General features: G+C 46.1%; 1 protein-coding gene and 1 long non-coding RNA gene across 4 annotated transcripts; one reads left to right on the top strand and one right to left on the bottom strand.

Moving 5' to 3' along the window:
* Positions 1-63,162: 63,162 nt before the first annotated feature.
* Positions 63,163-113,058, top strand: simc1 (SUMO interacting motifs containing 1). Of its 3 annotated transcripts, XM_085995288.1 has the most exons (11): positions 63,166-63,525; positions 76,528-77,535; positions 80,106-80,123; positions 86,681-86,949; positions 92,526-92,595; positions 98,192-98,352; positions 99,978-100,097; positions 103,633-103,761; positions 103,873-104,029; positions 105,348-105,435; positions 110,467-113,058. In XM_085995288.1, the coding sequence occupies exons 1-11, from the start codon at positions 63,370-63,372 to the stop codon at positions 110,688-110,690; spliced, it is 2,400 nt and encodes a 799-aa protein (XP_085851414.1). In that variant the 5' UTR covers positions 63,166-63,369; the 3' UTR covers positions 110,691-113,058. The 3 variants fall into 3 exon arrangements, with proteins under 3 accessions (XP_085851416.1, XP_085851414.1, XP_085851415.1); XM_085995289.1 differs by lacking the exon at positions 80,106-80,123 and having other exon boundaries at positions 63,167-63,525; XM_085995290.1 differs by lacking the exons at positions 92,526-92,595; positions 98,192-98,352 and having other exon boundaries at positions 63,163-63,525.
* Positions 113,059-113,149: 91 nt separating this feature from the next.
* LOC147113894 (uncharacterized) lies at positions 113,150-141,407 on the bottom strand. Its single transcript, XR_015079302.1, has 4 exons — positions 141,276-141,407; positions 134,830-134,946; positions 117,001-117,143; positions 113,150-113,603 (listed from the first exon to the last, which is right to left on the bottom strand). It is a non-coding gene; the product is annotated as an uncharacterized LOC147113894 (long non-coding RNA).
* Positions 141,408-144,179: the final 2,772 nt, after the last annotated feature.

Genomic DNA, 144,179 nt, shown 5'->3' with positions numbered 1-144,179 from the left:
GTTGAGCTTCATTGAAACAGTGCAAGAGGCCGAGGACGGTGAGGTCTGAGTGGGAGTGGAGCGGAGAATTAAAGTGACAGGCGACCGGAAGCTCGGGGTCCCCCTTACGGACTGAACGGAGGTGTTCCGCAAAGCGGAATCCCAATCTACATTTGGTCTCCCCAATGTAGAGGATACCGCATCGTGAGCAGCAATTACAGTATACTAGATTGCAAGAAGTACAAGTAAATGTTGATGGGGTTAGATGAAGAAAGGTGGGAGGAAGCTCATATGGAGCATAAACGGCGGCATGGAATTGTTGGGCCAAATGGCCTGTCTGTGCTGAAACATAGAAAGATAGAAAAATAGGAGCAGGAGCAGGCTTTTCGGCCCTTCGAGCCTGCTCCGCCATTCAATATGATCAAGGCTGATCCTCTATCTCAATACCATATTCCTGCTCTCTTCCTGTACCCCTTGATGCCTTTTGTGTCTAGAAATCTATCTATCTCCTTCTTAAATATATTCAGCAACTTGGCCTCCACAGCCTTCTGTGGTAGAGAATTCCACAGGTTCACCACCCTTTGAGTGAAGAAATTTCTCCTCATCGCAGTCCTAAATGTCCTACCCCATATCCTGAGACTGTGACCCCTCGTTCTAGACCCCCCAGCCAGGGGAAACATTCTCCCTGCATCCAGTCTGTCTAGCCCTGTCAGAATTTTATACATTTCAATGAGATCCCCTCTCATTCTTCTAAACACTGGAGAATACAGGCCTAGTCGACCCAATCTCTCCTCATACAACAGTCCTGCCATCCCAGGAATCAGTCTGGTGAACCTTCGCTGCACTCCCTCTATGGCAAGTATATCCTTTCTTAGGTAAGGAGACCAAAACTGCACACAGTACTCCAGGTGTGGTCTCACCAAGGCCCTGTATAACTGTAGTAAGACATCCTTGCTCCTGTACTCAAATCCTCTTGCAATGAAGGCCAACATACCATTTGCCTTCCTAACTGCTTGCTGCACCTGCATGTTTGCTTTCAGTGACTGGTGTACAAGGACACCCAGGTCCCTCTGTACATCAACATTTCCCAATTTATCACCATTTAAATAATACTCTGCCTTTTTGTTTTCCCTACCGAAGTGGATAACTTCACATTTATCCACGTTATACTGCATCTGCCATGTATTTGCCCACTCACTCAACTTGTCTAAATCGCCTTGAAGCCTCTTTGCATCCTCCTCACAACTCACAATCCCACCTAGTTTTGTGTCGTCAGCAAACTTGGAAATATTACATTTTGTTCCCTCATTCAAATCATTGATATATATTGTGAATAGCTGGGGCCCAAGCACCGATTCCTGAGGTATCCCACTGGTCACTGCCTGCCACCCTGAAAAAGACCCATTTATTCCTACTCTCTGATTCCTGTCTGCTAACCAATTTTCAATCCATGGCAGTATATTACCCCCAATCCCATGTGCTTTAATTTTGCACACTAACCTCTTATGTGGGATTTTATCAAAGGTCTTCTGAAAATCCAAATACACCACATCCACTGGTTCTCCCTTATCTATTCTACCAGTTACATCCTCAAAAAACTCCAGTAGGTTTGTCAAACACGATTTCCCTTTCATAAATCCATCTTGACTTTGTCTAATCCCGTTGATATTTTCTTAGTGTCCTGTTATCACACCCTTTATAATAGACTCTAGCATTTTCCCTACTACTGATGTTAGGCTAACCAGTCTGTAGTTCCCTGTTTTCTCTCCCCCTCCTTTTTTAAATATTGAGGTTACATTTGCCACCCTCCAATCTGCAAGAACTGTTCCATAATCTATAGAATTTTGGAAGATGACAACCAATGGCTACCTCTTTTAGTACTCTGGGGTGCAGATTATCAGGCCCTGGGGATTTATCGGCTTTCAGTCCCATTAATTTCTCCAGCACTAATTTTTTAGTAATACTAATTTCCTTTCATTTCCTTTAATTACTATCACTAATTACTGAAAATACTATATAATATCCAGAGGGAACATTTTCCCATAGGGATTAAAGAGATGGCTGGATTGTTTTGGTTCTTCTTTTCAACATTCACCCAGGGTTTTTCATGGAACCTTTATCATACATCTGTAACTGCCATGTAAACTAGATTGTATTTTGATTAGAGTTCTACATCAACACCTTGCAGCTGTTTGTTTACTTGACATTATTATACATCTGTTTCCTCTTTGGAAGCAGCAATCATACTACTAAGAATGGTTGGTGAATTGTAACTAACGCTAAGATCATCATCAAAAGAACAAAGGAGGCATTAGGAGATTTTTTTATGCAACAACAACAATGTACATTTATACAACACGTTTAACGTAGTAAAACGTCCCAAGGCGCTTAATGCAAGAAGAATTTTAGGACATGGACTGTCGCACCAGAAAGTGTGGTGGAAGCAGAATCCATAAAAGCTTTTAAAAGGGAAGTGGATAAATATTTTAAGATGGATAAAAAAGGATAAAGAGGGGAATTGGGCTAAGTGAATAGCTCTTTCAGAGAGTCAACTGAGGTGTAATGAGTAAAATTCCCCCTTGTGCTGTAAAATTCAATGGCCGCGATTTCACCAGCTGTAGCGAGTCTGGTGCGGCCGGAGTAGGCAGCGGCCTCAAACCCCGCTCCCGCCTTCATCCCGCTTCCTCCAAGTGATTTTGCCCTGAAAGGGCCTGCCATGTGAGGTTCCCAACCAATTAGAGGAAGTGGGTCTGGTGACATCATTTGATGAGGCATCATCAGCCAGTTTCCTTAAAGGGATAATTTTCAAATTTATTTTGACATTTGTGCTGTCAGTGTTCTATGGCATTGAGGTGCTGCAAACACTGACAAGCATTGCACAGAGGTGCCCGGCTTTACCCAGGCTCTCCCTTGACTCCCTCCATATGCTTATGGAGGGAGTCACAGCACGCAGGGAGGTTCTCTTCCCTACCAATGGGCGGAAGACACCTCCCCAAGACACCAATGCAGCCTGGTTGCACATTGCACAGGAAGACACAAGCAAGGATGTTGTCAGGAGGACCAGGCTGCAGTGGCGCAAACCTTTCAATGATCTCAGTAGATCACAAAACGTTACTGCAAAGCCACACTCAACCACATCCTGCTGTGCCACTCATCACATCCCCATCACTCTGCCTTCCCTACCCTACTCCTGCACATCCTTGCTCACACCAACTTATTGCACCTCCACCCATCCCTCTCTATCTACATTATTACTTCCCCATCTCACGAGCCACTCCTCACACTCACCCTCATCCTAGTCCAACCATACCAACTAACAACACACAAGGGTAGGCACTTGGGTGTTTTAGCCAATGTTTGTGTAAACTTTCTGTTAATGTGTTGTCAAGCATTGAAATCCTTTTTTTCACCACTTTGCCTTCTTGGACAGATTTGTGTGCACCTTTGAAAGTGTCTTAGTGAGTTGCAGTGAATGGTGAGACATAACATCCCCCCGCCGTCCCCCCCCAAATGGTGATGAGTGTGAAAGGAATGGCTGGACATTGTAGGGATGCTTTATGGTGCTGGTGTGGGGTGGTGCCAACCTGGCGCATCATATGGCAGCCAGGGTGTACAGTGTTAAGTGAAGCAAATCTGGACATGGTGAGGCTATCGCTGGCGTCCCGGGCAGCAATGTGCATGGGTGATGATGCCCTGTGTCCAGTGCAGCATCAATTGATTGCAGAGAAGGTTGGTGTGGATGTTGGTGCTGCTGGTGTGCCCGGTGATGCTGGTGTTGGGGTTGATCGTGGTGGGATTCTGAGGACCAAGGTGAGATTTTTTCAAGGGCACCGATGCTGATGGAATAGATGGCAGGTGAGGTTGAGATGACAGAAGCGATCTGTCAAAGGTGAGAGGGTTTGTTCCAATGAGGTGACACTAGATAGAGCGTTTGCTCCAAACACTTGCTAGCTGCATAAAGCTCAATCTGTCTTCCAAATGTAGTAAGCAACAGCTTCTAACCTTGGAAAATAAAGACCTATGAAATGGAAGCTTTCATAGACCATTTGCAGCTGTCAGATTAGTAAATCATTCCATGCTGACACAACACCCAACCTACTTACCTGACGTGATCCCTGTGCTCCGGGAAACTCATGGAAAAGCTGACAAAATGGTAAGTACATGGTAAAATGGTGCTTAACTACCTTTTAACAAGCTTTTAAGTATCTAAATTGGATGATCCGCCGCTTGGTGTCAGGTCTGTTCAGGATGACAGACCCATGACTTGGGAAACTGACAAGAAGGCGGGTTTACAGCGGGATACCGACCGGCTCTCAATCTTTTTGATTTTGACAGCGGACCCGCCTCCAAATCCACACTCTGAGTGTCAGCAAAATTCCACCCTATGATTCTATGAATATGTTCAAAATACACAATAATTCTGGGGCAGTGAATACATATAATTCACTCGATGTTTTGACAGGAAGAAAATGTGAGTTTGGTTTATGTGATGTTGCTATCTGTCACTATCATATCTCACCCAAACAGATGTAGAATCAGTTTGGGTGGAGCTAAGAAATAACAAGGGAAAGAAGTCACTGGTAGAAGAAGTCTATAGGCCCCTCAACAGTAGCTACACTGTGGGACAGAGTATAAATCAAGAAATAATGGGGGCTTGTAAGAAAGGTACTGCAATAATCTTCATATAGATTGGACAAATCAAATTGGCAAAGATAGCCTTGAGGACGAGTTCATAGAGTGTATTCAGGACAGTTTCTTAGAACAATACGTTGTGGAACCAACCAAGGAATGGGCTATTTTAGATCTGGTAATGTGTAATAAGACAGGATTCATTAATGATCTCATAGTAAAGGATCCTCTAGGGAAGAGTGATCATAACATGATGGAATTTCACATTCAGTTTGAGGGTGAGAAACTTGGGTCTGAAACTAGTGTCTTAAACTTAAATAAAGGCAATTACAAGGGTCTGAAGACAGTGTTGGCTAAAATGGACTGGGAAAATAGATTAAAAGGTAAGACAGTAGATAAGCAGTGGCAGACTTTTAAGGAGATAGTTCATAACTCTCAACAAAGATATATTCCAGTGAGAAAGAAAGACTCTACGAGAAGGATGAACCATCCATGGCTTACTAAGGAAGTTAAGGAGGGTATCAAATTGAAAGAAAAGGCATACAATGTTGTGAAGATTAGTGGTAGGCCAGAAGATGGGAATTTTTTAGAAACTTGTGAAGGATGACAAAAAAATAATAAGGAGGGAGAAAATAGATTATGAGAGTAAACAGCAAGAAATATAAAAACAGACTGTAAGAGATTCTACAAGTATATAAAAAGGAAGAGAGTAGCTAAAGTAAATGTTGGTCCCTTAGAGGATGAGACTGGGGAATTAATAATGGGAAACAAGGAAATGGCAGAGATGTTGAACAAATATTTTATATCTGTCTTCATGGTAGAAGACACTAAAAGCATCCCAATAATATTGGAAAATCAAGGGGCAAAAGGGAGGGAGGAACTTAAAACAATCACTATCACTAGAGAGAAAGTACTAGGCAAACTACTAGGACTAAGAGCTGACAAGTCCCCTAGACCTGATGACCTGCATCCTAGGGTCTTAAAAGAAGTAGCTGCAGAGATAGTGGATGCATTGGTTGTAATCTTCCAAAATTACCTAGACTCTGGAAAAGTCCCAGCCGATTGGAAAACCACAAATGTAATGCCCATATTCAAGAAAGGAAGCAGACAAAAAGCAGGAAATTATAGGCCTGTTAGCCTAACATCTGTCATTGGGAAAATGCTGGAACCCATTATTAAGGAAGTAATAGCAGGACATTTAGAAAATCATAATACAATCAAGCAGAGTCAACATGGTTTTATGAAAGGGAAATTGTGTTTGACAAATTTATTATAGAGTTCTTTGAGGATGTAACAAGTAGGGTGGATAAAGAGAAACCAATATATGTAGTGTATTTGAATTTCCAGAAGGCATTCGATAAGGTGCCACATAAAAGGTTACTGCACAAGATAAGAGTTCATGGTGTTGGGGGTAATATATTAGCATGGATAGAGGATTGATAACTAACAGAAAACAGAGAGTCAGGATAAATGGGTCATTTTCAGGTTGGCAAACTGTAACTAGTGGGGTGCCACGGGGATCAACTATTTACAATCTATATTAATGACTTGGATGAAATGACCGAGTGTACTGTAGCCAAATTTGCTGATGAAACAAAGATGGGTGGGAAAGCAAGTTGTGGGGAGGACACACAGAGTCTGCAAAGGGATATAGATAGGTTAAGTGAGTGGGCAAAAATTTGGCAGATTGAGTATAATGTGGGAAAATGTGAGGTTATCCACTTTGGTAGGAAGAATAGAAAAGCAAAATATTATTTAAATGGAGAGAGACTACAGAATGCTGCGGTACAGAGGGATCTGGGTGTTCTTGTACATGAAACACAAAAAGTTAGCTTGCAGGTACAGCACGTAATTAGGAAGGCAAATGGAATGTTGGCCTTTATTGCAAGGAGGATGGAGTATAAAAGTAGGGAATACTTGCTACAACTGTACAGGGCATTGGTGAGACCACACCTAGAGTACTGTGTATAGTTTTGGTCTCTTTATTTAAGGAGAGATATATTTGCATTGGAGGCAGTTCAGAGAAAGTTCACTAGTTTGATTCCTGGGATGAAGGGGTTGTCTGATGAGGAAAGGTTGAGCAGGGTGGGCCTATACTCATTGGCGTTTAGAAGAATGAGAGGGGATCTTATTGAAACATATAAGATTCTGAGGGGGCTTGACAGGGTAGATGCTGAGAGGATGTTTCCTCTTGTGGGGGAATCTAGAACTGGGGGCATAGTTTCAGAATAAGGGGTCGCCCATTTAAGATGGAAATTGGAGGAATTTCTTACATCAGAAGGTGCTGAATCTTTGGAATTCTCTACCCCAGAGAGCTGTGGAGGCTGCATCATTGAATATATTCAAGGCTGAGATGGACAGAGTTTTGAACTACAGGCAAGTCAAGGGTTATGGGGAACAGGCAGAAAAGTGGAGTTGAGGCCAAGGTCAGATCAGCCATGAGCTTGTTGAATGACGGAGCAGGCTCAAGGGGCTGAATGGCCCACTCCTGCTCCTATTTCTTATGTTCTTGTGTTCTTATCCTAAAAGAGTTATAAATATGTACTGAACAATATGGCTCGTTTATGAGAGTAACTTTATAACATGCTGGCTGTTCCCTCCAGACATGATAGCATAGATTCTTTAGTCAGTGCAGAAAGAGCATCTGCCTGACCTTTAGTGCACTGGATTAAAGGTGAGCTTTTCAAGGGTAATGACAGGAGATGGCTGCAGCTATCAATGCCATGAGCACCATACTGTGTGCCTGAAAGCAATACAGGAAGAAATTGAATTACTTTACTGGGTCAGCCAAGCTACAAAACCCCACCATTTTCTCCTAGCAATTGCAGTGTTAAAGTACTTTCAATGCTTACCATGAATGTCCATTATGCAGCAGTGTACCACCATTCTTCACTCATATGCATTCTGGCCACATGACTCTTCCCATCTAATGCAGTGCATGATGTATGTTCATGTCATCACACCCTGCTATAATACTGACACTTGATCACTGCATGTCATCTTAACAATTGAAAATTCTCACTTCTTGTACTCTTGTACAGCAAGAGAATCCCATGCTATTAGTCTAACCCATTTGTGTAGGAAACCCTACAAATCCTGCAAAGGATGGTGGAGATGGGGAAGTAGGAGGATTGCCGACCACCCATGGGCCATGATAACCTTCTCCTGCTCTTCCTTCTCATCTATTCTCACTCTCTGGTAACAAACCATATACTGAAGCACTGTACCATGTCACATCTACTGGAAACTGTATATGATTCCAGTTCTTGCACTCCCAGCAGGGAGCAATAACCATAGAAGTAGATCACCGATATTGTGGGCTTAAGACCATGATTTTTCTGTCTAGGGAGTGCATTTGGGAAATTGTGAGCACTGCTCCCTGCTGGGAGTGTACGATAGTCCCTTATGTTTGAAGCCTTCTATAAGGACGCATGTTCCTTCCATCTCTAAGTGTGCTAGAGGAAGCAAAGGCAAGCCCCATTGCCATCGGCCATCCCAGCATTTCACAGTAAACGTCATCACTTACTCTATCCCTCCCAAGCATCAATTCAGATATATTCACCTCAGGGATTCAAAGAAAAGGATCCTATTAGCTGATGAGCCTGGGGATTCTGGCCTCACAGGACCTATTTTTAAAAGACGGATACTTCCTGAGAACCACTCATTGGTTCAGTTATTGGGAAACATGCAAAGCAGTATACTAAAGATAGCAGCTCTTGTGAAGGAGTCCACTCGCAGCATGTGCACTGCCTCATATGAAAATTTTGCAGCACTGCAGTCCACCATGGCGTGAGTGACAACTCCATGGACATGTGCAGAGGAGCCATAGAACCATATAAGTTTCTAGCACAGAAGGAGGTCATTCACCCCTTTGTGTCTGTGTCGACATTTTGCTAGAGGAATCCAAAACCAACCCAACTGCCATGCTCTCTCCCCATAGCACTATATCTTTGTGTAACTGAAGGCTGTATTTCTGACTTTCCTAACTTTGGAGTTGGCATTCCCATATTTTAAAGTCTCATCCAAGCCTACAATTGTTGAACCTTGAACTTTTTAAGAGTTTAAGGAGCTGGGAGTTAAAGCAAATCTGAAATGTTTCATTTTTCAAAAATTCTCCATCAAGGAGGTTCGCAATGTATTGTGCTTTGATGATACATAATTTAAGATTTAAATTATATATCCTTAAATTACAATAAAATGCTAAATTATATATCATCAAAATACAATAAAACATTAATCTCTCTGATTGAGAGGTGTGGGATGAAACAAAATAAACAAGCACCAATCCAAAACTTTCTTAATTTGGATTTGTGGAAACCAGAGCAATGGAGTAAGTATTGGAGTCAGCCAGCGGGCTTAGCAGGTCAATTAAGGGAAAGCCAGTTGCAGAGAACATCAACGTATGACGTTTCGTCTGTCAAAAAATTTTGACAGATGAATTGTCATCGTTTGACAGCTCTGTGAAGCTGTCAAACAGTGACATTCTCTGTAGTTTGATGAGGTCTTGAATTCAAGACCACATCAAACCTCTTTCTTTTGCAGAAATGAGATGGTTGTTGCATCTGTGAATGCAACGGCCACCTGTCATCTCTATCACAGAGGTGCGAGACTCTCCGCATACCCACCGACTGAAGCCTGCAGGAAGAAACAAAGGTAAGTACACTTTTTCTAACACTTTCCACTTACCTCAGATACTCATCTCTCCACACTTGCACCCATCACTTACCTTCACAGCGCACTTTTGCATCCCTCCAACCACCACAGACCCACTACTCGCCTCGGTTACCCTGGCAGGTTTTGGAGCTTTCGGGAAGCCCGCACTTGTGTGGGCAAAATGGTGATAAGCCTATTTTCTGCCTGTTAACTACCTGTTAACAGGCAGTTAAGTGGCTGTAATCCCTTCCCGCCTCCAAGGAGATGGAACCCGGCGCGGGACGGCTACCCGCCTCCTGGCAAGATGGCAGGGAGGCGTGTTGGGGGCTGGTTGGGCACCTGCACCCAAATTCTGTCATTTCCCGGCAGTCCCGCCTCCATACCCGCCTCCCCAGGGCTGGCAAGTTCGCACCCATCGAGTCATAATGGCACAGAAGGCCATTCGGCCCATCGAGTCTGTGCCGGCTCTCTAGAGCAATCCAGTCAGTCCTATTCCCCCACTCTATCCCCGTAGCCCTGCAAGTTTATTTCCCTCAAGTGCCTATCCAGTCTCCCCTTGAAAACATGGGTGTCTCCGCTTCCACCACGTCCATCGGCAGCGAATTCCAGGTCATCACCACTCGCTGCGTAAAAAAGTTTTTCCTCACATCCCCCCTGTATCTCTTGCCCAAAACCTTAAATCTGTGTCCCCTAGTCCTTGTACCATCAACTAGTGGGAACAGCCTTTCCCCGTCTAGCCTTTCCAAACCCGTCATAATCTTATACACCTCTATCAATCACCCCTCAACCTCCTTTGCTCTAATGAAAACAAATCCAGCTTCTCCAACCTGTCCTTGTAGTTAAGATCCCCCATCCCCGGTACCATTCTGGTAAATCTCCTCTGCACCCTCTCAAGGGCCTGCACATCCTTCCTAAAGTGTGGCGACCAGAACTGGACGCAACACTCCAGTTGTGGCCTAACCAGCGCTTTATAAAGGTTCAGCATAACTTCTCTACTTTTGTACTCGATACCTCTATTTATGAAGCCCAAGATCCCATATGCTTTGTTAACCACTCTCTCAATATGTCCTGCCACTTTCAGGGACCTATGCACATTATCTCCCAGGTCCCTCTGTCCCTGCATACTCTTTAAAACTGTGCCATTAAGTGTATATTGCCTCTCCGTGTTCCTTCTGCCAAAATGCATCACCTCACACTTCTCTGTATTAAATTCCATCTGCCACTTGTCTGCCCATTCTGTTAGCCTTTCTATGTCATGTTGCAGTCGATTGGTATCATCATCACTGTTTGCCACACCCCCAACTTTGGTGTCATCGGCAAATTTAGAAATTCTACTCTGTATTCCAATATCCAGGTCATTTATATATATCAAAAAAGCAGTGGCCCCAGCACTGAGCCTTGGAGAACACCACTGTCTACCATCCTTCAGTCTGAAAAACAACCATTTACCACAACTCACTGCTTTCTCTCCTTAAGCCAATTCCTTATCCATGCTGCCACTGACCCATCTATTCCATGAGCCTCAATTTTGTTAACCAGCCTTCGATGTGGTACTTTGTCAAACACCTTCTGAAAATCCATGTGGACAACATCCATTGCATTCCCTTCATCAATCCTCTCTGTTACTTCATCAAAAAATTCAATTAGATTAGTCAAACACAATCTGCCTTTTACAAATCTGTGTTGGCTCTCCATAATTAGCTTAAACCTCTCCAAGTGCCCATTAATTTTTTCCTTGATTATTGTTTCTAAAATTTTCCCACCACTGATGTTAAACTGACCGGCCTGTAGTTACTAGGATTGTCCTTGTGAAGGAATAAGCCATATTTCAGAAAAATACACCATCATATGAACAGAATTCTGATTTTATTAATACATTATATACTGGGTTTAAAAATCTGGGGTCTCAATGACACAAGCTGTGCAAACAGGCTTCTGAGATGGGATGGTTTGATAACACAAAAGTTGTAAACACCACAAGCTTTTGAAATGGGAATTGGTTAAAAATACTAAAACAATGGCCCTATTGAAATAGCAGTTTGGCGCTTCCAGAAGGTCTGGAGTTTGGGAAAAACACAATGAAATTACCCAAGTAAAGCGTTAAAAACTAATACTTCGAACAGGAACACAGAATATTAAAAAACCATGTGCCTTTGTAAAAGTAACATCAAATGAAACAGGAAACACAATATAATATAACCAACTAAGATGGCTAGGAAAACAAACACCCTCGTTGAAGTGCCTTTAATTTACATGTTGTAAATATGATACCAACAGAACACTTTGAAGATATGACTTCAATAGATGCACCAAACAATCACATGGTTTTTGTATTGAACTTGGAACACCACGGAGACAGGAGTCTGTGGTTGTAACCAGTTAAAGTGGTTTTAGAATTGAATGGAAGTCCTTCAATAAGAATGGCACCAAAGAGATAAATCTGTAATAACAATTTTATATAAGTTTTTGGAACACCTAAAGGTAGAGACATAATTATACATGCAGCAGCTAAATTGACAGTAAGAATAGAAAAAAAGTCAACAGGAAGATGACTAGAGATAATTAGCTTACATCAGCAGAAAACTTCAAAGGATAAACCACTAAAAAAAGGTATAAAAATAGAGCTTTTCAGATAGACAGTCAGAAGTTGCTGGAAAGGGGCAAAGCGATTATCTCAACTTCAGAGGCATGCTCTGTAAGTTTTTAACTCTGAGTCTTGGGGATTAAGGTACTTTTAATTTGATTTTGGTGGATATTCTGGATTAGAATTAAGAATAAGATATGTAAAAATGTACGAAGTTAAGATTTGAGAATAAGGATCTCTGAGGATAAGAAATGTAAGCTATTTGTTTTTGATCTGTTAAAGTTGCAATTGACTCACAAGCTGTTAACTGTATGTCGGCTCTTAAATAAATCTATATATTTTTAGAATTGTCTCAAGTAGTATTTCTGTATCAATCTTGCAAACTCAATTTCTGTACACTCTTCTGTGAGGAATTGCAGAATTCTGGGGGGTATTCCGGACCCTCATAATATCCGGAAGGTTACAGTCTAGTTAAACTTATTAAAAGTGCTATCCGGAGGATGGTAACATCTTCACATTGTTCCTTTCCTTTAGGGAGAGATAATCTGAACCTTTAGACCCAATTAAGCGTCTTATAGAATTCGGCTATCTCTAACTTTAGTTGAAGGTGAACGTCTAGGGAATACGCCTGATCTGGAGTAGCCCGAAAAGGTCTAGGACTAGTAATTATCCCTTCAGTCCTTACACCTTTTCTTGAACAATGGCGTCACATTTGCCACTTTCCAATCCTCAGGCACCTCCCCCGTACACTCATCCGGAATTTGAACCCGGGACTTCTCGCATCACATCTTTGAAAATCCAAAGCGAGAATCATACCCCTAGACCAACGATGCGCTGGCATGTTGCGGAGTCTCCAAATCAAGCTACTGAGAAATCCCCATAAGTAGTTTTCTGGTTGCTTCTTATGAAGTACACACTCATCATAGGAACACACCTACTTACTAAGGAAATTAGGTGTAGGTTGCTGAGAACAAAGCTTTAGGGACCCCCCCCCAGTGTGCACAGGGGTAAAGCTGCAGTTTAACCGGCTAAATACCATACAACATATCAGCACAGAGCACTGACCTCTCCGAGCACATCTTGTCCATGAGACCCACTTCCTGCTCCCTCGACCCTATTCCTACCAAACTGCTGACCACCCAACTTCCTTTTCTGGCTCCCGTGTTAGCTGACATTGTTAACGGTTCTCTCTCCTCAGGTACTGTCCCCCTCTCCCTCAAATCTGCCGTCACCACCCCTCTCCTCAAAAAACCAACCTTTGACCCTTCCATCCTTGCAACCTCCCTTTCCTCTCCGAAGTCCCTGAATGTGTTGTTGCCTCCCAAATCCGTGCCCATCTTTCCCGCAACTCCATGTTTGAATTCCTCCAATCAGGTTTCCGCCCTTGCCACAGTACCGAAATGGTTCTCATCAAAGTCACGAATGACATGTTTTGTGACTGTGACAAATGTAAACTATCCCTCTTCGTCCTTCTTGACTTGTTTGCAGCCTTTGACACGGTTGACCATTCCATCCTTCTCCACCGTCGTCCAGCTGGGTGGGACTGCGCTCACCTAGTTCCATTCTTATCTAAAAGTAGCCAGAGAATCACCTGCAACGGCTTCTCTTCCCACTCCTGCATCATTACCTCTGGCGTCCCCAAGGATCTATCCTTGGACCCCTCCTATTTCTCATCTACATGTTGCCCCTTGGTGACATCGTCCAAAAACACAGCATCAATTTCCAAATGTACGCTGATGACACCCAGCTCTACCTCACTACCACTTCTCTCGACCTCTCCACAGTCTCTAAATTGTCAGACCTCCACCTAGAAAGACAAGGGCAGCAGGTGCATGGGAACACCACCACCTCCAAGTTCCCCTCCAAGTCACACACAATCCTGACTTAGAAGTATATCGCCAATCCTTCATCGTCGCTGGGTCAAAATCCTGGAACTCCCTACCTAACAGCACTGTGGGAGTAGCTTCACCATTTGGACTACAGCGGTTCAAGAAGGTGACTCACCACCACCTTCTCAAGGGAAATTAGGGATGGATAATAAATGCTGCCCTTGCCAGCGACGCCCACATCCCATAAATGAATTTTTTTTAAAGACTGCATGTCCGACATCCAGTTTTGGATGAGCAGAAACTTTCACCAATTAAATATTGGGAAGACCAAAGCCATTGTTTTCAGTCCCCGCCACAAACTCCGTTCCATAGCCACTGACTCCATCCCTCTCCCTAACATCTTTCTGAGGCTGAACAACACTGTTTGCAACCTTGGTGTCAAATTTGAGCCTGAAATGAGCTTCCGACCACATATCCGCAGCATAACTAAGACCGCCTATTTCCACCTCCGTAACATCACCTGTCTCCGCCCTTGCCTCAGCTCATCCGCTGCTGAAACCCTCATCCATGCCTTTGTTACCTCTAGACTTGACTATTCCAACGCACTCCTGGCTGACCTCCCACATTCTACCCTACGTAAATTGAGGTGATCAAAAACTCTGCTGCCCGTGTCCTAACTCGCATCAAGTCCTGTTCACCCATCACCCCTGTGCTTGCTGACCTACATTGGATCCCGATTAAGCAATGCCTTGATTTCAAAATTCTCATCCTTGTTTTCAAATCCCTCCATGGCCTCACCCCTCCCTAGCTCTGTAATCTCCTTCAGCCCCACAAACCCCCAAGATATCTGCGCTCCTCAAATTCTGCCCTCTTGAGCATCCCTGATTATAATCATTCAACCATTGGTGGCCGTGCCTTCTGTTGCCTGATCCCTAAGCTCTGGAATTCCCTGCTTAAACCTGTCCACCTCGCTACCTCTCTTTTTTCCTTTAAGATGCTCCTTAAACCTACTTCTTTGACCAAACTTTTGGTCACCTGCCCTAATTTATCCTTATGTGGCTCAATATCAAATTTTTTCTCTTATAATACTCCTGTGAAGCACCTTGGGACGTTTTGCTACGTTAAAGGCGCTATATAAATACAAGTTGTTGTTGTTGTAGTAAGCTTCCGATTGCTTGTTCAGCTCGGAACATTGTGATACAATTTAGGTGTTCTCCAGATACTTTTTCTTACTCTCAGTGCCAAGAACCAGTTCCAAAGGTAAACCACAGCTATCCTATGAACCAAAACATGAACTTCTTAACAAAGTGTTCTGGGAGGTAGTATGCCTGAGGTACACAATAACTTTTTTATATTGTTGATAAACTCACAGAATGTAAAATGAGATGTCTCGCACTCTGAGGCTCCGTTCGATTGATGAACAAATAATTTCTTGGGAGGAGGCTGTCATGGGGCATTATGTGCTGAGCACACCGGGCATACACTCTGGAGGGTGGCTCCAGTTTGCACGCGATCTTCCTACAGGCCTTCATTAGAATGCTGTGGGTGGACATTAGGCAAATGTGGAGGAGCATAATTGGTGGCAGGCCCACAGGGACAAGAAGTTTGGGCAGTGTTGGGGCCTTAAAGGCAGCATAACTATTAAAGGGTCAAGTACAGTAAAAGCCCCATGCCTGAATAAGATTGCTATAATTCATTTTTACAGTCTCTTGAAGCTTTTTTTTAATACATTCAGCTGCTTCTGAATAATTGAAAGTGCTGTAATCCTTTATTCCAGCCAGAAGCAAACATTTGAAGGTCTCTGCTGTTCCAGATTACCTGAATGGGCCTAACACTGTGAATGCTGTAGTGCCATGCTGGGATGGCAATAGAATCCTAAACATAAGCTTGGCACCCCTGCAACCTGCTGTGGAGTGAACTAGTAAGAGGGTAGCACTGTGGTGCTGAGCAGTAGGTGGAAGAACAGAGAAAACAAGCATGGGTATGAAGAATAATGGTGCCGGGATAGGAGGAACGCGCTTGTTTGACTATGAGGCTCCTTTTTTACTCCAGGTGGAATGGAGCAGTTGTATGGTCGGGTGGGGGGGTTTCGCTCTGTGGTAAGCAAACAGTTGTTAGTGGCTTTGGGGAGCCAGAAGTGAATTACTTCAGCATCTGTCAAGAGGGTTTATGGTTGTTCCCTTTGTCTGCCTCCAAATAAGCCATATTGTAAAAAGTGAGGGTGGTGGCACCATAAGCATTGCCTCTAACATTAAGTGTATAAGACTAGCAGCATTCTGCAACCATTTTTTATTCAAAAACTTAAGAAAATAATGATTCTTTTTTGGCAATTCCAGCCTGCCCTTAAGACAGATAGCACCTAAATGGCAGCTCTGGAAGCAGTAGCACTTGATTTTTTTTTATCTGGGCAGCCTGCCCCTGATTTGCATCCAGCGCTATCACAGAATATCTTTATGTAAAGGCACCTGACATTCATGTGCATGTGATTGACATTGCTGCACCTTCTTTGAGTGCAGTCAGGTGCAGCCACCTGAAAAGCCATCCAGGAGAATCAGGAACAGTGCTGTTCAGGTACAGAATAGAGAGGTGGGAGGATTAGAGCCCAATTTTCATGCGCAAAGGGGATTGATTAAGAGGGGAAAAATAGAGTATGAGAGTAAACTTGCAAGGAACATAACAGCGGATTGTAAAAGTTTTTACAAGTATGTAAAAAGAAAAAGATTAGTGAAGACAAATGTAGGTCCCTTACAGTCAGAAATGGGAGAATTTATAATGGGGAACAAGGAAATGGCAGAGCAATTTAACAAATACTTTGGTTCTGTCTTCATGGAAGAGGACACAAATAACTTCCCAGAAATGCTAGGGAACCAAGGGTCTAGTGAGAAGGAGGGAATTAAAGGAAATTAGTATTAGTAAAAAAATAGTGCTGGCGCAATTAATGGGACTGAAAGCCGATAAATTCTCAGGGCCTAATAATCTGCATCCCAGAGTACTAAAAGAGGTAGCATGGAAATAGTGGATGCATTGGTTGTCATCTTCCAAAATTCTATAGATTATGCAACAGTTCCTGCAGATTTGAGGTTAGCAATTGTAACCCCACTATTTAAAAAGGAGGGAGAGAGAAAACAGGGAACTACAGACTGGTTAGCCTAACATCAGTAGTAGGGAAAATGCTAGAGTCTATTACAAGAAACTCTTTGGTATCCGGCACCGACGGGACCGGCGTGTTGCCGGTTGATTAAAAATTCCGGATGACGGAGAGGGTTATCTACTGAGGCTATTTTTAACAAACAAAAATTTAAAAAATCAAGAAATGTGCAGTATACAGTACAGGAAACTTTGTGTTATCCGGAGGCTAAATGTCCGGCAAGCTCGAGCCACCGGCAAAAATCAGGAGCCGTTTTGTTAGGTTTTTTTTCTTCTCGTGGCTTTTTTTTCAACAGTCAGGCTCTGCAAAGTCTCTCTGAAGCTGTTGCTAAGCGACAGAGATGCTTCCAAGGTACAGCTGACTGTTTAGAAGCTGTTGCTAAGCAACAGTGTTTGTTGCCAGATACAGAGCCGTATGCTTCAACATTAACGCTGGTTTGTCCGGCAGTTTTGAGGGAACGGCAACAGCTCGGTCCCGTCGGTGCCGGATAGCACAAAGTTTCCTGTAATTTGGTACTCACCTACAGAATGCTGTGTTAAATAGATGGTGGAAGATGCTTGATTAAGTACAGTACTGCCAGTTGAGGGTAATCCATAACTCTTTAATCGGAAGAGATGACCGGCAGAGCGGGAGAGTCAGACTCCTGTTATTGAACTGTTTGGACTTCCGACAGCACCAAGAAGCCGAGTAATGGCAGTTTGGAGAACTATCCCCCCCTGACTAACTCGGCCACCGCGGGAGACTCGGACTCAGCAACATTGCCGGTTATTGAGGTGTTGTTTTCGGAGTGAGAATTTTGCCGGTTAATAGAGAATTCCGGATATTTAGGTGCCGTTTAAACGAGAGTTTCCTGTATAAAGGATGTGATAACATGACAATTAGAAAATATCAATGGGATTAGACAAAGTCAACATGGATTTATGAAAGGGAAATCGTGTTTGACAAGCCTACTGGAGTTTTTTGAGGATGTAACTGGTAGAATAGATAAGGGAGAACCAGTGGATGTGGTGTATTTGGATTTTCAGAAGGCCTTTGATAAAGTCCCACATAAGAGGTTAGTGTGCAAAATTAAAGCACATGGGATTGGGGTAATATATTGGCATGGATTGAAAATTGGCTAACAGACAGGAAACAGAGCAGGAATAAATGGGTCTTTTTCAGGGTGGCAGGCGGTGACTAGTGGGGTACCGCAGGGATCAGTGCTTGGGCCCCAGCTATTCACAATATATATCAATGATTTGGATGAGGGAACCAAATTTAATATTTCCAAGTTTGCTGACAACACAAAACTAGGTGGAATTGTGAGTTGTGAGGAGGATGCAAAGAGGCTTCAAGGCGATTTAGACAAGTTGAGTGAGTGGGCAAATACATAGCAGATGCAGTATAACGTGAATAAATGTGAAGTTATCCACTTCGGTAGGAAAAACAGAAAGGCAGCGTATTATTTAAATGGTGATAAATTGGGAAATGTTGATGTACAGAGGGACCTGAGTGTCCTTGTACACCAGTCACTGAAAGCAAACATGCAGGTGCAGCAAGCAGTTAGGAAGGCAAATGGTATGTTGGCCTTCATTGCAAGAGGATTTGAGTACAGGAGCAAGGATGTCTTACTACAGTTATACAGGGCCTTGGTGAGACCACACCTGGAATACTGTGTGCAGTTTTGGTCTCCTTACCTAAGAAAGGATATACTTGCCACAGAGGGAGTGCAGCGAAGGTTCACCAGACTGATTCCTGGGATGGCAGGACTGTTGTATGAGGAGAGATTGGGTCGACGAGGCCTGTATTCACTAGAGTTTAGAAGAATGAGAGGGAATCTCATTGAAACATATAAAACTCTGACAGGGCTAGACAGACTGGATGCAGGGAGGATGTTTACCCTGGCTGGGGGGTCACAGTCTCAGGATACGGGGTAGGACATTAAGGACTGAGATGAGGAGAAATTTCTTCACTCAGAGGGTGGTGAACCTGTGGAATTCTCTACCACAGAAGGCTGTGGAGGCCAAGTCACTGAATATATTTAAGTAGGAGATAGATTTCTAGACACAAAAGGCATCAAGGGGTATGGGGAGAGAGGGGGAATATGGTATTGTTATAGAGGATCAGCCATGATCATATTGAATAGCGGAGCAGGCTCAAAGGGCCAAATGGCCTACTCCTGTTCCTATTTTTCTATCTTTCTATGTTTCTAAATCACCTGCTTTTCAGGTGCTATTTGAGCACTAGATCCAGGAAAATCCAGCCTCATATTTCAGGCTGAAAGCTTTGAATCAGGTAATGAAGAAGTAAAACCAGAGAAGGGCAAGAATACAAGGAGTAGATTTCATTAAACTACAGTAAAAGAATACTTGATTTTTCACCACTATTTAAAATTAACCTCCGAAATAATAAACAACTTGAAGCTTGAATCGTTCTCATAACTTGGAGTACATGTCTATGAGAAAAGCTTATATGAGAAAAGCTTAATCATGTTTTCCACCTGCCCAGCTGAATTAACTGCCTAACAAGTGGAGATTCACTCAAGAGATTCTTCACAGGGCAACAGTTGTAATCATTCCATTGTTTTGAAACCCAAACTGAGACAAAAGGAATATCACAAAGGTGCCATTCACAATTGAATGCAGCTACCATTCATACAGGGTTCAAAAGCATTAGTTATGTTTCCCAGAAACGTGTTTCTAACCATCCATCTCCTTTTCAGGACAAGGCCAGTCTGTGAGAACCTTGCTTGCAGGACTCCTTCATCAGACAAACAATCACAATTAATCTCCTTTTTGCAGCCAAGTAAACAATACTAAGTGATACTTTTTTTTTTAAGTGATACTTTCACCTGTGTGGAATTGGCAATGAACACGCATTAATCCACTTCCACTCTTCTTGCAGGTGAAGCTGGCACACAACAAGAGGGAAACAACCAGCACAGGAGGAGGTCCCACCACACTACAAACATTCACTCCTATGGAAGGTGCACAGCAGTCAGCATCGAGATGACAAGGCTGGAGGTATAGCACATCATGGTTCATTGGCATCTTTACTTCCTCTACTCCTTCTACTTAACACTTTCAGTTATGCTCTCATTAACCTCCTGAACAGGACAACCTGGGTTGCATTGCGCTGCTACTGATTTGCTAGCACGTGCCCTCGCAATTACATTCTAACCCTTGCCTCTCTTCCCCTTTTCTGGTTTGGTTAGAAACTTCAGACTCTATTGCCAGACAGACTAATGATGAAAACCCTGATGAAAGCATACCATCACTTGCTCGTACCCTTCCAAGCACCAGCACAATAATTGGCTGCTGCATGACTTAGACAGTGAGTTTCAGGGGACTGCACTGGGGGGGGATTAACTGTGCACAAATGAGCAGGAGCAGGTGGTTGTGGCAAAGAATACCAAGGGAAGAGCTAAGCGGAGGGCCAACTCTCTGCTGAAGACATCAGGGACATGCATTTAAAAGAAAGATGATTTTTGTATGCCAGTAATTACCGAATACATTGGACTGCTTGCAAAAAATACTGGCGAGACCACTAGCCTCTTGTGTGGGATTCTCATGCATGCCATAGAGCGAGTGGTCATTGATGCACTATCAATTGCTACAAAAGACTGGAGATTGAGAAAGTAATAAACAGGCTTTTATTACCAAAGAACAGAGCATGCCTCTTGTGGTTGCCTGGTATCCAAAAGGGGCCGGAGGCTTCTGAGCAGCGACCTTTATACCCAGCCATGAGGGTGGAGCCAGGGGCGGAGTCAGCTGAGGCATGCACAGACAAGTACAACAATATGCAAGAGTGAACAACAGTACTAACAGCGAACAACAGTACTAACAACAGTGGTGAACAACAATACTAACAACAGTGGTTTACCACATTCACCCCTTGTTTAGAATTGAGTCCGGCAGGGTGAAGTGCACTAAAAATTCGTGTACTGAAGTCTATCAGGAGGCCTTATTTCACCCTTCTCCAGCAGCCTCTGCCGGGAGTAGTCGGACCTTAGACCCGCAACGAAAGCGTCTCGTATCAGTCCCTCCACATGTGCCGCGGCCGATACTTCCTTGCAGTCGCAGCCACGTCCGAGTACCCGCAGTGCCCGTAGGAAGGCTTCCACCGATTCCCCGGGCTGCTGTCTGCGAGATCTTAAAAGGTGCCTGGCATAGACCGTGTTAACCGGGCGTGCATACTGCCCTTTCAGTAGGTCGATAGCCGCCGCGTAGGTCGTCGCATCTTGGATTAAAGTATAGACTTGGTGGCTCACCTTCGAGGCCAGGATTTTCAGTTTATTTTCATCAAGAGTCACGGTCGAGGCTTCCAGATACGCCTCAAAGCAACGCAGCCATTGTGCGAATTTAGTCGACGAACCCGCTTCTTGGGGGTCTAGGTCCAGGCATGTTGGTCTGAGGGCTCGCAGCAGCGCCTGCTGCTCAGCGTTTTGCGCCATCGGTTGATCAGCATCCGCAGCCAACATTTAACTTTGGTAATAAAATTGATGCACTATCAATTGCTACAAAAGACTGGAGATTGAGAAAGTAATAAACAGGCTTTTATTACCAAAGAACAGAGCATGCCTCTTGTGGTTGCCTGGTATCCAAAAGGGGCCGGAGGCTTCTGAGCAGCGACCTTTATACCCAGCCATGAGGGTGGAGCCAGGGGCGGAGTCAGCTGAGGCATGCACAGACAAGTACAACAATATGCAAGAGTGAACAACAGTACTAACAGTGAACAACAGTACTAACAACAGTGGTGAACAACAATACTAACAACAGTGGTTTACCACAGTCATCTTGATGGTCATTGCAGCTGAGCCTCTCCTGCAGGAGTCTGTGGCACCAGTAACAGCATCCCCCAGAGAATACTGGAGCCATGGAGAAGCTGGGCCCAACTATCTCCTCTGCCTTAGTCAGGCTTGGAGAGCAATGGATACAAGTTTCACTTGGACCACTGATTTCCTAGAGTCAGATTAATGGGACTGCTGAGTCACAGCCTGTAGCAAGGGCATTTGAGCAATGGGAATGGAACATGATTCCATTTCTCACGATGACACTTCTGTAACCTTGACACTTCCTGAATCGAGGACCATTACATTAAGTTGTCAAAAAAACAAACTGGGCCTGCCTGTCTCGGCAGGTGTCAAGTTGTTACAGTCTACAGCTTGGCTCCCTCAGGCCCAAACTCCTAGAGGCCGCCGACCATGAGCATCTGATGAGCCCTTGAATAAGCCACAAAAGCCTCCTTCCTCCCATGTTGCAGCCATTAGGGAGCACCACATAGAAGCATGAGAGTAGTCAAAAGAGCACTAGACAGGTAAAGCGGCTCATTCTGGATTGTGAAATAGTATGTAGGCCTTCCTGCAAGCCAGCAGAACCACAACGCTGCTTGAAATCTTACTGTACTGAAAGTGTTCCAGTGGCCGATGACATGAATACTAATTTTATTATTTAGGAAATGCCATTGATTGTAGGGTGGAAGGGCTGGCACATATGTTGGATGTGACTGTTAATGCAGAGGAGCACAGATTGTTTAGCTGAAGTGATCTTCAATGAGCTGCTGCTAAACAACTCTGGCTGCAGGCAATTATTGGACTCTTCCTGCTTCCTTGTCATCCTCCTTGACATCATGGTCCTCTCCCACATCATGCTGAAGACCCTCCTCCAGTGGTGGCTCACATGTTATCTCTGTTGCAAAGCAAAATCACACAGTACACATCAAACCACAATCATGTGGGATACTCTTTCGGGGTTGTATTGCAGGAAGCCACCATGCAGGCATCTGAATTGTTGTTTGAGAACTCCAATAGTCTGCTCATTAAGGACTCTATTACTCATGGATCTGATTGTAGTGGAGTTCCACTGCCAAGCTTGGTTTAGTATTTGAAATGGGATCCTCAGGACTTGTAGCACCCATGGTTGACAGGCATGAAGTGGCAGTAGTCATGCGGTAAGGTCGGAAGATGGTGTTGGCGTTGTAATGATGTCACTTGACCCACATTTGAATATATTCATAAGGCTCCTGCCTGATTCAGAGAGGAGCCCAAGCCACCAAGAGTTATATCCCCCAGAAAGTCAGGTGAATTGTAAATTCAGCGATAACTGGGTAGGAGGAACTGGACTTTATTTTCCACCTACTAGTGTCCAGTTTTTGAGTGCAAACAGGGTGGTAAGAAGACCAAAACCTCACCCAGAGGCTTTTAAGAGAGGAAACAAGACAGATCTCTGATCCAACATACACCCTGCCAATTGGTGCATTGGCCTGCAGGGTTATTTGGAATTGAGCAAGAAGAATCCTAGTGCCTAATGATAGCTCAATCCATGTTCCACTAATGAGCTAGGTTGGGAATGCCCTGGAATAATGCCATCCTGCCTTGGGTATCGGATTACTGAGCCCATCTCAAAGGATCAACTAGTTTCCATCATCACGTGGGCCATCATGAAGCCAACTCGACCCTAAAGAGAACTTACTTATAACAGTGTGTTAATCTCATTAGGACATAAATAACAATACAAAAATAAAAAATATTAGGTTCTTTGCATATTCATGGCACTGCACATAGTAAAATAAGTTGAACCTGATTTTAACTATTTATCCATATTTTTGGAGTCTGTGGGCTTGATTTTCAAGTCTGCAGGTTGAGAGCCATAGTAAATGATCTACCTCATTCAACATTCAATCCAGCTTTAAATAATGCACCAAGAAAGATGTATGTACCAAATCATGAAGAGTCAATTTAAAACCGTGAAACTCCCCAAATCATTAGTGCTAATTAAGTAAGTGATCCTAACAACAGCAGTTCTAGGTCCTATGTGGTAATGAGGTAAAAAAAGCTGATTAAATTGATTAAAATATGTAACACATTAAACTTTGTGGACACAATCCACCCATAGTTAAGTATAATTAAAATGTATTTGACAAAGCTTTTCAATAAAATAAATATTTAAGTTTTAAAATGGTAACATTTGAGCTTTTCAGTAGCTTCTTCATTGATTAGTTGGCGGTAGCGTTTGAGGTGATTGTTGGATAGTGCATTACCAGAAATTAACATTGGAATTATAGATACTTTAACAAAGACAGCATTTAAGAGATATTCACAGTGGAATTTGAGGAAATTCATTGCAAATAAATCTGAACAAAGAATTTTAAAAAACTAAAATACTTGAGGTGAATATGTGAGAATTTATTAAAGCCAGCAGAGAAATAAATTGGCAAAATAATGAATTTAGAGAATAAGGGTTAACCTAGATCACTGAACTATAAACTGGAAAATGGAACGTTTTCTTATTCTCCAGTGATACAGGGAAATAGGGAACTAAACAACTTATGGTCTGACTGTTTGGCATCTATCTTTTTGGATATTAAGGCAATCAAGGGATATGGGGATAGTGCAGGAAAGTGGAGTTGAGGTCGATGATCAGCTATGATCTTATTGAATGGCGGAGCAGGCTCACGGGATTCCTGCTCCTATTTCTTATGTTCTTATCACTGTGTGATGAAATATTCCATTCACCACTGCCTGTGACTGAGATCGGTTTCAGTGTCATTTCCCTTCCCCCAGACCTCATTGTATTGTGTACTGGAATGTGCTGTATTGTATACTGGAATGTGCTGTGTGTAGGGCTCCGCCCATACCTGGCCCCGTTTGTAAGCTAGCTTCAGTCTGGCCTCAGTCTCCAGAAGGAAAACATCTCTCTCTCTTACGTGTTACTTTCTAAGTTAATAAAAGCCTTGTTTTTGTTCTGCTAACTTCGAGTCTCGGAATTATTGAGGCACATCAATTTTATTAACTTATTTTTCAACACTATGGATCAACTCCTGAAACCCGAACGTTTGGATTTGGATCAACATGCTCCGGACGCATCAGCACGCTTCGGACACTGGTTTGAGTGTATGGAATTCTTCCTGGACAATTCCGCAGCCGTCAAAGACGCTACGGACGCTGCGAGGATGAGACTCGGAATTCTGCGGAATTGGGTAAGCCACCGGGTTTACCCCCTCATCCAAGACGCCGAGACGTACCTGGCCGCCTGCGACATCTTAAAGGCGCATTACCAGCAGCCTATGAAGGAGGTGTATGCTAGGCACCTGCTCGCTACCCGCGCACAGCGACCTGGGGAATCGGTGGAGGAGTTCCTAAGCACCCTGAAAATGCTTGGCAAAGACTGCAAGTGCCGAGATGTAAAAGCCGCAGTGTACACTGACGAGCTTGTTCACGATGCCTTCATCACAGGCCTCAGCTCCACTTACATCCGGCAAAGACTGCTGGAAAAAACGGGGTTGGACCTGAAACAGGCTGCGGACACCGCGCGATCCCTGGATGTGGCCCAGAGAAACTCGGACGCCTACTCTTCAGCCCGCGCCGTCCATGCCGCCACGTGTGCACCGAGGGCGCCGCCATCTTGGAAGGCATCTTCCCCGCCTGACAGCCCGACACCGGCTGGGCCCCGCTATCCCCCCAGAAGCCCTACGACAGCCGCGATGCGTCAGGGATCCAACTGCTACTTCTGCGGGCAGCCAAAGCACACCAGAAACCTGTGCCCGGCGAAAGGCACCACCTGCTTTAAGTGCGGTAAGAAGGGGCACTTCGGGAAGGTGTGCAGAGGGAACCCCGCCGGAAAACCCGCCACCGCCGCGTGTGCGCCGTGGGAGCGGCCATCTTGGACGCCATCTTGCCCGACCTCGTGGGGTCCGCCATCTTGTGAGCAGACAGCGTGGACGCCATCTTGTATCGATCAGGGCGCTACAGTGGCATCGGTCACAGTGGACCAGACCAGGCCGCACCCGCTATCCAGATCAATGGTGGACATCGAGGTAAACGGGTGCCGGGTTAAATGCTTAATTGACAGTGGAAGCACGGAGAGCTTTATCCACCCAGAACTGGCACAACAACTCTCCCTAAAGGTGGTCCCTACTCAGGGTACCATCTCTATGGCTGATAGAACCCAGACATCGACCATTCTGGGTTACTGCACGGTACAATTGTGCGTTAACGGAACTGTATATGATAATTTTAAAGTATTAATCATGAAGAACCTATGTGCGAGCGTGATCTTGGGCCTGGACTTCCAGTGCAACCACCAAAGCATCACGCTCAAGTACGGTGGGTCCCAGCCGCCCCTCACAGTGTGCGGTCTGGCTACCCTGAAGGTAAAGCCACCTTCGCTATTCGCGAACCTTACCCCTAACTGCCGGCCAATAGCGACCAAAAGCAGGAGGTACAGCTGGGAGGACAGGCGGTTTATCGCGACCGAGGTAGACAGGCTCCTGAAAGAGCGCATTATTGAACGCAGCAACAGCCCGTGGCGCGCCCAAGTAGTAGTGGTAAGGGGTAGCGAGAAGAAACGGATGGTGATCGACTATAGTCAAACGATCAACAGGTACACCCTACTAGACGCCTACCCGCTACCCTGCATATCAGAAATGGTGAACCAAATCGCCCAATACCGGGTGTTCTCCACCATCGACCTCAAGTCAGCGTACCACCGGCTCCCTATCAGACCAGAGGACCGCCCGTACACCGCCTTCGAGGCGAACGGACGCCTCTACCAATTCCTCAGAGTCCCCTTTGGGGTGACGAATGGGGTCTCGGTCTTCCAGAGGGAGATGGACCGCATGGTCGATGACCACCACTTGCAGGCAACCTTCCCCTACCTCGACAACGTCACCATCTGCGGTCACAATCAGCAGGATCACGACTCGAACCTCGAGAGGTTCCTGAAAACCGCACAAAAACTCAACCTCACCTACAACGAGGACAAGTGCGTTTACAACACCACGCACCTCTGCATACTAGGCAGCGTGGTGGAGAATGGGGAAATCGGGCCAGACCCCAACCGATTGTGCCCCCTACGGGAGCTGCCCCTGCCCAACACTCCCAAAGCCCTGAAAAGGTGCCTGGGGTTATTTTCTTATTATTCCCAATGGGTCCCCAACTACTCCGACAAAGCCTGCACCCTCTTGAAAGCATCCGCTTTCCCGCTCTCTGCTGAGGCCCACGCCGCCTTCAAAAGTATTAAGCAGGATATTGAGCGGGCCACGCTACAGGCAGTGGACGAGAACACTCCATTTCAAGTGGAAAGTGATGCGTCTGACTTCGCCTTGGCGGCCACCCTCAACCAGGCGGGGCGGCCCGTAGCTTTCTTCTCGAGGACCCTCCAAGGGCCCGAGATCAGACACTCCTCCGTGGAAAAGGAGGCCCAAGCCATCGTGGAGGCAGTGCGCCACTGGCGCCACTACCTAGCCAGCAAACGCTTCACCCTACTTACCGACCAGCGGTCGGTAGCGTTTATGTTCAATAATAAACAGAGGGGGAAGATTAAAAATGATAAGATTCTTAGGTGGCGGATCGAGCTCTCCACCTTCGAGTACGACATCATTTACCGGCCAGGGGCCCTTAACGAATCCCCTGACGCCCTCTCACGAGGGATGTGTGCCAGCGCCACTGGGGATCGGCTACAGACCCTCCACAACGACCTCTGCCACCCAGGGGTCACGCGGCTGTTCCACTTCATAAAGTCCCGTAACTTACCCTACTCGATTGAGGAAGTTCGGTCCCTGACCAGGAACTGCCGCACTTGCGCTGAGTGCAAGCCTCGGTTCTACCGCCCAGATAGAGCCCACTTAATCAAAGCTACACGGCCCTTTGAGCGGCTCAGCTTAGATTTCAAGGGCCCCCTCCCGTCCGTCGACCGCAATGTTTACTTCCTGAACATTGTGAACGAATACTCCCGGTTCCCATTCGCCTTCCCCTGCCCAGACATGACCAGCGCCACGGTCATTAAATGCCTCAACAGCCTGTTCTGCCTGTTCGGTATGCCGAGCTACATCCATACGGATAGGGGGTCGTCCTTCATGAGTGAAGAGCTACGCCAGTACATGCTGTCCAAGGGGATCGCCACGAGCCGTACCACCAGCTACAACCCCCGGGGTAACGGCCAAGTGGAGCGAGAGAACGGGACAGTATGGAAAGCAGTCACTCTAGCTCTAAGGACCAAGGGCCTCCCTATCTCCCGCTGGCAGGAAGTCCTCTCGAATGTGCTCCATTCGATACGGTCGCTATTGTGTACGGCCACTAATACCACGCCTCATGAACGAATGTTTGTCTTTCCCCGGAAATCCACCTCAGGCGTATCCATGCCGTCATGGCTCTCCACCCCAGGTCTGGTACTCGTGCGAAGGCATGTGAGGGGCCACAAGACGGACCCTCTCGTGGAGCCAGTACACCTACTCCACGCCAACCCCCAATACGCATATGTCCAGCACGCCGACAGAAGGGAGGACACCGTGTCCATAAAAGACGTCGCCCCAGCCGGCATCGACAACAACCACGGCAATAGCAGCAACGACGATCACAGCAACTCTTACCCACCCACTACTCTTTCATCACCCCCGGAAGAACACCGACCAACGGCACCCCCACCAACTACCCCTCCAACAACCCTGGCGACACCCCCGGCAGAGACCCAGGAGGCTACCGGGGACACCCAGCCGACACCCGCGGCACCGCAACAGCCACGTCGGTCGCAGAGGACTATCAAACCCCCGAACAGACTAAATCTATAGAAGGGGTGAATGTGATGAAATATTCCATTCACCACTGCCTGTGACTGAGATCGGCTTCAGTGTCATTTCCCTTCCCCCAGACCTCATTGTATTGTGTACTGGAATGTGCTGTATTGTATACTGGAATGTGCTGGAATGTGCTGTGTGTAGGGCTCCGCCCATACCTGGCCCCGTTTGTAAGCTAGCTTCAGTCTGGCCTCAGTCTCCAGAAAGAAGACATCTCTCTCTCTTACGTGTTACTTTCTAAGTTAATAAAAGCCTTGTTTTTGTTCTGCTAACTTCGAGTCTCGGAATTATTGAGGCACATCACACTGATATTGTGCAGTTTTGGCACCCATAGGAACTTCTCTTCTTCTTTTTCCCATCTCAGACCAACTTATGTATGCTAGTGATACTACTGTTCGTCAGAACAATTCTGAGACTGCATTATGTGCAGATAATGGCTTGTTGCTTTTGTCTGACCCCTGGCAAGATCAGTTCCTGCCCCTTTGTGACCTGGTTCAGTATTTCTCCATCTTCTTTGTCAGTAATGCTTGACCAACATAGAAGGACTAAGCAGCACTCATTATGGACACAGTGGCCTGCTGCAGGTAAGAAGATGTTGCCCTCTTTTCCAAGATATTTGTCTATCACCATATTACAAGAAAAGTTAAGTATTTTGGATAACATTTTGAATTCTTCATTGTATTAGTACAATTTTTTTTAATATCCTGTTCAGCTTCTAGGACATAGCTTTGGGAATATTATTATGATACAATGGCCCAGAAATTCGGGTCAGGGGCTTCCCGCGGGTGTAAGCCCCCGACCTGCACTTACCTTGCGCGCCGGCCGTTGAGCTGTGGACCCCCGTGGAATTGTGATCCTGGGCCTCCTCCAACTGCCGGCACGCAGTGCTTGCGTATCCCAGGGGTGCAGTTAGTTCGATGCGTTCCCCTGGGATCACATGGGCCATGGAGAGCCAATGGTAGCAGGGAATGCTTCATTCATAAGTTTGACAGGAAGGGCTGTCAAACTTATAAATACTATAAGCCCCAAAACATCACTAAATCTTCAAATAAATTTTTTTTAAATCACATTTTTAAAATAAACTATAAATTACATGAAATAACTATTTTAAACAATAATTTAAATTTTTTAAAGAAATAATTTTATTTTCTAACGGGGCTAAAAATAAACTTACCTTTCTTTAAAGTATTTAAAAATAATAAACCTGTGGAAAAAATGTTTTAATTTTAATTAATTCACCACTTACCTTGTAAAAAGCAGGCCTTGCGACTGCTTTTTAAATGTGTAACTTCTGGTGACTTACCCTCCCAGGAAAACCTGCAAAAAAAACCTAAGTTCCATGCGCACATGCAGCCTCTCCTGCGCACGCGTTTGATCTGTGAACCCCTTCGTTCAGGGGAACGGAAGTGCCGGTTTCCCACGCATGCGCAGTGCATGCACGAAACCGGCATTTCCATTGGGCCTGGATTAACTAAAAATCTCTTAGGTGAAAATGTCAAAATATTTGCATCTGTAGTGTAGCTTCATGCTGTAATTAAGTTGTATGAAGCTTTAAAATTGGTCAATACAATCATTAATTATTTTGTAATCTATTAGAACCTGCAAGCTGCTTTACTACAGGTACAAAGTTTGTGTGATCAGTGGAGGTACAAAGTTTATGTGAGTAGTGTACATTTAAAGGGGTGGGGACATGCAACAAAACATGGAGGCACCTCAGAAGGGAAAAATAGTTTGTTTACAAGAAACTCTGCTGCAATTTGTGCCTTGAAGACATTTAGTTTTCTGGTGAGTCAATATTCTTGGGTTCACTTCTCTTGTAAAATCAAGCTGAAATAATTAAACTAAGGTTAGCAAGTGGTTAATAAGTATCAAGCAATTCAGCATGTTTCACGGGTACAAGCTACTGTGCATGAAGATTCATCAAGCTACTTTTCATAGTTTTATTGGCTGGCTGCCAAGAGACAATGTCAGGACTTGCTGGCTGCCATTATAAACTATCAGGGCTTGCTTTAGTGTACATTAAAAGATAAATAAAACAAGCTGTCAACGACAGAAAATGGTGTTCTTGGTCTTGGTCTTTTTTTGTATTCATTCATGGGATGTGGGCGTCATTGGCAAGGCCAGCATTTATTGCCCATCCCTAATTGCCCTTGAGAAGGTGGTGGTGAGCCGCGTTCTTGAATCACTGCAGTCCGTGTGAAGGTACGCCCACAGTGACGTTGTTGTAGCAGTTTGGTACAACTGAGTGGCTTGCTAGGCCATTTCAGAGGGCAGTTAAGAGTCAACCACATTGCTGTGGGTCTGGAGTCATATATAGGCCAGACTGAGTGAGGACAGTGGATTTCCTTCCCTAAAGGACATTAGTGAACCAGATGGGTTTTTACGACAATCAGCATTACTGATGCTAGTTTTTTTATTCCAGATTTATTTAAATAACTGAATTTAAATTCCCCAGCTGGCATGGTGGGATTTGAACTCACGTCTTACGAGATCATTAGTCTACCCTTTGGATTACTAGTCCAGTAACTTAACCACTATGCTACTATTCCCAGTTTCTGTGTCTAATTTTGGGCCCAGACTTGGCGCTGCGCAAGTTGTGTGTACCCAAACCGAGAAGCCCAAGGATGGATGGAAATTGGTCCTCAGGCCTCATCAACATACTGGCTGCAAGCCTCGTGGAGGTCGGTAACCTATTTACTACTGCCTTTAGAAAGCAACAAAATGTGTTTCAATTTACAATGGAAAAATACTTTCCTTTAGAATTTATTTTGTACTAAAAATAAACTAACCATTGCATTGAAATTTAATTGACAAGTTAGCTGATTTATTACACTTCCTTTGAAGTCTAGATCTCTGAAGAAGAAGGGTGTATTTCAGAATAGTAGCCTTTAAACATCAAATGGTAAGTGCATTTTGTAATGTTCGTAACATGTGCATTTTTTTAAATGAGTAAAACCAGGAAGCAATTTCTTTACTTTTCTGTTGGATTATTTTAAGACAGTGGCCATGCATTGCTGTTTATTTAAATAATAGTTTACATTACAGTATCAATTGTTAACTTGTGTTTTTACTCAAAGTAGAATTACTCATTACATTCAGATGCACAGTGGTCATCAACTTGAGCAGATAGTCTTGCAGTTGGCTGTAATAATAGTCCAATGAGGCTGATGTAAAACTTTGGGGTGAATGTCATTATTTTAGTTCATAACAACTTTGTCCCTTAGAGCTTATTCTGTTTTATCAACTCAAATCACAAAGTAAACAATGTGCCAAATACTACATCATAAAACATTCAGGATCTGAATATCTGAAATATTTGACTAAATAAAGGCTTGGAATGTCTGAACAGGTTATGCCAGGTTGTTTTGTTTAGATGGGAAAGTACCCAAAGCATTTCAGCGCTAACAGAATTTCCTGCTTTAGACTTCTATCTCCTCTGACCTCCCCCAGCTGCTCTCTCCATCTGCTCCTGGCATTCTAAATTTATGGAGTTCTTTTAATCCAAAACTCAGGCCATCCGCAATTATCTTTGCCGCCACCCCCTCCACAACCCCCTCCCCCCATATCCTTAAATCCAATCCTTTGCTCTTCCAAACTGTTCCCCACCACACCTGCATTCCATAGTTTCCCACCACATCTCTCCTCTTGCCTGCACCTGCTCCCTTGAATCTCGCCCCTTCCAATGGTCCAAACTATCACCACCTGTGTACCACAGCACTCCATCTTGGTCCCCTCCTCTTCAAACAGCATGCTGCTCTTTTGTGAATTCATCGGTAAGAATAGAATCAGGTCCATATATATGCTGATGACATCTAGCTTTCTCTTTCCACCTCCAATTTTGATTCCAAGGTTATTGCCCAACTCTCCAACTGCCTATCTGGCATCCCCCTCCCCTCCCCCTGGGCAGAACACTGGCGGGGCAATCTGCACCTTTGGTGTCAGCCTGCTTCTACCAGATTCTTGACCCTCTGGAGCCTACTGCATTAGTTTATCCCCCCAACCCTTTAGCTATTCACACACTCTGTGTGTCTCGTATATTCCTCATTTTTTTTCTTTCATTATGGCTCCCATTGTCTCATGCTAATACCACTTCTGCCATTCAACCATCTTCTGTTTTATACATAAGCACTTTGCAGATCATACTGTGTGTGTGTTTGTGTTTTTATTTTCATTTCCCCTTCCCCTTGTCTGTTCCTTTTTAAATGACATTCATTTGTAGTATCTTCCAGTCCTGACAAAGGATCCATATCTGAAATGTTAACTTGTCTGTTCTCTCCAGGGCTCTAGCATGGAGCATTGCTCAATTAAAAATGAGATCAAAGAATAGCATGCACAGGTCTTGATTTTCTGGTGAATCAGGAGGGCTGAGTACTGCATTACAAAGGTGTTTACTTCCCCAAAGCATGGGTGGAGCAGCCATTTTCAGGTATCTTGCATCGCAAAATCATCATCAGAAGCAGAGACGGCCCAGGAGTGCAGAAACATGGGATGCACATAACAGCAGGCACCCTAGACAGCAGCTCGATTGCAACAGAGATACCTGGACATGACAACAACTTGTACTTTTAGCGTACCTTTTACAACTTTTTGGGGAACAGAACAAGAAGAGTACGAGAATTTGAGGTGGTGGCTGGTCAAACAAGTAGATTTTGAAGGTGGTGAGAGTGGTCACAAGATGGAGAGGTTTAGGAAGAGAATTCCAGAGTACAGGAATGTAAACATGAAGGATTCATTACCGATGATGGGTCATGGGTGGGAGGGACTTACAGTAAACCAGAGTCAGAAGATCAGAAGAAAAGACATGAGGGACAGGAAGGAGGCCCTGTTTGGGACAGTGTGACAAAGGTCCCCAAAGAGAACTACTCAGTAGAAGTAGGTGGTTAGGGCAATGAATGCCAACTCTCCAATGGAGAGTGTTGCATATTTAGGGAGGAGCAAGGCTTGAGGGATTTGAATACAAGAGGGCCAATGCTTGCAGTGAATGATAGTCAGAAGATCAGGGATCCACAGACTCTGAATTTCCATCCATTTAAATTAATCAAATAAAAAATGGGCAGAGACCCAGCAGAACCAACTCCCAATCTAAATTCCAGCCTGCCCGACCTCTTTCTGCTGCCGCTGTACCCCGCAACCCCCTCCAGCAGTTCCTGGGATTTCAGGCTCACCATGGCTTGTTATTAACCTTTTGTTTCTTTGTTTTAAAGTTCTGATCTGTTTGCCAAACCCTTCATTATTTTGTTTTCAAATTTAGACACTGTACAGATAACTGTAGCTGTAGTAAAGACAGCTGCTTTACGGTAGCTGTAGTAAAGACAGCTGCTTGACGGCAGTCGTATAGATAGGAAGCCATCTTGGCCATGCGGCAGTACTGCACGAGCTGGCACTGGCTCAAGACCAAATAAAGAGTACTCAACGATATCTACTCGTAAGCCTCTTAATACTAAGATATAAGATAACATTACATGGTATCAGGATTTATAGAACGCACGATACAGGCATACCACAACAATGGAAGGGATAAAACCACAGACTAGCCTGCAACTTGAAGGAAATCTGGACAAAAATTGGCGCAAATTCAAACAACGCTTTCTTCCCTACCTCACAGCGATCGACGCCACGACTAGCTCTGGAACACGTAAGGTAGCTTTGTTGCTAACAGTGGCTGGCTCGCAGGCAATCGAGCTGTATAATACATTTACATTTGCAGCTGAAGGTGACAAAAATGATCTGGACAAGGTGATAGATTTGTTCGATAAATACTGCACACCTAAAAAGAATGAAACGTTCGAGAGATTTGTTTTTCGCTCCCGCGTGCAAAAGCAAGGAGAATCCTTTGATGTTTTTCTGACGGACTTGAAAACAAAAGCACAAACATGTAACTTTGGAGACTTGAAGGAATCGATGATACGCGATCAGGTCATTTTCAGAATACTTGACAAGAAGGTGAGGGAGAGAATTCTTAGGGACAATGGCTTAACTTTGGATGCTGCAGTAAAAATGTCATGCTAGTGAACTCTCAGCCATGCACATGCAAACATTCGATGGGAGAACTACCGCAACGGGCGTGAGAGCGCTGGGACTGGACAACCTACCAGTGGATGTAGTACACAGAAGGGACACAAGAGGACGCACAGAGTTCAGGACTATGACGCCATATGATTGCAGATGGTGCGGCAATAGACACGTGGCAAGACAATGTCCGGCTTATGGGAAGAACGGCGCAAAATGTAAAGGCAGGAATCACTTTGCTAAAATGTGCTTTTGGGAAGAGAAAACCGAAGGTAAAAAGACAGTGCATGCTATTGAGACTGAAGACACAGAATCGGAGACTTTGTATGTTGGAATGGTGCAAAATGACTTATAACAGGGTAAAGATATGGAAAAGGAAGTACATTCCGTAGGACTAAAGACTGAAGTTTGGATAGCCCCCTTGCTGGTAAATGGCACCATTGTTCCCTTCAAGCTAGATACAGGTGCTAAGGCAAACCTCATAAGCTGGAGTGATGCACAGAGTCTCAAAGTGAGACCAAAAATACTGAACAAGACAGTGGCTTTGAAGGCGTACAATGGACAAAGTATTGAAACAAAAGGAACGTGTAGGCTGAATGTTAAGGTAAAAAATCGCATTCACCCATTGATGTTTGTTATAGTGCCTGAAGGACATGAGTCACTGTTGGGGGATAAGGCATGTGTGGATTTGGGCTTGGAAAAATGAGTCTATACTATTAATAAACTGAACTGTGTGCAGAGTGCCCCCCAAGACAGTACAAATATAAAGCATGATGCTATAACACACAAGTACGCAGATGTATTTCAGGGTTTTGGAGCACTGCCCTTTACATACTCCATCAAACTAAGAGATGATGCACAACCTGTGATTCACGCACCTAGGAGAGTTCCGGTGGCCCTCCATGAGAAACTGCAGAAAGAGCTAGACCGCATGGAGGGACTAGGTGTCATAAAGAAGACTGAGGAACCGACTGACTGGGTAAATTCCATGGTTTGCGTCAATTCAAAAAAGACTGATAAATTGCGTGTCTGCATGGATCCCAAGGACCTTAACGCTAATATAAAAAGAGAGCACTATCAAACCCCTAAGAGAGAGGAAATAGTCAGCGAAATGACAGGAGCAAAATTCTTCTCCAAGATGGACGCCTCGCATGGATTCTGGCAGCTGAAACTTGATGAAGAGAGTGCTAAGCTGTGCACCTTTAACACCCCATTTGGTCGATACTCTTACCAGCGCCTGCCCTTCGGCATTAGCTCCGCCCCAGAAATCTTCCACAGAGCAATAGAGCAAATCATCGAGGGCCTGGATGGTGTGCGGGTGTACGTGGATGATCTGGTAGTATGGGGCTCCACTCAGGGAGAGCACGACACCAGACTGGAAAAAACACTTCAGAGGATATGGCAGTATGGACTCAAACTAAATAAAGACAAATGTCAGTTCAGCGTCAATGAAATCACATTCCTCGGGGACAAGATTTCTGCAGAAGGGATTCAGCCAGACAAGTCAAAGGTAAAGGCCATACATGACATGGAAAAACCAAAGGACAAGAAAGGGGTTCAGCGGGCCATTGGCATGGTTAATTACCTAGGGAAATTCATTCCAAATCTGGCAGTGAAAACCGCTCACTTGAGAAAACTGCTGCACCAAGAGACAGAGTTCCAATGGGGACATGAACATGAGAATGAATGGAAGGGGCTGCTACACATTCTAGCAAGTGAATCCCTACTGAAGTTCTTCTGCCCTGAAAAGAGGACAAAAGTGTCCACAGATGCCTCTAAGGATGGATTAGGGGCTGTCCTTCTACAGGAAGATGAAGGAGAATGGCGACCAGTGGCATATGCGTCACGCTCCATGACGGCTACAGAGTGCCGGTATGCGCAAATAGAGAAGGCGTGCCTGGGCTTGGCATTTGGGTGTGAAAAATTTCATACCTACATCTATGGACTTCCCAAGGTTATCCTAGAAACTGACCATAAGCCACTGCTAGGGATCGCAAAAAAGAATCTGTGTGACATGTCATCACGGATACAGCGCCTAATGATGAGACTACAATGTTATGATTTTGAGCTCACATATGTGCCAGGGACACAAATGTTCATAGCAGATACACTATCCAGGGCTGCGCCTCGTGCCACACAAAACAGTGAAACAGAAGAGGATGTGGCCCTTCATGTGGATATGGTCTATGCAGCATTGCCCGCCTCACAGGAACAACTATCAAAGATAGCCACAGAGACATCAAAGGACCCTGTTCTGAGGAAAGTGATGAGAAATCTTCAAGAGGGTTGGAAGAAAGGGTCATGTAAACAATATCATCATATTCAGTCTGAGCTTTCTGTGGTCAATGGACTACTGCTTAAGTGTGACAGGATTGTAGTGCCCATCTCTATGCGATGAGAAATGCTTCACAGGATACATGAAGGGCACCTGGGTGTGGAAAAATCAAAAAGGAGAGCACGTGAGGCACTCTACTGGCCAAACATGAACTCTGATATTGACCAGATGATCAGTGAGTGTGCTACATGTCAGGAGTATCACTACAAGCAAACAAAAGAGCCCCTCATTACCACAGAGCTCCCATCACAACCTTGGGAAAAGGTAGGAACTGATATTTTTCACTACGAAGGAAAAAACTATTTGTTAGTTATTGATTATTACTCTAATTATCCTGAGATTGCTCTCCTACCCAGCACCACGTCAAGAGCTGTGATAACTCACCTGAAGTCAATCTTTTCCAGGCAGGGCATCCCTCTAACTGTGGTCTCTGATAATGGCTCTCCCTACGCCAGTCATGAGTTTCAGTCGTTTGCTACAGAGTATGAGTTTAAGCATGTAACCTCCAGCCCGCTCTACCCTCAAGCTAATAGAAAAGCGGAGAAGGGGGTACAGATTGTGAAAAGGCTATTAAAGAAAGCAGCACACAGCAACACTGACCCATATCTGGCCATGATGTCGTACAGGGCGGCCCCGCTGGAAAGTGGCAAGTCTCCAGCTGAGCTCTTACTGGGTCGCAAAATCCATACTCGACTTCCCAGGCATGTCACACCTGATCACAGAGATGAGGTATGGGCAGACAAGGCCCGGAAACTTCAGCGGAAACAAAAAACGCTCCATGACCACACAGCCACTGCACTAGTGCCTCTACAGGAGAAGGATGTAGTTCGCATTGAAGGGCCTGGGTCATGGAATCAAAGAGCCACCGTTCTACAACAGGTCGCCCCCAGGTCATACAGTGTCATGACAGAAAATGGCAATGTGTATCGCAGAAACAGGAGGCACCTACTGAAAACCACCGAGACCTATCAGCCGCAGGAAGACAGAGAGGATGAGCTGATGATGGAAATCCGACAGAGTGATGAGGAGACGAGGGCAATGCCACAAAGTGATGAAGTACACAGGGGTGACAATGAGACAAGGGATCCGTGTGGTACAGACATGAACTTAATGGACACAACTGGGTTGGCCCAGCAAATACCCGCTCAGCTGCGCAGGTCACAGCGCACCAGAAAGCCTGTCGTTAGACTCGACCTGTAGACAAGGGAAAGACTGTAAACAGCTAATGGACTTCTGGGTGTGGGTAGTGTTTATATGTACCGGCAGTTATTGCAAGGTATAGTTACACTGACAGTTTTTACATGTTGTTAATAGTAATTAATAGTAGTTACACTGACTGTTTTTATATGTTGTTAATATGTGTTCTATGTGTTATGTTATGTTATGGTGTTTACTGTTTATGTCATCGTTGAGGGGGAAAGATGTACAGATAACTGTGGCTGTAGTAAAGACAGCTGCTTTACGGTAGCTATAGTAAAGACAGCTGCTTGACGGCAGTCGTATAAATAGGAAGCCATCTTGGCCATGCGGCAGTACTGCACGAGCTGGCACTAACTCAAGACCTAATAAAGAGTACTCAACGATATCTACTCGTAAGCCTCTTAATACTAAGATATAAGATAACATTACAGATACCTTTATCACCTGATTCACTTCCAGGCCCTTTGGCTAACCTGCAAGTACAGTTCTAGTAATTCATAACATAAATGATCCCTGACAGACTGTCAGTCACATGGCTCCTTTGTTTTGGTTACAATGATAACCATTTCAACCTAAAGCACTATTTAAATAAAAACTGAACCATTTTGTTTTAGTGGGTTTGCTTTCTGCCTCATTACTTTTTGTTTCCTTTAAAAAACACTTTGAGATATTTTCATCTAAAAGTGCAGTATAAATGCAAGTTATCTCTTTTCACTCCCCTTACCCCGCTCCTTCTGAAGGCAGTGACGCATGTTGGGGTATGGAGTTCATAGGTGCAATCAGCTGCCTCATATTTATGCCAAATGACCATTTTGCAAGTGTACTCTTTTTGAGCAATCCATAAACAAAATTACTGTAACTAATAAAACATTAAATAAAACTTAACAAATTAAATTCAAATTTGGTTTCCGGGGTGATGATGCACTCCAGTCCCTGCGGTGCCCAGTCGCGGAGGGCCTCGAGCGTGCCGGCGGACACTGCGTGCTCCATCTCCAGGGCCACCCGGGCGCGAACATGGCTGCGGAAGAGAGGCAGGCAGTCGGGTCGAACGACCCCCTCAACCACCCGCTGCCTGGGCCGGTTGATGGCCACTTTGGCCAGGCCCAGGAGCAGTCCTATGAGGAGGTCCCGCGAACTGCCCGCTCCCCTCCACACCGAGTGACCAAAGATCAGGAGCGTGGGACTGAAGTGCAGCCAAAAATCGAGGAGCAGCCACATCAAATAATGGAATAGGGGCTGTAATCTCTCACACTCTACATAGACGTGAAACACGGACTCCTCCAGACTGCAGAAAAAGCAGGCGATTTTGCAAGTGTAAACATGAACAGTGAGTACTGGCAGATTACAATATTTGCTGCTGGACCCAATCCTGTCATGCACACATGGTCAATTCACTGGATAGCAATCCTTACTCATTTTTATGCTCTCAAGCTTGGGGAAATTGAAGCCAAATGTACTGTTGCCAGAGATTGAGATTAGATCATTTCACGTAGACAAGGATCAATCAGGTGCCTTCCTGATCATATTGTGCGGTAACACACCATGTGATTTATTTGCATATTGTTCTATCAAAGGAATGACTCATTCCTTTGAATCGTAAACTTGCTCTGTGCCTTATAAGACTGCCTGGCTTGTCTCTCTGTATTGTATATTTTTGAGGTGGTGTTACTGAAATACTAGCAGCAAGTTTCAGAATTACTGTTCTATACTGAAGGATCATTTTGTAATGCCAGTGGTAATAATGTGGAATCTCATGCAGCACTCCTTTATCTACAGCCATGAAGGACAAGTCCAACCTGAACATAGGTAAGAATACAGCAAAACCATTCCTTTTTTTTTGCTTGATTTTCTACAGTACACTTTTTCACTAAATTTTCTGGCATGGACATCTTTTCAACCAGTTAATTTTTATCAGCAAGGCTATTTGATATTTATCAAAATATATCTTTTATTTTCATACTTATGAATATACACACACAGGAAAATAAATACTGTTACGATAGCAAAATACTGCAGATGCTGGAAATCTGAAATAACAACAGAAAACGCTGGAAAAACTCAGCAGGCCAGGGCAGCATCCGTGGAGAGAAAAACAGAGTTAATGTTTCAGGTCGATAACCTTTCGTCAGAACTAGAGAAAAAAAAATACTGTGATCTGATCTTGTGTGGCGTGCCCGAGACCAAACTATAACTTGGGGACCGTATTTGGCCCAGAAAGCCCTGTAATTTAGCCCATGAATCCAGTTAACTCAGTTCCACTTACGCTTACAATTGTTACTTGCTGGTTTGTCCTGTTTAAACTTTGTGGGCTTGAGGTTTTGAAAGAGCTGTTGTCTGAAAGGTGGATAAATCCTAAATCAGAACCGGGGGCACAATTAGGACCAAGAGTGCATGCAAGTGCACGGGACTCCAAGCAGAGCCAGTGTGTGCTCATTTATTTATAAATAGATAAAATCAAATATGCACAAATCTCAATACTTTCAATAACATTTTTAAAATACTTATCAAAATATGAATTATTTTATTTTCATTCAGTAATATACTTCCTGGCGGTTTTACAATTTGAGAAGCCTTGATATCAGGAGAATACATGTAATCCTTTTCCCTTTCTCTAACTCTACTCGATTTCGAACATAATCTAATTTTTTTCAAATAATAGATTTTTGTGTCTCAAAACAATGATAACATGCAACTTAGAACAAATAAAAGGTAACCTGTGATAATAAAGAAGGTTTGTGTTGAATTAGTTCCCTAAGTCAGTAGATTTTCTCTGGGTGAACTGATGCTCTTCAATGTATGTTCTAGTGAAGGGATTACTGACTGCTCCTGTCAGTAGCCATCCTCTCTTAATCAGGTTTAACATTCTGCTGAGGTTTCAGCAATGCTGTGCCCATCTCCTTTCCACACCCTCTGCCTGACTCTCAATCATAGGCAATGTGTGCTCTGACCACACATTTCTGAGCTTCATATTAGTACATTTAATTCTGTTGTTGTGTCCCCTTGTGTTCTTATTACTATGTAATACAGACACTTTTAACTCATTTTAGTTTACAGCTTTTACTCAGTGCTTTCATGATGTTGCTGCCGCATGGTGCGGAGTGATACAAGATGTCCGACCTTGCACTGTGCACTGCCTGACACAGTGTGCCACATAGCAGTGAGAGAAAAGTACAACACACAAAGATATGCACATGATAACGGGAGAAACATGTGCAGGAACTGTGGAAGACCGCACGATTATACAGACAGGAGGAAATGTCCAGCATATGGAACAAGCTGCAATGCATGTGGCAAACTAAACCACTGGGAAAAGAGGTGTAGAACGAAGAAAGAAGGAACATACATCAAAAACAAAGGCAGACAGCAGAACCAGAGAAAGAAACACAATATCCATGCCATGGATGAGCAGGATGATGATGATTATGGTCATGACAATACACTAAACATTGAAACCATAAAGGTACAGCTTCACGAGATGTCCAGAGCGGAAAATACTCCGAGGAGAGAATTGCACACCATCATCCAAATCAAAAAGAGGATCAAAGGTCAGCCCACAACCATCAACTTAAAGTTGAAGCTGGACACAGGGGCTCAGAGCAACATTCTCCCATTGAGACTGTACCAGCAGATCTTTCCCGAAAACTTGAGAGAAGATGGCTACCCGAAAAACGGTTGTTTAAAGGCAAGTAATGTACGGGGGGAGTGAGATTAAACAACTCGGAATAACCTTTGTCAAAGGGACACATAAAAAAAAGAACGTCAACTGCATGTTCTATGTCATCGACACTGAGGGGCCAGCGATCCTGGGATTAAACAGCTGTGAGAAGTTGAGATTGATCTCACTGAATCACGAACTGACGAAAACATCACTGAGGATAGACAGCAACACCCCGCTGGAAAATCGCCCACAAATCAAGAGTAAAAAAGACTTGATAGACATGTATCCGGAATGTTTCGATGATACAGTGGGATGTTTTGGAGATTTCCAATACCACATCACCATCGATCCAGAGGTAAAGCCCGTTATCCATGCTCCACGAAAAGTACCCATCGAGCTGAAGACAAAGCTTGAAAGAGAGCTAAAGGAGATGGAAGAAAAGGGAATGATCGTAAAGGTCACTGAACCCACAGACTGGGTAAACTCAACTGTGGTACGAGAAAAGCCAAACAGGCGTCTCAGAATATGTTTGGACCCCAAAGATCTAAACCAGGCGATAAAGAGGGACCACTATCCATCCCCAACGCTAGAGTAGATTACGCCATCACTGGCAGGAGCCAAGGTTTTCTCAAAACTAGATGCCAGAAATGGATATTGGAACGTGAAGCTGGATGAGGAATCAACAACACTGACAACATTCAACACACCATTTGGGCGTTACAAATTCCTGCGGCTACCATTCGGGTTAAAGGTCAGTCAAGATATCTTTCAACAGAAAGTAGACGAGACATATAGAGGCTGTGGAGGAGCTATAGGAATAGCTGATGATATTCAGACCTATGGAGCAGATGAAAGAGACCATGATATGCACCTACATGAGGCCATGGAGCGTACCAGGAAGGCTGGCATCAAGTTAAATGCCGATAAGTGCATAGTTAAAGTCAACGAATGCCAATTCTTCGGTATGATTTACACACCAGAGGGAGTCAAGCCAAATCCTGAGAAGATTGCGGCGATTGCTCAAATGAAACCACCCAAAGATAAGAAAGAGCTGAGGAGTTACCTCGGCTTGATCCAATACATGAGTTCTTTCATCCCAAACATGTCGGAACATACAACAAATCTCAGAGAGCTAATGAAAGAAGACGCCGAATACCAGTGGTCTGAATCACACGAAAGGAATTTCAAACAGCTTAAAGAACTGTTGTGCAAAGAAACAAGTCTGTCATATTATGACAGAAGAGAACCAGTCACTCTGCAAGTAGACGCTTCTACCAGAGGACTAGGGGCAGCTCTTGTGCAGGAAGGAATGCCGATAGCTTTCGCATCAAAGGCCTTGACGTCAGCCGAGACGAGATACGCCAACATAGAAAGAGAACTATTAGCAATAGTATATGGATGCAAGAAATTCCATACATATCTGTATGGAAGGCAGTTTACAATAGAGAGTGACCATCGTCCACTAGAACAGATCTATAAGAAGAATCTGTGCAAAGCACCTGCAAGACTGCAAAGACTACTTCTAAGGCTCCAAAGCTATGACTTCATGCTTAAATATAAGCCAGGAAAGGAAATGGTGAATGGTGCTAGCAGATGCGTTGTCTCGATTGTCACCATATGAGAAACACGAGGTGGAGGGTCTAACAGTAAAAATCCACCACCTAGTGAGTGTTACCCCTACAAAGCTCAGTCAAATCAGAGATGAGACTAGCAAAGATGAGGAATTACAACTACTCACACAACAAGTGATACAGGGGTGGCCGGAGAGAATCCAGCAGGTACAGGCGACAATTCGTCAATACTGGACGATTAGAGACGATATTGCAGTAGAAGACGGTATTCTCCTTGCTGGATCGAGGATCATCGTGCCAAAGACGATACAGACAGAACTTCTCCATCTAATACATGAAGGCCACATGGGAATGGAGAAATGCAAGCTGAGAGCCAGATCAGCTGTATACTGGATAGGCATGTACAAAAATATCGAACAGATGGTTTCTGCATGTGGTATATGGCAGAAATACAGAAATGCACAACTGAAAGAGGAGATGATACCTAGTGAAATACCGTCAAGACCATGGCACACTGTTGGGGCAGATCTCTTCATGTGCAATCAAGAATGGTATCTCATAGTGGCAGATTACTATTCCAAGTTTCGTTTTGTGAAAAGGATGAACGATCTGAGAGCCACAACTACCACCAGAATTGCAAAGAGCTTGTTTGCTGAACAAGGAATCCCGGAAAAGGTAATCTGTGACAATGGAACCCAGTTCACATCGAGTGAATTCAGAGCTCTGGCAGAAAAGTATGGGTTCAAAATAGTAACCTCATCCCCACATTTCCCAAGGGGACACGGGTTCATCGAAAGACAGATCCAGACTGTCAAGAGAACTCTCATCAAAAGTAGTGAGATGGGGGAAGACCAAGACCTTGCCCTCCTATCACTCAGATCAACACCACTGAAAGCAGACATGAAATCACCTGCGGAATTGCTGAATGGGAGGAAGTTTAAGACTACACTGCCAGCAAAAATACATCCTCCCCAGGACCAGGAGGACTTCAGACAAAAGCTGGCAGAAGGACAAATCGTAGGGAGCAAACATTACGATAAACATGCAAAAACGCTACCAGAATTGCTGAATGGGCAATCAGTGCATGTGCAAGACCCGGTGTTGAAAACCTGGAATCCAGCCAAGGTCATTGGAAAAGCTGATACTCCAAGATCCTACTTCGTAGAGACCGAACCTGGTAACCAATACAGACGGAACAGACTCCACATCAGACCTTCACCTGAACTGGTTAGGCAGCAGACAACATCAGCAACATTGACAACACCAGCTACTACAAGCAGTGCAATGCCAGAAACAAGCGCCACAAATCAAACAACCACGAGCATGCACATTCCAACTCCAAGTGCGACAGCAACAACAACAACAAGAGCGGAACACACCAAAACACCACAGAGAGGAGTGGTCACCACCAAATCCACAAGATGGAGGGACAACATCCAACCACCTGAGCGATATCGCGAATAAGAAAAGAAAACTCACGATTCTTTGTATTTGATAATAATAGTTTAGATATAATATATTTTTTAATTAAATTAAATTTCATGTTTTAGTGTTTTGAGAAAGAGGGATGTTACATCATTATATTATCACATCGTTTAATGGAACTACTTGTTACATTGTTATATGGAACTACTTTGGTTAGTGCATTTATACTGCTATGTGGCACATTGTCAGGCAGTGCACAGTGCAAGGTCGGACATCTTGTATCACTCCGCACCATGCGGCAGCAACATCATGAAAGCACTGAGTAAAAGCTGTAAACTAAAATGAGTTAAAAGTGTCTGTATTACATAGTAAAAAGAACACAAGGGGACACAACAATTGGATACTAAAATGTAGGGACCCTAAAGCGAACCTTTGCACAGAGCCACTCCTGATCAGAATATCAGCAGCTACCAGTATCTGCAGCCTGAGATAAATGCAAATTACTGGCAGCATTGAAGTAAACTTTAGAAATGGCCTGAAATCTCCATGCTATGCAGCTAAGTGACCCCCAAGACAAAAAAAAGCTTGGATGCACCTGTCCGAGCCTGTTAAATATTACTGTATATACTCACGTGCCAGACTTAAAATTCAGGTCACTGTTTAGGGAGCAGAAAGCTGTCACGTGTGTTCATTGAGGTGGATTGTGGCTCACACTGGGGAGACGTCAGAATGATGAACCTCAGTCTATAGAAGTGCTATCCATTGCTCCAGGATCCTGGTAAAGTCACCTTCCATGTTGGTAGCTGTAACACTAGCTGACTTAAATCTCACCTCCCTTGATTTCAAGGAAACTTGTACATCTAAGTAACACACGTATATCTGCCTCTATCTTTTTGGCATGGCTGTACAATCTTAACTTCTGTAATATTTCTCTCTCTATTGAAGATGCACTTTCCAACTTTACAGAGACACCCTTCCGCAAATACAAGACAAACTCCTACACACATATTATAAGAACTACGAATAGAACAAGAACTAAACCACGAACTAAGGACTGAAGACTGGGAGTTTAGTATCAAAAATACCATCTTGTATATTGTTAATTTCCAAAGAAACCTCCTCCAATTCTTTTGGTTAATCTGTGTGGCATGTGTTAGAAGAGTTCAGCCCAGTCAATCACCTCACCTGGCACAAATGACCTCAAAATTAATGAAGCACCAATGCCCAGACACGACAAGTCACTTATTTCCTCCTTAGCTTCTCAGGTCTTTGTTCACACAGGTAGCACATCTTTATGTCCCTCTTCACAAGCTGTTGCGGAGTCTGGGGTCTTGATGACTTGTTTTCTATCCCTGGTAAGGAATATTTTGTTTGTATAAGCCTTCATGGTTTAATTATCAATAGCCCTTTCCTAATATGCAGTCTGGCTACTGGCTCCATTTTGAGGACACACTTAAGGCAATTCTTAGGGCATTCAGCCGGTTTCCTTAAAGGGACCACGTCCACATGGAGTTTGACAGTTGTTCTGTCAGTGTTTGACAGCATTGAGGGGCTGCAAACACTGAGAAGCACTGTACAAAGGTGAATGCTTGCACCCAGGCTCTCCAATGACTCCCTCCATATGCTTATGGAGGGAGTCACAGGACTCGGGGAGGTTCTCTTCCCTTCCAAAGGCAGAAGCGACTTCCCCAGGACACCAACGCAGCTTGGTTACACATTGCACAGGAGGGCAAAAGCAGGGATGTTGTCAGGGGTCCCTGGCTGCAGTGGTGCAAACCTTTCAATAATCTCAGTGGATCATGAAACGTTACTGCAAAGCCACACTCAAACTCACCCTGCTGTGTCACTCAACACATCCCCATCACTCTGCCTTCCCTACCCTACTCCTGCACATCCTTACTCACACCAACTTACCTTGCACCTCCACCCAACCCTCTATCTACTTTATCACTTCCCCATCTCACTTGCCACCCCTCACACTCACCCTCATCCTACTGCAAGCATACCAACTAGCCACACACAAGGGTAGGCACGTGAAAGGTTTAGCCAATGTCCATGTGAAGTTTCTGGTAATGTGTTGTCATACAGTGAAATCTATTTTTCCAAAACTGCCCCTTATTGGACAGATCTGAGCACACCTTGAGAAGTGTCTTACTGAATTCCAGTGATTGTTCAGACATAACTCCACCCACACCCGCCCCCGCTATAATGATGAGTGTGCATGAAATGGCTTGGACATTAAAGGGATACTTCACGGTGCTGATGTGGGATGGTGTCAACCTGGCGCATCATGTGGCTGCCAGGGTTTACAGCGTCAAGTGAAGAAAATCTGGCCATGGTGATGCCACCGCTGGCCTCCCGGGCAGCAATGCTGTCAGGTGCTGATGCCCTGTGTCCTGTGCAGCATCAGGCGATGGCGGAGAAGGTTGGTGATGTTGCTGGTGTGCCTGGCGATGTTGGTGCTGGGGCTGATCGTGGAAGGATTCGGAGGACCAAGGTCTGATTGTTTCATTGGCTCCGATGTTGCTGGAATAGATGGCAGCTGCAGGTGTGATGACAGAAGCGATCTGTCACTGGTGAGAGAGGATCTCCCAATGAGGTGGCACTGGACATACAGTTGGATCTAAAAACTTGTAAACTAAAGAAATCTCTATGTATTAAAAATGCAGTAACCAACAGTTTCTGCACTCTGAAACTTCCCATCTGCAACTTGGCATCCTTGACACTACTTCTGCAGCTGTCAGCTTATCAGAAATATCAGAGCAGACTCAAAACACGCCAGGCTGAGCTGCAATGTTCCACAAACAGCGGGTAACCCGTGGGGGAGAACGTAAAATTTGAAGGAAGCCTCAAAATAGTCTTAAATTGGCTCTTAACAAGCCATTTAACAAGCTGAATTTTATCCACCTCCAAACCCGTCCTCTGAGCGCTATTAAATTTGCGGCCAAACACTTCCCTGGACCTCCTGTGGTCAGAATCTTGGCTGCCACCACCTTTCAGTGGTGGGTGTAAGACCGCGCAGGTCTTAGCTGGGCCCGTGGTTAAAATGGCGGTTGTGTCCCGGTGATGTCATCGGGACGCAACCATGCCATTAAAATTGGATCCCAGTCCTCTGGGGCGGGCAGCATTCCCATGCCTGAGAGTTAAAATAATGGGGGAGAGGGGACAGGAACGTACCGCAACCATCCCCACCCCCATCCCTACAATCTTAACCGTCACACCCGCACCGTACCCGGCCTGAGGGGATTGGAGGGGGGGGGGGGGCTTTAAAAAATATTCCCTTAAAAGTTTTGTTTCACAGTTTTATTCTGCTTTTATAAGTGAAGCATTCATTTTAATTGCTGATTTTTTAAGTGCTTAGATGAGACAGTTAACGTTTGTATTGATCTTTTCTGCGGCTTCTGATGAGCTCACTTTTCACACTATTTCCTAACACCTGCTGGAGCTTGCTGAAAGTCTGACCAGGGAAAGGAAATGTACTTTCAGAAACACTTTAACCCTTGTACTGCTGATATAAATGTCATAGCATGTTCAAAGTTCACAGAAATGATTATCGTGTGCAACATAAGTGTTCCTGAGCAACTGGGTCTAGGATGTTTAATGTAGGATGTGATGTTAGATCAGCATTCTGGTGTTTTGTTTCATTTACCATTGAAAAGGAGGGGAATTGGAAAATTTGTGAAGAAATTCACAGAATTCAGAAATTCACAAAGTGGCTAAACTCCATGGCCTCAATATTCCTCTCCTTAACACCTGGAGCATGTTCAGTTGACCGGTGCTATGGAGAGGAAAATGAGGCAGGGACTTGTTACTTTAGTTCACTGGCTCCTTTACATTGCTTCAGGATCTCCAGGGGTGTCCCAGAGAGGCAGACCTGGGCCTATGCATACAACAGGAGCAAGGCCAGGGCAGCCGTGGAAATGAGGTGGGAGGAGATGTTCTCGATCTGATAGAAGGCTGCCCATTTTGAGGGGTGCCGAAAGAAGCTGGACTTAGGCCTTATGCTCAGCACCCCCTCAGAACAGAGGGTCCAAAGGAATCCGGCAGCAAAGCAATGGAGGCCTGCGAAACTAAGCTCTACATATTTTTGCAGCCTCCCCACAGATCATTAGGCTTGGAGCTCAGGCCTGCAGCTGGGCCTGTCTTTCCAACCCCATCTCCCTGTCAGAGGATGGGCCTGTGCTAGAGTTGCAACATGGGAATTGGATGTAATATCTCCAAATTTGCAGACGACACAAAGCTGGGTGGGAGGGTAAGCTGTGAGGAGGATGTCGTGAAACTCCAGTACGATTTGGACAGATTGGGTGATTGGGCAGAAACATGGCAAATGCACTATAATGTGGATAACTGTGAGGTTATCCACTTTGGTAGCAAAAACAGGAAGGCAGATTATTATTTGAATGGCAATAGATTGGGAGAAGGGGAAGTGCAAAGAGACCTGGGTGTTCTTGTGCACCAGTCGCTGAAGGTAAGCATGCAGGTGCAGCAGGCGGTTAAGAAGGCAAATGGTATGTTGGCCTTCGTAGCAAGAGGGTTCGAGTACAGGAACAAGGATGTCTTGCTACAGTTGTACAGGGCCTTGGTGAGACTGCACCTTGAGTATTGTGTGCAGTTTTGGTCGCCTTACCTGAGGAAGGATGTTCTTGCCATGGAAGGAGTGCAGCGAAGATTCACCAGGCTGATACCTGGGATGGAAGGAATGACGTATGAGGAGAGATTGTGTCGATTGGGATTATACCCACTGGAGTTTAGAAGATTGAGAGGGGATCTCATCGAAACCTATAAAATTCTGTCAGGCCTGGACAGACTAGATGCAGGAAGGATGTTTATGATGGCCAGGGAGTCCAGAACCAGGGGTCATAGTCTAAGGATAAGGGGTAAGCCATTTAGGACTGAAATGAGGAGGAATTTCTTCACCCAGAGAGTGGTGAACCTGTGGAATTCTCTGCCACAGAGGGCGGTGGAGGCCAGTTCATTAAATATATTCAAAAAAGAGTTGGATATATTTCTTAAGGCTAAAGGGATCAAGGGATATGGGGAAAAGGCAGGGACAGGGTACTGAATTTGGATGATCAGCCATGATCTCATTGAATGGCAGAGCAGGCTCGAAGGGCTGAATGGCCTACTCCTGCTCCTATCTTCTATGTTTCTATGTTTCTATGTCAATGACCCAGCCTACCAAATTCAGCCTGAACAGGTGCAGTGCCTTTTGGGGTAGAGTTTCTGCTTAGGGCACAATCGGAGAATTGAACGCAAATTGCGCTTGAAATTGCACTGGTTGGGTTACAGTTCAAGTTTCTGTTAAAAAGTATTAGCATAATAACAAACGTAGGGCTAGAAATTCATTATAGCCTAGGAATGGGCAGTGTCATTAGAAAAGTTTAAGAATTAGCGCCAGGTGCTAATGCTTTAGACAGCATGCAAAATTCATTCTCACTGCTCAAAGAAATGATTGGAACACTAATTTAAGTCTTAAAGGCCTAGCTCAGTGGCGTTCCACTTAAAGGGTGGACCAATATCTGGTGCAGTCTAATTACAAGTCATCATCGCCACAGGCTTTTCCCCGTACTTAAAGGGGAGGTTCTTTAATACTCCAGCACCTCGTTCTCAGCATTGCTGGTTGTGCAGCTGCCTCAGCAAGGAGAAGCACAACAAGGAGAAGGAACCGGAGGATTAAGCAGGTGCGCACAAGGCAGATCCACCTCAGTCGGGTAGTAAGGGTGATTGAATGCTTCAACAAATGCTACATACCACCATCTGTACCACAAGTTTCACATACTGCCCCAGCGCTCACCCACCAACAATCTCTACCTACCAACACTCACACCCACATCTCACACCTTGCACACAATGGCAGCTATTCAATTATGGGAGGCACAAGGTTTATTAGTTATTAGAATGAATGTGATAAGTTTATGCATAAATTTATCAATGAAGTTTGCAATATCTTGTGGTCTAATATTAATGATCTAGACGAGGGAACTAGATGTAATATCTCCAAGTTTGCAGATGACACAAAGATGGGTGGGCGTGTGTGCTGTGAGGAGGATGCAGAGAAACTCCAGTACGATTTGGACAGGTTGGGCAATTGGGCAGATTCATGGCAGATGCAGTATAATGTGGATAAATGCGAGGTTATCCACTTTGGTGGCAAAAACAGGAAGGCAGATTATTATCTGAATGGCAATAGATTGGGAAAAGGGGAAGTGCAACAAGACCTGGGTGTCCTTGTGCACCAGTCGCTGAAGGTAAGCATGCAGGTGCAGCAGGCAGTTAAGAAGGCAAATGGTATGCTGGCCTTCATAGCGAGAGGATTCGAGTATAGGAGCAAGGATGTCTTGCTGCAGTTGTACAGGGCCTTGGTGAGACCACACCTTGAGTATTGTGTGCAGTTTTGGTCGCCTTTTCTGAGGAAGGATGTTCTTGCCATGGAGGGAGTGCAGTGAAGATTCACCAGACTGATACCTGGGATGGCAGGAATGACGTATGAAGAGAGATTGGGTCAATTAGGCCTATATTCGCCAGAGTTTAGAAGAATGAGAGGGGATCTCATTGAAACTTATAAAATTCTAACAGGACTAGACAGACTAGATGCAGGAAGGATGATCCCAATGGCGGGAGAGTCCAGAACCAGGGGTCACAGTCTAAGGATAAGGGGTAAGCCATTTAGGACTGAGATGAGGAGGAATTTCTTCACCCAGAGAGTGGTGAACCTGTGGAATTCTCTACCACAGAAGACAGTTGAGGCCAATTCATTAAATATATTCAAGGAGTTAGATGTATTTCTTAAGGCTAAAGGGATCAAGGGATATGGGGAGAAAGCAGGAACAGGGTACTGAATTTGGATGATCAGCCACGATCGCATTGAATGGCGGAGCAGGCTCGAGGGGCCAAATGGCCTACTCCTGTTCCTATCTTCTATGTCTCTCTCATTTCATCTTTGCGCCCAGGAGGATGCTGTGATATGGCACGACACAGGGATGGTATGATGGGGATGTGGTGAGTAAAAGGGATCTGGGGTTTAAGTCATCCTGGTGTGAGGCTGGAGGTCTGTTTGAAGGATTTGGCAGAGTCCTGTGGCCACCACCTTGGTGATGCAATGCCATCTAATACACTGCTCGTTGCTTAATTGAAGGTAGAAGTGCTGTCGGAATACCCTCTGAGGGTAAGGCCTCCTGATGTGAGCCCTGATGTCCCTCCTCAGCCCTCTGCGCACATGTGCCCCTATTTCTCACTGCCTATGCTCCCTCCACTGTAGATCCTGGAGGGCAAGGTGGTATGCCAGTGCAACCCCCATTGTTGTTGCCAAGTGTAGCAGTTTGAATCTTTGAACAATAACTATAGCTACTTTGTAGTATAAATGTAGCTACTTTGTAGTTGCCAGAAGACTGCTGATACAAAGGAAGCTTGAAATTACTCATAGGAATTGTTCTACTGGGTGAAACTGATAACAAACCATTGAAACTAACCTGCCCTGGCAGCTGGGAGTGATTAAACGCCTTAAACATCGCTGGAGCCAGCTTCCTGGAGCTGCACGCCAGCTCTCCCTGTCGCTGTCTCGTCGAGGCGCTAAGGTAAGTGGTGACAATGAATTTTCCAGATCGGGCAGTCACTGAGCGTTACATGTTCACTGATGTCACGATCTGCCTAGCGTTGAAGTCCCCGGTGGTACCTCGTAACAGCGGCACAACAAGCGGGCCGGATTTGCCGTGCGTCACAGGATTCGCCTCGCCCTGGCGCTACTGCATCAACATCCCATTAGCACCATCTACTGACGCTAACTGGAGGTGCTAAGGTACCGAATTTTTCCCCCGTAAAATTTTCCATGAACCAGCGCAATCAGGCAGCGTAACAGAACGTAATTTTTTTTTTCTTTGCTTTAAGAAATATTCCTTGATGTATTTAAGAGTGATCGCCTGGTACAGTTTTATTAACACAGCAGAAAATGGGTTTATCACAAAAAATAAGCATTTTAATGAGTGTCTAGTCCTCCATCTGTGAGTAACCTGATTTTAAATCACTGAAAATGACTGTAAACAAATTATACTCAACCATTTATTAGTTTCATTGGTGTGCACTAGTCAGTTTCTTAATAAATTAAATATTATTTTTGAATACGTAAATCTTTTAAAAGGTGCCTTCTAGTGCCTGAGCGCCTAAGAAAACTAGCTTAATTTGAAGGCCTTCCTTGAACGCTTTGAATGTTCGCGTCTGCGACCGATCAGCAGAAACTCGCCATCCTCATTACTTCGATCTGGGGGTATGGCCAGTTTTGTGGGTGGGGCCTGCTTCGGGCGAAATGATTTTTAAACCAGCGTTAAAGATTGCAGAAACTCGATTTACGCTTGACGTAACTCACGCTTGAGTTTCCGCGATCTTTTGGACTGGTTCAGCCTACTTCACCCGCATTGCACTGATAAAACTAACGCAAACTAGTGGAAACTCTAGGCTGCTGTGCCTATCCAGCACCTGGGCAAAGAGACAGAAAGGATATCGGGGGCCATGTGTTACGATGAGTTGGGTAAACGCCACATCTCACACTTCAACGTCAAGTACTGTGTTCTTTCAATGGTTGCATAGCACTTTCCAAAAGCAGGTAGGGCTCAGTGTCACAGAGCTGAATCATAAAGGAAAGGTGGTGGAGGAGGAGGAGGATTGTGTGGTCAACTGTGTTTTAAAAACTGCAGAGAGGATGCGAAAGATGACCTGACATGATCACTGTCGTAGTCACACAGAATATCTTTGGTGACTTTGAACAGAGTAGCCTCATTATATGTAAAGAGTGGAAGCCAGACTGAATGAAAGGATTCGATCATAGAGCAATCATGGTGCTGACACATTCCAGAACATTAGAAGGCTGAACATGGGGAAGTAGTTGGAGTGGATGAAGAGGTCAAGGGTAGGCTTTAAAGGAATGAGGTGATAAAACAGTTTAGCAAGGGGTGGGAAACTTTGAGTTGATGATGTTGGCAAGCAAAGGCTGAGTTTTTGTGATTTAGTTTACTCTGGATATTTTTGGCTTCCACGTTTCAGTCTAGGTAAATCATAGCTCTTTACATCCCAGAGATTATTTTAATTTGCCCTGATGTGTAAGTAAATTTCATAGCATGCCCAGGAAACAATCAGAGAACCTTCATTAGATTATCTCAGCTTCTTTTCTATCCTGTGTCTTCATCAGATCCTCATCTTCAGAAGGTGGCAGGATAATGCTATAACAAACCTTGTATTGGGTTTTAACTGATAAACACATTTATGAAACAGTAAAGGAACAAGCAAATAGTGACAGTAACATAGAATATATTTTTAGAGTAATTTCGTTAGACTTTGATAGCTTCTCGTACAGTAGCAAATAATTAATAGTTCACAGCTCCTGTGCTAATCTAGATAGATAATGATCAAGAGTGGGAACCCTGATCAGTTTAATGCTTCCTAGCTCAGGGATGCTCATGCCCGGGTGGCCCTGGAGATGGTGCACGTGATGTCCACTGCCACGCTTGAGGCCTTCCGTGACAGGTGGGCACGGGTGGGACTGGAGTGCTTCATCAACCCCCGTAACAACATTTTAATTTAATTTGGTAAGTTTACTTTAACTCTGTTTAATTTACAGTTTATTGGTTGTGCCCCTTTAAAAGCAGGCACTTGCTTCCTTTTTATTGGTGATGATACCAGCCATCAATCAAAGTTATCAACCAATAAGAAGCAGCCCAGGGATGCTGTGGCTAATTGAACTGCCCTTACTGTCGCTCCACCTGATACAATTGAATTTGCATTCAAAGCTGGGACATTCCTGCATTTGTAGCTCAGCTACTCAATGGATACGTTCGCTGAGCCTTGCCCTTTAGTCTGAAACCAAAATGTGTGACACCAATGAGAAGAGTTGACCGGTCTGACAGAGAGATAGAGGGTAACCAATGATTGCAACAGTTGGGTAAAGCATAGGTGATTTAGGTTGCACCCACTATCTGCTTACAGTGGTAGGCATTTTGTATATATCTGAAATAAAGTTCATGCAAAACACCAAGAATGGTCTTGTGCATTTCATATTTCAGAATTTGGAAAAATGATAGCATTGGCAGGAATACAGGAAGACATCTGTGCATCCCAAGGACTCATGTTCTGTCATTCATTTTTAAGGATAGAAATGACCACAAATAAATAGGAGCCTGTAGGAACGGAGGTTCCTATCTGAATAAAGGTCTTCGACTCGATTAATCAAATCAACAGGTTTTAATGAACAACGAAGTTAACAGGGAAACTACAGGAGAAACGGTACACAGGTCTAATCAGCTTGCTGGGCACTCGACGACTGCTGGAACATTCTGGAAGCTGACGTCATCGCGTTCTTCGCGCCACTGGCGGTCACGTGATCGGCGTCATGACGTCATCACGTGGAGTGCAGGAAAATACAATACAGTACAGTTAACAGGCAGTTTAAAGGTGCAGTCCGCAGCTGCACTACACTGTAGTTAAAGGGATTATTACTAATTGTTCTGAGACCCTTGGTGGCTCCGCCACAGGCGCCCCCCCAGAATCCACTTTAACGGACATTGTCAACCGAGCAGGAGGTTTAATGATCCTGGCCGAACGACGACGAAAATCCGGCAGTGGAAACGGAGCGTTGATAGACGAACCAGTGCCGGGTTGCGGCAGAAGCGGCGCCTCGGGCGAGGCAGAAACGGTAGTCAGAAGTGCAGGCGCGTCTGAGGCCGAATCGGGCTGTTCGACGGTGGGCTGGTGCACGGCTGGTCTGGCGGTCAACGGCGGTCGGCCGCGGCGAGGTGGTTGGGCAGCCACGACAGGCTCACTCTGATCTAGGTGGGCTGGTTTAAGCCGGTCGATAGAGATGGTATCGGACTTGCCACCGACTTCGACTGTGAAAAACTTTTCCCCTGATGAGATGACACGAAACAGTCGGCTTGAGCGGGTCTCTGTGCCCGTCCTGTCTAATAAAGACATAGTCCGAACTCATGAGTTCTGTCGGGACGTGAGGCCTCTGCAGGTCATGATGCGAGGTTGGGATAGGCAGGAAATTCCTGGCCGCCTCCTGATGTAGCAGGAGCTGTTGAGCTGCAGACCATTGTTCGTTGTGTGGAGGGAGAAAGTCACCTGGCACTCTGAGTGTCTGGCCATAAACCAGATCAGCCGATGAAGACTGGAGATCCTCCTTTGGGGCTGTCCGGAGGCCTAGCATCACCCATGGGAGCCTGTCCACCAAGTTGGGTCCCCTCAAGCTGGCACGGAGAGACGCTTTGAGAGACCGATGGAACCTTTCGCACAGACCATTCGCCTGCGGATGGTACGCGGTGGTACGGTGCAGCTTGGTACCCAGGCCCTGTGCCACTGCGTTCCACAGCTCTGATGTGAATTGCGGACCACGGTCCGAGGAGATGTCAGATGGCACCCCGAACTTAGCCACCCATGATGAAAGAAACGCCCTGGAGACGTCTGCTGCAGTGGTAGCGGCCAAGGGAATCGCCTCTGGCCACCTGGTGGTCCGGTCTACCACCGTTAGGAGGTGTGTGAATCCTCGTGACCCGGGAAGGGGACCTACTAAGTCCATGTGAACGTGGTCGAAGCGGCGCTCAGGCACCGGGAAGTTGGCCACTGGAGCCTGGACGTGACGGTGGACTTTGGATTTTTGACATTCGACGCAATTGTTTGTCCAATCCCGGACGTCCAAATGCATGCCTTTCCAAACAAATTTGCGGGACATGAGCCGTTGAGAAGCCCGCACCCCCGGGTGAGATAACCCGTGGATTGCCTGGAATACTTTCTTGCGCCATTCGACCGGCACAATGGGCCGGGGCACTCCCATGGATGTGTCGCACAAGAGCGTGGTTCCTGCCGCTTGAAACGGCACGCCTGCAACCTGCCAACTGGAAGGCGTGGTCCTAAACGCTTGTACCTCTGGGTCTGCCAGTTGATCCTCTGCCAGTCCGACGAAATCGATGCCCAGGTGGACTGCCTGGACTGGAGCCCGGGAAAGGCAATCCGCCACGAGATTATCCTTGCCTGACACGTGCCGCAAATCTGTTGTGAATTCGGATATAAACGTGAGGTGGCGCTGCTGCCGAGCTGACCAAGGTTCCACCGTTTTGGCCATGGCGAAGGTGAGTGGCTTGTGGTCCACGAATGCAGTGAACAGACGGCCTTCTAGCAGGAAACGGAAATGCCGGATGGCCAAATACAGGGCTAGCAACTCTCTGTCAAAAGTGCTATACTTTCACTCGTTCTTGCGCAGTTGGCGGCTGAAAAAGGCTAACGGCTGCCAACTCCCGTCGACCCACTGCTCTTGAACTGCTCCGATGGCGTAGTCGGAGGCATCCGTAGTGAGAGCGACAGTCGCGCCCGGGAGTGGGTGTGCGAGCATAGTTGCATCTGCCAACGCCGTCTTGGTATCGCGGAACGCCTGGTCCATTTGCGGTGTCCAAGTGAGAACATCCTTGCCCGACTTTCCTTTTAGTGCTTCGTACAGAGGTTGCATTAACTGGGCCGCCTTGGGGATGAAACGATGATAAAAATTTACCATCCCCAAGAACTCTTGCAGGGGTTTGATTGTGTGAGGCCGCGGGAATGCGGTAACTGCCTCTACCTTGGTGGCTAGCGGGACGGCGCCTTCCGGGGTAATCCTGTGTCCCAGGAAATCAATACTGGTTACTCCAAACATGCATTTGGCTGGATTGACAATAAAGCCGTGTTGGCTGAGCCGGGTGAAAAGTGTGCGTAAATGAGCCATGTGCTCTGTCGTATCCTTGCTGGCTATTAGGATGTCGTTCAAATATACAAAAATGAAGGGCAGATCCCGTAAGACAGAGTCCATCAACCGCTGGAATGCTTGAGCTGCATTTTTCAGACCGAACGGCATGCGGAGGAACTCAAACAGGCCGAACGGAGTGATGACTGCCGTTTTGGGGACGTATGGAGGGTGCACCGGAACTTGGTGATATCCACGAACGAGATCCACTTTAGAAAATATAGAGTTGCCAGCCAGATGTGCCGAAAAGTCTTGGGTGTGGGGAATAGGATACCTGTCCGGTGTCGTGGCGTCGTTTAAGCATCTGTAGTCCCCGCAAGGTCGCCATCCGCCGCCTGGTTTGGGTACTATATGCAGTGGGGAGGACCAAGGGCTGTCCGAGCGACGGATGATCCCGAGGCGCTCCATTGTCTGGAACTCAGCGGCTGCCAGCTTGCCGGCTTCTAATTGCCGCGCCCGAGCATAAACGGGTGCTCCGGTCATGGAGATATGGTGTGCCACCCCGTGCCGTGTGACTGCAGCCGAAAAGGTAGGCCTGGTGAGCTCCGGGAATTCGCCGAGCAGGCGCGTAAACCCGTCTTGCGACGGAACCGCACAGGCAACCGACCAGGACACGGCGGTGCTGCGGTGGCAGGGCACTGCGTGGAAAGTGGACGCATTGATGAGTCGGCAGTGTTGGACGTCGACCAGCAGACCGTTGGCACAGAAGAAATCAGCTCCCAGGATGGCCTGTGAGACCTTAGCTGTAATAAAATCGCAGACAAAACGCTGACCGGCGAAGGTTAAGTTTACTGTCCGTTTACCGAACGTAGGTATGGCAGCGCCGTTTATTGCCACGAGGGAAGGCCCCTGGCCGCCGGATAGTAGGTCCAGTTTTGAAGCAGGGAGAATGCTGCACTGTGAACCAGTGTCGCACAGGAATCGTCGGCCCGTAACAGAATCCGTAACGTAAATGAGTTTGCCCGCTGAGCCCACCGCCATAGCTAACTTGCCGTGCTTTTCAGACCTTGTCGTCCGTCCGAGATGGCGCGGGCTTGTTGGAGTTTTTTTTTTGTCTTGAGGGAAACTGCAAGGAGGCCGGCAGCATCGAGCTTTGGCGCCGAAACGGGCGTGGTACGTGCACCATCCTGCTGGGGGAGGGCTGGGCTTCACTCGCGCGGGGGAAAGGCGCCTCGTGGCTGCACAACATTGCTGAGTAACAGTAAATATCTTGTCTGCCTCCGCAGCGAGTTCGGCACCGTCTGTGATGGCAGTGTTGGCCAAGGCCGCCTGAACCGGTTTGGGTAGCTGGCAGAGGAAAAGCTCACGGAATTAAAAGCATTGGGGTTCCGCACCCAACAGCGTGAGCATTTGAGACTCATCAGTTCTGACGGTTTTGAGTCCCCGAGACCGGGCATGGAAATAAGCTTGCGTGCACGCTCCGACTTATTAAGATCAAATACCTGTAGCAAACAGGCTTTAAGCGCTTCGTACTTGCCCTCCTCCGGTGGGTTGCCAAGGAGGCTGACGACCCGCGAGGCCGTGGCACTGTTGAGAGCGGAAACCACATAATAATAACGGGTCGAATCCGTTGTGACCTCCCGGAGAGCGAACTGTGCTTCTGCCTGGAAAAACCATGCTGCTGGCTGCTGTTCCCAGAACTGCGGCAGTTTAAGGGCGACGACATTCGTGTTCATCCTCGACGAAAGTTGTCCGACGAGATCGGGGTCACCAATGTAGGAACAGAGGTTCCTATCTGAATAAAGGTCTTCGACTCGATGAATCAAATCAACAGGTTTTAATGAGCAACGAAGTTAACAGGGAAACTACTGGAGAAACAGTACACAGGTCTAATCAGCTTGCTGGGCACTCGACGACTGCTGGAACATTCTGGAAGATGACGTCATCGCGTTCTTCGCGCCACTGGCGGTCACGTGATCGGCGTCATGACGTCATCACGTGGAGTGCAGGAAAATACAATAGTACAGTTAACAGGCAGTTTAAAGGTGCAGTCCGCGGCTGCACTACACTGTAGTTAAAGGGATTATTACCAATTGTTCTGAGACCCTTGGTGGCTCCGCCACAAGCCAATATTAAATTGTCCTTTTTGGGGTTGAGCCTTGTGACTTTCACCAAATTCTATTTTATTTTTGGACCCCATTTGTAAGGCATTCTATTTTCTCCATTGAACTTGGCTCCATTGATGGCACTTTCACCATTCAGATTATAACTGATTGGTCACAATCTATGCTACACTCCAGTGTAGTAATGCATTCTGCAATTCTGGATGTGATATTAAACTGAGGTCCTGTCTACTTCTTTGCTGGCTTGGATGGACATGAAAAATCCCATGATACAATCTGAAGAACAGGGAGTTCTTCAGGTGACCTGGCCAACATTCCTTCTTCCATCAAACACAGATCATGTGAAGCATTCTGTTTCTCAAATATATATAGCGCTTTTCGCATCCTCAGGATGTCCCAAAGCATTTTGCAGCCAATTTGAAATCAATTCAAATCAACACACAGCAAAGTCCCACAGACAGCAGAAATAAATGATCAGGTAATCAGTTTGTTTACAAAAGCAAAATACTGCAGATGCTGGAAATCTGAAATAAAAACAGAAAATGCTGGAGATACTCAGGTCAGGCTGCATCTGTGGAGAGAGAAACCGAGTTAACGTTTCAGGTTGATGACATCGAGCTGAAACATTAACTCTGTTTCTAGTTCTTATGTTCTCTCCACAGATGCTGCCGGACCTGCTGAGTATTTCCAGCATTTTCTGTTTGTGTGTTTGTTGAGGGATAAATGTTATCCAAGGTGCTGAGAAAACTCCCCTGCTCTTCTTCAAATAGTGCCATGGAATCTTTTACATCCACCTGTGAGGGCAGATGGGGCCTCAGTTTAACATCCCATCTGAAAGACAAGACTTCTGACAGTGCAGCACTCCCTCAGTTCTGTACTTAAGTTTTAGCCTAGATTATGTACTGAATTCTCTGGAGTGGGGCTTGAACACTCAAGTGCTCAACTCTCAGTCACTTCTTGACTCAGAGGAGAGTGTGCTACCACCTGAACCAAGGCTGACAGTAAAGTGATGCCTAAAAACAACTTCTTTCTTTCACTCTCAGTATAACCCTGGAAGAGATAATGAGTGAGCGGGGATAAGGTTGCAAGTGTCAGTGGGTGAACATTTACGGAACAGTGATCATAGTATCATAAGGTTTAGATTAGCTATGGAAAAGGACAGGGAGCAATCTAGAATAAAAAATACTGAATTGGAGGAAGGCCAATTCTGCCAGCGCATTTCACACCTAATCTAGAGCCATCTTTTGTCTCTCCACTAGTCCTATCACCATCTTGTCTCATTTTGAATACCTCTTAATGTCTCTTCACTTCTCTTTTGTTCTCTCATCCCCATTTCCCAGCCCCCAAACTGGCCTTTTAATCTGTTTCATGTCCTGTGTTTTTTCAGTCCTGACGAAGGGTTTCGACCTGAAACGTTGACTCTATTTCTCTCTCCACGGATGTTGCCTGGCCTGCTGAGTTTTTCCAGCATTTTCTGTTGTTATTGCCAATTTCATTGGGATGAGAACGGGTCTAGCCCAATCAAAGATTGGCAGGTAAAACTGTAATGGCTGCCTTTAAAGAGGAAATAGTTCAGATATAGTCGAGGTACATTCCCACTAGGGGGAAAGGTAGGGCAACTAAAGTCAGAGCTCCCTGGATGATGAAAGAGATAGAGAGTAAGATGAAGCAGAAAAAGAGCACGTATGACAGGTGTCAGGTCGAGAATACATCAGATAATCAGATTAAATATAGAAAGTTCAGAGAAGTGAAAAAGAAGAGGGGCAAAAAGAGGGTATGAGAATATAATGGCAGCTAACATAAAAGGTAATCCAAAACTTTTCTACAGGCATATAAATAGTAAACGGGTAGTAAGAGGAGGGGGTGGGGCCAATTAGGAACCAAATAGGAGGTCTACGCATGGAGCAGAGGGTATGGCTGAGGTGCTAAATGAGTGCTTTGCATCTGTCTTCACCAAGGAAGAAGATGCTGTCATAGACATAGTGAAGGAGGAGGTAGAGGAGATACTTGTTGGGATAAAAATTGATAAAGAGGTACTAGAAAGGCTGGCTGTATTTAAAGTAGATAAGTCACCAGGACCGGATGGGATGCCGAGGGAAGTGAAGGAAGAAATTGCGAAGGTACTGGCCATAATCTTCCAATCCTCCTTAGAAATGGGGGTGGTGCCAGAGGATTGGAGAATTGCAAATGTTACACCCTTGTTCAAAACAGGGTGTAAAGATAAACCCAGCAACTACAGGCCAGTCAGTTTAACATCAGTAGTGGGGAAGCTTTTAGAAACAATAATCAGGGACAAAATTAACAGTCACTTGGACAAGTGTAAATTAATTAAGGAAGGCCAGCACAAATTTGTTTAAGGCAAATCGTGTTTAACCAACTTGATCGAGTTTTTTGATGAGGTAACAGGGAGGGTTGATGAGGGCAATGCAGTTGACGTGTACATGGATTTCCAAAAGGTGTTCGACAAAGTGCCACATAATAGGCTTACCAACAAAGTTGAAACCCATGGAATAAAAGGGACAGTGGCAGCATGGATATGAAATTGGCTAAGTGACAGGAAACAGAGAGTAGTGGTGAATGGTTGTTTTTCAGACTGGAGGAAGATATACAATGGTGTTCCCCAGGGGTCGGTACTAGGACCACTGCTTTTCTTGATATATATTAATGACTTGGATGTGGGTGTACAGGGCACAACTTCAAAATTTACAGATGACACAAAACTTGGAAGTATAGTGAACAGTGAGGAGGATAGTGATAGATTTCAAGAGGACATAGACAGGCTAGTGGAATGGACGGACATGTGGCAGATGAAATTTAATGCAGAAAAGTGTGAAGTGATACATTTTGGTAGAAAAAATGAAGAGAGGAAATATAAACTAAAGGGTACAATCCTAAAGGAGGTGTATAAACAGAGAGACCTAGGGGTATATGTGTACAAATTGTTGAAGGTGGCATGGCAGGTTGAGAAAGCAGTTAAAAAAGCATATGGAATCCTGGGCTTCATGAATAGACGTATAGAGTACAAAAGCATGGAAATTATGATGAACCTTTTATAAAACACAGGTTCGACCTCAACTGGAGTACTGTGTCCAATTCTGGGCACCACACTTTAGGAAGGATGTCAAGGCCTTGGAGAGGATGCAGAAAAGATTTACGAAATGATTCCAGCGATGAGGGACTTCAGTTACGTGGATAGACTGGAGAAGCTGGGGTTGTTCTCAGAGCAGAGGAGATTTGATAGAGGTGTTCAAAATCACGAGGAGTGGATAGAGAGAAACTGTTCCCATTGGCGGAAGGGCCGAGAACCAGAGGACACAGATTTAAGGTGATTGGCAGAAGAACCAAAGGCAACATGAGGAAAAACCTTTTTACTCAGCGAGTGGTTAGGATCCAGATTGCACTGCCTGAGTGATGGAGGCAGATTCAATCATGGCTTTCAAAAGGGAATTGGATACTACCTGAAGGAAAAAAATTTGCAGGGCTACAAGGAAAGGCTGGGTGAGTGGGACTAGCTGACTCTTCATGTGGCAGTTGCCAATTAAAAGTCAACCGTGTGCCCCTTTTTAAAGGGGCACAAACAATAAAGACTGTAACTTAAAACAAATAAAAAGGAACTGCAACACATCAAATTAAAATTCCATTTCCAGTGAAGATGATGCGCTCCAGTGTGTGACTAGCTGAAGTGCTCTTGCAGAGAGCCGGCACGGACTCGACAGGCCGAATATCCTCCTTCCGTGCTCGAACCATTCTGTGATCCGGTCACTGGCGCGGCCTGTGCGCCTGGCTGCACAGCGCTTGCTGCTGCAGCAGGGGGCGGTACAGAGCTGGCGCTTTCGCCAGTGCTAAAGATGGCGGCAGGCTGCTTGGTCGCTGGCGGCCAGGCCGCCGTTTCCCTTCCGTATTGCGAGTCCCTCTCGATATCGCGGAAGCACCGCGTAGGCAGAGCCCGCACCGAGCCTCGGCCGCGACATCTCTAAGAGCCATGGGTGACGTGATCGAGATCAACTCGGACGATGACTCGGACGTGGAGATTATCGGGGAGACGGTGGCGCTGGGCAGCCAGGCACACCGACACCCGTACGTCTCCCCGGCTTGGAGCCGCTTTCAGCGGCTGAGGGAGCTGCTATGCCCTCCTCAGGTCAGTGCGGCCGGGATTTAGAACTACTGCCGAGTTTTTGAACACAAACAGGAAGTAGCGGATTGCGCATGACCGTTGTGAGGATGAGGGCGGGGTTGGGAAGCGCCATCTTTGATACTGGCGGCGATCACGCATGTGACGTCACTGGGATGGACCCATTCCGCGAAAGACACGTGTGAAATTGCAGAGTTCAGAAATAAGACAATGGGGCTGAGTCTCGGCAACTGGTGGCAAACAAGTTAAATAATGGGCTTTGCACGACCCAGACTCCTTTTTATATTGCTAACCACACGAAAATATGATTATTTGGTGTGTAGATTTTCTTTTACAATAAAGTGGGTTTTTTAAAATTAAATTCAACTAACTGTTGATTTATGAAGGAAAAGAACTGGTTTTAAACTGTAAACTGTGACCTCACAACAATCATTTACAGTTTACATTTAAATCGGGATGAAGTCACGGATCTTTATTTACATTTGTAATTGTAATCAGACCTTAGATAGTCACTCAGGAAGAGTTATCCCAGTATGCTACCTAGAAAGATAGCCATGGTGTGGAGATGCCGGAGTTGGACTGGGGTGGACAAATGTAAGAAGTCACACAACACCAGGTTATAGTCCAACAGCTTTATTTGAATCACAAGCTTTCGGAGCGCTGCTCCTTCAGGTAGCAAAATACTGCAGATGGGTTTACTTTCTATCTACCATTGTGGTGATTAACATGGTAACCACAACTCCTGTGTGTTTGTTTAGTGATGAAGGTACAGTTGAACAAATGTCAGTAATAAACATTGTTAAAGAGGACCATGCCCACCAAGCCATTGTTTCCTCCTGCCCCAGCACCGAACTCGCATCTTTCTCTAGTTTCTCCCCTCCCCTCTTTGAGCTCATCTTGTTCATGAGACCCAGCTCCTGCTGTCTTGACGCTATTCCCACTAAACTGCTGACCACCCAATTTCCTTTCCTGGCCCCGATGCTAGCTGATACAGTCCCCACCGTTTAAAGCGGCCATAATGATATTTCTGCGATTTACCCGTTATATGCGCTGGACAGGAAAACCAGAAAGTGAAGTAACCCAACATATTTTTTTAAAAAGGAAATCTCATTTAGCAACTGCCTCTCCTAATTGTTGGCCGTTGCATCCAGACTGTCATCACCATGGTAACCGCACTTTAACGAAGTGTGAACAGCTGGTAGACCGGACTCTCTGAATTCAACAGAGCTTTTTAAATCAGTAAGTATTTCGAGTGTCTATTGACACCACTGTGTTAGGCAATGAGTTGGAGCCAGGGCGAAACTTGCAGCAAATAGTGTAATGAACAACAACAGCTTCCAATTATAAAGTACCTTTAATGTAGTTTTAAAAAATCCCCAGGAGCTTCAAAGGCGTGTAATCAGACAAAAACATTACACCGAGCCAAAGAAAGTGACATTTGGCCAGGTGACCAAAAGCTTGGGCAAAGAGGTAGGTTTTAAGTAGTGTCTGAGAGGTGGAAAGGTGAAGTGGGACATGTTGTGTCCGTGTATAGTAAGACACAGACTGCAGGAGAACGGTACAACAGGTGTTTACTAAACGTGGCTCACAGTGGAACTGATCTGTACAGATTACTACTCAGGGCTATATACAGGTGTGGTCACTGCCGGTACTGCAGTATACATGAGCTGTAAAAGATAGTTCCCCCCTTAAAGGTATATACATTACAATTCCTCCCCTTTTAGATTAACAGTACCATAAATAACACTCATTTAACAATTAAATATCAAACTAATTACAATTAACACTTTTAACATGCAACATTAGCTGGAAATAGTCTATTTATATATTCAGTCTTTGGGGAGGCTTCCTGATCCTTTCTGGATAGCGCCTTTCCCGAGTGTCTTGCTCTTGGTGCGGAGGCGATTCTGGCCCCCTCTCGTCAGTTGGTTCATCAGCTTCCGATGCTACTGTTTCTGGGGTAGATGCGACCTGTACGTCGGTTACATCACCAGGTACGTATGGGCGAGGCATGGGGTTGACTTGTTCCTGTGACTCTAGGATCTGGTCAGCGTGGCGTCTCACGATGCTCTCCCCAACGTCCACTGTGTACATTAGTGGGCCCTGTCGTGTGCATATCGTTCCTGGCTGCCATTTTTCTGTTCGGTAGTCGCGGGCCAAGACTGGTTGCCCTACATTGAAGCTCCTTGTTGGCTTCTCATGGATGTGCTGGAATTGCTTACTCTCAACATCTCTTCGTACGTTTGGTCTGAGCAAATCCAGGCGAGATCTTAACCTTCGGTTAAAGAACATCATGGCTGGGGCCTGGTTGGTGACTGCATGTGTCACATTCCGGTAGGCGAACAGGAAATTGTCCACCTTGTGCTGCAGCAGAATGTTGCCATTGTACATAGCCTTTATTGCCTTCTTAAAGGTTTGTACGAACCTCTCAGCCAATCCATTTGTGGCTGGATGATACGGGGCGGATGTGTAATGCCTTACCCCATTCTTTTACAAGAACCTCCGGAACTCTTCGGACACAAACTGTGGTCCGTTGTCGGAGCAAATCTGTTCTGGCAAGCCATTCCTGGCAAAAATGGTCCGTAGGACTGCTGTAGTTTTCTCCGTGGTGGTGGAGGACATTTTGATGACCTCAGGCCATTTCGAGTGCGCATCCACGGCTATTAAAAACATTGAGTCCATGAATGGACCAGCAAAATCAATATGCACCCGTTGCCATGGAGATGAGGGCCACTCCCATGGGTGTAGAGGGCCCTGTGGTGGTGCATTTTGGACTTTCTGGCATCCTGAGCAACTCTTGGTCAGGTCCTCGATTTGTTTATCGATTCCCGGCCACCACACATAAGCCCTGGCTAGGCTTTTCATTTTTACCCCTCCCAGATGACCCTCATGAAGCTCATTGAGCACTCTATCCCTTAACTTGGGTGGAATTACCACTCGGGATCCACACATCAAGGTCCCCCGGCACACTGACAGCTGTTCTCTCCTTGTCGAGAATGCTGGCAACAGTGAGTCGCCATGTGCTGGCCATCCCTTCACCGTCAAATCATATACCCGAGACAGTGTCGGGTCATTTCGGGTTTCCTTTTCGGTACAAGCATTAGTTACCAGTAGGTATTCAACTATAGTCAAATGGAATATTTCAACAGGATCCCTGGTGCTTCCTCCGCAGTAGGCAGTGGCAGGCGTGATAGCCCATCAGCATTTCCATGCTGTTTCGTGCCCTTATATTCAATCTCATAGTGGTGCGCCCCTAGAAAAAGTGACCATCTTTGTAGTTGTTGCGCAGTCATCACCGGAACGCCCTTCTTCGGATTAAAAATGGAGACGAGGCTGGCGATCAGTCAGCAAGGTGAATTTCTGCCCGTGCAGATAGTGATTGAACTTTTTCACTCCCCTCACTAGGCTGAGGGCCTTCCTGTCAATCTGGGTGCAGTTACGCTCGGCTGAGGTTAGTGATCGTGACGCAAAGGCTATTGGCCTCTCTGAGCCGTCCGAGAATTTGTGCGACAGCACCGCTCCAATGCCGTAGGGTGACACATCACATGCCAACCGAATTGGTAATGCTGGGTTGTAATGGGCCAATACCTCTTTCGATGTGATTAGTGTTTTGCTCTTCTGGAAAGCTCGTCTACATTCGTCACTCCACTTCCATGGCACCCCAGTTTGCAGTAGGGTGTTCAGTGGGTGTAGTATTGTAGACAAATTTGGCAAGAACTTATGGTAGTAGTTTACCAGCCCGAGGAACGACCTCAGTTGTGACACATTTTCCGGTGCTGGAGCCTTGACTACTGCCTCAATCGTCTCTGGTGACTTATGTAACCCCTCTTTATCGATAACATGGCCACAATGCGAGATCTGTTTTCTAAAAAACTCGCATTTGGGGCGGTTAGCTCGGAGCCCATATTCCTGCAATCTAGTGAGCACCTGCTCCAGGTTGACGAGGTGATCACTGTCATTTTCGCCCGTGACCAGGATGTCGTCCAAATAACACTGGGTCCCTGGGATCCCTTGCAGGACTTGTTCCATTGCCCTCTGCCAAATAGCCGGAGCTGATGCTACCCCGACTACCAGACGGTTGTATTGGTAGAGACCTTTATGGGTGTTGATTGTGAGGTATTTTTTTGATGCTTCTACCTCCATGTGCAGATACGCCTGGGCCAGATCAATCTTAGTGAAGCGTTTCCCTCCAGATAGCGAGGTGAAAATATCTTCAATCCGCGGAAGTGGATATTGTACGGTGTGAAGGACCAGGTTCACTGTTACCTTAAAGTCCCCACAGATGCGAACCTTCCTTGGTTCCCCAGGCGTGCTGCTCAACGACTTTTTCATCACAGGGACGATGGGTGTAGCCCACTCGCTCCAGTCTACCTTGGACAGTACACCTGAACGTTCCAGACTCTCCAGCTCTGCTTCGACGGCTGGGCGGCTCGCATAAGGTACCGGTCTGGCCTTAAAAAATTTTGGGCTTGCGTTTTCTTCAATTTTAATCGTCGCTGTCATGCCTTTTAGTGTTCCGAGTCCTTGCTGGAACACTTCTTTCGCGTCAGTTAGGATCTTTGACAGTCGCCCAGGTGTGACGTCTTCATCCTTTTTGTCAGCCACAGTCAGTGCCTGTATGGAATGCCAATCCAGTTGTATTTTCCGGATACATTCACGTCCCAGTAACGGTGGTCCTCCATCTTGCAATACATACAGGTCTAGTTTTGGTGTTTCCTTACCGTTATATATAACGGTCACCCTTATTTTTCCTTTGGGGTAGACTTTTTGCCCCGTGTACGTCTTCAAAATAATTTTTGTGTCTCTCAAGGGTATGTGTGAGAATAGCCGCTCGTAGTTCCGTCAGTTTATGACTGTTAGGGCTGATCCTGTGTCCAATTCCATCTTTACCTGGACTCCTGCTATCTTGAGAGTGACCCAAATGGTTCGGTGATCCTCCGTTGTGATCACATTATGTAGTTTCAGACAACTCAGTCCCCTGCTTTCGGAGTCGTTATCACTCTTTTGTTCGTCTGAACTATTCTCCATCATCTTATGTACCTTCTTGTACTTTCCTTTGGTAGGTTTCTTATTGCTGGTTTTCTTTCCCGACCTGCAGACTCGTGCTATGTGTCCTACTTTTCCACACTGTCTGCACACTTTGTCTTTGAACCAGCAATCATTCTGGCCGTGCGTTGTTCTGCCGCAGCGATAGCACTTCTCTGTTCCATATGACATTTCGTTTGTGCCATATTCTTGCGGTCTCTGTTGTATCTCTGCAGCGCCCCGTGCTGCTGCTTCATATGACACCGCAATGCTGAAAGCCTTTTCCAGCGTAAGGTCCTTTTCAGATAAAAGCCGTTTCTGGGTTCCTTCACTTTGAAGCCCACACACAAACTTGTCCCTTAAGGTATCTGCCAGTCCCGCTCCAAACTGGCAGTGTTTCGATAGTTTGCGCAGTTCTGTTACACAATCAGCATTGCTTTCATCCTTATGCTGGTTCCGTTTGTGAAACTTGAATCTTTCTGCTATCGGCAGCGGTGTGGGGTTTAAATGTTCCTGTAGTATCGTTACTATGCCTTCAAAACTCTTTTCCATTGGCTTCGTTGGGGTTACTAGATTTCGTAATAAACCATACGTCTTTGCACCCATTAAATTTAACAATACCGACGCTTTCTTGTCATCTGACACCTCATTTGCCTTGCAGTATACCTCTATTCGTTCGACATATGTAGTCCAATCTTCGATTTCATTGTCAAATGCGGTGATACTGCCACTCTTCAGCATTTTGGGTGTGGTTTAAAATGGCGTCTCCCAATGACTTAAAATGGCGTCTCCCACGCTTTCCTTCCTCCCCCGCTGCTGCCAATGCCGCTCCTGGCGGTTCTCGTGGCAATGGCGGCGGCCTGTAGGTTTCGCGCGCTTCTCCTGCGCTGCTGCCAACGCCGCTCTCGGCGGTCCTCGTGGCAATGGCGGCGCCTCGCGGGTTTCTGTGCGTCTCTCTCTCCCTCTCTCCGACGCTGCTCGGCCCCTGAACACCGGCTGTGCCCTGTGCGCTCTGCCCTCTCTCTCTCTCTCCCCCATCGACGCTGCTCGGCCCTTTGCTGTGCCGCTCGGTCGGGCTCTAGCCTGCCGCTGTCCAAGAAGGGTCTGCGCACTACCTGGTGCCAGCCCGTTTCGCTGCACCACCTCGACTGGAAAGCCAAGCCTGGCTTTCGACAGCCTCCCCTGCAATTCTCGATCTCTGCTGGATGACTGGGCGGTTGCCCGTGGTCGACGCCCGAGTCTCTGGCCTTGACCTCCAATCCACTGATCTCCAGGAACGAATCCCCGGGAGGTGATGCAGAGTTGCAGGTAGGTTCAAACTTGCCTTGTCGCCAATGTTGTGTCCGTGTATAATAAGACACAGACTGCAGGAGAACGGTACAACAGGTGTTTACTAAACGTGGCTCACACTGGAACTGATCTGTACAGATTACTACTCAGTGCTATATACAGGTGTGGTCACTGCCGGTACTGCAGTATACATGAGCTGTAAAAGATAGTTCCCCCCTTAAAGGTATATACATTACAGGACAGGAATTCCAGAGCTTAGGGCCTAGGCAGCAGAAGGCATGGCCACCAATGGTGCGGCAGAGAAAATGGGCCTCTCCCCTCCCTATCTCTGTAACCTGCTGCAGCCTTCAAAGAACTCTATGTTTCTCCAACTCTGGACTCTTGTGCATCTCCTGCTCCCTTCACCTCACCATTGGTGGCCATGCCGTCTAGGCCCTAAGCTCTGGTACTCCCTTTATAAACCTCTCCTTCTTTAAGACATTCCTTAACACCTACCTCGTTGACCAAGCTTTTAGTCACCTGCCCTAATGTCTTCTTTGTTGCAGTGTTGATTTTTGCCTGATAACGCTCCTGTGAAGCACCTTGAGATGTTTTCCTATGTTAACGGCTCGATATACATGCCAGTTGTTGTTGTAATTCTGATTCAGCTTATCTGGTTTGCGACAATGACTGCTTTTCAATACGCACATCTCTGCTCTCCACTTCCTGTACTGTTGCTTCATCCATTGCTGCTCCTATCCTGTTGCCAAATCACTTCTTCTTGAACAAGTGCTCCAGCCTGAGCAACGGCTGCCACATCCACCATATCCCGACTCTCTCCAGGTTACTCCATCTCTGTGTCCTGGTGGTTATGGGGGTTCGGTGGAGAGGAGGGGTGGGGGGGGTGGAGAGGAGGGGTGGGGGGTGGAGAGGAGGGGTGGGGATGGTGGAGAGGAGGGGTGGGGATGGTGGAGAGGAGGGGTGGGGATGGTGGAGAGGAGGGGTGGGGGGGTTGGAGAGGGGGGTGGGGGTGGTGGAGAGGAGGGGTGGAGAGGAGGGGGGTTGGGGTGGGGGGTGGTGGGGGGGTTGGAGAGGGGGGGTGGGAGAGGAGGGGGGTGGGAGAGGGGGGGTGTGGGAGGAGGGGGGTGGGAGAGGAGGGGGGTTGGAGAGGAGGGGGGTGGGAGAGGAGGGGGTGGGAGAGGAGGGGGGTGGGAGAAGAGGGGGGGTGGGAGAGGGGGGGTGGGAGAGGGGGGGGGTGAGAGGGGGGGTGTGAGAGGAGGGGGGGTGGGAGAGGAGGGGGGTGGGAGAGGAGGGGGGTGGGGGTGGTGGAGAGGAGGGGTGGGGGGGTGGAGAGGAGGGGTGGGGGTGGTGGAGAGGAGGGGTGGGGGGTGGTGGAGAGGGAGGGGTGGGGGGTGGTGGAGAGGTGGGGGTGGGGGGGTTGGAGAGGGGCGGTGGGGGGGGTGGAGAGGAGGGGGGTTGGGGTGGGGGGTGGTGGAGAGGTTGGGGTGGGGGGTGGTGGAGAGGTGGGGGTGGGGGGGTGGGAGAGGGGGGGTGGGGGGGTGGGAGAGGAGGGGTGGGAGAGGGGGGTGGGAGAGGAGGGGAGAGGGGGGTGGGAGAGGAGGGGGTGGGGGGGTGGGAGAGGAGGGGGTGGGGGGGTGGGAGAGGAGGGGGTGGGGGGGTGGAGAGGAGGGGTTGGGGGGTGGAGAGGAGGGATGGGGGGTGGGGTGGAGAGGAGGGGTTGGGGGGGTGGAGAGGAGGGGTTGGGGGGGTGGAGAGGAGGGATGGGGGTGGAGAGGAGGGATGGGGGGTGGAGAGGAGGGATGGGAGTGGAGAGGAGGGATGGGGGGTGGGAGTGGAGAGGAGGGATGGGGGGTGGGGGTGGAGAGGAGGGATGGGGGGTGGGGGTGGAGAGGAGGGATGGGGGGGTGGGGGTGGAGAGGAGGGATGGGGGGTGGGGGTGGAGAGGAGGGATGGGGGTGGAGGGGGGTGGGGGTGGAGAGGAGGGATGGGGGTGGAGGGGGGTGGGGGTGGAGAGGAGGGATGGGGGAGGTAGGGGTGTGGGGGGTGGAGAGGAGGGGTGAGGGGGGTGGGAGGGTGGAGAGGAGTGGGGTGGGGGGGTGGAGAGGAGGTGGAGAGTTGGGGTGGTGGAGAGGTGGGGGTGGGGGGGTTGGAGAGGGGGGGTGGGGGTGGTGGAGAGGAGGGGGGTTGGGGTGGGGGGTGGTGGAGAGGTGGGGGTGGGGGGGTTGGAGAGGGGGGGTGGGAGAGGAGGGGGGTGGGGGGGAGGCGAGGAGGGGTTGGGGGGAGGAGAGGAGCGGTTGTGGGGGTGGAAAGGTGGGGGTGGAGAGTGGGGGTGGAGTGGTGGAGAGGTGGGGGTGGGGGGTGGAGAGGTGGGGGTGGGGGGTGGAGAGGTGGGGGTGGAGAGGTGGGGGGTGGAGAGGTGGGGGTGGGGGGTGGAGAGGTGGGGGGGTGGAGAGGTGGGGGTGGAGAGGGGGTGGGGTGCTGGAGAGGTGGGGGTGGAGAGGTGGGGGTGGAGAGGGGGTGGGGTGCTGGAGAGGTGGGGGTGGAGAGGAGGGGTGGGGGTGGAGAGGAGGGGTGGTGGAGAGGAGGGGTGGGGGGGTGGAGAGGAGGGGTGGGGGTGGAGGAGGGGTGGGGTGGGGGGAGAGGAGGGGTGGGGGTTGATGGAGAGGAGGGGTGGGGGGAGAGGAGGGGTGGGGGTTGATGGAGAGGAGGGGTGGGGGTGGGGGGAGAGGAGGGGTGGGGGGAGAGGAGGGGTGGGGGGGTGGAGCGGTGGGGGGGTGGATAGGTGGGGGGAGAGGAGCGGTGGGGGGAGAGGAGGGGTGGGGGGGTGGAGAGGTGGGCGGTGGAGAGGGTGGGGTGGAGAGGAGGGGTGGGGGGTGGAGAGGGGGGGTGGAGAGGAGGGGTGGGGGGTGGAGAGGGGGGGTGGAGAGGAGGGGTGGAGAGGAGGGGTGGGGGGGTGGAGGGTGGTTGGAGAGGAGGGGGTTGGAGAGGAGGGGGGTGGAGGGGTTGGGGGGGAGGAGAGGAGGGGTGGTGGGGTGGAGAGGAGGGAGGTTGGGGGGGGTGTGGAGAGGAGGGGGTTAGGGGGTGGAGAGGTAGTGGTGGGGAGGGGGGTGGAGGAGAGGGGGTGGAGGGGAGGGAGGAGTGGGGAGAGGAGGGAGATGGGGGGAGAGGAGGGAGGATTGGGGGGGGAGAGGAGAGAGGAGGGAGGATGGGGTGGGGAGTGGCGGGGTGGTGGGGGGAGGGGAGAGGGGGATGCCGGTCAGGGTGAGGGAGGGGGTGGAGATTATAAGGGCAGGGGGAGGGGTGCCGGTGTGGAGAGGGGGGGGGGTTGGAGGTGGGGGATGGGTGTCAGTGGGGAGAGGGGGGTTGGAGGTGGGGGAGGGGTGGCATTGGGGAAAGGGGGTTGGGGAGCGGTGGCGGTGGGGAGAGAGGGGTTGGAGGTGGGAGAGGGGATGGGGACGGGGGTGGCGGTCAGGGTGGGGAGAGTGTGGGGGAGGGGTGGAGATTGTAAGGGCAGGGTGATGGTGAGGGAAGGGAGGTAGATGAGTCACAGGATGAAGACTTTGCGACTGCTGCCTGCAAAACTGGCACAGGCCTGCATAATCCTGTGGTGGTCACAGGGCCAAATAGTGGGGAGTGGTAGACAATCTTCCCTGTAATCTGCACTATGATCTGCGTGGCCTATTTCTTTCAGTGCGTGGTCCCTTTAAATTTCTGCGCCTGCCCGATATTTCCAATGTAAAAGCTCGTGAGCGAACTACACGCACGTGTGCAGCTTAGAGGAAACATTGGTGGTCAAGTGTCTGCGAATAAAAGCATCCTGGTAGCTCCCTGGGTACCTTACACAGACCCGCTGATGATGTTCTTGTGATCAGCCACGCGCTCTACATTGAAAGAATGGTGGGGTAGAGTTTCCGCTTTAATCAGGAAATTGTCCCCCGAAATGCGCTTGAAATTGTGTGGGTTAAGTTACACTTCAACTTTCTGCTAATATTTGTATAATCACAAATGTAAAATCTGCCATAAACCAGTGCCATCGGGCAGTGTAATAGAACATAATTGTTTTAGTTTTCTTTCCATTAAACCGTATTCCTTTATGTTTCTAAGAGTGGTAACCTGGTGCAGCTTTATTAATACAGCTAAAAATGGGTTTATCACCAAAAACATGCATTTTTAATAAGGGTGTCCAGTCCCCCACCGGCGAGTAACCTGATTTAAAATCACTGAAAATGACCTTAAATAACTGCACTGAACCAGTTAATAGTTTTACTGGTGTACGCTGGTCAGTTTCTTCGTAAAGTAGAAGGTTTTTGACATGGAAAAAGCATTTAAAAAGTGGCCTAAGAAAATGAGCAAATTTGAAGAGCCTTCCTGAACCAGCACAATCGGTGGAAACTGTTGATTTCGACCTGGAGGCGAGGCCAGTTTGTGAGCGGGGTTTGATTCGGGCGAATTGAATCTTGAACCAGTATAAAAGATTGCAGGAAAGACAAACGCAAGTGATTTTGGGCATAACTTACTTACATTTAAAATTCCCCGATCTTTTGCGCTGGTTCGGCCGATTCCGCCCGGATTGTGCTGATGTTACTGGCGGAAACGAGCAGAAACTCGACCCTGGTATCTTTTTCTGTTGATGAATGTTGCTGGCTCGTGCTCAGTCAGTGACCTAATGGCCACATGTGTGCAGTCAATCACACCCTGCATGCGGAGTAAAGCCAGCCACTGCTGCAAAGCCAGGAACTCTGTCCTGTTAACTGCTGAAGTCAGCGGAGAAGGTGATCGTAGAATCATAGAAAGTTACAGCACGGAAGGAGGTCATTTCGGCCCATCGTGTCCGCGCCGGCCAACAAAGAGCTATCCAGCCTAATCCCACTTCCCAGCTCTTGGTCCGTAGCCCTGCAGGTTACACCATCCCAAGTGCACATCCAAGTACTTTTTAAATGTGGTTAGGGTTCCTGCCTCTACCACCCTTTCAGGCAGTGAGTTCCAGACCCCCACAACCCTCTGGGTGAAGAAATTTCCCCGCAAATCCCCTCTAAACCTTCCATCAATTACTTTAAATCTGTGCCCCCTGGTTTTTGACCCCTCTGCTAAGGGAAATAGTTCCTTTCTATCCACTTTATCTAGGCCCCTCATAATTTTATACACCTCAATAAGGTCTCCCCTCAGCCTCCTCTGATCCAAGGAAAACAGACCCAGTCTATCCAGTATTTCTTCATAGCTAAGATTCTCTACTCCCAGCAACATCCTTGTAAATCTCCTCTGTACCCTCTCTAGTGCAATCGCATCTTTACTGTAATGTGGTGACCAGAACTACATGCAGTACTCTAGCTGAGGCCTAACTAGAGTCTTATACAGTTGAAGCATAACCCCCCTGCTCTTGTATTCTATGCCACGGCTAATAAAGGCAAGCATTCCATATGCCTTCTTAACCACCTTATCAACTTGGCCTGCTACCTTCAGGGATCTGTGGACATGCACTCCAAGGTCCCTTTGTTCCTCTACACTGATGTTCTGCTCGACCCTGGCAAAGAGGGCGTTGGTGACCTGCTTAATGCAGCTGTGAACTGCAGACTGGGAGATGCGGCTCATGTCCCCTATAGCAGACTGGAAGGATCCAGTGCCATAAAAAATCAGGGCTGTGGTGACTTTGAGGGGCACTGGCATGTCAGCCAGCAGGTCCTGTTGTAGGGGGGGCTGCAGAGTTCTGCAGCAGCCTGCCTGGTGAAACGCAGTCTCCTCCTGCACAGCTCCTCAGATAGGTCGAAGAAAGTGACTCTTGGCCTGTAGACCCTGTGTGCCGCAGTCTGTAATTCTCTTGAGAGTCCCAGGTGTTGGTAGTGGCTGTTGCCAAGACTGCTGCTGTTCCTCCCTGTAGGCTTGTTCCATCCAAAACAAAGAAGCAAAAATGGCTCCTATAATAAGTAGAGACACCTGACTAAAAAGGGTTGTAAGGCAACAAAAGTGTCGAAGTAGTGATCTGGAAGCTCTTCTGGCAAACCAGACAGCAACAGATCCTGAGATCCAGTGAGCTGCAGCTGAGAGCCCCTTTTATACTGCTATAGGAGCTGTCGGAGGCCAGTCCCGTTCGGTGTTGCTGGCGGATCGAGACTGGGCAGGGCCTCCACAATTTCGGGTATAAAGTGCAGTGGGGGTGAATGTGACGTCACGGAACAGATCTTTGCTCTCTTAATTGGGATCCCACCTGCCCCGTTCCAGCCGGGTGGACTGGGTTAAAATTGGCCCTGACAATCTAATTCACTACTTTCCCCAATAGCTATTCGGCTTAGCTATGTAGTGGACCATATACCAGTAGCGAAAAGATTAAAGAAAGCATTTTCATTTCTTCTATTCACTTCTTTCTAATCTTCCTCATTTGTAACATGTCCTGTCAGTTAAAAAGCAGCCCATGCTGCTAATCTGTGGAATTATTCCCCAGATTCTATCGGCTTGTATTCAGGAAGGTTTTTCTCTTCTCAATCCAAACATGAAACATGGCAGTGAGGGAAAAGGTTGTGTCTTCATCTGATTGGTACTAACTAATGACACCGGGTAACTGATGCCAATAATTCTATCTATCTTTTACAATCCAAAGAACATCCAGTCTGCACAGAAGTACAGTTTGAGCATAACCCCGCAATAAGCTTTCTTAAATCCAAAGTAAAACACTCGAGTGTTTCTCTTTTTTTCTTTCAGGACAATATTGATTTGACAGGAGATGAAAATGAAGTGAACAATACTGAAGAAGGCATGGGAAGTAGGCAGGTCAATTTGACAAACTGTTACCGAGCAGAGAAAAGCCCGCAGCCTCCTGTTTCCAGTAACTCGAGTCATGTTGTATTCGATTCCAATGAAGACCTGTCAGATGGTGACGGGGAAGGCCTGTCTCCTGGCTTGCAATCTAACTTTAATTGGATGATGGGCAAGGATGAACCTGACCTCGAAGCTCCTCCTGTTTTGACAGTTGAAGTTACAACTGAGGAAAGTTCACTTATACCCGTTGCCGATAAACCTACCGATGAAGGCCCATTGCCGGAACTGGACTTCATTGGCCTTGATGAAACTCAAGATTCTGACGTCCCTGCAACAATCACGTCAAGTCAAATGAGTTCCTGTTCTTTTTGCAGCATAAATTCAGCTAGTGACACCAGTATAAATAGTGATGTGGAATCTCTGGAAATATTTTCACCGTACGCACTTGTTCTGTGTTCCTCACCGAGTAGTGCTGGGGACCTTTTGGAAGATTATCTTAAAAGCAACTTTGATGAACCAATTAATGGCACAGTTGCTGGAGCTGTAGCAAGTTTAAGTACAGGTACTGAAGGTATACCATCGTTGATACCTCAGAACTTTGAGGAGTTTGAACTGGATCATGCTTTTGATCACTCTCCTCCCAGCATAAACATGCCATTGCTGGAATCCTGGGAGCCGCTGCAGACTCCGGATAACGGAAGTAAACGTGAATTGAACTGTTTGCCAGTTGAAGACAAAGCACAGGACCCTGTACTGGCATTAGATCAGTCTGGAGATAGACCTCTGTCAACAGAGGAGTCTGAAGACCACCGACTTGCATCAGATGATGCTACGGAAGCGAGTCCTAACTGTTCAGTGGACAAAGAGCTGTTACAAAGTTTTCGATACTTCATCGGAGCACCAATTCAACATCTGTTTGTTAAGCGTCACAGAAATGAAAAATGGCACAAGGTAAGCCCTGCTGACAAAATATGGCCACAAAGAGATGGAGTCTCAAGCAAAATATAATCTTCTGGATTAGCAATACTTATATGTGGTCTTGTCTCTTGTGTTCCTTTATGTGTTCTAATACAGATTTGTACATCAGGCCATCTCATCATGAACATGCCCCATCTTACTACCTTTTAAATGTTTTTGTAGATTTTTATGAAATTTAACGTGGAATGTCTTCATAAGATGCATGGTTCCTTTTTTCAAATGGAGCACGCTGAAATATGTCAAAGCATTGTCACTTCAATAAATTAAAGCTAACTAAATTCTGTCACCAAGCTCTTGGGCCCGTTCCAAAAGGCAAGAAACTTTGTATGTGAGGCTTCAGACCTGGGAACAAAGCAACCGAATTTTCCCCCCAGGTCTGCAGCTTATAGAATCATACAGCACAGAAAGAGGCCATTCGGTCCATCGTGCCTGTGCCGGCTCTTTGAAAGAGCAATCCAATTAGTTCCATTCCCCTGCTCTTTCCCCACAGCCCTGAAACTGTTTCACCTTGAAGTATTTCTCCAGTTCCCTTTTGTAAGTTACGATTGAATCTGCTTCCACCGCCCTTTCAAGCAGTGCGTTCCAGATCATAACAACTCGCTGCCTAAAATCATGTCTCCCCTCTGGTTCTTTTGCTCATGAGAAATCTGCCACTTTCTGCTGAAAGTGAAATTCCAGCTATAGATAGAGGAGACTGACCCAAAATGAAAGTACAGACAGGCTTTGAACTGCAGCCTTATACCACGCAAGCTTTTTTTTTACATTACACTTTTTTGAAAGGATTTAATTCATCAACAGTAGCATCCAAATTACTGAGGCAGTAAAAAGTGTTTTTTCCCCCTCCTGCATTCCCACTGACTAACAACAGGAGTGGAGAGGAAAACTAGCTGACTAAATTAAGAAAAAAATTTGCAGTCTGAAAATAAAACTAAAAAAATCTCAACTGAATAGCAACTAAAATAATGGAATGCATGAGAAAATCGTCAACTGAGATGAAGCTTCAGTAAGTTGGACCTACCCCCTTGTTTCTTATATCTTAATCTTTCACATAAGGCACATCGGTGTTCTGAATACTTAACTTAAAGAAGGGCATTGAATCACTGTGATCCTTTCATCCCTGGAATCTGGGTTAGATTCAGTCAGACAGGTGGAAACAAATATTTGTCTTGGGCAATGGGGCAATAGCAAATTGGCAGCCTGCTTTACACTCCTCTTGGGAGGACCTAGTTTCCTGCACTATTGTGGGTACAGTTATCTAGTTGTCCTACAAATATGCCTTGAACTCCAAGCCACACCCTGTACTGCACCACGGGAAGATCTCCAGCTCCCACCCTTCCCAAAGATTGGGAATTAGCGTATCATACGCTGTAGATTTACATCACTCTGCAGGATCAAGATCTGATTAACGTGCGACCTTCACTCAGAATGTGGAGGAATCCCTCACCCTGTCTCTCGGTGATGGTTTCAAGCCTGTCCCAGATGTTAAAAATCTGTTTTCATACACATGGTGCAATTCCTCTAAGCAGGAATTTCTTAAGAAACCAGAATTGGCGGTCATATAGAAAATGGTTGACAGAATGAATAACCAAATGTCATGATAAATTGAAAGAGTTCTTAGTTAACACTGTTTCCCTAAATTAAACTAATTTAATCCCAGAACATCACAACACTACGCAGATGAAGTGACTACCTTTCCATTAAAAAAAAAAATTGGTTCTGTATAGACATGCAAACAAAATGTGGCTCACCTTCTGACTCCCCAAAGCGCCTCCACTACCTACAAAGCACGTGTCAGGACTGTGATGGAATACTCTCCACTTGCCTGGTGGGATACACCATCCAGGACTGGCACTTCATCCACTAGCCTATACAGCCACTCCCTCCTCCATATACAAGATGCACTGCAACACCTTGCCAAGACTTTTTTGGCAGCACCTCCCAAACCCACGACCGCCACCACCTGGAAGGACAAGGACAAGGGCAGCAGGCGCATGGGAACACCATCACCTCCAAGTTCCCCTCGAAATCACACACAATGCTGACTTGGACATATATCGCTGTTCCTACATAGCCGCAGGGTCAGAATCCTGGAACTCCCTCCCTAACAGCACTGTGGGAGTACCTTCACCACACGGACTGCAGCGGTTCAAGAAGAAAGCCCACCACCACCTTCTCGAGCCACTAATAACAAACCTTGCTTGCGACACCCATAACAACAACAACTTGTATTCATATAGCACCTTTAACGTAGTAAAATGTCCCAAGGTGCTTCACAGGAGTCTTATCAAACAAAATTTGACACCGAGCCACATAAGGAGATATTAGGGCAGATGACCAAACACTTGGTCAAAGAGGTATGTTTTAAGGAGCGTCTTAAAGGAGGAAAGAGAGTCAAGCCCACATCTCGTGAATGTTTAACAAAATGTTACAAACATTTATATATATTTAGGAAATATATATTTTAATTATGTAAGTGCTGTGTTTATCCAATTTGTTCTTTTCTGTATCTCTTAAGTGTTTTCAACACTTTGTTTTTTTTGCAGCGGTGGCATCCATTTCAGGTATGGATTATGTTGCACAAGCTTGCATTGGTAGTTTTCAGTGTTACCTTGGTGACGGAAAGCTGTGTTTCAGTGGTTTGCAATGCTCTTTCTTTGTCCTTGTGCAGTACCCTTGTTGCACCTGTGGTTCAGGCTTGGATTTATTTTCTGCTTTCTGTTTTGTGGTTATGGAGTAGTTATCCTGCCTCTGACTTTGTGGGGTTGGCTCATCTGTTTATATTTTCTAACATTTTCTGACTTCTGTGTATTTGGTTTGTCTCTGGTCTGCTTTGCTTTTTCCTGGACTGAGTTGAGAGTTACTGCTGCCTGTGGCTATTCTGCTGCTTCAATCCCTGCCTCTTTGGCATGGTGTAAGAAGGGGGAACCACACTAATAAGAACCTAGTGCGGTCGAGACAAAGGAAGTGCATGATTGCCTCCACTTGGGCAATTGTCCACTTGAGTGATTCTGAGAGGTACCAGTGGAGTAGAGTACAGCTCCTGCCACAAACTAGTAGGGCTGGATTTTCATTGAGGAGGCAGTTAGGAGTCGGGACTACAACTTTTGGGTTTTAGTCCCGCCTCCATTGAGTTGTAGCCAACCCACACGATTTTGACTTGATTGACCTTGTTGAGCCCGCCCAGCGGGTTCAGCAGGCCAATTAAGGGCCACCCGGCAACAGGTGACATCACAGATTGATATTTCATCTGTCAAGAGCTTTTGACAGGAGAAATATCAGCGTTTCACAGCTGTTTGAAGCTGTCAAACACTGACAATCTGTATTCCAAGTTAATTCCTTCCTCTCAGGATGATTTAGAGATCTCCCCGGAACAGAAAGCTGAATGCTGCAATTTTTGACAGCTCGCAGCCATTCTGCTTTCTGTGCCAGTGAGATGAGGGACTCCCGAGACCTGAAAGAAGGAAGGCTGTAAAGGTAAGTAAAGGTATGTAAAACTTCTTTAAACACTTTACACACACCAAACACACTTACCTATGTACTCATGCACCCATCACTCACCTGAACACCGGACATCTCGACCCCTCCAAGCCCTTCATCCCGACGGTCCGCCTCCTCTAACTTGGCGTGGTTTGGAGCCATCGGGCATCCCACACTTCAACATTAAAAATAGGGATTAGGCTAAAAAACTGCCTGTTAACTACCTGTTAACAGGCAGTTAATTGGCACTAACCCCTTCCCGCCTCAGGGAGGCGGGTCCCAGTGCAGGGCGGGTATCCGCCTCCTTTGAAACTGGCATGGAGGCGGGTTGGGGGCGGGATGGGTTCGTGCCCCCCGATTTTGGGATTTTAACTCCCCACACGCCTCCAATCCCGCCTCCACAGCCCGATGAAAATCCTGCCCGTAGTGTCTCCATCACCCTACTTGTCGAGGCATTAAGTTGGAACCTCTAGGAGAGTGCTTGAGATCTAGCTCTACGGTGATCAGGGTTTTTGTTTTAAAAGTCTTTCCAAGACACTCTCTCAGTATTCTCAGATAATCGGGGAGGTCCAGTATGTGTGGAATGTGCTACTGGCATTGCAATGTCAAAGACTGCTATTTAAAAGGCCTTGACCAATTTGGTCCATTTTAGCATTGCCAGAGTTTTCTACAGCACCAGAACATTATGGCCTAGAAATTGGGTTGGTGGCGCTGAGCGCCTAAAGAGACCTAGAATTGGGGCGAAGCCCTATGTTGGGGCGGACGCTATGAAGATAGCGCCGACTCAGAAATTGACTATACATTTAGCGCCTGCGCTAAGTGTTTGCGCACGCCTGCGAGCGCAACAGCTCAAGACGTCATTTCAGTGTGCAACGCCTTTTAGGAGCGCCTGAGCGCATATTGGGTGGCGCCCGGAGCCTTAGCGCCCAGCGCTATTAGTGACCGTTCGAGGGAGGGCTAACAGGCCCTTCTCGGAGTAGGGCGGCGCTATTTAAAGGGGACAGCTCTAGTGCAGAATCTTCTGCCACTTGGCCTGCTCATTGCGATTGCTGCTAGAGAGAGTTGGCGAGCTAATGTGGAGCGGAGTTCTGGGATTTGAGCTTTACAGTACTTGGGACCCTCAACCCTGTCCGAAGCACTTGCAGCACTACACCTAAAAGCCTTTTGACCAACTGACATCGGAATGGGAGCTTGTTCGGGGGGCGACGGCCTCATCGCCCAACACTGTGAAGGGGCAGAGAGACGGCGGGAGAGAGGGCAGGGATTGGCCAGAAGGAGGAGGGGCAATCGAGGTCGTCCAATCTGACAGGATGCTGCGAGGGTCTTTAGGCAGCAGGTGACAAGCCTTGATATTTCGGTGGAGCAGTGTTAGCGATGGCTCCGAATCTGGAGGGACATTGTTACTGATCTGTGCCACCTGCTTGGTCAGGATCTGCAGCCGCGTGAACGCTGCAGAACCTCTCTGTCCGTGATGGCTACACTGACTGATGGCCTCCATTTTTATGCAAACTGATCCTTTCAGTCAGCCATTGGGGACAATGCGACTGACGCTCAGGCTGCAGTCCGCTGTTGCATCCGGCAAGTGACAGAGGCCCTTATAGGCGAACGCGTCCATTCATTACCTTCCCTCGGACCCTGCACAAGCAGGTGGAGGCGGAGGAGGAGGAGGAAGAGCAGGCGGAGGAGGAAGAGCAGGCGGAGGAGGAGGAGGAAGATGGAAGGGCTGCTGAAAGTGGAAGATCCATACGTCAGAGGCTCCTCTGGACTCGTCTCGACACCCCTGTGGCGGAATGATGAGAGTCTTACCTCATGCGCACTTTGGATGTTTGAGGGCCTCTGCATGCCAGCATCACTGAAAGTAGTCACATGCACCAAGCAACATTGAAACTTCTGTTTATTGACACAAAAGTCTTGCATTACAGCTAAACAACGTAAAGTGAGCAGAAACCATAACTTACAAAATAAATGTGACCTGTTCGGCCAAGCCGCAAAACTCAACAAAAATCTGCAACTATAACAGCAGCTGAGGGTGTCCTTCAATTTGGACAAACAAACGTCTCCGTACCTCCCTCTACAACTGGCCCCTTGAGGGAGAACGACTTCTCTTGCGCGCCCGGCCCCTTCCCTCCCTGCTGCTCCTACGTAATTGCACCCCAGTGGCGGCCTCAAGTCTGGGGGACGCTTGCTGACTGTCTGGACGCGCAGAAGCCCCTGAGGTACGGCCTGGCCGACCTATGGGCTTGGAGGGTGCGGATGCAGGATGCTTGCTTTGAGCATGGCTGGAAGCAGTGTGGGCTGCAGGTGGTGGCAGCTGCAATGCAGGCGTCCCAGCGCTGGCATGTGCAATGGTCTCCTGACGAGAGAGGACACCTGCACCATGGTCGGACGACACACTGGCTATCTGAGGGGAGCGGTTCGGCTCATCCGGCACAATCGCAGGCTACACGGATTCCTGGCATTGTACGGGAGTGGAAGGGCCCGGGGTGATCCTATCTGATGCAGAGAGGGTGGCTGCAGTCAGACATTGCGTTGCGTCAATCTGGCTGTGGAGGAGCCCAGCAAGTGACTGCGTGGCAACAATGAGGACCTGTGTGCCAGGTGCCAGTGCTTCGGAGAACGCCTGGACAGTTCTTCCCATGGCTTCGGACAAGGCAGGAGCCGACCGCTCCACTGCCTCGGACAAGCCCTGCACAGACCTTTCCAGGGATTGTCCGAAGCCCTGAACAGTCCATTGCCGACTCAAAGCCGTGGACAGTCCTCTCCATTGTTGGGCCAAAGCCCTGGATAGTCCTGTCCATTGTGGCCCCGAAGCCCTGGATAGTCCTGTCCATTGTGGCCCCGAAGCCCTGGATAGACCTGTCCATTGTTTCCCCGAACACCTGGAGAGACCTCTCCATTGTTGCGCCAAAGCCCTGCAGAGTCCTCTCCATTGTTTCCCTGAAGTCCAGCATACTCCTAGCCAATGAATCTATTGACTCAGGCATCTTCTCCACTGCAGCCATCAGCTCCGTGTGTCTGACCCGGGCCTGTTTGCTCATCTCTGCCAGGCGACGGACCTCATCTGCACTCTGTGCAGCAGTCATGACGACCTGCCTTGCCCTGCGGGGAGACGGTGGCCGAACTTGTCTATCCCCCGTGCGTTGCTGCATGCCGCTTGGTCCGGCAACTGGTTCATCCTCAGAGCCACCCCCCCTCCCCTCCAGGGGACTACTATCCCCAGTCTGCAGATGTCTCAGCTCCCCGGATTCTGCAGCGGCTGGTCCGGATTCCTCCTGGTCCTCGCCTCCAGTGGCACTGGCACTGGCAGCTTCAGCGCATTGAGCCCGAGTTGGTGCTGCTTCATCTGAAAGTGGGAGGTGGAAGAGTGGCTTTAGCAGAAGGACAGGTTTGCTGAAAGGCATGCCAGATTGCGGCAAGGCTCTGACATGGCTGCACACTGAGGATGCATGCTGGCGGGGGGACCAAGTGGAAGGCAACAGGTGGAAAAGGTGAGAGTCTTACCCTCGCTGTCGGTAATGGGGTCGGCAGATGCTGTGGTGACAGGACCAGACAGACGTCCTCCAAGTATCTGGTGCACTCTCTCCTCCAGATCCGTTAGAGTGACCACTTGTGCAGGTCCGCCACCGGTTCGACGCTGCTCCTTCCGGATCTGCGCCATCTTGGACTGCAGGGGAAAGAAGGGGAGGTTCTGTTACATGAGGCCTTGAGACCTCCTCGCATCCCCCATTGTGCAAGAGCCCTTACATGAGGCCTTGAGACCTTCTCGCATGCCCCCCATTGTGCAAGAGCCCTTACATGAGGCCTTGAGACCTTCTCGCATGCCCCCCATGGTGCAAGAGCCCTTACATGAGGCCTTGAGACATCTGTCCATGTGTGTGCCCAGAAAGGGCCATGGGTGCATACTGACAGATGGCCATTGGCGCATCATTGCAGCAGGGTGCCCGAAGTCAGATGCAGATGGAGGGAAGCACAAGTTTGGTAAACCATCACTCACCCTGACGATCCGTGTGAGGTCGTTGAATTTCTTCCTGCACTGAACAGGGGTCCTGGTCGCCATGCTGATGAAGTTCACCCTCACAGCAACCTCCCTCCAAGATCGTCGGTAAGCCTTCTGATTTGGCCTCTTGCCATTATCCAGGTACAGGACCTCCCGACTGTGTTCAACTGCAGCCACCAAGTGGTCCAGAGCCTCAGCGCTGAAGCGCTCTGCTCTCTGCCTAACCTTCTCCATAATGATCACCTTGTACCGCCAGACAAGGGCGGGTGCCAAATCTGAGGCCTGCAGAGCGTTGGGTGTTGAAGCTCAGTCTGACTGACCCACCCCTTTAAGAGCCGGCCGGCGCCTGTAGGTCTCGTGCTTTGCCGTAATTGAGTTCACCTGCGCTGCACCCGTCCGCGTCGATATTGAGTAGCGCCTGACCTTTTGCGCCTGAAGAGCACCGTGCAACGGCTGATTTAGCGCCTCAATCCCCTTTGGGGGCGAAGCAACCCAATATCGCGCCAGGCGCAGATAAGTCTCGTCTGGCTATAAACTTTGCGCATCGCCAGTTCTAACGCCTCAAGCGGGGCTATACCCAAGTTCTAGGCCTGTATGTATTAAACTCCACCATGTGAAGCATCTAGAGTTGCTGCCTCGACAACTACATTTTCAGATCAGCTGGTCCTGAAACCAAAGCTATGATGGTTTGTACAGACCAGTAACTGGTTGAATAGGTGGGAAACAGCGGTAAATTAAGTTCCTGTTGCATTTTGTCGCAGTTTTCCAAATGTAACATGAAGCAAGGTTCTACAAGGCCTGGTCTCCCCACACAATTTGCCACATGCTGAATTCTTGTTCTCACCAGGGCCATCTAGAGGAGGCGTCATGTGGACTCAGGTGCTTGCCGGGAGGGAAATATTGTAGAGCAAGTCAACCTTGTCACAGTGACCCACCTCCAAGCAGCCAAATCGAAAACCGGATCAGCAGAGGCCTGGAAATCGATTACTCGCCCACCGTTTCAGTGAAAGAATGGTGTGTGTGGCATAGGGTGGTCTAAAAAGGGGCAGAAAATAACTTACAAATGAGGGGAGGCACGAACAGTTATAATTGCACCCAATTTCTCATTGTAATCAGCAACTCTGAGATTTTTTTTCCCATATCACTTATTATAAGATTTTTCTTACTCGCTTTCACCCCTCCTGAAGGCATTGATGTCTGGCTGGGTTACCTTCCCACATTGGCACAGTCTGGTGCCTTGCCCAAGTGCCCATTATTCATGTGTGAACCATCATTTTGAGTCAGCTGACTGTTTAAAACAGGAGGCAGCACAGCCAAGCCCAATTCTGCCCTCACCCAGTCTCCACACACACAGCCTGCTGGACAGCAGAAACTGGCTGATTTTCACTCCCCAACCAAGGGGATTGTGGCCAATCAAAGCACTCCTGGTACAATCAGTTAACTCAGCACAGACTGAGATTTGTAGTCTTCCTGGTCTGTATCACCTTCCTAGTCTGTGCAACGCAGCTACTCTCTTGATAAGCTCACCAAGCCAGCATGGCAGTGGTTCAAACAGTTTTTAGACTTGCTTGGCAGCCCACATGTTTTTCTTGTTGTATTGTCATTTTGCATTAGTTCAATCATGTATTTATTTTTCCTTTCCAGCAGGTGAATCGACATTCTCGTTCGTCAACAACTCACCAAAACGGGTCGAAGGAACCAGAGCTGATCTCCCAAAGACAGCGCAGTATGATAAACAGCACTGTCGATGAAAACTTTCCCCAAGGGACCCTTCAGTTTCTGATGGATTTTGTATCTCCTCAACGTTATCCACCTCATAAAATTGTGGAGTATGTAATCAAGAAGATACTGCTGGGCAATGAATCCTCCAGCACCATTATGTCTGCTTATATGACCCTGATGAAGATCCAACAGTACGTAATGATTTGGTTTTCATTAATGCAGGAGGTGGAAGATTGCATAGCATAATATCGTGCAACTGATCTGATTTATATTAATATGGCTGTTGGCTCATTAAAACGTATAAAATTCTGACAGGGCTAGACAGACTGGTTGCAGGGAGGATGTTTCCCCTGGCTGGGGGCTCTAGAACGAGGGGTCACAGTCTCAGGATACGGGGTAGGACATTTAGGACTGAGATGAGGAGAAATTTCTTCACTCGGAGGGTGGTGAACCTGTGGAATTCTCTACCACAGAAGGCTGCGGAGGCCAAGTCACTGAATATATTTAAGAAGGAGATAGATAGATTTCTAGACACAAAAGGCGTCAAGGAGTATGAGGAGAGAGCGGGAATATGGTATTGAGATAGAGGATCAGCCATGATCATATTGAATGGCGGAGCAGGCTTGAAGGGCCGATTGGCCTACTCCTGCTCCTATTTTTCTATGTTTCTATGAAAGTTCCACTCTTGCACTCTTTGGGCAAGTGAGCAGCCTAGCTTAAGTGCCAGGACCGGAAGAATTACTTAATGGTAGTATTGTATGTTCTGACCTAGTTGGAACTTTAGTTGTCAGAATAGGTACCACTATTACAGCAATTTTTCTACATATTATCATAGCAACAACGATAATCCATCTAAGGGATCACACAAAAATTGTGTTCCTACCGCAGTTCTTAGCACCAGAAAATGCTTTGAAAGCTGGTACCTGGTAGTCTCTTGCTGGTAGAGTGCCATTTCATTGCTCACACTGAGCAGTGGGTTTGAAGGGATAATTACTAGTCCTCGCCCCTTCAGGGCTACCCCGGATCAGGCGTATTCCCCAGACATTCACTTTCAACTAAAGTTTGAGGTAGCCGAATCCTAAAGACGCTTAATTGGGTCTAAAGGTCTGGACCATCTCTCCCTAAAGGAAAGGAACAACCTGAAGATGTTACTGTCCTCCAGATAGCACTTTTAATAAGTTTAGCTAGACTGTAATATTCCGGATATTATGAGGGTCCGGAATACTCCCCCAGAATTCTGCAACTCCTCAGCAAAGAGTGTACAGAGATTGAGTTCGCGAGTTTGATACAGAAGTATTATAGAAAGATAGGAGCAAGAGTAGGCCATTCGGCCCCTCGAGCCTGCTCCGCCATTCAATGCGATCATGGCTGATCATCCAATTTCAGTACCCGGTCCCTGCTTTCTTCCCATATCCCTTGATCCCTTTAGCCTTAAGAAATATATCCAACTCCGTCTTGAAAATATTTAATGAATTGGCCTCTACTGCCTTCTGTGGTAGAGAATTCCACAGGTTCACCACTCTCTGGGTGAAGAAATTCCTCCTCATTTCTGTCCTAAATGGCCTACCCCTTATCCTTAGACTGTGACCCCTGGTTCTGGACTCCCCGACCATCGGGAACATCTTTCCTGCATCTAATCTGTCCAGTCCTGTCAGAATCTTATAAGTTTCAATAAGATCCCCTCTCATTCTTCTAAACTCCAGCGAGTACAAGCCCAATCGTCCCGATCTCTCCTCATACATCATTCCTGCCATCCCAGGTATCAGCCTGGTGAATCTTCGCTGAACTCCCTCCATGGCAAGAACATCCTTCCTCAGATAAGGCGACCAAAACTGCACACAATACTCAAGATGTGGTCTCACCAAGGCCCTGTACAACTGCAGCAAGACATCCTTGTTCCTGTACTCAAACCCTCTCGCTACGAAGGCCAACATACCATTTGCCTTCTTAACCGCCTGCTGCACCTGCATGCTTACCTTCAGCGACTGGTGCACAAGGACACCCAGGTCTCGTTGCACTTCCCCTTCTCCCAATTTATTGCCATTCAGATAATAATCTGCCTTCCTGTTTTTGCCACCAAAGTGGATAACCTCACATTTATCCACGTTGTATTGCATCTGCCATGCTTTTGCCCAATCACCCAACCTGTCCAAATCGTACTGGAGTTTCTCTGCATCCTCCTCACAGCACACACGCCCACCCAGCTTTGTGTCATCTGCAAATTTGGAGATATTACATCTAGTTCCCTTGTCTAGATCATCATTAATATATATTGTGAATAGCTGGGGTCCAAGGACCGATCCCTGCGGTACCCCACTAATCACTGCCTGCCACTCGGAAAAAGACCCGTTTATTCCAACTCTTTGCTTTCTGTCTGCCAACTAGTTCCCTATCCAAGTCAATACCTTGCCCCCAATCCCATGTGCCTTAACTTTACACGCTAATTTCTTATGCGGGACCTTATCGAAAGCCTTCTGAAAGTCCATTATGTGAGACAATTCTAAAAATATATAGATTTATTAAAGAACCGACATGTAATTGCAGTTGGTGTTTCAATCGCAGCATTAACCGTTCCAAAAAGAGTAAGCTTACAATTCTTATTATCAGATCTTAACTTCGCTACAGTTTTACAGTTCTTAGTCTCATTCCAGGATATCCACCAAAATCAAATACAGTACCTTGATCCCCAAGGTACAAAGAGTTGTAGACTTACAGAGCCGCCTCTGAAGCCTGAGAATCGCTTTGCCCCTTTACAGCGAGACTCTCATTCCATTTGAAAGTTCAATATATCCTTTTTCAGTGGTATTTCCTTTGAGGTTTTCTGCTGATGTAAGCTAATTATCTCTAGTCATTTTTCTGCTGACCCCTGCAATTCTTACAGTCAGATCAGCTGGTAGCACTACAGAATTATGTCTCTACCCTAGGTGTCCCAAGCCCACCATAAAAAACAGTGTAACAGCAGGCGCATCTATTTGATGTCATTTTTACCAAGGTCTTCTGTTTGTGTCTTTTTACGATGTGTAAATCAAAACACCTCAACCAGGGTGAACCATTGTCTTGTTTGAAAGATTCAGACTGTCGGGAGCCTTCAACCTTCCGCTTCAATAAGGTTATTGACTCAGTGTCAACAACCATCCCATCCCCATAGCCAGAATGCTGTTAACAATACAGCTTCTCCATCGTGAGGTTTCTGGATTTCCAGACCCAGTTTGTCATGTTTTAATAAGGTCAGAATTCTTTCATAGAATGGTGTCTTTTTCTGAATAGGTTTTATGGCTTATTCCTTCAGCGGTTGGGAGCAGGGTGTGTTAGTCCATGCAAGTGAGGAATGAATATAAGTGGCTCATTTTCACCCAACTTGTCAGCAGCAAGTGTAATGATATCAGCAAATAGTGATGTTATTTGCCTGTTTGATTATGATGCCTTACCAGCATGTTTGCAGGTATTGATTACTTATGCCTGACCAGCAGAGGTCATGTGACCGAGACAAGCAAGGCAGTTTAGTTTAGTTTCAGTTTCGTTCTAGATGCATCACGAGCATGGTGTCTCTTGTAATGCTGTTAAAATGAGTTGAACAGACTTTGGATTAAAAGACATTCTCTTTCATAAATGTCTCATCATTGAACCCACAAAGAAATCAATACAGCAAGTAGATCAAATGTATTAAGAAAAGCTTTAGGGTAAGGCTGTTATAGCGCCTTATACTAGAGTGTTACTGTGAGGCACAACAGCATTGTATCATGCACATCTGTCCACATCGCTGTGCTCCCTGAATGTGACGCAGTCTGAATTCTCCCCTCCCCTGAATCAGATACATACACAAATCACCTGGCTGTTTTGCTTGACTAACTCTCCACGTGTCCTCTGTTCATCTTGGCTCTCATGACTGAAATGTGTTAAAAGAATTAACACAGCCCCCCCCATTATAGGATTCAGAGTTCAGTAGTTTAAAAACAGGCTTCAGAAATCGAGCAGTATTTTTGAATTCTAAGGCAGCCGTATTCCAAGTTAGTGTGGGTAAGCAGTATTACCATTGTTGGGATTTTGTACTTATCTTTCAATTAAAAACAGGTAAGTATTTTTATGTAAATCTCAGCAGAAGGATGCCATTTAAAGTGTGAGCAGACTGAAGCTGTGTATTCCTACTCACCCCAGTGTGACCCCAGCTTCACAGGAATAGGTTCATCATCACAGCTGATCTGGGTTTGGCATGATGAGCTATCTGCTCAAATAACTGGTTGTGTAAAAAGTACTTTATAACATAGCCTGTCAAGCTCAAGGGTATAATATACCTTATTTTAATAATATTACGTACCCCTGCAGCTGTAGATTTTGCCCCAGTTTGCACCCTCAACCATTTGTAACTATGATGAACGTCTTCAGTTGGTGCATAGTTTCTTTTAAAACTGCTGCAGCCACAATTGCATCTGGTTTGAAAGTGTGTCGTACTGTTCTTTTAGTACTGGGTTGCAGGAAATCTCAGTGGGGCATCAGCACCAACGATATGGTATAAAGACAGCATAAGAAGCAGTTTAATTTGTACGGCTGAAGAAGAATATCAGTGTGCTTTAGCTGTGGCTCCTCGAAATGTATCTGATAAGTTCAGGTTAACTTGTAAGTGGGAAGTTAAGAAAGTTCTTTCACCAGCTGGAAAAGCCCTAAACCTCAAGTGTTGGTGCAAATTGTTTCTGACTGTATTGGACTCGTGTGACAATTCCCCCCAAACACATTAACTGGTTAGATATTTGGTTTTAACGATGTGGTATGGAACCTGAGTGTATTTTGTTTACCCCTCTCCTCTCCTAAAGGCACTTGTTGGGCTAAACTTCCACATGTGATGAATGACCTTCGGAACCCAGCCCAAGTAACCATTCTTTTTGTGTGAGTGTAGACAGTGAGTGTTCACATGCTGTTAAAGAAAGACTTGCATTTCTATAGCGCCTTTCATGACCTCAGGACGTCCCAAAGCGCATTACAGCCAATGAAGTATAGTCACTGTTGTAATGTGGGAAACGCGGCAGCCACTTTGCGCACAGTAAGCTCCCACAAACAGCAATGTGATAATGAGCAAGTGTTTTTGTGATGTTGATTGAGGGATAAATATTAGCCAGAACACCAGGGATAACTCCCCTATTCTTCTTTGAAATAGTGCCATTTTATGTCCAGATGAGAGAGCAGACAGGGCCTCGGTTTAACGTCTCATCCGAAAGACGGCACCTCCGATCTTGCAGCACTCCCTCAGTACTGCACTGAAGTGTCAGCCTAGATTTTTGTGCTCCAGTCTCTGGAGTGGGACTTGAACCCACAACTGAGCCACGGCTGACTCATTCAAGTATGTTGGACAACACAGTGGGATCCTGACTTCAGCCAGCATCCACACTTTCCAGCAAGGGTCATTAGCTGGCAATCAGGAGCAGGAAGCAGGCTGATCTCCTACCCCCTTAGTCCAGGGTTGTTAAGGCCAAATGTAGCACCATTCCCCAGCTACTGCCTGACCAAAATCAACTAGCTCAGCTCAGCAAGGGGATTGAACTTAGAACCTTCCTGGTCTGTATGGTTTAGTTCCATATTGGGTGGTGCATTCACTAACTAAGCTGTGGGTTAGTATCTGAAGTGTATTTTTAAAATCAATTCTTGAATGCTGTGAGCCATTGCACGAGCTAACTGTTATGTGTTATGTCATGTCTGAATTATTGTTTTTGAACTGTTGACCCGTGGACTGATTTTTAAAATAAGATCTAATAAATATTTCATTATATTTAAATAGGCTGCATCCTGCAAATATTTCCACAGTGCAGTGGGACTGGGAACTACTAGCTTATCATGTGGAGAACAAGGTAACATAGATCTGGAGCTTTTAAAAAGATAGCCTGTAAATTCTTTTAAAGGTGTTAGAAAAATGGAGAGCTCAGCAATTATTTTTAGGTTTAGTTTTACATAATCAATTTTTTTTGTTGCACACTTTATTTTTCTGTGAATGAAAATATCACTCCTTTACTCTTTTTTTAAAATATATTCACTTGTCCCTCCTGTCCTGAGGGGGTTTAGTGCCATTGGTTGCTGTATTCCTGCCAATATACCTTATTTAAATAACAGTAATACCCTGCTGCTGTAGATATTGCCCCACATCGCGTGGGCTATGTGGAGCCTTCACATCCAAGCTCCAACATGCCATCGCCGAACATCCACATACTCTTCCAGTCGTGGCTGTGTAATGGAGACACTGAAGCCCCAGCTGAGATCATCTAAAGCAGAAAGGTCCAACAAAAATCACAAATGACCTGTTAATCTGTTCTGGTGGTGTTTTTGGAGGGACAAATGTTAGCCTTGTGGAAGCAAACCTGGGATGTATCTAGTGTGTACAGCTCAGTACCATAATATACCCACTGAACCAACACAGGACTCACTTTTCAGATCTCCCGAGGGGGGTGAGTAACCGCAGGTATAACATCCAAGATGAGGCGACTCTGAAGATAAAATCTACAGAGGATTGCTTAATTATTAGGATTTTCTCACTAATTAGCCACTATTTCTCTTTGTATCCGTCCTTATCGAAGCCCTATAAATCTGACTTTCTGTTCTCAAAGTATAAGAATTAATTTGTCCACTTCGAGCACCTTTAAAACGAATGCAGGAAATGGGAATTCTGAACAGAGTGTTTACACCATGTTTCAGCTGGCAATCCTACAATTGTGGCCTCATTACTTTGTATTTCTGGAGAGCTATTCTGTGCTTTATAGTACAATTTCACTAGCTCCAAAGCCAGTGTCTGCCATAGTCCGAATGGCCAGCAATAGCATTTATTCCCACTCCAGCTGGCTGCCAGGACAGCTCATTGTAGTCCGTTAATAAATCAACTCTAACTGAGACATATCCCTCTGAATTACAAAATGGCAACTGAACTGGTCATCAGTCATCTTCACTCCCACAAGCTGCAAGCAGTAATACCACTGAAGATACCTATAGTAAGTGTCTGCCACAACCCACACAGTGGAACTTCACACCTCAAGCAACAGGCCACAGGTACTTTGTGCAGATTCATTTTGCCCCTGGCCACTATCATAGGAATAAAAAACAGAAAATGCTGGAAATACTCAGCCGGTCAGACAGAATCTGTAGAGAGAGAAACAGTTAACGTTTCAGGTGGATGACCTTCGTCACAAGCCACGATTGAATCTGCCTCCACCACCCTCTCAGGCAGTGCATTCCAGATCCTAACCACTCGCTGCGTAAAAAAGTTGTTCCTCATGTCGCCTTTGGTTCTTTTGCCAATCACCTTAAATCTGTGTCCTCTGGTACTCGACCCTTCTGCCAATGGAAACAGTTTCTCTCCATCTACTCTGTCTAGACCCCTCATCATTTTGATCTATAGATATGGGAAGAGAAAAAGATTGGTGAAGTCAAGCGTAGGTCCCTTGCAGTCAGAATAAGGGGAATTTATAGTGGGGAACAAAGAAATGGCTGACCAATTAAATACATACTTTGGTTTTGTCTTCACAAAGGAGAACACAAATAACCCCCCAGAGATGTTGGGGTACATAGGGTCTAATGAGAGGGAGGAATTGAATGAAATCAGTATTTGTAGGGAAATGGTGTTAGGGAAATTGGGATTGAAGGCCGATAAATCCCCAAGGCCGATAAATCCCCAAGGCCTGATAATCTACATCCTAGGGTACTTAAGGAAGTGGCCCTAGAAATAGTAGATGCATTGCTGGTCATCTTCCAAAATTCTATAGACGCTGGAACAGTTCCCATGGATTGGAGGATAGCTAATGCAACCCCACTATTTAAAAAGGGTGGTAGAGAGAAAACGGGGAATTATAGACCGGTAAGCCTGACATCGGTAGTGGGGAAAATGCTAGAGTCCATTATAAAAGATGTAATAGCAGAGCACTTGGAAAACAGTGACAGGATCGGACAAAGTCAACATGGATTTACAAAAGGTAAATCATGCTTGACTAATCACTGGAATTTTTTGAGGATGTAACTTGTAGAATAGATAAGGGAGAACCAGTGGATGTGGTGTATTTGGACTTTCAGAAGGCTTTTGATAAGGTCCCGCATAAGAGATTAGCGTGCAAAGTTAAAGCACATGGGATTGGTGGTAAGGTACTGTCTTGGATAGAGAACTGGTTGGCAGACAGGAAACAAAGAGTTGGAATAAACGGGTCTTTTTCCGAGTGGCAGGCAGTGACTAGTGGGATACCGCAGGAATCGGTGCAAGGACCCCAGCTATTCACAATATATATAAATGATCTAGACGAGGGAACTAGATGTAATATCTCCAAGTTTGCAGATGACACAAAGCTGGGTGGGCGTGTGTGCTGTGAGGAGGATGCAGAGAAACCCCAGTATGATTTGGACAGGTTGGGTGATTGGGCAGATGCATGGCAAATGCAGTATAATGTGGATAAATGCGAGGTTATCCACTTGGCATAAACAGGAAGACAGATTATTATCTCAATGGCAATAGATTGGGAGAAGGATATTCTTAGACTGGGTATTATGTAACGAGAGAGGATTAATTAGCAATCTTGTTGTACGAGGCCCCTTGGGTCGGAGCGATCATAATATGATCGAATTCTTCATTAAGATGGAGAATGAAGTAGTCGACTCAGAGACTAGGGTCCTAAATTTAAATAAAGGAAACTACGATGGTCTGAGGTGCGAGTTGGGTAGGATTGATTGGGGAATGTCACTCAAAGGGTTGACGGTGGATAGGCAATGGCAAACATTCAAAGACCGCATGGATGAACTACAGAATTTGTTCATCCCAGTTTGGCGTAAAAATAAAACAAAAAAGGTGACTCAACCATGGCTAACAAGGGAAATTAGGGATAGCATAAGATCCAAGGAGAGGACATATAAATTGGCCAGAAAAAGCAGTAAACCTGAGGATTGGGAGCAGTTTAGGATTCAACAAAGGAGGACAAAGGGATTAATTAAGAAAGGGAAAATAGACTGAGAGTAAGCTTGCAGGGAACATAAAAACTGACTGTAAAAGCTTTTATAGATATGTGAAGAGAAAAAGATTGGTGAAGTCAAGCCTAGGTCCCTTGCAGTCAGAATCAGGGGAATTTATAATGGGGAACAAAGAAATGGCAGACCAATTAAATACATATTTTGGTTCTGTCTTCACAAAAGAGGACACAAATAACCTCCCAGAGATGTCGTGGAACATAGGGTCTGATGAAAGGGAGGAACTGAAAGAAATCAGTATTTGTAGGGAAATGCTGTTAAGGAAATTGATGGGATTCAAGGCCGATAAATCCCCAGGGCCTGATAATCTACATCCTAGGGTGCTTAAGGAGGTGGCCCTAGAAATAGTTGATGCTTTGCTGATTATCTTCCAGCATTCGATGGAATCTGGAACAGTTCCCATGGATTGGAGGGTAGCTAATGTTACCCCACTATTCAAAAAAGGTGGTAGAGAGAAAACGGGGAATTACAGAAAGCCTGACATCAGTAGTGGGGAAAATGCTAGAGTCCATTATAAAAGATGTAATAGCAGAGCACTTGGAAAACAGTGACAGGATCGGACAAAATCAACATGGATTTACAAAAGGTAAATCGTGCTTGACTAATCTACTGGAATTTTTTGAGGATGTAACTGGTAAAATAGATAAGGGAGAACCAGTGGATGTGGTGTATTTGGACTTTCAGAAGGCTTTTGATAAGGTCCTGCATAAGAGATTAGCGTGTAAAGTTAAGGCACATGGGATTGGGGGCAAGGTATTGACTTGGATAGAGAACTGGTTGGCAGACAGAAAGCAAAGAGTTGGAATAAACGGGTCTTTTTCCGAGTGGCAAGCAGTGACTAGTGGGGTACCGCAGGGATCGGTCCTTGGGCCCCAGCTATTCACAATATATATTAATGATCTAGACAAGGGAACTAGATGTAATATCTCCAAATTTGCAGACGACACAAAGCTGGGTGGGCGTGTGTGCTGTGAGGAGGATGCCGAGAAACTCCAGGATGATTTGGACAGGTTGGGTGATTGGGCAAAAGCGTGGCAGATGCAATATAATGTGGATAAATGCGAGGTTATCCACTTTGGTGGCAAAAACAGGAAGGCAGATTATTATCTGAATGGCAATAGATTGGGAGAAGGGGAAGTGCAACGAGACCTGGGTGTCCATGTGCACCAGTCACTGAAGGTAAGCATGCAGGTGCAGCAGGTGGTTAAGAAGGCAAATGGTATGTTGGCCTTCATAGCGAGAGGATTCGAGTACAGGAGCATGGATGTCTTGCTGCAGTTGTACAGGGCCTTGGTGAGACCACACCTTGAGTATTGTGTGCAGTTTTGGTCACCTTATCTGAAGAAGGATGTTCTTGCCATGGAGAGAGTACAGCGAAGATTCACCAGACTGATACCTGGGATGGCAGGAATGACGTATGAGAAGAGAGTGGGTCGATTAGGCTTATATTCGCTAGAGTTTAGAAGAATGAGAGGGGATCTCATTGAAACTTATAAAATTCTAACAGGACTAGACAGACTAGATGCAGGAAGGATGTTCCCGATGGCAGGGGAGTCCAGAACCAGGGGTCACAATCTAAAGATAAGGGGTAAGCCATTTAGGACTGAGATGAGAAGGAATTTCTTCACCCAGAGAGTGGTGAACCTGTGGAATTCTCTGCCACACAGGGCAGTTGAGGCCAATTCATTAAATATATTCAAGAAGGAGTTGGATATATTTCTTGAGGGTAAAGGGATCAAGGGATATGGGGAGAAAGCAGGGACAGGGTACCGAATTTGGATGATCAGCCATGATCTCATTCAATGGCGGAGCGGGCTCGAGGGGCCAAATGGCCTACTCCTGCTCCTATCTTCTATGTTTCTATGAACACCTCAATCAAATCGCCTCTCAACCTTCTCTGCTCTAAGGAGAATAACCCCATCTTCTCCAGTCTATCCACGTAATGTCAGAACGAAGGGTCATCGACCTGAAACGTTAACTCTGTTTCTCTCTCTAACGATGCTGTCTGACCTGCTGAGTATTTGCAGCATTTTCTGTTTTTTATTTCAGATTTCCAGCATCCGCAGTATTTTGTTTTTGTATCGCCATCATAGAAATCCCGACTTGTTAATTAGAACGCTTCTGAAAATGCCTCGAGTTGCAGTAGGGGTCATCAGTAATTTATTTAATGTATTTTTTACCCTGGTTTTTAAAATAAAGTGTGCTGTTGAAGTGGTGTCCTGGGAATAGAACAGATTGCTGCCAGTGTGAAGAGTGAGCTGTGAGATATCTGACAGCTGTGAGGGAGCTGGCCAAAACTATGTTATCAAGTGTGATAGCACTCTCAGTTAATGAACAGCAGTGTAGAGCTTTGTACTGCGCCATTTTACAGCTAGTGAACTGAAATAAATGTATCTCTTTTTCCTGTACTAATTTAATCCTGCATGACTTGTGTGTGTGTGTGTGCACTTCAAGGACCCTCACAGGAAGCATTCTCTGACCAGGAATGATCGACTGTTGTTCCTGCAGTATGTTGTTCAAACACTTGAGGATGATTTTCAGCTGAAACATGACGTGCCCCAGCAATCCATAGCCAAGGCAGTTCTATCTTGTGATGACAAGTTTTCGAATGTAAGGTATAGAGCCCTTATTAACCTCATTAAATCTGTAGTGTTCTGTTTCAGTAAGTAGGAGAATATTTTGTAATTTGTTGAAGAGCGAGTGTTGTTAAGTACATTAAATTAGCAGTGGCAGAATTTTCAGCGAGTGATGCAATCAATTATGAGAGCAGTGTTGCTAGTGAGCTTACTTAGAGCATTGGTACCAATATACCAACTTGGCTCACTGGTAGTAGTCTTGCCTTCGAGTCTGAAGGTAGTGGGTTCAAGCTCTGCTGCAGGAGTTGACACTGCAGTACAGTACTGATGGAGTGCGGCATTGTTGGAGGTGCTGTCTTCTGGATGGGATGTTACAAAGAGGCCTTGCTTGCTTGTTCAAGTGGATGTAAAAAATCCCATTGGATTTTTGAAGAAGAGGAGTAGAGTTCTCCTGGCGCCTTGGCTAACATTTGTCCCTCCAAAAACACCACCAAAACAGATTAACAGGTCATTATGATTTTTGTTAGACCTTGCTGTTTGCGAATTGGCTGCTGCATTGCCTGCATAACAACAGTGACTACACCTCAAAAAGTAATTAATTGTCTCAAAAGTACCTCACATCCTGAGGATGTGCAAAGTGGTATATAAATGCAAGCTAGTTCTTCTTTCTTAATATACTGAAAAAAATTATTTTAATTACGCCAATACACTTTACAGTTGTATCGATATGCTGCTTGCATGATACTCTTAATTCATCACCTCAAATTTCTCCCACTACTTAGGCTCATTCATTTTTCTCCTTTAGGTTTTTCTTTCACGGAGGAAAGTATAGCTAGAAGGCGTGATCGACCAGATCAGCGTACGGTAGTGTAGTGATTATGTTACTGGACCAGTAATCCAGAGGCCTGGACCAGTAATCCAGAGGCCTGGACTAATAATCCAGAGAATGCGAGTTGAATTCCCACCATGGCAATTTGAGAATTTGAATTCAGTTTATAAAAAAAAGGAAATACCCTGTAATTGAATCCATTTTTTAAAAACCTGTCAGATTGCCGTAAAAACCCAACTAGTTCACTCGTGTCCTTTATGGAAGGAAACTTGCTTTCCTTAACCGGTCTGGCCTATATGTACCTCCAGTCCCACACTCTTAACTATCCTCTGAAGCAAGTCGCTCAGTTGTATACAAACTTCCCAGGGCAACTACGGGTGGGCAATAAACGCCCACATCCTGAGAATTAGTTTCTAAAATTCATAATGATGTGGTAGTGCTATCAGAGAAGCAAGAACTGTGATTGTAAAAGTACAATCTTTGATCAAGATATACTACATTGCTACATGAAGTGTGGTGCCATCTGTGACACTTCAAAGGAATGTAGGGCAGTACACCTCTGACAGTTGCCTAAATTATCCATTTTAATTTGTTCAGAACATCTGAATCAGCCAGATTACAACCAAAAGTAAAATGTAAACTTCTCTTTATAAAACAAATGTTTGTATGGGAGTCTATGATTCTTTTACAAAGTCAAGACTCGGGAAAGAGATTTAACTACTTGAAGCATTCTCAATATGACCTCATACTGGCTTCTTCGCTTTTTCACATTCAAATTTTTCATATTCAATGAGCACATAATAGAAAATTAAAACGTAATTATTTTCTGTTACAGAAGTGTCATCAAGTGGCTTATTGATACCATCTCCAAGGACTCTGAAGATATACAGCAGAAAAATGGTCCCATGTCATCATCATCTGATAGCCCTCAGGTGCTGGACTCTAGGTATCCAAGGTAAGTTACCAAAGAAGAAATTGAACATAAATCTTTGTGGCAGCGGAACAACATTTCAATATATTGGTGATATTTACATTGCGGAGCATATAGCGCTGTGTTTGCATGTGTAATCCACAAGCTATGTCTGGTCAATATAATGGATGGTGATTCATTTTTGAGTTTCTCAGTACTGAGAAACTGAAAGATATTGAAGACACTATAGTGTCTGTGAACTTTTGGAGCCTTTCAGATCCTTGCCAGTGATTACAACCAGGCACAGTTGTTCAATATCTGTATCTGTATCTGTAACACCAAAAAAAAAGTGGCATTTCAAAATCCATTTAGGTTCATATTGTTGATATTCTAGCCCACTTTAATGCAACTTCTGGATAACATAGAATCATAGAATGGTTACAGAAGGAGGCCATTCGGCCCATCGAGCCCGTGCCAGCTCTCTGCAAGAGCACTTCAGCTAGTCCCACTCCCCTGCCCTTTCCCCATGGCCCTGCAAAAAATTTTCCTTTGGGTACTTACCCAATTCCCTTTTGAAAGCTACAATTGAATCTGCCTCCACTGCCCTTTCAGGCAGTGCATTCCAGATCCTAACCACTCGCTGCATAAAAAAGCTTTTCCTCATGTTGCCTTTGGTTCTTCTGCCAATCACCTTAAATTTGTGTTCTCTGGTACGCGACCTTTCTGCCAATGGGAACAGTTTCTCTGTATTTACTCTGTCTAGACCCCTCATGATTTTGAACACCTCTATCTTTCAACCTTCTCTGCTCCAAGGAGAACAACCCCAGCTTCTCCAGTGTATCCACGTAACTGAAATCCCTCATCCCTGGAACCATTCTTGTAAATCTTTTCTGCACCATCTCTGAGGCCTTCACATCCTTCCTAAAGTACGGTGCTCAGAATTGGGTACAATACTCCAGTTGAGGTTGGACCAATGCGTTATAAAGGTTCATCATAACTTCTTTGCTTTTGTACTCTATGGGGGAGAAATTTGGTATCGCCCATTTTGGGGCGCTAATATCGGCCGGGCGCAATGTTTAGCGCCTGGCGCTAATTATCGCCTCCAACTGCAAAATTCACCTCTATCGCCTCTGGAGGTAATTTGAGCGCTAAATCAGGCGCTACACACCTCTCTTAAGGCGCTAACGTCAGGGAGCGAGGTGCTACCTCAGAACGCTACCGAAGCTCAGGCAATGTCAGTTACCATGGAAGCCAGAAAGACTGGTGCTGTCCAGTTCTTAAAGGGGCGGGGCCATCTTTCTGGCCAGCCACACCCTGCTCATTGCAGCCTTGAATCTCGGCCTGGAGGGACCTCTAAAGCAATTGTGTTGGATGCACTAATGGATAGGCCCAGGGAAAGAGCTCGGCGCTTAAGAACCTCAAAAGTGGTGCTGAGGACCAAAACTCCTTAGGACAATGTTAAATCTTTCTAGATGTCTCTCTCCCTCTCAACCTGCGTGTACCAAAAATTTTGCTGACAAGAAAAGACAGGAAGCGGCCGCCTTTAAATAGTGCTCCACCAGCCCCTTTCCGACTGCAAAACGTTCCCCTCTACCTGTCGTTGCTAGCGGCAGGTGGAAAGGCAGGGGGCGCGACTCAATATCCGGTCCGGGGCATTGCACGCTCGACTGACATCACGATCTGCGGGCGCAGGAGATCGTGGCGGTAGTGTTTGACGCTGCTGCAAAATGTCTGGTCAATTTCGCGAGCGGCGCTAAAATCGCCGCGCTCGGACGCTAACTTCCTAGCGCCCGTTAGCGCCCCCCCGGAGGCGCTAACAGAAGGCGCTAAGCAACCGAATTTTTCCCCCTATGCCTCTATTTATAAAGCCCAGGATCCCGTATGCTTTTTTAATCGCTTTCTCAACCTGCCCTGCCGCCTTCAGCGATTTGTGCACATATACCCCCAGGTCTCTCTGTTAATGCACCCCCTTTAGGATTGTACCCTTTAGTTTATATTGCCTCTCCTCGTTCTTCCTACCAAAATGTATCACTTCGCACTTTTCTGCATTAAATTTAATTTGCCGCGTGTCCATCCATGCCACCATAACATGCATGGAAAAATCATGATTGGTATAAAATGCCTAGCTCTACTGTGCTTTCACATCTGACTCCCATGATTTAAATGAACACACATCACTTGCGTATGAATATGTAATTTAGGATCATTTTCTGTGGGGGTGATATTCTAACTGACAAGTGGGCACATTGAGCTGAATTTTAATGGGGAGGGTGGGTTGGGGGCGGGGGAGGGGGCTCCAAGACGGTCAGGAAACCCGGGAGAACGGGTTTTCCACAGGCACTGCCGACATTAACGGCAGGGCCTGATTTGCATGGAAACCCTCTGTTTCCCACCCGCAGCCAGCCAGATTTAGAAGCTGGCTGGCTGCGGGCGGGTAGGCCTGTGGCACTTGGCCATACAGAGGAGGGAGGGAGGAATCGCGTAGGGGCCGGCTGGAGCAGCATGGGAGGGTTGGATGGTCTAGCGGGGGGGGGGGCGGGGCGGTGGTGTCTGGCCAGAATTGGGGGGGGAGGGGGTCTGTCCAGGATCGTGGGCCGGGAGGAGCAAGGGGAGTAGTGTCTGACCAGGATTGGGGGCTGGGGACGGGGATCGGACCAGGACCACGGGCCGAGAGGAGCAAGGGGGGGTGGTCTGACCAGGATTGTGGAGGGGGGTGTCTGCCGAATATCGGGGGCGATGGGCCACAGGGTGGCTGGAGGAGCATTGTGGGGGGAGGCATCGGAGGCCTGGGGGGGGCGGGGGGTGGGGGGAACGCGGTGGGATATCAGAGGCCATGGGGGAGATTGGTGGCCTGGGGGGAATAGGAGACCGGGGAGTGGTGGGGTTCGGAGGAGGTCTCAGATCATGGGGGATGAGTTCGGCAGGGACCCTAGATCCAGGAGGTAAGTGTAAGTGCAGCAGTGCTCGCCTTGCTGTAGCTGGCGGGTTTCACGAAGTGTGTAAATCCCGACCAGCTAAAGTTAAACACAAAATGGAGGTTAAAGAAGAAACTTCCAGCCTCATTATAATATTTAAATAGATGACTCACCTCCTGGCATCGGGTTGGCTGCCCGCCCCCATCCCACCTCCGTTTAAATTGGAAGTGGATGGGTTGGAGATGGGTTCAGCGCAGGATTCATGTTTTTAACACTTTAACTACCCCCACGCTCCCAACCCACACTTTTATTTAAGTTAAAATTCCCCCCATTGTTTGAGTCATTTAGTGATGTCCATTCATTTGATGTTATACCTTCCACTTAAGTGTGTAGGATCCATTTGATGTAGTGATATTTTGGAATCTAAAATGAATATTAAATGTTGATTGATTATGCATTCGAAACCTCTTTAATGGGCACCCGGCCTTCTGTAATGGTGCATTGAAGGAGGACAGCAGTGTGTGTTATTCAGTACTGGAGCCATTATGCAGCACTGGTTACATCATCATTGAGAGATGTTAAGGAAAGAATTTCAGTCGTGACACATCCCTGTTCATTGTATAAATCTAATGAATACTTGTCACTTGCACTGCTTTGTTCTCCAGTGCTATTTGTCTCCTTCAGAAGATGCTGACCTTGGCTGTAGAAGTGGACCGATCCCCGACGTGCAGCTCAAATAAAATTGCAGAGGCAATATTTCAACACTTTCTGTACATTTCAAAAAGATGGCAGAGGTGAGTTGAGAGTCCTTATTAATTCACCCTTGAAATTATGCATACTGTTGTGCTCGGTACCTGTTAATTGCTCAAACATAAATCATTCATTTCTTTCCTACAACTTTGAAGATTAACGGTGTTAAGAAGTATGGAGAGCCAACTCCTCCGCTGCAAGTTACTAGAATTTCTCTTCCACCATTGCACCAAGAAACAAAATACACTGCCCATGTCATTGGGGAAAGTGCTACATTTCCTTAAATATGCTAAATTTCCCTTAGAAACTGATGTAAGTACACTTTCTTTCTTCACCATGTGATGTCTTAGTCTGCTTTAGGCTCAACATGTTCTAGTGTTATACTATAATGTGTTGAATTTTATATTGTATACAATACTTTCTAAACAAATCAACAGTAACTTATGTATTTAATCCAAATTTTTTAACTAGTAATATGTACTTTTTTAGTATTTAAAGCTGTAGAAAAGTTTTTTTTTTAATTGTGTTTAAATTTGAAGGTTCGGTGTTTTGTCCCTTATTTTGGTAGACCAAGGAATAAATGAGCAGTTGGTAAGGGGTAAAGCTTATTTTTCAAGCCTAACTCCACTAAATTAGGAGGGACAGTAAGTGGTGCAGACGGGAGCAGAAAGTTGCAAAGGGACACGGACAGATTAAGTGAGTTGGCACAACTATGGCAAATGGAATTCAATGTGGGCAAGTGTGAGGTCACCCACTTTGGACCCAAGAAAAATAAATCGGGAGTATTTTCTAAATGGTGAGAAACTAGGAACTGAAGAGGTGTAAAGAGATTTGGGAGCCCAGGTACACAAATCATTAAAAGTCAGTAGACAGGTACAAAAAGCAATCAAAAAGGCTAATTGAATGTTGGCCTTTATTTTAAGGGGGCTGAAATACAAAGGGGAGAAAGTGATGCTTCAGTTGTTTAAAGCCTTGATCAGACCCTATCTGGAGCACTGAGTCAGTTTTGGGCACCGCACCTCAGGAAGGATATGTTGGTCTTGGAGGTGGTACAGTGCAGATTCACCAGAATGATATCGGGGCTTAAAGGGTTAAATTATGAGGACAGGTGGCATAAACTTGGCTTATATTCCCTTGAGTATAGGAGATTGAGGGGTGATCTGAACAAGATGTTTAAAATGTTTAAAAGATTTGATAGGCTAGAAAGGAGAAATCATTTCCTCTGGTGGTGAAATCAAGAACAAGGGGACATTATTATCTGAATGTTAGAGCTAGGCCATTCAAGAGCGAAATCAGGAAGCACTTTTTCAAACAAAGGGTAGTAGAAATATGGAACTCTCTTCCCTCAAAAGGATGTGAATGCTGGGACAATGGAGCTTTGAAGACTGAGATCGTTAGATTTATGTTAGTTATGGGTATCAAGGGATTATGGAGCAAAGGCGGGAAAATGGAGTTGAAGTGCAGATCAGTCATGATCTAATTGAATGGCGAAGCAGGCCCAAGAGGCTGAATGGCCTACTCCTGTCCCTAATGTTCCTATGGTTTGGAAAAACCTGTTAAGGGTGTGCAAGTGAGAGATAGCTATACAGTGCATGTGTTATATACTTAACATTATTGTTCATTTTCTCAGGAGCGTTGTTCAAGCAAATGGCAATATTGGGATGAACTTGTTAACCTTCTCTCTTTACTGCTTCTGAGCTACCAAGAGGTGACTAAACGTAAGTCAAGAAAATATTATTGTTTCTGAGAGTTTCAGTTTATTGTCTGCTGTTGATGTTGTTGTTACTAAATAACTCTCTTAAGGCACCAGAGCTCGTGTCCAAGACCCTTAAAACTGTAAAATGCTGAATTATAAACTGTCAGGAATGAGGCAGTTCAAGAGAACTAGACATCCGATGGTCACACAAGAGATCCTTACCTCTGTACTAATGTAAAACTAGAAATGATCATGCCAGTAGTATTTAGATTAGTTCTTGGAAATCTTTATGATAGTACTTTAGATAATGGTAGCTTAATGTAATTTTGTGCGTGTAACACACACTTGCACATATTAAACACGTCTCCCTGTCTCTATTATATACCTCACACCTAGATTTTGGGCCCATTTTCCAATGTGAAATGGTTTATGTTACATATGAAAAACATGAGGGGGGGGTGGGGGGGAGTTTCTGCTTGTTTTGTGCCCAGACTCTATTACTGGAATTAGTGCGCAATCGGCCAAAGCAGCCTAAGAACAGAAGACTGAGGGGTGACCTAATAGAGGTCTTTAAGATTATGAAAGGATTTGATAGGGTAGACGTTGAGAAGATGTTTCCATTTGTGGGCGAGACCAGAACTAGAGGCCATAAGTATAAGATAGACACTAATAAATCTAATAGGGAATTCAGGAGAAATTTATTTTACCCAGAGAGTGGTTAGAATGTGGAACTCGCTACCACAAGGAGTAGTTGAGGCGACGAGCATTGATGCAATTAAGGGGAAGCTAGATAAACACATGAGGAAGAATAGAATAGAAGGATATGTTGATGGGGTTAAATGAAGAAAAGTGGCCCATGTGGAGCATTAACACTGGCGTGGACCTGTTAACATAGAAACATAGAAGATAGGAGCAGGAGTAGGCCATTCGGCCCCTCGAGCCTGCTCCGCCATTTAATGAGATCATGGCTGATCATCCAAATTCAGTACCCTGTCCCTGCTTTCTCCCCATATCCCTTGATCCCATTAGCCTTAAGAAATATATCTAACTCCTTCTTGAATATATTTAATGAATTGGTCTCAACTGCTTTCTATGGTAGAGAATTCCACAGGTTCACCACTCTCTGGGTGAAGAAATTCCTCCTCATCTCTGTCCCTTCTCCCAATCTATTGCTGTTCAGATAATAATCTGCCTTCCTGTGTTTGCCACCAAAAATCAAATCAAATCAACTTTTATTGTCATTGTTAGTGCACAAGTGCAGTACAACGAAATGTAGGCTTGCGGCTCCCGAGAGTGTACATTTAGATTAAGACATTTAAACATTCAACATACATTTGGCTTGTAATACATTAACATAAACATAACCATAATAAAGTGCATTGGCAGATGTGCAGGCTTTAGAGTTTATTTGTGGAGTTCAGCAGGATGACAGCCCTGGGAAAGAAGCTGTTCCTAAATCTGGTCGTACGGGTGCGAATGCATCTGTAGCGTCTCCCAGATGGCAGGAGGGCGAACAGACTGTGGCTGGGGTGGGTAGGGTCTTTGATGATGGACCGTGACCTCCGTAAACAGCGTTTCTGGTATATGTGCTCTATGGTCGGTAGCCGGGTGCCGGTAATGCGTTGGGCAGTTTTGACTACCCGCTGCAGGGCTTTCCGGTCATAGTAGCTACAGCTGCCATACCATACTGTGATACAGTTCGTCAGGATGCTCTCTATTGTGCAGCGGTAAAAGTTAGAGAGGATCAGGGGTGACAGGTTACATCCCTTCAGCCTCCTTAGGAAATATAGGCGCTGCTGGGCCTTCTTCACCAGAGAGGAGGTATTGAGGGACCAGGAGAGGTCTTCCGTGATGTGGACTCAGAGGAACTTAAAGCTGCCCACCCTTTCCACCACAGCCCCATTGATGTGGATGGGGGTGTGACTTCTGCCTTTAGACTTCCTGAAGTCCACAATGATTTCTTTGGTTTTCTTGATGTTAAGGGCCAGGTTGTTATCAGCGCACCACTTCATGAGATGCTGGACCTCCTCCCTGTAGGCTGACTCATCGTTGTTGGTGATCTGGCCTACTACCGTGGTATCATCCGCAAACTTGATGATGGTGTTGGAACCATGAACAGCCACACAGTCGTGGGCGAAGAGGGAGTAGAGGAGGGGGCTCAGCACACATCCTTGTGGGGCCCCCGTGTTCAGGGTCGGGGCGGGGGGGGAGGTGTGGTTACCTAATTTGACAGACTGGGGTCTGTTTGTTAGGAAGTCCAGGGTCCAGTTGCAGAGGGAAGTGTTCAGGCCAAGAGTTTGGAGTTTGGTGGCCAGCTTGTTGGGGACAATAGTGTTGAATGCTGAGCTGTAGTCTATGAACAGCATTCTGATGTAGGTCTCTTTACCATCTAAGTGATTCAGTGCCGAGTGTAGAGCAGTTGTGATTGCATCCTCCGTTGATCTGTTTGCACGATAGGCAAACTGGTGTTGGTCAAGAGAGGCGGGAACACTGGCTTTGATGTGAGCCAGGACCAGTCTCTCGAAACACTTCATTATGATGGGTGTGAGTGCGACAGGTCGATAGTCGTTCAGGCACGTCACAGCCATTTGTTTTGGCACAGGAATAATGGTAGCGGTCTTGAAGTGGATAACCTCGCATTTATCCACATTATACTGCATCTGCCATGCATCTGCCCAATCACCTAACCTGTCCAAATCATACTGGAGTTTCTCTGCATCCTCCTCACAGCACACACACCCACCCAGCTTTGTGTCATCTGCAAACTTGGAGATATTACATCTCGTTCCCTCGCCTAGATCATTAATATATACAGGAAACTTTGTTATATCCGGCACCGACGGGACTGAGCTGTTGCCGATCTATCAAAACTGCCGGACATACAAAGTTAATGTTGAAGCATACAGAGGTTTTCATCTCCGTATCTGACAACAAACACTGTTGCTTAGCAACAGCTTGTAAACAGTCGGCCCGTACCTTGGAAGCGTCTCTGTAGCTTAGCAACAGCTTCAGAGAGACTTTCCAGAGCCCGACTGTTGAAAACAAAGCCACGAGAAGAAAAAAAACCTAACAAAACGGCTCCTGATTTCTGCCGGTAGATCGAGGTTTCCGGACATACAACCTCCGGATAAACCAAAGTTTCCTGTATTGTGAATAGCTGGGGTCCTAGCACCGATCCCTGCGGTACCCCACTAATCACTGCCTGCCACTTGGAAAAAGACCCGTTTATTCCAACTCTTTGCTTCCTGTCTGCCAACCAGTTCTCTATCCAAGTCAGTACCTTACCCCCAATCACATGTGCTTTGACTTTGCACGCTAATCTCTTATGTGGGACCTTCTCGAAAGCCTTCTGAAAGTCCAAATACACCACTGGGTTGAATGGCCTGTTTCTGTACTGTAAATACTAGGTAATGTAAAGATCGGAGAATGTAAAACGTAGGTGAGTTAGGCCCAAAACCACTTACGCTCGTGTTTTACTCTGGTTCAAAATTCAATTCACCCGCATCAGGCCCTGCCTGCGAAACTGGCCATGCCCACAGGTCGAAATTGCGAGATTCCACCAATTGCACTGGTTAGGGAAGGCTCTTCAAATTGCACTCATTTTTATAGGCTCACAGGCTCTAGTAGGCACATTTTCAAAGTTTTCTCATGTCAAAAAATATTTAATTTACTAAGAAACTGACAAGTGTACATTAATTAAACTATTAAATAGTTCAGTATAGATTTTTTAAATCAGATTATTCCCAGGCAGAGGACTGAACGCCCTTATTAAAAATGCTTATTTTTTGTGATAAACCCATTTTCAGCTGTATTAATAAAACTGCACCAGATTACAACTCTTAAATACATAAAGGAATACTGTTTAATGGAAAGGAAAAACATAAATTATTACGTACTACAGTATTACGCTGCCCGATTGCGCTAATTCATGGAAGATTTTAAGTTTGTGATTATGCAAATGATTTTAGTGAAAACTTGAAGCCTAACCTAACCAGTGCAATTTCAAGCGCATTTTGGGCGGAATTTCCTGATTGCACCCAAAGCAGAAACTCTACCTCAAGTACTGTTACAAGAAATGAGAATGGAACAGTCCTGCAATAAAGTTGCATTAACAAGCAGCACAGGGATTGTTTTACATGTTGCATAGTATTTATAAAAGACCAATCAAAAAAGTATTTTTATTATGTGTATGAGTTATTTCAGTTACTTATATCATAGAATTTTAAGGGTAGTAAAGGCAATTTACATTATTATCCGATCGCCCAATTTGATGGCACCTAAGAGTGAAGGAATGTTGATTGTGTCTTGAATAAAGTCAGACTGTGAGCTGCATCTTCTCAGCCCCGAGGAGGCGGGTATGGAGGCGGGACTGCCGGTAAAGTTGCAGAAAGTGGGGGGCAGATGGGAAAGCCGCCCCCATCCCGCCTCCGTACCCTTTTGCCAGGAAATGGATCCTCCGAACCAACAGTCATCTGAAATCTACAAAGTTGAAAGTTTTGATGAGTCCTGAACACAAGGGCTCACCAAACTACACAGAATGTCAGTGTTTTGACAGCTTCACAGAGCTGTCAAACGCTGACATTTCTTCCTTCAAGAAGTCTTGACAGATGGCACGTCAGACGTTGACATGCTCTCAGTGACTTCCCCCTAATTGGCCTGCTGAGCCTGCAGGGCGGGCTTAACAAGGTCAATCGGGGGAAAATCCCGCTGGTTGGCCAGAAGATGATGGAGGCGGGACATGGACCCGACAAGCAGCAGTCCCGCCTCCAACTCCTCTCCATTCACTAAATCCAGCCCTGTGACTCCAATCATGACATGTTTAGTACTCCTTTACACTTGATTCTCCAATGTCGTTCTAAATTCCTGTTAAGACATCATAGACCTGTGGCCATTTTGAAGCTCTGGAGGTGTCAGTAAGTAGCCAGAAGAAATTAGGCATTTGGCGGTAGACCTTCTGAAAAGTTGTTAGTTTCAATTGTTGTTGCTTGTGCTGAGTGTATTTCTGTTACCCTAAAGTGCTCCTGTATGTAACAGTCTTGAATGTGTTCCTTAGGTCACTTGAGGCTTTCAATCACAGAACGGGTAAAATATGTTCTGGCTGACACTCCGCCAGTGCTCACAACTCATGATGAGATCACTGTTGAAGAAGTTCAGTCAGATATGGAGGTATTCTACAATCGAGTATTCAGTGATTTGGGAAAACCATTGCATCCACAACTAGAAGAACAGATCAATCTGCTGAAAGCTCTTCTTTTTTGTGCAGCAACTGGAACATAGCTTTTTTAATTTATTTTAAACAGACTATTTTATATATAATATGAACTAAGATTTACTTTCAACAAACTATAATTTTTTACACAAAGCACTGCACCATCTGGATTTTTAGCAGCATTTCGAGCTCTCCGTTTTTCAACGTACGTGCAAAGCGTGGCATCAGGATTTCTGTCAATATAAGGCAGCTACGCAAACCTAATGGTGAATAGAAAAATCTCCTACTGTGGTTGCATTCATTTTCCATTGAACTATATTTCTATCCCAGACAGAAGAGCATGATCGCCACCAAATGTATTTTTGCCTTGGGGCTTTTCCACTGGATACCAAAATGCGGACGTCAAATGAATTGTCAGTTATCTTCGGACTTCTCCAAAATGTTTTGAAATGAAAGTCTGTATGTGTGAAGTGTGGGGACAAAGAGTGTCCATAAAGGAGGTTGTGGGCTTGGGCTGTATTTCTTGGAATAGAATTGGGAGGGTCTCTTGTCTTCACATGGTCCATTCAGTTAGTCCACATTTATTCAGGGTTGACCTGAGTTCAAACAGTGGCTACTCACACAGCTTGCACCTTCTGTTGCTTTGGAATTAGGGTTTTCTGTTTGACTGCAATGGTAATCACTTTCTGTATGCCGTAGCAGTTTCTCTGTAAAGTTTTTTTTTTAATGTATTTTATTTACAGTGTGATGTAACCAAATCTCACACTAATGGCAGTGATTGACCCAGAATGTTATGCCTGCCCACTCATGTGTTGTCAGAATGTTCTTTTTATCTTATAAATTTAAATATGATTTCATTGCTATTCCTCTATCCTGTCCCTTTTTAAAATTGACTTTCGTGAGGTATCATCTCTGCTAGTTTATAAACGTGTATACAGTGGAACTTTCATTATCCGTGCTCCTAATTATCCAGTAGGATTTTCTGCAAGACAAGGCCTTGGTGAGAAATCACCTCATTGCGCCACCTCTTTTGTTATTTCATCATCTTTTCATAGTGAATAAAGTTCCATAATGTTTCTTTTATTTGTATTGTACTGGGGTGCTGCTGTACTATACATGCAAGACTAAAATATGGGGATTGTTCTTTATCCACCAATTTCCATTGTACACCAGGGGACGGGTAAGTGATCCACCCTCATTGTGACAGATAATGAAGGTTCTACTGTAGGGTAATATTGCACTATTCCATTTTTGAATTGGCTGAACCTAAACCAACTAAAAGCTTCTTAACTATTTGAGGAAATAGTTACCAGAATCCTGAATAATGTATGTCTCACGCTTGTTTATTTAATGTAATGTATTTACTAATGATTCAATGTTATATCTGTCAGAAGCCTACTCATTGTCAGTAGCTTGTATTGATTGTCCAGTTTCACAAGCCATTGAAAATGCTGTTGATCATAATCCATCTGTTTGATACAAAGTGAGCATAGTAACTCAGGTGGTGGAATGTCTGCCTGGTCTTGGGTTTGACCCTCAGGCCTGCTTGTCACCGATACTCATTTATCATTCCCATTGCTGCTTATATGGCACTGCGAGAGAACACATGCTGATTCACAGGCATGGCCAAGGTGCCATATGGAGCACCAAGAAATGGGGGGGTTGGCAGGAGCTACTTGATATCCTTGAGGCGTGGAACTTGACACAGCCAGCTTGTTCCAGAATGTTCTATTTTGGAGAAGCCCAAAGATAATCGGCACATGTCAACCCAGCGCCCAATACACGAGTTTGGCTTACATCTGTTGCACTAGATGTTGGCTGGCATCTTGTTGCCTACTCTGGGTTTAATGAAGGTAATACATAAAAATTAAACACATCAGTAAAGAAAACATGTGACAGCCATAGAGAGATGGCAGACAATCCTGTGACAAATTAGGGCCAGTGTAGTGCCTTACTGTTAACTGGGTTAAGACTAACCAATCTTGATTCTGCAGGACTATGGGGAAAGAGTAGGGGAGTGGGACTAATTGGATAGATCAAAGAGATGATGGACCAAATGGCCTCCTGTGCTTTATGAGTCTATGATTGATTAACGTGGGACCTTGCAGATAATAGATAAAGATTTTCATCCCATTTATCTGGACTGGATTCACATCCAGCTCTCCAAGGTGAAAGGGCTGTATGCAGATCCACTGTACGGATACTTTAACAAGATAATTAATTAATTAAACCAAAGTTTATCTATTTCATGTTATTTGGAAACAACTGTATAGATGATTCAGGTGCAGCAGTATCCCACCAGTATTTAAAAATTCAATTACACAAAATGGTGTGTCATTATGTTTCTCTAATGCACTGTACTGTTGAGTTGGTGGGAAAGCAAAGGTCCTAAAAGAGAGGAAAATAAACTGAACAAAAATACTTGGTATTTTAAAACTAAGTTTTCCGACTATGTTTTGTTGGTGAAATGTTGTAATGGGCAGCGTGGAAGATACGGTGCTGGTTAGCGATGGACAAGTACATAAAATATATAAACAGAGTCTTTGACTTTTATTACATAGCTAAGTTTTCTCTTCAGCAGCCAGTGTTCAGTCCAAATATCTCAAGATGTGCTGCACACAATAAAGCCAACTACTAGAACAAAAGGCTCTATAAAATCAACTACAGTCAGATTTAAATGACAACTAAAGGTTGATAAACAGTTTGTGATTTCTTAAGTTTCCTGGAGTGAACCATACACAGTTAATTGCATTATTTTCTTGGATGGTACAAAATTGACACTGCACTAAAATCCCATAGGAGCCAGAATGTTTAGATCTCTGCGGCTTATAGTATGGGTGTGAGAGAAAAATTTAATTTTCTCATTTGTTATCTTGAGTGGTTTGAAGCTTTCAGGACCTTTTGGCATCTTCACAGTATTAGTCTGACAAAGCACTGTAATCCCAGCAGGGGGTTTCTGGACATCTGGGTGGTAGAAAGATCTGCCAAGAGAAAGAGTTAAGGAAATAGACTTAGCAAATATTTGTTGTAAAAACATAGTCAATGCACATGTAGAGAAATCTTTCCCAAAAATCCTTTGTGTACAATATAACAAAGGAGCATCAGAATGCAGCTTCAGGTGATTTTCTTGGGCTATGGGGAAAAAAAATGTAAAGTTGGTCGGCTGAAAACCTCACTCAGTCACTCTTTGTTATTATTATGGTGCCTTGATGCTTCACAAGAAGCAAAGGGGGGTAGTTTTAACTACAATGGTGTAAAGTGGACAATAGCAAATCGGCAGCCGGTTTTACATTTCTCCTGAGTTTTATTTCCTTTGAAGTCAACCGAGCTGCCAATTCACTATCACCTGTTTTACATTGTCATGCAAAGTTACAATTACCCCAAAGTGTTTGTGTAGAGCTCTCTCCAGTGACATCATCATGAATGAAGATAGTGAACTATAAGGATCAGTCTCTAGTTATAAAGTCACTGGAGCAGAAATGAAACTTAAAACATGGTAACAAGAAGCAGGATAGAGAGAAAGGCAATTATGTAACAACAACTTGTATTTATATAGTGCCTTTAACATAGTAAAATGTCCCACGGCGTTTCACACGAGTATTATAAGACAAAAAATTTGACACCCAGCCACATAAGGAGAAATTAGGGCAGGTGACCAAAAGCTTGGTCAAAGAGGTAGGTTAAAAGGAGCGTCTTAAAGGAGGAAAGAGAGGTGGAGAGGTTTAGTCAGGGAATTCCAGAGCTTAGGGCCTAGGCAACAGAAGGCATTGCCACCAATGGTTGAGCGATTATAATCAGGGATGCTCAAGAGGGCAGAATTAGAGGAGCGCAGATATCTTGGGGTGGGGGGGGTTGTGGGGCTGGTGGAGATTACAGAGCTAGGGAGGGGCGAAGCCATGGAGGGATTTGAAAGCAAGGATGAGAATTTTGAAATCGAGGCGTTGCTTAACCAGGAGCCAATGTAGGTCAGCGAGCACAGGGGTGATGGGTGAACGGGACTTGGTGCGAGTTAGGACACGGGCACCGGGTTTTGGATGACCTCAAGTTTACGTAGGGTAGAATGTGGGAGGCCAGCCATGAGTGCGTTGGAATAGTCAAGTCTAGAGGTAACAAAGGCATGGGTGAGAGTTTCAGCAGCGGATGAGCTGAGGCAAGGGCAGAGACAGGTAGTTATGGAGGTGGAAATAGGCAGTCTCAGTTATGCCACAGATAACGTGGTCGGAAGCTCATTTCAGGGTCAAATATGACACCAAGGCTGTGAACACTGGTTCAGCCTCAGACAAATGTTAGGGAGAGATATGGGGGGGGGAAATTCAGTATCGCCCCATTTGGGGCGCCATTATCGGCCGTGCGCAAAGTTTAGCGCCTGGCGCTAATTATCGCCTCCGACGACAAACCTGGCTTTTATCGCCCCAGGAGGTGATTGGAGCGCTAAATCAGGCGCTTCACACCTGTCTTAAGGCGCAAAGGCCGAGGAGCGAGGCGCTACCTCAGAGCGCTGGCGAAGCTCGTGATGTCAGTCAGCAATGGAACACAGACACACTGGTGCCAGACAGTTCTTAAAGGGGAGTTCTGACGAAAGGTCATCAACCTAAAACGTTAACTCTGTTTCTCTCTTCACAGATGCTGCTTGACCTGCTGAGTTTCTCCAGCATTTTATCTTAAAGGGGAGGGTTGATTTTGCTCTCCATCCACATCCTGCTCATTGCAGCCTTGAATCTCGGCCTGAAGAGACCTGTACATCAAATCTGCTGGAAAGAACAATGGAGAGACCCAGGGAAAGAGCTCAGAGTGCAGCCCCCACAATCTCTTCTAAATCGATACAAGGAAGGGCAAATCAAAATGAACCTGCAAAGTGCTGCTCAGTACCCAAAACTCCACACAGTGTTGAATCTCTCCAGAAGTCTCTTAGAATGCGTGATGCAAAAATGTCACCCACAAAAAAAGGCAGGAAGCGGTCGCCTTTAAATAGCGCTCCCCCAGTCCCTTTCTGACTGCAAAATGCTCCCCTCAAGCTGTCGTTGCTAGCGGCAGGCGGTAAGGCAGGGGGCGCCACTCAATATCCGGTCCGGGGCATTGCGCACTCGACTGACATCACGATCTGCCGGCACAGGAGATCGTGGCGGTAGTGTTTAGCGCCGCCGCAAAATGTCTAGTTAATTTTGCGTGTGGCGCAAACATCGCCGCGCCCGGGCGCTAGTTGCTTTGCGCCCCATTAGCACCCTCTTAATGCGCTAACGGAAGGTGCAAACCAACTAAATTTTTCCCCCATGGAGTCAGTGGCTCGGGAACGGAGTTTGTGGCGGGGACCGAAAACAATGGCTTTGGTCTTCCCAATATTTAATTGGAGAAAATTTCTGCTTATCAAGAACTGGAGTCGGACAAGCAGTCTGACAATTTAGAGACCGTGGCGGGGTTGAGAGAAGTGGTGGTGAGGTAGAGCTGGGTGTTATCAGCGTACATGTGGAAACTGATGCTGTGTTTTCAGATGATGTCACCAAGGAGCAGCATGTAGATGAGAAATAGGAGGGAGCCAAGGATAGAGGTTATGATGCGGGAACAGGAAGAGAAGCCATTGCAGGTGATTCTCTGGTTACGGTTAGATAGATAAGAATGGAACCAGGCGAGTACAGTCCCACCCAGCTGGACGATGGAGAGGCATTGGAGAAGGGTGGAATGGTCAACCATGTCAAAGGCTGCAGACAAGTCAAGAAGGATGAGGAGGAATAGTTTTCCTTTGTCACAGTCACAAAGGATGTAATTTGTGACTTTGAGGGCCGTTTCGGTACTGTGGCAGGGGCGAAAACCTCATTGGAGGGATTCAAATATGGAGTTGCGGGAAAAGATGAGCATGGATTTGGGAGGCGACATCACGTTCAAGGACTTTGGAGAGGAAAGGGAGGTTGGAGATGGGGCGGTAGTTTGCAAGGACGGAGGGGTCAACGGTTGTTTTTTTGAGGAGAGAGGTGATGACGGCAGATTTGAGGGAGAGGGGGGACAGTACCTGAGGAGAGAGAACTGGTAACAATGTCAGCTAACATGAGAGCCAGAAAAGAAAGTTGGGTGGTCAGCAGTTTGGTGGGAATAGGGTCGAGGGAGCAGGAAGTGGGTCTCTTGGACAAGATGTTTTTTTTTGCAACATTTGACATGGTATGATTCAGAATACCTTTATCGATTAAGCAGCCGTGGGGTTTGGGAAGCGGTGAGTATAGGAAGACAAATCAGCAAAAAGTAGGCTTCTGTCTATCATTAATTGATTTGGTCTCTTATGTGAGACAACAAAAACGACATGTTATAATGTATACCAGAAAACTACTTGTTGAGAAAACCCCTCCATTTTTTCAAGAAATTATATTTAGCAATAATCGGAATTTCTACCTGGTTCATTGTTACGACATGACTTGTGCAGGAACAGCCACCAGCTTTGAAAGGTATCGTTTTCCCATATGTGTACAGCAACATCATCTTCCACGGTCCAATTATTGATTTCTGAAACAAAAGCATCGTGACTTGGCCAAGATCTGTAACAAAGGGACATTTAAATTCTTCCCACCATTAAAAAAGAAAGATCTTGCATTTCTAAAGTGCCTTTCACCACTTCAGGACCTCCAAAACACTTCGCTGCCTGTAAATTACTGTCGGGAAACACAGCAGCAAAACTGCCTAGAGCAAGGCTCCACGAGCTGCAATTTGATAAATGACCAATTCAACTGCTTTTGTGGTGTGGGTTAAGGGATAAATATTCGCCAGTACACTTGAAAAATTTCCCTGCTCTTCCTTGAATAATACAGTGGGAACCATCTGAGAGGGCAGGCAGGACCTCAGTTTAACATCACATTCAAAAGCCCACACCTCCAAGCATGCGGCGCTCTCACAGTTCTGCTCTGGATTGTTACCAGAGATTATGTGCTGATGTTCTGAGGATTGATTTTTAACTGGGAGAATTTGGTGGGGATGGGGTTGGTGGGGGTGGGGGTGGGGGTGGGGGTGGGGAAAGTACAAAACACAATCGCTGGAGAAAAATTTGAGACCCCAGCTATTTGAACTCCTGGGTCTAATTAACATGCCATTAATCCTCTTCTCGCCAGTGTGGGGAAGGAGTTCCTTGTAGGAGTCCACTACCCAGAGGTCTGCTCCTTAAGTGGGGATTCTGCAAACTTGGTCCAATTTCGACAGCTGTTCTACCTGATTTCCTGGCTCACGTTTGCCTGTTCTAAGTCGGTGTGCACCATCCTACCAGCTGTAAAATGAAGCTGTGTATTCCTTAACCAATGGCCAGCTATCATTCTCAGACTCTGACGTGTGTCATTTCATCATTACTGTTTTTATGAGTCTGAAGTTCATCAGGAACCAAATGCAAATAATACTTTGGACTTAGAAAGGATGGTTCAGGGGAAACCAGAGAAGGGAGGCAAAAGTATTTTAGAAGAGAATCACTCAGTGAAGATGGCAGGGTTTTGTATTAAACCAGCACTATAGATTACACTGGGGTGGGGGGAGAGGGAGTGTGTTGTATCAGCATTTTATACATACAACAGGTAAATGCTGCAGATTGTATGGTTTATCCAAGCCAGCTTTCACTGATAATAAAAATACTGTGCAATGTGTGACCCCCCCAAGATAATCAAAAACATATTCCAGGAGATCACAGTGACCATGAGGTACAAACCCAAGTCCCACCGGCCTTCTGTATCCATTGAGATTAGACACAGTGAGGAACTGGTCCAGTTTCATTTTAATTCCATTTTAGATCGAGGTTGTACTAATCAAGTGCAGCAAACATTTTATTCAATAATTAAAGACTGCACTGCTATACTCCCAGGTTAAATTATCCATTGTGCATTCACAAGAAGGCCCAGTTAATTTTTGTACCAATTGCCCAGACAACTGGAATTGTATTTTTCTGCTAACACTCATCAGTCCTCTCCAGAACAACCAACCAGATTAGATACATGCACTGCCTGATATTGATCTGATGATTTCAGTACAATCCTGTTTGTTATTTATAAAAAGGGTATAAGCAGATAACACTATCAGTAAAAACAAAGAAAGTGCCATCCCTGAAATAGTTTGATATAGTTAACGAGTCACCTATTAACTCTAGCTCAGTGGATAGTACACAGTCTCCAAATTACGTAAACCTGCAATCCACTTTCCCCGTTTCCTTGGATCTTAAAATTATATTGAATCTCCCAAAGTTCTGTAAGTGGACTTCTGAAGGCCACTTGGGAAGCAAGAGCCCATTACATTGATGACAGGAGGATACAAGTGGTTGTGGTACTGGACTAGAAACTCAGAGGTTGCGAGTTTAAATCCCAGTGTGGCAAGTTGTGAAACTGAATTCAATAAAATCTGGTAATGATGGGCTGGCAGCAGGGGAAAAAATGACAATGAAAACTGTTGGATTGTTGTTAAAAACCCCAACTGGTTCACTACTGTCCTTCAGGGAAGGAACCCTCCACTGCTACCTGATTTGCCCTACATGTGGCTCCAATCCCACACCACATGCTTGACTCTTCACACCCTCAGGGCTACTAGGGATAGGTAATAAATGCTGCATTGCTAGTATCCCAAGAACAAATTTTTTTTAAACCCATAATAGTAGATGTGGCTCAACCCCAACTCTATTGCACGAGGGTGACATTGGACTGGACACTGGATATTCTGCCGCCTCTTTGAGAGAAGTTATCAATTTAATAACAATTTTATACTGTGGGCTTATGCCAGCAGGAATTTAATTGAGATGATCCAAACTCTCTTCGCTTGTTTTACACCCAGCAGAAAGAGATTTGCATCCATCAGCTTGGAATAGATTCTAGAAGTAAAAGGGCTGTATTCTGAAACACTGTACAGTCCTGCGTCGGAATGAAACAAATTTAAAGAATACAAAATACATGAGGTTGGATTCTGTGTATGTGTGGTCCTTGCCTGCCAGTCACACATATCAGAAAATCCCCCGCACACTGTCGACGATTTCATCCATTTTTCTGCCTAAATGTAAGATTTTGTCATCTGCTCCATGAACCTTTCTGCAGAAATGCGACAGACACTGCAAAATTGTTTCATCAACCCAGTTGTGAATATGGTACAGCACTTTATACACAGCACCCCACAAAAAGTAAGTGATTCTTAGAAATTCAAGGCCCACACCCCACGTTAACATGCTGGCATATTTATATATACTTCTGGTCAAAGATAGATCTCCTACCAGTTGAGAGGGCTATTTTTCAATATAAAGTATCTAGATCAAGTCCATTAATTTTGAATATGCATTGAAGATTCAATACACAAAGATCAATTGAATCCGGTTCATTATGAGTGTTTTTAAACTCAGTAGTGTAATCTGTTTTGCAAATGGAACACAGAGCCACATTTGAAGTGACGTGAGCAAAGTCAAAACACTCCAGATAGGTTCATTTGGGTCCAAAAGAGACCTTGAAGCACGTCAATGAATAGGGTTCAGCTTTAGTTCAAAGTGCTACTGCTTTATAGATTATTTTTAATAACCACACACCAGTTCTACTGAAGACTCTTAGATTATTGGAATGTTATACAACTAACTCTACTTTTGCACTTTATTGATAACTAAGCATGTAGTGGCTGAATTATTTCTTTAAAAAGGTCAAATTAAACACAGCTCACTTAATGGGCCAAATGTTACGTAAGAACATAAGAAATAGGAGCAGGAATAGGCCACTTGGCCCCTCGAGCCTGCTCCGCCATTCAATAAGATCATGGCTGATCTTCGGCTCAAAGCCACTTCCCCCGCCCACTCCCTATAACCCTTCACTCCCTTATCTTGCAAAAATCTGTCTATCTCCACCTTAAATGTATTTAATGACCCAGCCTCCACAGCTCTCTGGGGCAGAGAATTCCACAGATTTACGACCCTCTGAGAGAAGAAATTCCTCCTCATCTCAGTTCTAAAAGGGCAACCTTTTATTCTGAAACTATGCCTCCACGTTCTAGATTTCCCCACAAGGGGAAACATCCTCTCTGCATCTAGTATGATAGCAAAATACTGCAGATGCTGGAAATCCAAAATAACAACAGAAAATGCTGGAAAAACTCAGCAGGCCAGGCAACATCCGTGGAGAGAAATTAAAAGTCGACATTTCGGGTGAACCCTTTTTCAAAACTGGAAAGGAAATAAAATAGATCGAAGGCAGGGCTGCGATAGAACAAAAGAGAAGTAAAGAGACATTAAGAGGTATTCAAAACCAGACGAGATGGTAATAGGACAGAGGAGACAAAGATGGCTCAGATTAGGTGTGATGTGTACTGGCAGGATGAGAGACAGCTGCCATGTGGGAGAGAGAAAAAGGAAGGGGGGGGAGGGAAGACCCAAAACAGGGGTGGAAAAAATATATATATAAGTAAAAATGTAATAGGGGCCGAGCCCCCTACTTGTCGAGCCCCCTCAGTATCTTATATGTTTCAATAAGATCCCCTCTCATTCTTCTAAATTCCAATGAGTATAGGCCCAACCTGCTCAACCTTTCCTCATAAGTCAACCCCCTCATCTCAGGAATCAACCAAGTGAATCATCTCTGAACTGCCTCCAATGCAAGTACCTGTATATCCTTCCTTAAATAAGGAGACCAAAACTGTACGCAGTACTCAAGGCGTGATCTCACCAATACTCTGTACAGTTGTAGCAGGACTTCCCTGCTTTTATACTCCAACCACCTTGAAATAAAGACCAACATTCCATTTGCCTTTTTGATTACTTGCTGTACCTGCATGCTAACTTTTTGCGTTTCATGCACAAGGACCCCCAGGTCCCTCTGAACTGTAGCATTTTGTAATCTCTTCATTTAAATAATAATTTGCCTTTTTATTTTGCCTGCCAAAGTGGATAACCTCGCACTTTCCCACATTATACTCCATCTGCCAAATGTTTGCCCACTCACTTAGCCTGCCTATGTCCCTTTGCAGATTCTTTGAGTCCTCTGCACAACTTGCTTTCCCACCCATCTTTGTATCATCCGCAAACTTGGCTACATTACACTCGACCCCTTCATCCAAGTCATTAATGTAGATTGTAAATAGTTGAGGCCCCAGCACCGATCCCTGTGGCACCCCACTAGTTACCATTTGCCAACCGGAAAATTACCCATTTATCCCGACTCTCTGCTTTCTGTTAGTTAGCCAATTCTCTATCCATGCTAATATATTACCCCCAACTCCATGAGCTCTTATCTTACACAGTAACTTTTTATGTGGCACCTTATCGAATGCCTTCTGGAAATCCAAATACACCACATCCACTGACTCACCCTTATCCACCCTGCTCGTTACATCCTCGAAGAACTCCAGCAAATGTGTTGCTGTAGCAGGGCATCTAACGGCATCTGACATTAGTTAGACTTGCCCTTGCACATTTAGGTTTTTACATTTTTTGCGTGGCAAGTTGTTGAAAGTGCAAGGTGATAACGGCGCGGCATGGGAAACAGGACATTTGGGACAGGCCAAGCAACTGTGTGTCTCCTTAACCAATCAGATTGAAGCATTGTGAAATTAACAGTGGAAGGACAGAGAAGGAAGTGTAAGTTAGAGTGGGTGAATTCAATATCAAATCTGGTACAGAAAGAGAAATAAAGAGAGGGAAAGAAAGACTGGATTAAGAGAGAGAGAAAAGAGACAGAAAGAAAAAGATAAATTTTGTTACATTTTTTTAAATCTCCAACAATTAAAATCTGAAAGAATGAGACCCCACACTTGTAATAGATAATTTTCAGTGGCAGAGACATTGATTGGTGGTAATTAACACTTATCATGCCAATTAAGCATCAGGAAGACTGAAGCCATTGGGCTGGATTTTCATTGAGGAGGCGGGACTACAACTTTCGGGGTTGTAGTCCCGCCTCCATCGAGTTGTGGCCAACCCACATGATTTTCACTTGATTGACCTTGTTGAGCCCGCCCAGCGGGCTCAGCAGGCCAATTAAGGGCCACCCGGCAGCAGGTGATGTCACAGACAGACATTTCATCTGTCAAGAGCTTTTGACAGGAGAAATATCAGCGTTTCACAGCTGTTTGAAGCTGTCAAACACTGACAATCTGTACTCTAAGTTAATTCCTTCCTCTCAGGATGATTTAGAGATCTCTCTGGAACAGAAAGCTGAATGCTGCAGATTTTGACAGATCGCGGCCATTCTGCTTTCTGTGCCGGTGAGATGAGGGACTCCCGAGACCTGAAGGAAGGAAGGCTGTAAAGGTAAGTACTGTAGTGTATGTAACCTGTACCACCTTAAGAGGATACCTTAAGGTGATGGACTACTTTTTGATGGCTCCTGTACATTGTAGTACCGGTGGTGACCACACCGGTATATAAACCCTGTGGAGCAAAGTGTATTCCAGTTCAGCCCTGACCCTCAGTTACTAAAGACCTGTTTAAGTATTTCTGTAGTCTGTGTCCAGTTATTCAGCATAACTACATTTGAAAGCACAGACTCAACAGTGGCGACGAGTCTGATCTTACCTAGTGGCAGTTGCATCAAAGGAAGCTTCGCCTCTGAAACGGGCGTCGAACAAGGACATCCACCCTCAACATCCTGCTGGGCACTGCATAGCACGGGAGGCAATCGGGAACCCGGGTTGGGTTCTGGCAACGAAGTCTAACATCAGTGAACATCCCTTCGACGACAGCGGCGGGTAAGCCCGATCGAGCGGCACGGGGGGGAAGTCGGCCGAGTTGTCAGTAAGAGAAGGGGAGGGAAACGACGAAAAGGGCGGAGAACACGACCGCAGCTGGTGTCAGGGGCCGGACTGCAATCGGGGCAGAGACGCGCAGCAGCCAGAAAAGCGTTTATGTCCACAAGGACCGCAGGAGCGGCGGGGAACAAGAGCAGCAGCGTCGGGGAAAATAAAGGACCGCTGGGAGGCGAGAACGGCAACAGCGCAGTAATCGCCATTTTTAGTCGGCGGGGGAAGAAGACAAGCGCGGGAAAAGCCGCCATTTTGAAAAATAAAATAAAATAATAATCATAATCCGAAGGAAAGGAAACTCAACAAGGATGCCAAAAACGGGTAACATCACTGCTTTTGATAGCGATGTGGAAGATTGGGCCACTTATGTGGAACGCGTTGAAGTTTACTGTACAGCGAATGAGGTACCGGTGGATAAGAAAGCACTAACCCTATTAAACTCGATGGGTGCGAAGACGTACGGGTTATTAAGCAACCTTGTAACACCAGATAAACCAGTAGGAAAGAGTTTCGCGGATATTGTTACTATCCTGCAAGAGCATTTAAACCCCACGCCGCTGCTGATAGCGGAACGATTTAAATTCTACAAAAGAATTCAACTTAAAGAGGAAAGCAATGCTGAATTCTTAATCGAACTGCGCAAGTTATCAAAGTACTGTCAGTTCGGTACAGGACTAGCAGACGCACTGAGAGATAAGTTTGTGTGTGGGCTCCTAAGGGAAGGAACCCAGAAGCAACTGCTAGAGGAAAAGGATCTTACGCTGGACAAAGCTTTCAGCATTGCAGCATCGCACGAGGCAGCAGCACGAGGCACTGCAGAAATGCAGCAAAGGCCATTGGAATTCAGCACCAATGAAATGGCATTGGGCGCAGTAAAGTGCTAGCGTTGCGGAAGGACAACGCATGACCAGAACCAGTGCTGGTTCAAAGATAAAGAATGCAGGCAATGTGGCAAACTTGCTCACATAGCGAGAGTATGCCAGTCAGGAAAGAAGACCAGCAGCAAAAAGTCACCGCAGGAGAAGTACAAAAAAGTACACAAGGTGACAGAGAACAGTTCGGATGAACAGAAGACGGATTCAGACTCCAGCAGTAAGGAACTGGGTTGTCTAAAAATACATAATGTGGGTAACACAGCAGACCACCAAACTATCTGGGTCATGCTTCGGATAGCAGGAGTCCAAGTGAAGATGGAATTGGACACTGGATCGGCATTGACGGTCATGAATAAGCAAGATTACAAAAGGTTATTCTCACACATTCCCCTGAGGGATACGGAGATTGTATTGAAAACATACATGGGGCAAAGAGTATACCCCATCGGAAAGATAAAGGTAAATGTGGTCTACAATGGTAAAGAAAGTCAGGAAATGGACTTGTATGTGTTACCTGATGGAGGTCCGCCACTACTGGGACGGGAATGGATCCGGAGAATAAATGTGGACTGGCATTCCATACAAGCACTAACTGTAGATTCCTGTAAAGAGGACGACGTCAAACCTAAACGACTGTCCAACATATTGGACGATGCTAAGGAGGTGTTCCAACAGGGACTGGGAACACTGAAAGGAATTACGGCAAACATCAAGGTTGAAGAATATGCAAACCCAAAATTTTTCAAAGCCAGACCGGTACCTTATGCGATACGACCTGCTGTGGAAGCAGAGCTGGAAGGGCTAGAATGTTCAGGAGTACTGTCAAAGGTGGACTGGAGCGAATGGGCCACACCCATTGTTCCCGTCATGAAGCGTTCGTTGAGCAACAAGCCGGGGGAACCTGGGAAGGTTCGCATCTGTGGCGATTTCAAGATCACTGTTAATCCGGTTCTTCACATGGTGCAATATCCGCTTCCGCGGATTGAAGATATCTTCGCTTCGCTGTCTGGCGGGAAACACTTCACCAAGATAGACCTGGTGCAGGCGTACCTACAGGTGGAAGTTGATGAAGCATCACGCCAGTATCTCACGATCAACACACATAAGGGCTTATATCGGTATAATAGATTGGTTTTTGGAGTGGCATCGGCTCCAGCGATTTGGCAAAGGGCCATGGAGCAGGTATTGCAGGGAATTCCAGGCACACAATGCTACCTGGACGACATTCTGATTACAGGAGATGATGATAAGGAGCACCTCGCGAATTTGGAGCAGGTGCTCACCACATTGAAAGAATATGGACTCAGAGTTAATCGCCAGAAATGTGAGTTCTTTCAAAAGCGAATCTCGTACTGCGGCCACGTCATTGACCAGGAGGGGCTCCATAAGTCACCTGACAAGATCAAAGCTGTTGTAAAAGCTCCCGCTCCGGAAAATGTATCCCAGTTGAGGTCGTTCCTTGGGTTGGTTAACTATTACCACAAGTTTCTTCCAAATTTATCCACGGTGTTACACCCGCTGAACACTCTTTTGCAAATGGGAGTACCATGGAAGTGGAGCGAGAATTGTAAGCGGGCTTTTCAAAAAACCAAGGCACTGATCACCTCTAAGGAAGTGTTGGCTCACTTTAACCCAACGCTGCCTATTCGCTTAGCTTGTGATGCTTCTCCATATGGTATCGGGGCAGTGCTCTCACATAAGTTGCCAAATGGCTTGGAAAGGCCAGTCGCGTTCGCATCCAGATCATTGACCTCCGCAGAGCGCAACTATGCTCAGATAGATAGGGAGGCTCTCAGCCTCGTGTGGGGAGTTAAGAAATTTAACCATTACCTGCAAGGCCAAAAGTTTACGCTGCTGACAGATCACCAGCCGTTGGTTTCCATTTTTAACCCTAAGAAGGGTGTTCCGGTTATGACGGCACAGAGGCTTCAGAGATGGTCCCTTTTCCTAGGGGCACATCAATATGATATCGAATTCAAAGGTACAAAGCAACATGGTAATGCTGATGGGCTGTCGCGCCTGCCACTACCTACAGCGGAAGAGGCACCGGCAGTTGACCCTGTCGAGATATTTCACTCGACCATCATCGAATGCTTACCAGTCACCAATGCGAGTATTGAGAGAGAGACCCGAAACGACCCGACACTGTCTCGGGTCTACGATTTGACAGTGAAGGGATGGCCAGCACATGGCGACCCACTGTTACCAGCATTCTCAGCCAGACGAGAACAGCTGTCCATCTGTCAAGGAACATTGATGTATGGAACAAGGGTGATTATTCCTCCTAAATTAAGGGAGAGATTTCTGAAGGAACTGCATGAAGGTCATCTGGGGGGAGTCAAGATGAAAAGCCTTGCTAGGGCTTATGTGTGGTGGCCAGGTATCGACAAACAAATAGAGGATCTGACTAAAAGCTGCTCAGGGTGCCAAAAAGTTCAAAACGCACCTCCAATTGCACCGCTGCATCTGTGGGAATGGCCTTCAACCCCATGGCAACGTGTGCATATCGACTTTGCAGGTCCATTCATGGATTCCATGTTTTTGATAGCGGTAGACGCACATTCTAAATGGCCAGAAGTGATTAAGATGTCGACCACTACCTCTGAAAAGACGATCGCAGTTCTAAGAACCATATTTGCAAGGAATGGGTTGCCGGAACAAATATGTTCAGACAACGGACCACAGTTCGTGTCAGAAGAATTCCAGAAATTCATGAAAAAGAATGGGGTGAAACACTATACATCTGCCCCATATCATCCGGCTACCAATGGGTTGGCCGAGAGATTTGTACAAACGTTCAAAAAGGCGATAAAGGCCATGAGCGAAGACCATATTCCACTACAACACAAGGTGGACAATTTCCTGATGGCATATCGAAACGCCACGCATGCAGTGACAAATCAAAGCCCTGCCATAATGTTCTATAACAGGAGGTTGCGGTCCCGGTTGGATTTGTTAAAACCCAATGTGCGTAGGGAAGTCGAAAACAAGCAATTCCAGCACGTAAATAACAAGGCCACTCGGAGTTTCGAAATAGGACAACCAGTGTTGGCCAGGGACTATAGGAATGATAAATGGCAATCCGGAACAATTCGTGCCCGACAAGGACCCTTGATGTACACGGTAGACGTTGGAGAGAACGTAATACGACGTCATGCTGACCAACTTGTGGAATCGAGAACAAGGGTCGACCCCATGTCTACGGCAGAGACACCAGTTGAAGAAGTTTTTGAGCCTGTAGCATCTACCTCAGACTCGAACGTACATGATGATGTTCAATCCATAGGAGATCAAATGGATGAGTCACCCCAGCAACGAGAACCAGAGACCCCTGAAAGGCGTTATCCGGCCCGGATCAGGAGGCCTCCTCAGAGACTGAATCTTTGAACAGTTTTGTGTGAAAGTTGTATATATGTTATCCATGTAATGTTTAAATTGGGGTGTACACTGTTAAGCTAAAAGGGGAGGAATTGTAGTGTATGTAACCTGTACCACCTTAAGAGGATACCTTAAGGTGATGCACTACTTTTTGATGGCTCCTGTACATTGTAGTACCGGTGGTGACCACACCGGTATATAAACCCTGTGGAGCAAAGTGTATTCCAGTTCAGCCCTGACCCTCAGTTACTAAAGACCTGTTTAAGTATTTCTGTAGTCTGTGTCCAGTTATTCAGCATAACTACATTTGAAAGCACAGACTCAACAAGTACATGGAAGTAAAACTTCTTTAAACACTTTACACACACCAAACACACTTACCTCTGCACTCATGCACCCATCACTCACCTGAACACTGGACATCTCGACCCCTCCAAGCCCTTCATCCTGACGGCCCGCCTCGCTAACTTGGCGTGGTTTGGAGCCATCGGGAATCCCACACTTCACCAATAAAAATAGGGATTAGGCTAAAAACTGCCTGTTAACTACCTGTTAACAGGCAGTTAATTGGTACTAATCCCCTTCCTGCCTCGGGGAGGCGGGTCCCAGCACGGGTCGGGTACCCGCCTCCTTTGAAACTGGCATGAAGGCGGGTTGGGGGCGGGATGGGTTCGTGCCCCCCAATTTCAAGATTTTAACCCCCTACATGCCTCCAACCCCGCCTCCACGGCTCAATGAAAATCCTGCTCATTGTCTTCGGTTCACGCCACGAACTCCGTTCCCTTTCCACTGACTCAATCTCTCTCCCTGGCAACTGTCTAAAGCTGATCAAGTCTGTTCACAACCTTGGTGTCATATTTGATCGTGAATTGAGCTTCCTACCTCATATCCGTCCTATCACTAAGACCTCCCATTTCCACCTTCATAATATCGCCCGTCTCTGCCCTCAACTTATCTGCCTTTATCACGTCTAGACTTGACTATTCCAATGCACTCCTGGCCGACCTCCCTAGTTCTACCCTCCATAAACTTGAGGTCATCCAAACCTCTGTCGCCTGTGTGCTAACTCGTACCAAGTCCCGCTCACCCATCGCCCCAGTGCTTGCTGACCTGCATTGGCTCCCAGTTAAGCAATGCCTCGATTTTAAAATTCTTATTCCTGTTTTCAAATCCCTCCATGGCCTCGCCCCTCCTTATCTATGTAATCTCCTCCAGCCCTATAGCCTCTAGACCTCTGCACTCCACTCATTTTGGCCTTTTGAACATCCCCAATTTTAAATGCTCCACCATTGGCGGCCGTGTCTTCGGATGCCTAGGTCCTAAGCTCTGGAATTCCCTCCCTAAATCTCTCCGCCTCTCCACTTCTCTTTCCTCCTTTAAGACGCTCCTTAAAACCTACCTCTTCGACCAAGCTTTTGATCATCTATCCTAACTGTTAAGTCCGTGAATGATTGAGACACGGACTAGCAGGAGAGAAAACAAAACGATCTTTACTGGTGAAAGGCATAAACGAATCTAAACAACAGAGGCTCTCTAGCGCCTTTTATACAGAGGTGGTCACTGCCGGTACTGCAGTCTGAGACCAGTTATTCTCTTAAAGGTACATACACAACAATTCCTCCCCTTTTAGATAAACAGTACATAACATTCATTTAACAACTAATGATAACGAATTACAATCACAATTACTGTTGCTAGATACATTGGTTAAGTTTAAGCAATTATAAGTTCAGTCTTTGAGGAGGCTTCCTGATTCTGTCTGGATAACGCCTCTTTGGAGTATCAGGTTCTTCTGGCAATGTTGAGTCGGAATCAATGTCGTTGTTTGGTTCATCTTCCAATATTACCGGTTCTGCGGTAGCTGCAATTGGAACCTCGATTTCATTACCAGGTGTATCAGATCGTGGTGTGGAGTTGACGTTTTCCAGTGACTCTAGAATCTGGTCAGCATGGCGTCTTACAATGCTCTCCCCAACGTCCACGGTATACATGAGAGGTCCTTGTCGTGTACAAATCGTTCCTGGCTGCCATTTCTCAGTGCGGTAGTCCCGGGCCAAAACTTGTTGACCTATCTTAAAACTCCTGGTCGGCCTTTCATTCATATTCTGAAACTGCCTGTTCTCCACATCTCTTCGGACGTTTGGCTTAACCAAATCCAAGCGGCATCGTAGTCTTCGATTGAAGAACATCATGGCTGGAGTTTGGTTGGTAACCGCATGTGTCGCATTCCGGTAGGCAAACAAGAAGTTGACCACCTTGTGTTGTAGGGGTATATCTTCATTACACATTGCCTTGATAGCCTTCTTGAATGTTTGGACAAACCTCTCGGCCAATCCATTAGTGGCTGGATGATATGGGGCAGATGTGTAATGCTTAACACCATTGTTCTTTAAGAACCTCCGGAACTCTTCAGACACAAACTGTGGTCCATTGTCAGAGCGAATCTGTTCAGGCAGCCCATTCCTGGCGAATATGGTTCGTAAGACTGTGATAGTTTTTTCTGTGGTGGTTGAGGACATTTTTATTACCTCTGGCCACTTTGAATGTGCATCCACCGCAATTAAAAACATCGAGTCCATGAAGGGACCAGCAAAATCAATGTGCACCCTTTGCCATGGAGATGAGGGCCACTCCCATGGATGCAGAGGAGCTTGTGGTGGGGCGTTTTGGACCTTCTGGCATCCTGCACAGCTCTTGGTCATCTCTTCAATTTCTCTATCGATTCCCGGCCACCACACAAACGCTCTGGCTAAGTTCTTCATTTTTACCCCACCCAGATGACCCTCATGAAGCTCATTGAGCACTCTATCCATCAACTTAGGTGGAATTACTACTCTGGATCCACACATCAAGGTTCCTCTGCACACTGACAGCTGTTCTCTTCTTGGCAAAAATGCTGGCAGCAGTGGTTCGCCATGTGCTGGCCATCCCTTCACCGTTAAATCATAGACCCGTGATAGTGTCGGGTCATTCTGTGTTTCCTTTTCTATGTTTGCATTCGTCACAGGGAGACATTCGACTATGGTCGAGTGGAATAACTCCATTGGATCCACTGCAAGGACTTCTTCTTCCACCGTCGGCAACGGTAGACGTGACAATCCATCAGCATTTCCATGCTGTTTAGTTCCCCTGTACTCGATGTCATATTGGTGTGCCCCTAGGAAAAGGGACCACCTCTGCAGCCGTTGTGCTGTCATTATCGGTACGCCCTTCTGAGGGTTGAAAATGGAGACAAGAGGTTGATGATCGGTTAGTAGAGTAAATTTTTGACCGTGCAGATAGTGATTGAACTTCTTCACCCCCCACACTAGGCTGAGGGCCTCTCTGTCAATCTGGGCGTAGTTACGCTCGGCAGAAGTTAACGAGCGTGACGCAAAAGCTATCGGCCTCTCCAAACCATCAAGGAATTTATGTGACAGTACCGCCCCAATGCCGTAGGGAGACGCATCACACGCCAGCCTGATTGGCAGTGCTGGGTTGTAGTGAGCCAATACTTCCTTCGAAGTGATTAAGTCCTTACTCTTCTGAAAAGCACGTTTACAATCATCGCTCCATTTCCATGCTACCCCCGTTCGTAGCAGGGCGTTCAGTGGATGCAGAATTGTCGACAAATTCGGCAAAAACTTATGATAGTAATTCACCAACCCGAGGAATGACCTCAGTTGCGACACATTTTCAGGCGCTGGGGCCTTAACAACCGCTTCAATTTTGTCAGGGGACTTATGTAACCCCTTTTCATCAATCACGTGGCCACAATACGATATCTGTTTCTTAAAAAATTCGCACTTGGGACGGTTGGCTCGCAGCCCATGTTCCCGTAGTCTAGTGAGCACCTGTTCTAGGTTGTTAAGGTGTTCACTGTCATCTTCACCTGTTACAAGGGTGTCGTCCAAGTAACACTGAGTCCCCGGAATCCCTTGCAGGACTTGTTCCATCGCTCGTTGCCATATCGCCGGAGCCGATGCTACTCCGAATACCAATCGATGATACTGGTAAAGACCTTTGTGAGTGTTTATCATGAGATACTTCCTAGAGGACTCTTCAACCTCCATCTGCAAATATGCTTTTGCTAGGTCAATTTTTGTAAAACGCTTCCCTCCAGACAGTGAGGCGAAGATGTCTTCTATCCTTGGAAGAGGATACTGTACTGTGTGAAGGACAGGGTTCACCGTCACCTTGAAATCCCCACAGATGCGAATCTTCCTTGGCTCTCCGGGCTTATTGCTTAACGTTTTCTTCATGACAGGAATGATGGGTGTCGCCCACTCGCTCCAGTCGACCTTAGACAACACGCCCGCCTTCTCCAGATTCTCCAGCTCTGCCTCGACGGCTGGGCGAATTGCATATGGTACCGGTCTTGCTTTGAAAAACTTGGGAACTGCATTCTCTTCTATTTTTATCGAGGCAGTTACGCCTTTAAGCGTGCCCAGTTCTTGTTGAAATACCTCTTTGGCGTTAGCTAAGATTGTTGACAATCGTCCAGGAGTGACGTCTTCATCCTTTTTACCGTCCACCGTCATTGCATGAATGGAATGCCAATCTAAGTTTATCTTCCTGATCCACTCCCGTCCCAATAACGGTGGTCCACCATTTGGCAGTATGTAGAGATACAATTTCCGTATTTTCTTGCCATTGTATTCGACAGGCACCCTTATTTTTCCTCTGGGGTATACTTTTTGCCCCGTATACGTCGTCAAGACGATGGATGTCTCTCTCAAGGGTATGTGTGAAAATAGCCGCTCATAGTCTCGTTGATTCATGACGGTTAGCGCTGATCCTGTATCCAATTCCATTTTAACTTGGGACCCTGCTATCGTGAGGGTGACCCAAATGGTTCGGTGATCCTCTTTTGCGATTACATTGTGAAGTTTGAGACAGCTTAATCTCCTGTTCTCGGATTCACTATCGCTCATCTGGTCTTCGGAACTACTGTCCGTCATCTTTTGTACTTTCTTGTACGGTTCCTTAGTAGCCTTTTTGTTGTTGCTGGTCTTCTTCCCAGACCTACAAACTCATGCAATGTGTCCAATCTTCCCGCATTGTCTGCATATTTTGTCTTCGGACCAGCAGTCCTTCTGGTCATGGTAAGTTCTGCCGCAGCGATAACATTTTGCAAATCCCCGTGTCATTTCGTGGGTGCTGTATTCCTGTAGTTTTTGTTGAATTTCTGCAGCTCCCCTGGCTGCTGCTTCATACGATAATGCCACGCTGAAAGCCTTATCTAGCGTGAGCTCTTTTTCTGCGAGTAACTTCTTCTGTGTTCCTTCACTCAGGAGTCCACAGACAAATTTGTCCCGTAGGGTATCTGCCAGTCCTGCTCCGAACTGGCAGTGCTTTGATAGCTTGCGTAGTTCCGTAAGATACTCAGCATTGCTCTCATCTTTGTGCTGAGTTCTCCTGTGGAATTTAAATCTTTCTGCTATCAACAGCGGTGCAGGGTTTAAGTGCTCCTGTAGAACAGCAACAATTTCATTAAAACTCTTCGCCTTCGGTTTGGCTGGAGTAATCAGATCCCGCAATAGGCCGTACGTTCTAGCGCCCATTACGTTTAACAATATTGATGCCTTTTTCCCCTCCGCTATTTCATTTGCCTCGAAATATACCTCGACTCTTTCCACATACGTGGTCCAGTCCTCTAATGTATTATCAAAAGCAGTGATACAGCCAGTCTTCGGCATCTTGCAAATCTAAAATGGCGTCTCCCGCGCTTTGCCTTCTTCCCCGATTTAACAAAATGGCGCCTCCCGCGCTTTGTCTTCTTCCCCGCTATTGTTAGCGCTGCTTTCCACGGTTTCCTGCGCGTTAAATATTAATTCGTTTTCTTTTATTATCTTCCCGTCGTGGAGCGGACCCTCTGGGACACTTCCCTCCCTCTTCTGAGGTCCGAACGCTGCCCAGCTTCGAAACACCGGCCGCGCCCTGTATGCTCCACCCTCTCTCTCTCTCCTTGCTTCCTGACTCGCTGCCCGGCCCCGCTGAAAGGCCACCCGATCGAGCTTCAGCCTGCCGCAGCCCAGGAAAGATCAGAGCACTACCTGCCACCAGCCCGACTAGCTGGGAAACCACGGACCGAGGAACCCAGCCTGGCTCTGGCCAGTCTCTCCTGCAAGTTTTGAACTCGATGATTGACGGTCGACGCCCGTTTCTCGAGTTTCAATGGCCTATTTTTTTTTCTTCTTTCTTCTGGCTCCGACCTTCAACAACGTTGTCGGAGCTGTTGCTGAGTTGCAGGTAAGTTCGTTTCTAACTCGTCGCCAGTGTTAAGTCCATGAATGATTGAGACACGGACTAGCAGGAGAGAAAACAAAACGATCTTTACTGGTGAAAGGCATAAACGAATCTAAACAACAGAGGCTCTCTAGCGCCTTTTATACAGGGGTGGTCACTGCCGGTACTGCAGTCTGAGACCAGTTATCCTTTTAAAGGTACATACACAACACTAACATCTCCTTATATGGCTCGGTATCAAATTTTGATTTTTTGATAACACTCCTGTGAAGAGCCTTGGGATGTTTAATTACGTTAAAGGTGCTATATAAATATAAGTTGTTGTTAAAAGGGTACATAGACTGGAATGGACAAGACTTAACTTTCTGTGGCGAGTTTAGTTCATATCTACCGTGCAAATACAGTAACTGGTGAGGCAGATGTGAGATGCCATTTTCGGCAGAGCGGCACAACTCAGACAGTAACTTTTGGATTTTTGAGTTTAACCGTGCATCTACCCCTCGCCTGAAGTTGCTGAACCATTTGCGCATAAATAATGGCAAGTGCCATTAGCCTCACCATTATTTTGACAGGAAAATCTGGGCCAATATTCTGGTCAACAACATGTTCTGTATTTTAAAAGTAGCACTGTTTCCACCGAACAGTGCTTGTCAAACTGTCTCAATAATATTTGTATGCAGGCCTCTCAAACAACGCTGTCTCTAACATAGTGATATAATTTTATTGATTGTAGCATCCCAGAAGATTTTTTTCATAGCTCACTAGTATATAACCATCCTGCAAAAACTACCAACAGTTTGTCCTTCAATAGATATTGTATCCATTGTAGCACATGTTTTCCCAGCAGGCAACACAGTAAATGTAAAATGGGTTTTCAGATCAGGCTGTTCCGGGACCAGCCCTTGAACCTCCTGAGTGCAGCAATCTGAAGCTCTAACAGCTCAATGTGAAGAAATACTTTGAACATCAGCTCGGTGATGGATATAAAAGACTGGTTTGTAGGAAAGTTGCGAACCTTCATCTCCTTTCCAGCTTTTGTGTCCTCCAGGTTACTACCCACCTGTCCTTCAGTGCTAGTGAGGTCTGTGGTTGACCTGGATGCTATGGGGTCTCCACTTTCTATCGCCATCTGCTGTTAAAAAATGAAACATTTATTTTAAAAACATGGTAGAGTAATCTGTCAATCAGGCCTGTTAGAATTAACATGGAAACAACTGTTTCAGGGAATATTTATATATTTGGTGACCAACCCAACCCCAGTATTGCAAAATGTTCATTAATAAATATCTGTCACAGGAGAGGAGAAATTATGGGAAGTGGCACTGGATAAGAAATATTTAGTAATGTTGTTTGATTATGAACCATATTAGTTCAGTCACTATTTCCACATCTTTTGAAACTAGTGCCTTAAACTTAAAGGCAATTACAAAGGTATGAAGACAGAGTTGGCTAAAGTGGACTGGGAAAATAGGTTAAAGGGTAAGACGGTGGATAAGCAGTGGCAGATTTTTAAGGAGATATTTCATAACTCTCAGCAAAGGTATATTCCAGTGAGAAAGAAAGACTCTACGAGAAGGATGAACCATCCGTGGCTAACTAAGGAAGTTAAGGCTGGTATCAAATTGAAAGAAAAGGCATACAATGTTGCAAAGATTAGTGATAAGCCAAAAGATTGTTAAATTTTTAGAAACCAGCAAAGGATGACTAAAAAAAAAATAGAGGGAGAAGATAGATTATGAGAGTAAACTAGCAAGAAATATAAAAAAAGAAAGTAAAAGCTTCTACAGGTATATAAAAAGGAAGAGAGTAGCTAAAGTAAATGTTGGTCCCTTAGAGGATGAGACTGGGGAATTAATAATGGGAAATAGGAAAATGGCAGAGACTTTGGACAAATATTTTGTATCTGTCTTCACAGTAGATTCCAAACCTCGGGAGATTTCAAAGGTGAGCAAGAGCAGCTGGAGAGCGCCAAACCTCGGGAGATTTCAAAGGTGAGCGAGAGCGGATGGTGAGCACCAAACCGTGGGAGATTTCAAAGGTGAGCAAGAGCGGCTGGAGAGCGCCAAACCTCGGGAGATTTCAAAGGTGAGTGAGAGCGGCTGGAGAGCGCCAAACCTCGGGAGATTTCAAAGGTGAGCGAGAGCGGCTGGAGAGCGTCAAACCTCGGGAGATTTCAAAGGTGAGCGAGAGCGGCTGGTCAGCACCAAACCTTGGGAGATTTCAAAGGTGAGCGAGAGTGGCTGGAGAGCGCCAAACCTCGGGAGATTTCAAAGGTGAGCGAGAGCGGCTGGAGAGCACCAAACCTCGGGAGATTTCAAAGGTGAGTGAGAGCGGATGGTGAGCACCAAACCTCGGGAGATTTCAAAGGTGAGCGAGAGCGGCTGGAGAGCACCAAACCTCGGGAGATTTCAAAGGTGAGCGAGAGTGGCTGGAGAGCGCCAAACCTCGGGAGATTTCAAAGGTGAGTGAGAGCGGATGGTGAGCACCAAACCTCGGGAGATTTCAAAGGTGAGCGAGAGCGGCTGGAGAGCACCAAACCTCGGGAGATTTCAAAGGTGAGCGAGAGCGGCTGGAGAGCACCAAACCTCGGGAGATTTCAAAGGTGAGCGAGAGCGGCTGGAGAGCGCCAAACCTCGGGAGATTTCAAAGGTGAGCGAGAGTGGCTGGAGAGCGCCAAACCTTGGGAGATTTCAAAGGTGAGCGAGAGTGGCAGCAGCGGGGCTATAAAAGTCCCAGAGACCAGGTAAGGTTTACCAGTCTCCAGTCTGGGAACTCGGAGGGAAGGAGAGAGGTAAAAAGTAATCCAAGTGTGATGTCACCAGAAAGCGGGTAAGTGATTGGTTGGTAAGTATTTCTCCCTTTTTAAGCTTAAATCTCTTTGGTTCATAGTTTCTAAGGTGCGATATTCATCATCTAGAATCGGGACAGAGGGTATTTAAAAATAATATCAAATTTAATTAATTACATAGAATGGGAGATCAGGTGATGTGTTGCTGCTGCAATATGTGGGAGCTGGTGGACACCATTGATGCTCACGGTGATCACATTTGCAGTAAGTGTTGGCTGCTCAAGGAATTCCGGCTCCGTGTTGAAGAGCTGGAGTCCGAGCTTCAAACACTGAGACACATCAGGGAGGGGGAGAGTTACCTGGACTCTGTGTATCACGAGGTAGTCACACCAATTAGATTAATGAATTCAGATGTAGTCCGTGGCCAGGGTCAGGATGGTGTGACTAGAAGTGAGGCAGGTACGGGGATCCAGGAGGTAGTGTTGGAGGAGCCGCAACCCTTGCACTTGTCCAACAGGTTCGAGGCTCTAACTCCCTGTGAGGATGGGAACAGGGACTGCGGGGAGGATGAGCAACCTGGCCACAGCACCGTGGAGCGGGGGGCCATTCAAGTGGGGGGAGTTAAAAGAAATGTTGTAGTGGTAGGGGATAGTATCGTTAGGAGAGCGAGAGTCCCGAAGGCTGTGTTGCCTGCCCGGTGCCAGGGTTAAGGACATCTCCTCTGGACTGGAGAGAAACTTGGAGTGGGAGGGGGAGGATCCAGTTGTCGTGGTCCATGTTGGTACCAACGACATAGATAGGACAAGGAAGGAGGTTCTGCTGAGGGAGTTTGAGCAGCTAGGGGCCAAATTAAAAAGCAGAACCACAAGGGTAATAATCTCTGGATTATTACCTGAGCCACGAGCGAATTTGGCTAGGACAAATAAAATTAGAGAGTTAAATGCGTGGCTCAAAGACTGGTGTGGGAGAAATGGGTTTTGCTTCCTGGGACACTGGCACCAGTACTGGGGCAGGAGGGAGCTGTTCCGTTGGGACGGGCTTCACTTGGCCAGTGCTGGGACTAGAGCCCTGGCGGATCATATAACTAGGGCTGTAGAGAGGGATTTAAACTAACTAGTGGGGGGGAGGTTCCTAGAGAGCAAATAATAAAAATGACAAAAGAGAAGGTCATAGACTTAGGTAGCAGTGGGGAAATTAAAAACCAGAGCGTGTCAGGAAGGGGCAGAAGGTATGGAGTAAAAGGTAAAGTAATAAAAAGGGCAAAAGCAGGAACTAAGTGTCACAAAACATATTTGAAAGTTCTCTATCTGAATGCACGTAGCATTTGTAACAAAATAGACGAGTTAATGGCACAAATAACTACATATGGGTATGATCTTGTGGCCATTACAGAAACATGGCTGCAGGGTGACAATGCCTGGGAATTAAACATACCAGGTTATTTAACGATCAGGAAGGACAGGCAGGAAGGAAGGGGAGGTGGGGTGGCTATGTTAATAAAGGAAGGAATCACTGTAATACAGAGAAATGATATTGGGTCAAAAGATCAGGATAATGAAACAGTTTGGGTGGAGATAAGGAATAATAAGGGGAAAAAAACACTAGTGGGCGTAGTCTATAGGCCTCCGAACAGTTGCAACTCTGTTGGACGGAGTATCAATCAGGAAATAGTTGAGGCTTGTAATAAAGGAACATCTATAATTATGGGGGATTTTAACTATCATATTCATTGGACAAATCAAATTGGGCAGGGCTGCCTTGAGGATGAGTTCATTGAGTGTATTAGGGATGGGTTTCTTGAGCAGTATGTAACTGAACCGACCAGGGGGCAAGCAACCTTAGATCTGGTCCTGTGTAACGAGACAGGATTAATTAAAAATGTCCTAGTAAAGGATCCCCTTGGAATGAGTGACCATAACATGGTTGAATTCCATATTCAATTAGAGGGTGAGAAGGTTGGATCTCAAACAAGCGTGCTAAGCTTGAATAAAGGAGACTATGAAGGTATGAGAGCGGAATTGAGTAGAGTGGATTGGGAAAATAGATTAAAGGGTAAGACGATACATGATCAGTGGTGTACATTTAAGGAGTTATTTGACAACTTCCAAAAAAAAAATATTCCACTGAGAAGAAAAGGGTGTAAAAGAAAAGACAGCCATCCGTGGATAAGTAAAGAAATTAAGGATAGTATTCGAATAAAAACAAGGGCATATAAGGTAGCCAAATCTAGTGGGAGGATAGAGGATTGGGAAAACTTTAAAAGACAGCAAAAAATAACAAAAAGATTGATTAAGAAAGGGAAGATAGATTATGAAAGTAAATTAGCAAAAAATATAAAAACAGATAGTAAAAGTTTTTATACTTATATAAAAAGAAAAAGGGTGGCTAAAGTAAATGTTGGTCCCTTAGAGGATGAGGCCGGGAAATTAATGGTGGGAAATATGGAGATGGCAAAAACACTGAATGAATATTTTACATCAGTCTTTACAGTAGAAGACACTAAGAATATCCCAACACTGGACAAACAGGGGGCTATAGCGGGGGAGGAGCTAAACACGATCAAAATCACTAAGGAAGTGGTACTCGGTAAAATAATGGGACTCAAGGCGGATAAATCACCTGGACCTGATGGCTTACATCCTAGGGTCTTGAGGGAAGTGGCGGTAGGGATTGTGGATGCATTGGTAATAATTTTCCAGAACTCCCTGGACTCAGCAAAGGTCCCGGCAGACTGGAAAACTGCTAATGTAACACCCTTATTTAAAAAGGGCAGGAGACAGAAGGCTGGAAACTATAGACCGGTTAGCCTAACATCTGTGGTAGGTAAAATTTTGGAGTCCATTATTAAGGAGACAGTAACAGGACATTTGGATAAACATAATTTAATAGGACAAATTCAGCATGGTTTTATGAAGGGGAAGTCATGTTTGACAAATTTGCTGGAGTTCTTTGAGGAAGTAACATATAGGGTGGATCAAGGGGAACCAGTGGACGTAGTGTATTTAGACTTCCAAAAGGCATTTGACAAGGTGCCACATAAAAGATTATTGCTTAAGATAAAAAATCACGGGATTGGGGGTAATATTCTGGCATGGATAGAGGATTGGCTATCTAACAGAAGGCAGAGAGTTGGGATAAATAGACTGGCAATCAGTAACAAGTGGTGTTCCGCAGGGGTCAGTGCTGGGTCCCCAACTCTTTACAATCTATATTAACGATTTGGAGGAGGGGACCGAGTGTAACATATCAAAGTTTGCAGATGATACTAAAATGGGAGGGAAAGTAGTGAGTGAGGAGGACATAAAAAACCTGCAACGGGACATAGACAGGCTAAGTAAGTGGGCAGAGATTTGGCAGATGGAATACAATACTGGAAAGTGTGAGGTTATGCACTTTGGCAGGAAAAATCGTAGAGCAAGTTATTATCTTAATGGTAAGAAACTGGAAAGTACTGAAGTACAAAGGGATCTGGGGTCCTGGTGCACGAAACTCAAAAGGTTAGTATGCAGGTGCAGCAAATGATTAAGAAAGCCAATGGAATGTTGGCTTTCATTGCTAGGGGGATAGAATATAAAAATAGGGAGGTATTGCTTCAGTTGTACAAGGTATTGGTGAGACCGCACCTGGAATACTGCGTACAGTTTTGGTGTCCATACTTAAGAAAGGACATATTGCTCTCGAGTCAGTACAAAGAAGGTTCACTCGGTTAATCCCGGGGATGAGGGGATGGACATGTGAGGAGAGGTTGAGTAGATTGGGACTCTACTCATTGGAGTTCAGAAGAATGAGAGGCGATCTTATTGAAACATATAAGATTGTGAAGGGGTTGGATCGGGTGGATGCGGGGAGGATGTTCCCGATGATGGGTGAAACTAGAACTAGGGGGCATAGCCTTAGAACAAGGGGCTGCTCTTTCAAAACTGAGATGAGGAGGAACTACTTCACTCAGAGGGTGGTAGGTCCATGGAATATGCTGCCCCAAAAAGCTGTAGAAGCTACATCATTACATACATTTAAAACAGAAATAGACAGTTAACCAGAAGTAAAGGGAATTAAGGGTTACGGGGAGCGGGCAGGAATTTGGACATGAGTCTAGGTTCGGATCGGTCATGGCCCTGTGGGTAGCGGAGCGGGCCCAGGGGCCGTGTAGCCTGATCCTGCTCCTATTTCATGTGTCTAATTCTGTTAGATTCAGGAGATGGTTCTGTGATAGTAGATTGGCGGTTAGGATCAGATCAGCCATGATCTTATTGAATGGCGGAGCAGGCTCGAGGGGTCGATTGGCCTACTCCTGCTCCTATTTCTTATGCTCTTATGTTCTTATGAGAGTGGCTGGAGAGCACCAAACCTCGGGAGATTTCAAAGGTGAGCGAGAACAGCTGGAAAGCGCCAAAGCTCAGGAGATTTCAAAGGTGAGTGAGAGCGGCTGGAGAGCGCCAAACCTCAGGAGATTTCAAAGGTGAGCGAGAGCGGCTGGAGAGCCAAACCTCGGGAGATTTCAAAGGTGAGCGAGACCGGCTGGAGAGCGCCAAACCTCGGGAGATTTCAAAGGTGAGCAAGAGCGGCTGGAGAGCGCGAAACCTCGGGAGATTTCCAAGGTGAGCGAGAGCGGCTGGAGAGCCTAACCCCAGGAGATTTCAAAGGTGAGCGAGAGCTGCTGGAGAGCGCCAAACCTCGGGAGATTTCCAACGTGAGCGAGAGCGGCTGGAGAGCGCCAAACCTCAGGAGATTTCAAAGCTGAGCGAGAGAGGCTGGAGAGCGCCAAACCTCGGGAGATTTCCAAGGTGAGCGAGAGTGGCTGGAGAGCGCCAAACCTCGGGAGATTTAAAGGTGAGCGAGAGCGGCTGGTGAGCACCAAACCTCGGGAGATTTAAAGGTGAGCGAGAGCGGCTGGAGAGCGCCAAACCTCGGGAGATTTCAAAGGTGAGCGAGAGCGGCTGGAGTGCGCCAAACCTCGGGAGATTTAAAGGTGAGCGAGAGCGGCTGGAGAGCACCAAACCTCGGGAGATTTCCAAGGTGAGCGAGAGTGGCTGGAGAGCGCCAAACGTCGGGAGACTTCAAAGGTGAGCGAGAGCGGCTGGAGAGCATCAAACCTCGGAGATTTCAAAGGTGAGCGAGAGTGGCTGGAGAGCGCCAAACCTCAGGGGATTTCAAAGGTGAGCGAGAGCGGCTGGAGAGCGCCAAACCTCGGGAGATTTCAAAGGTGAGCGAGAGCGGCTGGAGAGCGCCAAACCTCGGAGATTTCAAAGGTGAGCGAGAGTGGCTGGAGAGCGCCAAACCTCGGGAGATTTGAAGGTGAGCGAGAGTGGCTGGAGAGCGCCAAACCTCGGGAGATTTAAAGGTGAGCGAGAACGGCTGGAGAGCACCAAACCTCGGGAGATTTCAAAGGTGAGCGAGAGCGGCTGGAGAGCGCCAAACCTCGGAGATTTCCAAGGTGAGCAAGCATGGCTGGAGAGCGCCAAACCTCGGGAGATTTCAAAGGTGAGGGAGAGCGGCTGGACAGCGCCAAACCTCGGGAGATTTCAAAGGTGAGCGAGAACGGCTGGAGAGCGCCAAACCTCGGGAGATTTCAAAGGTGAGCGAGAGCGGATGGAGAGCGCCAAACCTCGGGAGATTTCAAAGGTGAGGGAGAGCGGCTGGAGAGCGCCAAACCTCGGGAGATTTCAAAGGTGAGCGAGAGCGGCTGGAGAGCGCCAAAACTCGGGAGATTTCAAAGGTGAGCGAGAGTGGCTGGAGAGCGCCAAACCTCGGGAGATTTCCAAGGTGAGCGAGAACGGCTGGAGAGCGCCAAACCTCGGGAGATTTCAAAGGTGAGCGAGAGCGGCTGGAGAGTGCCAAACCTCGGGAGATTTCAAAGGTGAGTGAGAGCGGCTGGAGAGCGCCAAACCTCGGGAGATTTCAAAGGTGAGCGAGAGCGGCTGGAGAGCGCCAAACCTCGGGAGATTTAAAGGTGAGCGAGACCGGCTGGAGAGCGCCAAACCTCGGGAGATTTAAAGGTGAGCGAGAGCGGCTGGAGAGCGCCAAAGCTCGGGAGATTTAAAGGTGACCGAGACCGGCTGGAGAGCGCCAAACCTCGGGAGATTTAAAGGTGAGCGAGAGCGGCTGGAGAGCGCCAAACCTCGGGAGATTTCAAAGGTGAGCGACAGCGGCTGGAGAGCGCCAAACCTCGGGAGATTTCAAAGGTGAGCGAGACCGGCTGGAGAGCGCCAAACCTCGGGAGATTTAAAGGTGAGCGAGAGCGGCTGGAGAGCGCCAAACCTCGGGAGATTTCAAAGGTGAGCGACAGCGGCTGGAGAGCGCCAAACCTCGGGAGATTTCAAAGGTGCGCGGGAGCGGCTGGAGAGCGCCAAACCTCGGAGATTTCAAAGGTGAGCAAGCATGGCTGCAGAGCGCCAAACCTCGGAGATTTCAAAGGTGAGCGAGAGTGGCTGGAGAGCGCCAAACCTCGGGAGATTTAAAGGTGAGCGAGAGCGGCTGGAGAGCGCCAAACCTCGGGAGATTTCAAAGGTGAGCGAGAGCGACTGGAGAGTGCCAAACCTCAGGGGATTTAAAGGTGAGCAAGAGCGGCTGGAGAGCGCCAAACCTTGGGAGAATTCACAGGTGAGAGAGAGCGGCTGGAGAGCGCCAAACCTCGGGAGATTTCAAAGGTGAGCGAGAGCGGCTGGAGAGTGCCAAACCTCGGGAGATTTAAAGGTGAGCGAGAGCGGCTGGAGAACGCCAAACCTCGGGAGATTTAAAGGTGAGCGAGAGCGGCTGGAGAGCGCCAAACCTCGGGAGATTTCAAAGGTGAGCGAGAGCGGCTGGAGAGCGCCAAATCTCGGGAGATTTCAAAGGTGAGCGAGAGCGGCTGGAGCGCCAAACCTCGGGAGATTTCCAACGTGAGCGAGACCGGCTGGAGAGCGCCGAACCTCAGGCGATTTCAAAGGTGAGCGAGAGAGGCTGGAGAGCGCCAAACCTCGGGAGATTTCAAAGGTGAGCGAGAGAGGCTGGAGAGCGCCAAACCTCAGGAGATTTCAAAGGTGAGCGAGACAGGCTGGAGAGCGCCAAACCTCGGGAGATTTAAAGGTGAGCGAGAACGGCTGGAGAGCGCCAAACGTCGGGAGATTTCAAAGGTGAGCGAGAGCGGACGGAGAGCGCCAAACCTCGGGAGATTTCAAAGGTGAGGGAGAGCGGCTGGAGAGCGCCAAACCTCGGGAGATTTCAAAGGTGAGCGAGAGCGGCTGGAGAGCGCCAAAACTCGGGAGATTTCAAAGGTGAGCGAGAGTGGCTGGAGAGCACCAAACCTCGGGAGATTTCCAAGGTGAGCGAGAACGGCTGGAGAGCGCCAAACCTCGGGAGATTTCAAAGGTGAGCGAGAGCGGCTGGAGAGTGCCAAACCTCGGGAGATTTCAAAGGTGAGTGACAGCGGCTGGAGAGCGCCAAACCTCGGGAGATTTCAAAGGTGAGCGAGAGCGGCTGGAGAGCGCCAAACCTCGGGAGATTTAAAGGTGAGCGAGACCGGCTGGAGAGCGCCAAACCTCGGGAGATTTCAAAGGTGAGCGAGAGCGGCTGGAGAGCGCCAAAGCTCGGGAGATTTA

The sequence above is a fragment of the Somniosus microcephalus genome, chromosome 8 (assembly GCF_052327205.1).
Source record: "Somniosus microcephalus isolate GS21.2 chromosome 8, FLI_Smic_1.0, whole genome shotgun sequence".
In the NCBI taxonomy this organism is placed as follows: Eukaryota; Metazoa; Chordata; class Chondrichthyes; order Squaliformes; family Somniosidae; genus Somniosus; species Somniosus microcephalus.
The sequence above is the reverse complement of the archived record's forward strand: the minus strand, read 5'-3'. Positions and strand labels throughout refer to the sequence as shown.

Excerpts from the sequence above, each read along its gene's own strand:
- simc1 (XM_085995288.1), top strand. The coding sequence starts at position 63,370 with ATGGGTGACGTGATCGAGATCAACTCGGACGATGACTCGGACGTGGAG. Across the intron at positions 103,762-103,872 it reads ATTTCAAAAAGATGGCAGAG|ATTAACGGTGTTAAGAAGTA; the intron begins GTGAGTTGAGAG and ends ACAACTTTGAAG. Across the intron at positions 105,436-110,466 it reads CTACCAAGAGGTGACTAAAC|GTCACTTGAGGCTTTCAATC; the intron begins GTAAGTCAAGAA and ends TGTGTTCCTTAG.